We start from the raw sequence: 144,179 nt of genomic DNA on the forward strand, positions 1-144,179 counted from the left end.
ATATGTGGAATCTCGATTAACATATTATGGTAAATACGTGGGACATTAGTTAACACATTTACCTTAGTCAACACTGTTCAACAAGTTCAACCTTATTTAATATATTGACCATAATTACCACAGTCTAACTGCAACTTTAGTTAACACATAAACCTTTGCTAACACAGTGAACACATGGAATATCAGTTAACACAGTAACTTCAGTTCATGCAGTTAACGCGTGGAACTTTGCCTCTGATTCTGATTTGAAGAGTTTGCTGTGAAAAGCAGTGCAAAACAAAGTTGTTCTCTGTATCTCGGTACACGTGACAATGGTATTAACGGACCGGTGGCAATGCAAGTTCTCACTGGATGGCGCTGTAAGCACGCGTTTTGCACTCGCAGGCTCAGGACGGAGAGATGGCGAGAGTCCTGCAAGCGGGCAGGAGGAGGAGGAAGGGGGAAGGAGGAGAGAGGGGAGGGGGAGGAGGAGAGGGGCATCGTTACAACAGGTCGTCAAAACTAGTGAAGCAGCCCCTCTCAGAGGCAGGAAGCCTCGCAGCAACACTGCACATGGGCAAGTTGGAGAAAGCTGGCGTGCACGGAGGAACGCCGACTCTAGCTCAAGGTCCACCCATCGGAGAGAGAGGACCTCTATATAAAGGCGGTGCAATGGTGACAGGAGCGAGAGTGAAGACACCCAACATAAGTCTTCAATCCAGTTTGAGACGGGTGCTTGCGTGGAGCTAACTTTGAGAAGTAACGCTAGTTGGGCGATGGACGGATAGAGTGTGATGGGGGAGGACTCTCAGACGGCTTGTCCAAGACCCACATAGGGACTGAATGTGTCCTCCTGGAGGTCGGGTCTCGAATGCAAAGCAGAGCGGAGATGTCGGGAGAGGGGAACTGCTCGGAATCTGTCTCCTGGGCGTCGGAGCGGACTCCCTCGGCCGGCGTTGGGGTTACCACGGCACTGGCCTCGGTTCTGATCTTCACCACGGTGGTGGACATCGTGGGCAACGTGTTGGTCATCATCTCGGTCTTCAGGAACAGGAAGCTGAGGAACCCCGGTAAGGCAGAGCTGGCCGCCTGGCAATCTCCCTGGTGAAAGTTGAAGGTCCCATCAAAGTCTGGTCCACAGGCATTCGCTGGAGATGCGAATACCAGCACACGCGTGCGGAGCTCTAAGGGGTGGGACGGGTGAACTGAGACTGACTCTGTAAATACTTCGGTGACATTAAACACTTTGCCACAAAGAGCGGCGCTGAGTGTCACATCAACTCGGTGATAGAATTCAGGAACATTAGATTACATTATAGAAACCCTCCTTTTTGACCATAATACATTGTAGCTCGAAGGACCTGTGCAGCACAGGTACATGATGCCAAGACCAAATCTGCCTGTATATCATCCATATCCCTCCATTCTCTGCATATCCATCTGTCCATGTTAAAATATGTTAAATACCACTGTCCTACCTGCTTCTATCACCACCCCCTGTCAGCGAGTTCCAGGCACCCGCCACTCTGAGTAAAAAAACATGCCCGCACACATCCATTAAACTTTTCCCCTCTCATCGTAAAACTTTAGTACCAGACCTCTAGTTTTTGATTGTTCCATCCGTTGTTTCTTTAAACCATACAAACGTCTTAATCAAATAAGGGAAAGTACTGGCTTGTGTATTTGGAAATTCGCATTGGAAGATTGGCCGTATTATAGTTGGAACAGAACTAGAAATAAGTTCTAGCAGGTGCTAGTTTCCAAAGGAAAAACACAGAAAGTGCTGGAGTAACTCAGCGGGTCAGGCAGCATTTCTGAAGGTGTCTCTGGAGCGAGTCAGTAGGATCCCGACCCGAAGCGTCACATATCCATGTTCTCCAGAGATGCTGCCTGACCTGCTGAGTTACTCCAGCACTTTGTGTCTTTTTTTTGGGAATTAGATCACTTGTGTCTAATGTCCGGGGTGGACCCTGGACGATATGGACACGGTAACGATTATTTTGTTCTTTACTTGGTAACGTGGAGAGAAAAGCCCCTGGATCGTAAAATCAAACTTTTTTTCCCCACGGTGTCGTGAAATATCTACAGAAAATGCAAACTGATTCAGTAAAAAGTAAACTAGGAATTAAAAAATGCAATCGGGTTTACAACATAAACTTGAGAAGCTCCGGTTCCTACACAGTTCTTCAAGATAACTTGTACTCGATTACACTTGACCTTTTATCGAATACCTTGTGCAACTCCATGTTACCTTGTGTTATCGAGCAGGGGGTATCATAAAATAACGGCGCAGGACATGTTAACGCCAAGTAACGCGAAACTATTTCTAAGTACAAAGCAAGGAAAGCGACCAAAAAACTCGTTATGTGCAGCTTTCAAAACCAACGCATTCAATGCCAAAGCGTTGAAATGATTACTGAGCGAAACACCATGTGCTGGAGGAACTCGGCGGGTCTGACAGTGTCTGTGGTTGGAAATGGACAGACCACACTTCAGGTCGGGACCCTTCTTCACATCCCAATTCTGAAGGAGAGTTCGGACTCCAAACGTCCCCTGTCCATTCCCTCCCCAGATGCTGCCCGGTCAGCCGAGATCCTCCAGCACTTTGTGTTTTGCTCAAGCAAAATTCCAGCATCTGCAGTTCCTCTTTCCTCTGAAATAATTTCCTTCTGTTAGAACTGATTTAGCTTATATTTTGTTGATAATGATTGGACACAGCAGTTAGGAAGAGTTTTTTTCTCTTGACTTAACTGAAATAGTGTGCATACACCTTATCATAACTAACACATTTCAAACAGCTGAACTGTGTAGATTAACATTCAGATCACTAAAGCAATGTTATTCTGCACTACAACACCAAATTACTATCATAATGATCCAACTGTTAGAGGCAATTACTGTATCAGGAGAAAGCTACTCATTCCTTGCACTCTTACTTATATGGCATTGTGCTTATGTATAGTATGATTTTACTGGATTGTATGAAAATCAAAGCATTTCACTGTTTCTAGGTACATTTCTTGACCAGAATGCTGTCTTTCGTAGCGGGGTGTCAGCTACAAGTAGTTGGATAGACATTTTTCTCTGGAACACTGGAGGTTGTGGGGAGACTTGATAGAGGTTGTGAGAAACATAGATAGAGTAGACAGTCAGAATGTTTCTCGCAGGGTGGAAATTTCCAATGTTAGAGGGCACAGCTATGATCGGGGAGGGGGAACGTTTAATGGAGATGTGCGGGACAATTTTTTTACACAGTAATTAGTGGTGATCTGGAGGGGTGGTGGTGGAGGCAGAAACGATAGTGGCGTTTAGAAGGCGTTTAGAAGGCGTTTAGACAGGCACATGGAAGCAGGCAGCATGGAATAGAGGGATATGGATCATGTACAGGCAGATGAGCAGTTTGACGGCATCATGTTTGGCACTAACATTGTGGGATGAAATGCCTGTTCCTGTGCTGCACTGTTCTATGGTCTATGTTCTATGCCCTATGTTCTATGTGACAATAAGTTAACAACTACTAATTACTATGAGTGTATAGTTGACAGGAACGAAAGGAGTCAATTGTTGAACAATTACTAAAGGACGGGTGTAAGACTGGAATATGAAACTTTGGAAGTTTCACCCACAATGGCAGACTCATTTGAACTGTAAGACTAAGTTCAAGAAATGAATTTGACGGCATTGTTATGCTGCCAGACTTTTGTCAAAGTAGAGTACTTTCAATGGTACACGGTGTTAAAAAGGTGGCAGTTTAATTTGGGACTTAAATCCTGAATTATCTGTCGTGTGGAAATAATGTGCATGACTCTAAAGAGAAGGCAGTTGCACCATCCACCAGATAGTTCCAGCCTGTGAGAAGCCTCATGAGGTCCCACAGGAGGTCTATTGACATTGAGTGGAATCTTTCTTTACGGCAAGCAGCTGTGTGTCACCCGGTGCGAGTGCATCGGTGCAGAGAGATGTAGCTGCTAAATCAAACCAAGTCCGCTGAAGAATTCCAGCAATGCTGTGCACACTGGGCATTCTGGACTGCATACAGAGGAGCGGGTGAGGTCCACTGCCTGATGTGACAACATTTCCTGGAATGGCAACATTAGATTCCCTTACTCCAGGTTCAATCACAGAATCCTCTGACCCTTGAGTGATTAATTAGCATCAATGTCACATCAAAAAAAAATCAAAGTAAGCTGTATTCCAGATGAAAATATGTACAAAACAGGACAGACAAAACAAGGTTTGAAGAAGGGTCTCGACCCAAAACGTCACCCATTCCTTCTATCCAGTTCCGTTGAGTTACTCCAGCATGTTGTGTCTTTCTTCGGTGTAAACCAGCATCTGCAGTTCCTTCCTGCACAAAACAAAAACTGTGCAAAATTCCTCTGATATTCGCCACGGTTATACATACGTTTGTTACCTTTATATTTGGTAGTGTTCCCAAAAAACATAAATATACATAGAAACATAGGTGCAGGAGTAGGCCATTTGACCCTTCGAGCCAGCACCACCATTCAATATAATCATGGCTGATCATTTAAAATCAGTACCCTGTTCCTGCTTTTTCCCCATATCCCTTGATTCCTTTAGCACTAAGAGCTAAATCTAACTCTCTTGAAAACATCCCGTGAGTTGGCCTCCACTGCCTTCTGTGGCAGAGAATTCCACAGATTCACAACTCTCTGGGTGAAAAAGTTTTTCCTCATCTCAGTCCTAAATGGCCTACCGCTTATTCTTAAACTGTGACTCCTGGTTCTGGATAGCCGGCACCCTTGCCACTCATGTGGCCCCCTGGGGTGATATCCCTTCCCTTGTTTGAGGGGAGTCCCCACCACACCCTGCCCCAATGTGCAGCAGCACAGAGTCTTGGCGTTGGCTGCACCATGCTTATAATGGATAATCAGCTTGCAAGAACACAGTGGTAGGTCAATTTTTAAACATAGCCTTCAAAGCCTGTTGATTTTGAGAAAGTGATGGATGGTAACTTGGCATGGCCAGTTTAATTGAGTTTTGTTTATTGTCATGTGCAACAAGGCAATTAACATTTGTTTCATGCGAACTAATCAGCAGAAAGCCTACACATGATTACAATTGAGCCATCCACAGTGTACATGATAAAGGGAATAACGTTGACAAAGGGGGCATGATAAAGGTAACCTGATCTGTAACTCTGGTGAACAACGGGATAGATGAGTTTGTGTTTAGTTTATTGTCACGTACACTGAGGTACAGTGAAAAGCTTTTGTTACGAGCTAACCAGTCAGCGGAAAGACAACACATGATCACAATCGAGTCATTGACAGTGGGAATGTGTAAGGGAATAACGTGAATGACGTTTAGTGCAAGATAAAGCCAGTAAAGTGCAATCACAGATTGTCCAAGGGTCTCCAATGAGGTAGATAGTAGCCTGGACTGCTCTTTAGTTGTTGGTAGGATGGTTCAGTTGCCTGTTAACAGCTGGGAAGACACTGACTCTAAAATGATCCATACCATGGTGTGTGTGTGTTTCAGTATTACAAGTCGGACAGGGATTGCCGGGAAGATTTAATGTTTTTAGGCTTCAATAGTCTGCTGTTTGCTTTTTTGCTTAGCCAACCAAATATAGTGGCAGAGTAACATTCAGCCACTAGAGTTCGAGACTCATTGCTGGTCACAGGACTTCGATATCTACAACAGCAGTAGGTGAAGCATCCTGTCCCAGATTCAACTGGCAGTTTTAAAGCAGTCACGGTTGAGTAATTATGGATGATTCTTGTGGATCTGATTTTTATGCTCCTTAGATTCTCGGCACAATGCTGAAGACATCGGAATGAGCACAGCTGGTAGAGAATGATTTTACTGGCAAGGGATGCCAGATTTAAGGATAAAGAGTTTTTTTAGGAGTTGGCTTTTGTACCAGTGAAAAAGATAGCTGATCCCTTTGCTGTGCGTGTAACACACTTAAGTTTGAAATTCCACACCCTTCAACACTTTTTCCTTTAATTTTGCACATTTTCTGTTAGCGCCTTTAGTTTGGTTTCGGGATACAGCTGGAAACAGGCCCTTCAGCCCATCAAATCAAGATGCGAAGGGTACAGACAAGCTGGAAAGGATACAGAGAAGATTTACGAGAATGTTGCCAGGACTTGAGGGTCTGAGCTATAGGGAGAGATTGAGTAGGCTGGGACTCTATTCCTTGGAGCGCAGGAGGATGAGCGGTGATCTTACAGAGGTATATGAAATAATGAGAAAAATAGATCAGGTAGATGCACAGACTCTTGCCCAGAGTAGGTGAATCGAGGACAAAGGACATAGGTTTAAGGTGAAGGGGAAAAGATTTAATAGGAATCTGAAGGGTAGCTTTCTCACACAAACGGTGGTGGGTGTATGGAACGAGCTGTCAGAGGAGGCAGTTGAAGTAGGGACTATCTCAACTTTTAAGAAACAGTTAGACAGGCCCATGGATAGGACAGGCTTGGAGGGATATGGGCCAAACGCAGGCAGATGGAAATAGTGTAGATGGGACATGTTGGCCGGTGTGGGCAAGTTGGGCTGAAGGGCCTGTTTCCACACTATATGACTCTCTGACTATGACCAGCGATCGCCCGTACACTAGTTCTGTCCTACACACTAGGGATAATTCACAGAAGCCAATTACCCTACTAACCTGCATGTCTTTGGAATGTGGTAGGAACTGGAGCACCCGGGGAAACCCCACACGGTTACAGGGAGAACATGCAAACTCCGTATAGACAGTATCCGTAGTCAGGATCAAACCCAGGTCACTAGCGCTGTAAGGCAGCAACTCTAACACTGCGTCACTACACACGTCCCTCGGGTCAATGTTTATATTTCTTCTTACAATAATAAAATGACTCGGCATGAAGACAGATTTTTCTAACTTCTCTTGAACATCAGAAGTACATTTTTGATTGTCCCATAGGTAACTGAAATAGCAAATGCAATTCCTTGACCTGCAATAGAATAAAATTGTTCCATTTTATTTGATTCCAACACTCCTTTTAGTTCCAGAGAAATTAATTTCATAAGCGCCTCACACAACCTGCGTCAAAGCTGCAAATAATAAGAAACATTTTGTATTTCAATCATATTCAACAAAATTCCAGTTCTGATATTACAATAAACCTTACGTGATAAATTATGACAAAAACATAATCAATATGAATTTACATTACCAACCTGAAGATTCTCTGAAAATACTTAGTTCATAAAACTTAATTACTTGCCAAAGTTTATGATTTGATTTACAATATTGTAGTTTTATATATGGAAAATAATCGATTAACCTTTTAATTATTCACATGGAGTAATTTGTGGATTCTATGAATTAACAAACATATTCTGCATGATTATGTCAATTTTATCCAAAATAACATATTTTTTGTTTGTATTGTGGTATAGATTAAATACATCTTCCAACCTTTCTCCTAACCAGTGTAGACACAAAATGCTGGAGTAACTCAGCGAGACAGGCAGCATCTCGGGAGAGAAGGAATGGGTGACGTTTCGGGTTGAGACCCTTCTTCCGACAAAGAGCCAGACTGAAGAAGGATCTCAGCCCGAAACGTCACCCATTCCTTCTCTCCCGAGGTGCTGCCTGTCTCGCTGAGTTACGCCAGCATCTTCGGTTTAAACCAGCTTCTGCTTATCCTTCCTAACCAGAGTATCCATACTATCCACAAAAAAGTCTTAAATGGTGATATTCTGCTGATTTTAACTGGACCATGTTGTAATTTATCTCATCGGAACTGTGCAGTGAGTTTTAAGAATGTAAAAGTCCTATTAATATTTTTTTACCGCTTGAATGACCAAAAGGTCACCCCATTATTGTCTTACTGCTTGAAGTATTGATGATGAAAACCGGGGGGAACAGACAGATGTTCCAAGATAGGACTCAATTTTATGAAACTACTGCGGCATAAAGGTAAAATACACGAGGCATTTATTTTATTAAAGTGATGAAGAAAGATTATCGTGCCGATCCCAATATTAGTAGATTTACCTCATATCACTGCAGTGAACCTCGTTTGAACAGACCACTTTATAATGGATTTGGTTATAGCGTGTGGATCTGCTGTCCACCCCTGCCACCGCCGACAAGTAGCGCCACTTTCAGGTTGGACCTTCACCACTGCCAGCCCACACAGCTTCCTCTGCCTCTGCCAAGCCGCGCCTGCCACAGCCACCACCACCGCCGACCCGTACCTGCACTCTGGCCGCCCACGGGCCGCGACCATCGACTCTGCCGATTCTCGCCTCTCCCCCGGCCACCAGCAGGTCACTCACCTGGATTTCAGGCCCAACTCCAGACCGAGAGGCTGAAGAAGGTTCTCGACATGAAACGTCAACTATCAATGTTCTCCAGAGATGCTGCCTGACCGCTGAGTTACTCCAGTGTATTGTAACCAGCAACTACAGTTGTTTGTTTCTACTAGTTACACAATGATAATCCCTTACTCCATTATAGTGGACAATCGGCAATAATGGACACCATTCCCCCCCCTCCCCTCCTCCCCTTGTGGCCCATTATAACGAGGGTTCATTGTATAATGATCTATATTATGCCCCTGCGATCTACAGCTCATTGTAACATTGAAAGGAGGAGAATCGCTGTCTTTCTATGATGCATAAAGGGCAAGGCTTTTGGTTTACTATGGACACATGTACCGAGATACAATGAGAAACAATATACTATTTTGTGAAATATACAGGCAGATCATACCATTCCTTCTCTCCAGAGATACTGCCTGTCCCGCTGTGTTACTCTAGCATTTTGTGTCTACCAGACCATACATACATGTGGCACAGTGGCGCAGCTGGTAGATCTGCTGCCTCACAGCGCCACGACCTGGATTTGAACCTAACCTCTGGTGTGGAGTTAGTGGAGTTAGTTGTTAGTGTGGAGTTAGCATGTTCTCCTTGTGACTGTGTGGGTTTCCTCTGGGTGCTGCGGTTTCCTCCCACATCCCAGAGACGTGCAGCTTTGTAGGTTCATTGGCCTTTGTACATTGCCCCTCGTGTGTAGGGAGTGCATGCGAAAGTGGGATAGCATGGACGTAGTGTGTGAATGGGCAATTGATGGCTGGAGTGGACAGGGTGGGCCAAAGGGCCTGTTTCCATGCTGTATCTCCAGTAAATGGAAACGAATACTTCAGATAGTCCAAATGAAAAAGAGAAACAGTGTAGAATATAATGCTACAGCTAAAGAGCAAGTGCAGACAAAAAAATGCAAGGGACACAGTGAGGTAGATTGGAAGATTTAGAGTTTATTCTTAACCTATGAGAGGTCCATTCAAAAGTTTGATAACAGCGCGGAAGAAGCTTTTCTTGAATCTGATGGTGCGTACTTTCAGGCTTTTATACAGTATCTTGTGCCTAACAGGCGCGGGGAGAACAGGAGTGTCTGGGGTGTGTGAGCCAACCATGATTACGTTATAATACTTGAAAGCGCATGGCCATATTTCAAATCTATTTCACACACCACAAAGAAAAATATTTTGCCGCCTATTGTGAGGTGATAGCTCACTAACTTCCCCTCTGAAATGGTCAGCAAGGCATTCAATTGTTTGGTAGTCTATTCTGGCTTTTGTAGACTGAATTAGTTCCCCTCCATGTCGAACAGCACTTGGATAAAGTGTTGAAGATATCAATGACATTGAACTTATTCCAGGTGGAGGAAGTTAAACATCTCTCACCAAGACTGGATTGCCAGCACCACCAGTGATATAGTGGCTCATTCCCAACGGATGTTGCTGCCAAATTCGACAAGTAGACGGTAGTGAGCGGATCAACACAAAAATTGTGCCATACATACAATTTGGGGCGGCACGGTGGCGCCAGAGACCCAGGTTCGATCCTCTGTAAGGAATCTGTATGTTCTCTCCGTGTCCACGTGGGTTTTCTCCAGGTGCTCTGGTTTCCTCCCACACTCCAAAGATGAACAAGCTTGTAGGTTAATTGACCTTGATAAAAATAGTAAATTGTCCCCAGTGTGAGGGATAGTGCTCGTGTACGGGGATTGCTGGTCGGCGCGGACTCGGTGGGCCGAAGGTCCTATTTCCGTGCTGTACCGATGCACCAAACTAAATTAACCTAATCTTAATAGGCTATTTAACCATCATTTCTTGATGCTCAATAGGATTAAAGGGATGTGTAGTAAATATTTGGGATGGCACAGTGACGCAGCTGGTAGTGTTGCAGCCCCACTGTTTGAGAGACTGGGTTTGATGCTGACCTTGGGTGCTGTCTGTGTGGAGATTGCATGTTCGTTCTATGATCTGTGGGTTTCCCCCATGTCACAAACGCATGCAGGTTTTTAGGTTAATTGGCCATTGTAAAATTGCTCCTCGTATGTAGGGAGTTGTTGTAAAAGTGGGATAACATAGAACTAGTGTGAATGGGTGATCGATGGTCAGTGTGGGCTGAAGGGCCTGTTTTCATGCTGTATTTTTCAATCAATTCAATCCATCAATTTCAGTTTGATGACCTTTCATTAGAACTAGGAAATAATAGAAATTAAACGTTTGCAGGGCAAAGGTGTACAAAGAATAGATTCTCCGCAACATAAAACGTATTTGATTTCTACCTTTTCCTAGTTTTGACGAGAACTCTTTGACAAGGATCATTAACTATCTTTCTCTCTTCACAGATGCTGCCTGACCTGCGGAGTGTTTCCAAACTTTTCTTTATTTTCTCTCGTTAATTTCAGCATCTGCAGTATTTTAGTTTTTGCAGTATTCATTGAATCTGATGTTGAAACAGAGTTGCAGATGAGAAATGTTACTCCAATGAGCCAAATATTCCAGTATGCCATTGAGTTTAGTGGTCCAAAGAAGCTGTACAGTAGCACTTGGGAGAAGCTGAATGTGGCGGCTTGTCTAGGTTGTGTGGAATCCTTCCAAACTCTTGAGGATTTTGAGCTGAATGTTCACTAATTACTGTGGTTAATACGATCAATAGTTATGTTTGGACACTGCTTTCAAAAGTAGAGCATCGGAGATGAGATGATAAACTCTGAGGTTGGCAGGATGGAAAATAAACGGTGCTGTGGTTAAAATGAACTGCAGCAATAATTACAGGTTGGATCTTTGTTTATCTACAGAGAAATAATCGGAATTTAAAATGTCAATACTGTGTATTGAATGTAGATTCTACTCACAGTCTGAACTCTGCGGAATTGTAAAGCAATTACCTTCTTTATGATGTATGTTGTAAACTTGTTTTTTAATGCAATATATTTTAAAAAGCTGGTAGAGCTGCTGCCTCACAGCGCCAGAGACCCGGGTTTGATCCTGACCTCAGGTGCTGTCCCTGTGGAGTTTGCATGTTCTCCCTGTGACTGGGGGAGTTTCCTCCCAAATCCAAAAGATGTGCAGGTTTGTAGGTTAATTGGCCTCTGTAAATTGCCCAATGTGTGTAGAGAGGGTATGAGAAAGTGGGATAACATAGAACCAGTGTGAATGGGTGCTCGATGGTTGGCATGGACTCGGTGGGCCGAAGGGTCCATTTCCATGTGCTATCTTTCAGTCAATTCAATCAAAATGCTAGCAACCTCTTTCAAGCTTGTTGAAAAGCACAATCATTGCACCCACCTGTTGCATCAAAGGAATACAATACATTGCTGGAATAAATTAATTTAGAGAAATGAAATGTATCAAAGTCAGATTCTAATTTCAGATTTAAAACAAAGCCTAACCGGAGAGTTTAGATAAAAAACGATCTATGAGGATGACATTTTCTTCATTTAAAACCACTGCTTGTGGCTTCATCTTAAATTATTACCTTGCAATTAGTCCAATGTTGAGCATTCTTCCCAGCAAGGACTGTTTCCAGTAAGATGTTAGCCTGATAGTGAAGCCAGGGGGATTATACAGGCATAACCTATTTCTACTGAGATGAGTTCAGTTTAGTTTATTGTCACATGTGGCGAGGCACAGTGAAAATCTTTTTTGCTGCATGCTAACTAGTCTGTGGAAAGACTATACAGTTTTAAAAATCAAAATAAACTTTATTCAGGATTAAAAATACATACAGAACAAGAAATGTGCAGAAATTCTTCCAACATTCTCAGTGGCCATTTATACATTCATTAGCATCATATTTGGTAATGTTGACAGAAATATTTTGGGACGACACAATGGCGCAGCGGTAGAGTTGCTGCCTTACAGCGCCAGAAACCCGGGTTCAATCCTAACTACGGGTGCTGTCTGTGTGGAGTTTGAACGTTCACCCCGTGTTGTGCTGCAGCAAGCAAGAATTTCATTGTCCTATCTGGGACACATGACAATAAAAACTCGCGTGAGACGCTTGACCTGCGTGGGTTTTCCCTGCAATCTCCGGTTTCCTCCCACACTCCAAAGACAAACAGGTTTGCAAGTTAATTGGCTTGGTATAACTGTAAATTGTCCCTGGTGTGTGGGTGTTGTTAATGTATGGGGGTCGCTGGTCGGTGCAGACTTGGTGGGCCGAAGGGCCTGTTTCCGTGCTGTATCTCTAAACTAAAAACAAAACTAAAATATCCTTACACCCGGCAGCCTTGCCACTCACATGGCCCCCCTGGGGTGATATCCCTTCCCTTGTTTGAGGGGCATCTTCACCTCACCCTGCCCCTCAATGTGCATCAGCACAAGTACCCTAGTCTGTGGTCCTCCCCCACAGAGCCTTGGCGTTGGCTGCACCGAGCTTCATTGTTTCCCTCAGCACGTACTCCTGCAGCCTGGAGCGGGCCAGTCAGCATCATTCCCCGCACGGACATCTCGCTCTGCTGGGAAGTCAAAAAAGTTGTGGGCAGACCAGAGAGCATCTTTCACCGAGTTGATGACCATCCAACAGCACTTGACATCCGTCTCTACATGTTTACAATCGAGCCATACACACTGTACAGATACAAGATAAAGGGAATAATGTTTAGTGCAAGGTAAAGTCCAGTAATGTCCAATTAAAGATAGTCAGAGAGTCTCCAATGAGGTGAATGAATGAATGAATGAGTACTTTATTGTCACATGTGACAAGTCACAGTGATATTCTTTGTTTTGCATATGAACTTTGTCCACACCCCCCACGGTGGCCCCCCCACACTGGGTGCTCCTTTGCTCCCCCACCCCCCTCACAGTGGTCCCACCACGCCAGGTCCTCCTTTGTTCTTTCAGGACTGTCCTCTAGTTGTTGGTGGGATGGTTCAGTTGCCTGGGTGGTGAATTCAGGGGCAAGGACACAATCTATAAACGAGTACTGTGAAATTTAGAAGGTTTGTAAAGACACAATGCAGTCTCGGTCTAATTAAATAAGGAACCGCCCGCGGGACTGACTGCACTAATCTTGCTCAATGGATGAGACGTTGTGAACGACTCTGACTTCCCATCAAAGGAGAGGTGAAGAGTTTGTAAGTTTACGGCAGTCAGGAAAGTGGGGTTAGTCATGTCAATAGCTTTTAAATGTGCATCCTGATGGAAAGACGGACATTCCTCAGCAGGTGAGAGAAATAGAGTTGATGCATCAAGGCAAGGACATTTCATCACACCTCCACTTCTTCCTTCCTCTTCAACAAACTTTCTGCTTATTCCCCCTGTCACGCTGCTTGTTGACTTCAGTAGAATTGAATATGCAGCGGTGAATGAAACCAGGTCTTGTGGTGCTGGTGATCAAATCAATCTGGTTCTCCCTCGGTCTGTCTAATACACTTTTGAGACAATGGACACAGACTTGTGTGTCATGGGTGTGAGTGACTTCCTGAAGTCTTCTCTTTTGCTCCTTTGTGTTTGGCGAGCCCGTGACCTTTCCCGATTAAAATTGAAACACGCTGGAAGGGGTTTTGCGCTGTGTGCCGTCTCCTGGTCGGGAAACGTTGCAGCGAGTTGTTGACATAGACTGATCGGATCGAGGAACCAGTCAAAGGTATAGTCATGTGTAATGGCATCCTAACTAACTTCATTATCCCAGCTACAATCTTCATTCAGATCGCCCTGAAGTGTGAGGTGAAACGTTCATGCATGCTGGATCTAAATTAATCCAGTTTAAAAATACTTACTGATCTCATAGTGGTTTCACCACTGTATATAATGGTAGGCAGTGGCTGATAAACTATCAATTAACATGATCAGCAGAAATACGATGTGACGATTGTGGCATCACCACCCTTTAAATCCGTTGAGGGGTGGGGAGGGGAAGATTTAATTTTGAGTTGATAAATTCCTAAATGATAGGAGCAAATTTAGGCCGTTCAAATCTACTCTGCAATTCAATCATGGCTGATCTATCTTTCCCTCTCAACTCCACTCTCCTGCCTTCTCCACATAACTCCTGATACTCATACCAATCAAGAATCTATCGATCTCTGCCTTAAAAATATCTATTGACTTGGCCTCCACAGCGTCTGCATCTTTCGCCCAACTGGAGCGGGGGGGGGGGGGGGGGGGGGGGGGGGGAGGGGTGGGGGAAAGAAGGAACGGCTGGGGTGTGACGTCTTTGATTATGTTGCTGTTTTCAATGGTGGGGAGTCTGGTCTTTGTAGTGGACTTCGCTACATTCACCGATAGACACAAAATGCTGGAGTAACTCAACGGGACAGGCAGCATCTCTGGAGAGAAGGGATGGGTGGCGTTTCATGTCGAGACCCTTCTTCAGACTGAAAGTCACGGGAAAGGGAAATGAAAGATATAAACGCTGAACATCTGGTTGCTAAACACTTTAATTCCCCTTCCCATTCCCACACTGACCTTTCAGTCCCAGGCCTCCTCCATTGTCAGACTGAGACTAAATGCAAATTGGAGGAACAGCACCTCATATTTCGCTTGGGCAGCTTACAACCCAGTGGTAACTTCAAATTCCCTCCGTCTCTCACCCTCCCCCACCCAAGTCACACCAGTTTCTCGTTTTCACCCAGCAACCAGCTGACAATGTCCTGTTTCCTTTATCATTGTTTTTTTGCATATCTTTCATTCATTGTTCTATATCTCGTCTATATTTCCCTTTCTCGTGACTTTCAGTCTGAAGAAGGGTCTCAACCTGAAACGTCACCCTATTCCTTCCCTCCAGAGCTGCTGCCTATCCCGCTGAGTTACTCCCGCCTTTTGTGTCCAGCTGTGGATGTAGCCAAGTCCATCACAATGACCAGACTCCCCAACATTGGAAGCAGCCAACGTTAATCTTCGGTTTAAACCAGCATCTGCAGTCCCTTCCTACACATTTCTCCTGGCTACATCCACGCCTCTGTGCAATTTCCCGTGGTCTTGGGCAAAGCCTTTCTCCAACCGAGCTGTGATTCAACCCAAGAGTATGTTGTCCGTTTGCCGGCTTTGCCATACCCTCTCCTTGATATATTGGCTCCCTCCACTCAATTCTTTCAGTTCCAGATGAAAGATCCCAACATAAAATGTTGACTGTCCATTTCCCTCCACGTATGCTGCCTGACCCACTGAGTTCCTCCGGCAGCTCGTGTTTTATCCCAGGAATCTCGTTGTGTTCGGAGTGCCGTGCTTCATTGCTGTGCCAGAATCACACGTGAACAGAAACACACGATTAGAATGAAGTTGATGCAAAGGGTCCTATCCCTCCACGTAACCCCAGTCATCCTTTGCCCAGCAGGTTATGGTCACAGGCTCCATACACTTGGTCATTTCCAGACGGAATCACAGTGGGAAACAATCATGCGCAGGCTGCAGGCGGAATGAGGCTTTGGACTGCTTATAGAAATATATATTTTCTATCTATTCTCCTGGAAACTTACACTCTGCGAATCAAGGTCACAGCTTCCTGAACTTTAGAGTTTCAATTTTGAAATGCAAATATTCCTTCTTTTGAATATTGGCACACAGTGACTGCAGTACAAGCCGTCTACGACTGCACTGAGCCAACTCAGCAATGTTAAATGAGCAGCATCTCCCTCACACACCTTTAACCTCTATCACCTAAATGGTCGAGAGCCAGCAGGGTATGGGAATCCAACCAGTCGGGAATTCAAGTGGCAGATCACCTTGTAGCAATGTTACAAAATTTTGAGATTTAAAAAAAGGTAAGTTTTGTAACATACCTACACCTTGTCTTGAACACATATTGCTGTCTATTCACGTTCACTGGAACAAGCCGAGGGGAGTACCTTCACCATACTCCGAAGAGAAGGTGGCTTCTCGCTACTATGTTTAGGGGCAGCTGAGGCTGGGCACTAAATGTTGGAGTTGCAAATTGGTGCAGCTAGTACAGTGGTTACCTCATGTCTCCAATGACCAAGCTTAATTTGGCCTTCGGTATTCTGTGTGTGTTTGTGTGTGTGTATGTGTGAGCGTGAGTGCGTGCGGGTGTCCGAAATCTTCAGTTTCCTCCCACACTCCAAAGACGTACAGGGCCTAGATTAATTGGCTTGGTGTATAATGTATGTATGTGTGTGTGTGTGTGTGTATGTGTGCATGTGTAGGCGTGTGTATGTGGAGCGTGCTTGCTCTCCCTGCTGCCCCTGTGTGTTTCCTCCGGGTGCTCCAGTTTTCTCCCACTTCCAGAAGATGGGCAGGTTGGTCGGTTAATTGGACATTGTAAATGCTCTATGGTGTGGAGATGAATGGTAGTATGTCAGGGGAGTTTACGGAACTGCATGGAGACTAAGAAATGGGATTGGCATTGGCATGGTATCAACGGGTACTTGATGGATGGCGCGGACTTGGTGAGCCAAAGGTGCTGATTCTATAAGCAGACTTCAATGTTGACATCTTGAGATATGAATAAAAAGACGCAGAAGTTGAAACTGTCTAATGGATGAACTCTGCGGGTCAGGCAGCATCTGACAAGAGAACGCACAAGCAACGTTGTGGCTTGGTACCATCCTTCCCCAGATGCTGCCTGACCCGCTGAGCTCCTCCAGCATTTTATATTTCGATCAAGATTCTAGCATCTGCAGACTCTCTCTCCAACCAATCGATGTGTTTAGTTTGCAAAATCTTTAGGAAATTCCTTGAAATAAATATGAATACTTTGAACTCTTTTGCCAGGATAAGGTTAAAGTTATATGCATATGATAATTGAACCCATTAAAAAATAGAGTGTCACAAAATGCTGGACAAACTCAGCGGGCCAGGCAGCATCTCCAGGGACAAGGAATGGTTGAAACCCTTCTTTAGACTGTCTGGTTTCCTCGCCTACCCTATCTTCAGTATATATCAGCATCTACAGTTCCTGAGTCTGAAGAAGGGTCTCGATCCAAACCATCCCCCATTCCTTCTTTCCAGAGATGCTGCCGGTCCCGCTGTTACTCCTGCATTTTGAGTCTATTTTCAGAGTAAAAGCACCATCTGCAGTTCCTAAGCATGTGGAATAGAGTGTTACATATTGAGGTGCAGAAGATAGATTAGAAGATCGGGAGTAAATCTTTAACATGTGAGAGGTCTATTCAAGAGTATGATAACAGAGGGTGGCACGGTGGCGCAGCGGTAGAGTTGCTGCCTTACAGCGCCAGGGATCCGGGTTCCATCCTGACTACGGGTGCTTGTCTATACGGAATTTGTATGTCCCCCATGACGTGCGTGGGTTTTCTCCGAAATCTTCAGTTTCCTCCCACACTCCAAAGACGTACAGGGCCTAGATTAATTGGCTTGGTGTATAATGTAAAATTGTCCCTAGTAAGTAGGGTAGTGTTAATGTGTGTAGATCGCTGGTGGGTGCGGACTCGGTGGGCCGAAGGGCCTGTTTCCACGCTGTATCTCTAAACTAAACTAAACTAAACTAAAAGTAAACAGCGGGGAAAAAGTTGTTCTTGAATTTGTTGGTGCATGTTTTCAATCTTTGGTATCTTCTGCCCGACAGGAGAGGGGAGATGAGTGAATGAACACACCTCTTCCATTAATACCATTTAGTTTAGTCTAGAGATAGAGTGTGGAAACAGGCCCTTTGCAAGTTCTCCCCGTGACCGCGTGGGTTTTCACCGAGATCTTCGATTTCCTCCCACTCTCCAAAGACGTACAGGTTTATAGGTTAATTGGCTTTGTATGAATATAAAATTGTCCCTAGTGTGTAGGATAGTGTTAGTGTACAGGGATTACCTTTTGGCATGGACTCGGTGGGCTGAAGGGCCTGTTTCCGTGCTGTTTCTCTAAACTAAACTAAAACTCAGACCTCTTACCTGACACATACTTGACGCCTCGACAAGAGTGAGAACCTGGGACCAGGAGCTCATCTCCTGTGGATTAAATGGAGTCCAGTGTCTATGGAGCCTCGGACCCCAAAGCTCAGACTTGTTTATTGTTCCCTTGTTCACCTAGCTAATGGACGCAGTGAATGGACACAAGACCATAAGAAATAGGAGCAGAATTAGGCCATTTGGCCCATCGAGTTTTCTTTGCCATTCGATCATGGCTGATCTATTTTTCTCTTTCAATCCCATTCTCCTGCCTTCTCCCTGTAATCTTTGACACCTTTTACTAACCAAAAAACCTATCAATCTCACCTTTAAAAATACCCAATGACTTGGCCTTCAAAGCTGTCTGTGGCAATGAATTCCACAGATTCACCACAATCTGGTTAAATAAATTCCTCACCGTCTCCATTCTAAAGGCACGTCCTTTTATTCTGAGGCTATGCCCTCTGGTTCTAGACTTTCCCATCACTGAAATATATCTTCTCCTCGTCCATTCTATCTAGGCCTTTTGTTATTCAGTAGGTTTCAATGAGATACCCTCTCATCCTCCTAAACTCAAACAAGAGGCATCAAACGCTTTTCACACATTAACCCAATCACCCCCCCCCCCCCTCCCTCCGAGATCATTCTCGTAAACCTCCTCTTCGAAAGAGACTCAAGGAACTGCAGATGCTGGTTTACAAATATAAAAGGTGCCAATTGCTGGAGTACCCCAGCGGGTCAGGCAGCATCTCTGGAAAACATAGATGGTCAGGACCATTCTTCAGACCGATTGTGGTGAATGTGGTTGGGGGTGGGGAAGAAAGCTGGACAAGAGGTGGGGGTGGGAGAAAGCCTGACAAGTTATAGGTGGATTCAGGTGTAGGGGGGTTTTGACCGGTGGATGGTAGAGATGAAGAGACAAGAAGTGTGAGATAAGGATAGAAGATGTGGAAATAGTGAAGCAAGAGGAATATAAGTGTAAGGGGACGGACGGGGAGGGAGACGGGGAAGAGGAGAAATGTGTGCAAATCCTATTGGGGCACAGAGAAGGAAAGGGGAGAAAAGTGTGTGTGGGGGGGGGGGGGGGGGGGATTGTTAGTAGAAACAAAGAACTGCAGATGCTGGTTGATACCAAAGATAGACACAAAGTGCTGGAGTAACTCGGCAGGTCAACCCGTTGAGTTGCTCCAGCAATTTGTTTCTATCTTTGAGGGTTGTTAGTAGTTTGGTTACCTGAAATTGGAGAATTCAATGGTCATACCATCATATTGTAAGCTACCCATGTTTCTAACTCGGGGGAATATACTCTGATCTAATATTAGGAGTGTCACTGAGGCACATAGTATATAATTAGCCATGGAGGTCAACTTCAGAACATATCTGTAACATGAGTTTTTAAGCATTGCAATAACACCCCATGCATAAGGACTGACTGAAATGAAAATGTGTTTTTCTTAATGCCTCAATGTTCTGGCCCATATACATGTCAAAGGTTGGACAGGTTGTCATGCATCACTGTTACATTCTGCCAACTCCTTACAATACAATACAATACAATACAATGTATTTGTTGTCATTTGAACCCAGAGGTTCAAACAAAATTTGGTTTCTGCAGTCATACAAACAAGAAGAAGAACCAAGACACAACACAATTTACACAAACATCCATCACAGGATGGGAGGCATGAATTCAACTGGGACTTTATTCCTTTGAGCACAGGAGGATGAGGGGTGATCTTATAGAGGTGTATAAGACCACAAGAGGGATAGATAGGGTAAGTGCACAGAGTCTTTTACCCAGAGCAGGGAAATCGAGAACCAGAGGTGATGGGTGTGGAAGATTTAATAAGAACCTTAGGGGCAACTTTTTTACACAAAGGGTGGTAGATATGTGGAATAAGTTGGCAGGGGTGGCAGTTATGGCAGGTACTATCACAACATTTAGACTGGTATAGGTACAGGATAGAATTACAGGGATATGGGCCAAACACAGGGACTGGTGTAGATGGGGCATGTTGGTTGGTATGGGCAAGTTGTCTGACTGCACTCAGCTGGATTGACATAAACCAACAGCATTCTACTTACATAGTTTTCCAACACCAACTTCTACTTACATAAAATCTTTAACATGGTCAAAGGGGACTGTCAACCGAGAAAGTTGGAAAAACAAATCAATGATTTTTAAAGCTTTTTCTTACAGTAAAGTCACAAAAGGTGGTTCCATCTAAAGCCAATTTTGTTTCTTCAATTTAAAATCGAGGGAAGCAGAGCATTGTGCTGGCAAGGGCCATCTCTGAGTAGATGTTACAAGGATTGCTCTCTCTGCAAAGCCTGAGATGTGCAGAACACCCTAATTAAAGGTAGAAGCCAGATGTACATTCAGAGAACAAATGTGACACTTGTGTAACTCTCCGAGAGTAATGAAGGCAAGCTGTCAGGGAAGAGATGAGTGTTGCTGCAAAGATACAAGGAAACCCAAAAAGATAGCAGAGGCAAAGTACATCTTCTGACATCCAACCTCCTCAAACCTGTCTATACAAACCTGTGGATTGAATCATCTACAATCGCAGCCTCTCTGGTGCCTTGACCTCGTATTCCCCAACCTACCATAAAGTTCTGCATGCAACATCTTTCAGCTGAGTCTTACCTTACTTTATCTAACATGATTTTTATTTATATTAATAATCTAAAATCAGAAGATTTTACAAGGTAAAAAATAGTTCCATGTGAAATCACTTGTTTAGTTTTATTTTAGTTTAGAGATACAGCGTGGAAACAGGCCCTTCAGACACAAGTTCTATCCTACACACTGGGGACAATTTACAGAAGCCAATTAATCTACAAAACTGCACGTATTTGGAATATGGGAGGAAACTGGAGCACTCGGAGGAAACTCACGTGGTCACAGGGAGAACCTGCAAACTCCATATGGACAGCATTTTGGCATTTTTTTTTCAACTAGCATTTGATATTCATGTCTACATAAAGAGTCGCAGCAACATTTTATTATTGATGTCACCAAGCATGTTCTTTTCTGCATTCTTCTGCGTTAATACCAATGCCAATTATATTCTCCATTGCTATTCATTCCCTCAAAACTTCAAACCCTTTGGTGCTACCAACCTTTTACCCAAATATTACCGTCTGATTTTTTTGGGATAAGCCCCTGTCCCACTTAGGAAACCTAAACGGAAACCTCTGGAGACTTTGCGCCCCACCCAAGGTTTCCCGGAGGTTGCAGGTGGTTGCCGGAGGTTGCAGGTAGTGGAAGCAGGTGGGGAGACTGACAAAAACCGCACGGAAACCTCTGGGTGGGGCGCAAAGTCTCCTGAGGTTTCTGTTCAGGTTTCCTAAGTGGGAAAGAGGCATTAGTTTAGTTTAATTTAGTTTTGTTTAGAGATACAGCATGGAAACAGGCCCTTTGACACAGCAAGTCCCCTCCGATCAGCGAGTACCCATACGCGTGTTCTATCGTACACACTAGGGACATTTTACAGAAGTCAATTAACCTACAAACGTGCACGTCTTTGGAGTGTGGGAGGAAACCGGAGCACAAATGTACAAACTCCGTAGTCAGGATCGAACCTGGGTTTCTGGCGCTGTAAGACAGCAACTACCGCTGTGCCACCGTGCTTCACTTAACTTCTTTACATGTAGTCGTGGTGTTGTTCTGGAGCAAATAACAAACGGCCCATCAAATACATTTTATATTTAACAACAATGCCCTCGTCAACCTATGGTTTGTTCAACAGGACTTCTTAACAATATTAACAAAATAATTAAACGAGTGTGGCAGAATTATCACTCAATTGCAGGATTCCTGTCTCTGAATCTGAAATAAAAATCAAAAAAGCTGGAAATCTGAAGTAGCAACAGTTCATGTTGGGGACATTCAGCAGGCCAGCTGGTGTCTATGGAAAGACAAGTGATCAAGCTTCAGTTCAAAGACACTTCATCAGAGAGAGGAAAAACAAGCTTGTTTTAAATTGGCTGATAGCTGTTTTCTCACTATCCCAGTTCTTATGAAGGCTCTTTGACCTGGAACATTAATTCTGTTTCTTTTCCCACAGGTACTGCCAGACTTGCTGAATGTTTCCAGCTTTTTCTGAATCCAAAGTGTTGGGTTTGTGCTCTATCTTGGTCAGTTCTGCGATCAATCTGGGATGATGGATGAAAAGTGTGGACATGTTTCATCTTTAGCGGTCACCCCATGTGCGAGTTCTATCCTACACACCAGGGACAATTTACACAGGCCAATTAACCTACAAACCCGCACATCTTTTGAGTGTGGGAGGAAACCGGAGCATCTACAAGCTGTAACTGATCCTGAATGTCCAACAGTTCATAATAGTCTCATGTCGCCTGCCAGTGGGTTCCAGCCTTGTCCAGTGCAGGTGCTCCAATAAAGGCAGATGTCGTTGATTTTGAAAGGGTGCGGAGAAGATAAGGCACGGGGCACAGCGGTAGTGTTGCTGCCTCACTGCTCCAGAGACCCGGGTTCGATCCTGACTACGCATGCTGTCTGTATGGAATTTGCACGCTCTCCGTGACCGCGTGGGTTTTCTCCAGGTGCTCCGGTTTCCACCCACACTCCAAAGATGTACAGGTTTGCAGGTTAATTGGCTATGGTAAAAGTTGGAAATTGTCCCTAGTGTGTAGGATTGCGCCAGTGTTATGGGGATCGATGATCGGCGCGGACACGGTGGGCCAAAGAACCTGTTTCCGCACTGTATCTGTAAACGACATTAAAATACAAGATTTACGAGGATGTTGCCAGAACTCAAGGGCCTAAGCTATAAGGAGAGGTTGAACAGGCTAAGATTTTATTCCTTGGAGCTCAGGAAGATAAGGGCTGATCTTATGGGTGTGCATAATATCAGGAGAGGAGGAATAGCTGGGGTGAATCAAGAACCAGAGGATGTGGATTTAAGTTGAGAGGGGAAAGATTTAATGGGATCCTGTGGGGCAGCTTCTTTACACAGAGGGTGGGGGGAACAAACTTTCAGTTGAGGCAGGATAATTTCATAACATTTAAGAAACATTTAGATAGGTACATGGATAGGATAGGTTTAGAGAGATATGGGCCAAACACAGGTAGATGGGACTAGTATAGATGGGAATTTTGGTTAGTGTGGGCTGAAGGGTCTGTTTCCACGCTGTGTGACTGACTCTCTGACACCAGGACAATGGATCATAGTTATCTACATAATATCACATCCAATCACCTTTTGGTACTGCATATTTTCTCACAGAATCATACAAGGATCACATGGGTGGCACGGTGGAATAGCGGTAGAGCAACTGCCTTACAGCGCTGAGACCCAGGTTCGATCTTGACAACGGGTGCTGTCTGTACGGAGTTTGTACGTTCTCCTCGAGGCCTACGTGGGTTTTCTCAGATCTTCGGTTTCTTCCCACACTCCAAAGACGTACGGGTTTGTAGATGACTTTGCTTGGTATAGAAATGTAAAAATTGTCCCAAGTGTGCGTAGGATAGCGTTCGTGTGCGGGGATCGTTGGTCAATGCAGACGTGGTGGGCTGACGGGCCTGTGTCCGTTTTGTATCTCTAAACTAAACTAAATTAAACTGAGGCCCTTTAGCCCATAATCTCCAAATTGGCACTTTGAAAGAAACACTTGGTGTGAAATTCATTGCTAGTCCATAACCCTAAACATGACATTTGCCATTACCCACTTGTTGCATTCTTCTACTGAAGTTCATTCCTGAAATCTGAGGGATGAATATCAAAGGCAGAATACAAGACTCTTTCGCTACATTATAGCATGACCGAACAAAGATACATTTCACGGAACAAGAAATTGCAGATGTTGGTTTATACCAAAGATAGACACAAAGTGCTGGAGTAACTAAACGGGTCAGGCAGCACCTCTGGAGAAAAAGGATAGGTGAGGTTTTGGATCGGGACCCTCCAATGAGATCCACTCCTGATCACATATCCTATGGCCCAGCATAACCTTCGTGTACAGTGCATAGCTGATTCCTTCTTGATCATCACCATCAGATCGGTTTCTCTAACTCTTTTTTGGTAATACATTTCATAAATATTTAGTACATAAATAAAAAAAGTCTTACCCTTCCTTTGACATTTGTTTTGCATCAGTTTCCACTGGTTACCTGTGTAAATAGCTTATTTTATCTCTAAAAGTAAACTTAATTTAATCATGCATTGAACCGTCACGACCTCACTGACACCAGGCTGCCCTCCACACCCACTCCAAAGCCTTGTCACACGTCAACAGTTTCCATGCCACCACTGATCTTTATATAAACTGACTGAACGGCACAATGACAACAGAACCAGGACACAGACAGGAGTCATCTCAGCTAGATATAAATCAGTAGAAAATAAATGTTGATGCAAATGGAAGCATTTGGCATGTACACTGCCGTGCCTATGAGTTTAACAACAACAGCCATTGTTAAGTTAATAGTTCATTGAGTTAATAGTTCATTGAGACCTCAGTTTATTGGGAAGCATCACAGCGTGGTTTGGGAACAGCTCCATTCAAGACAGCAAGAAATTGTAGAGAGTTGTGGATGCAGCCCAGACCATCACGCAAACCAACCTTCCTTCCATTGACTCCATCTACATTTCAATCTGCCTCGGCAAGGTCACCAGCATAATCAAGGACAAGTATCACCCAGATCACTCCCTCTTCTCCCCTCTCCCATCAGACAAGAAGTGTGAAAACACATACCTTCAGATTCAGGAACAGTTTCTTCCCAGCTGTTATCAGGCAACGGAACCATCCTACCACCAACTAGAGAGCGGTCCTGACCTCCCATCCACCTCTTAGGAGACACACAGACCATCTTTAATCAGTCTTTATCTTGCACAGACCCTTTGTACTTTACTGGACATTATCTTGTACTAAACATTATTCCCTTTATCCTGTATCTAAATACTGTGGACAGCTTAATTGTAATCTTGTATCGTTTTTTCACTGACGGATAGCATGCAATAAAACAGCTTTTCGCTGTGACAATAATAAACTAAACTAAACACTGCCTCAGTTTGATCGGTGATCCATCCACTCATCATTGATTGTAAATATTACCAATGATCGAGGAGAAAATATCGGCAATTTGTGGCATTACCCAATTATCACTGAAGTAATACCCAAAGGAATGCAGTACCAAACCTAAATAATCAAAACCAAGTTTCTTTATTAATGTTAACTAATAATTACCACTGCAATATCTTGTTTCTCGTCACAGTGTGACATTTTGGTATTAATTACTTTCCAATTTTCCTTCTCTTTTAATACCTCTCTCCCACAGAGGGAAGTGTGTATTTTTATTGATATTTTTGGCTGCACAATTGCTTCATTTCACGCAGTTCAGTAATTATTGTACTTTAATTTCCAGTCTATAAAAGGTATCAAATAAAATGCTGTATTCATTTTGTTTTGTATTTGTTGCACGACAGATGAGTTTTATAAGTAAAATGAATCAAATGATGCAAAACAGTTCATGTGGTTGACACAATTGTGTGAAGTCCATTTGTGTGAAGCAGTTGATGGCAATAGTTGCAAGTTTAGGTTTAGGTTTATTATTGCCATGTGTACTGAGGTGCAGTGAAAAGATTTGTTTCCATGCTATCACATAATATGATACATAAATACAAACTCGTACAATAGGCAGAGCAAAGGGAAAGATGCAGAGTGCAGAATACAGTTCTCAGTATTGTAAAGGGCCTGTCCCACTTTCACGACCTAATTCACGACCTCTGCCGAGTTTTCCCTTGACATACTCGTAGCATGGTCGTCACGAGGTCGTAGGAGGTGAAGGTAGGTCGTAGCAGGTCGTGATGCTAGTCGTAGGTACTCGTGGCATCAAGTAGGTTGGGGCGTTTTTTCGAGCCTGATGAAAAATGTCCACGAGTAAAAATGGTCGTGAATTAGGTCGTGAAAGTGGGACAGGCCCTTAACACACCAGTTCCATGGACAAAGTACAATGTCCACAATGGGGTAGAGGTGAATCGGGCAGTCCACACAGACAGCAGCCGATGTCAGCATCAAACCCAGGCCCATTGATTGGCAACACTAACCACTGCAACATAATGAGCAAAAAGCAAAGTGCCGGAGGAACGCAGTGGATCAGGCAGCCTATGTGGAAGGCATGGACAGACGATGTTTCAGCTCAGTACCTTTCTTCTAAAACTCATCTATCCAAACTCTCCAACTCATTATCTCTAAAATGCGCAGAAGCCGAGGGTTTAGGTCTAAGTTCAGAATCTCAAATCTCTAATGCTCGTTCCACTTTCTCCTTCCTACACTTGGGAGAAAGAGTTCAAATAGACTTAACTTTAGACTTTTGAGATACAGCGCGCAAACAGGCCCATTGGCCCACCAAGTCTGTGCTGATCAATGATCCCCGTACACTAGCACTATCCTACACCAGGCACTATTTTCTACCTAAGCCAATTAACCTACAAAGCTCTAGAAACTAAGAACTGTAGATGCTGGTTCCTATCAAGGATTGGCACAAAGTGCTGGAGTAACTCAGCAGGTCAGGCAGCATCTCTGGAGAAAAAGGATGGGTGATGTTTTGGGTTGGGACCCTTCTTTAGACCTGGAGTGCTGGAATAACTCAACGGGTCAGCCACCATCTCTGAAGCAAGAGTATAGGTGACGTTTTGGATCGAGACCATTCTTTAGACCTGAAGAAGCATCTGTACCCAAAACGTCACCCAGAGATGCTGCCTGACCCCCCTGAGTTACTCCAGCACTCCAGGTCTAAAGAAAGGTCCTAACCGGAAACGTCGCCGATTCTTTTTCTCCAGAGATGCTGCCTGACCTGCCGAGTTGCACCAGCACTGTGTCTGTCGAAACTACAAATCTGCACGTCTTTGAAAATGTGGGAGGAACTCGTGGTCAGTCTCTGACGCTGTAAGGCAACAACTCTACTGCTGCACCACTGTACCACCCCATGCACCACTGTGCCGCACTTGAAACACTATTTTCTAGTTCTGGTGACATGCCTTTGACCTGAAACGTCAATTGGTTTCTCTTTCCACAGATGCTGCTTAACTGGCTGAACATCTACTACCATTTCTGTTTTTATTTCAGGTTCCAGCATCTGCTTTATTTGTTTTTACTATCGTTAGATGGGTTTGCTTTTAACAGCCAAGGAAAACATGTGCAAGTAAAAATTCAAAGTTAAGTTAGATTCAGCCATTCCACTGGAATCTGCTCACATTGATACTGATCTCAAAGCTAAAGCATTAAAGATTCACAAAATGAGCATGAGCAAATAAGTACACATTTTTCAGTAGATGTCAGACAGATACTTATTTATCATCCTTATGCAAATGAGAACTTGACTTGCTCTATCAATAACAAATATTTTTTCACTTTGTTTTTTTGTTTGGAAATGTGGCCATATGTTCTGCAGCGGTAAATGCAATTAATTGCATCAACTACATCCCAGTGCCTGCCAGCCATTTGTAATGTTAGCTATTTCATTAGAACTGATAAATTCTCACTCTCATATTCACCTACCTTCTATTCAAAATTTGTGGTTGTTGTGAGCGTGGAAGGAAAATTGGTGTGTGAGTGCTGTGTACCCAGCTTTTCCATTGTAATCGGCCTGGAAGTTAAATGAAGTGAAATGAACTGATTAAAATGGAAGAGATGAGTGGGTGCAGTGAGTTAGCATTGTAACCTCTAATGCCTCCCATTTTCAAATGGATGATGCGGTGACAGGCACGAATTGAGATTGGTTTCCAAAGCCAAACAGGTGTGAGATTGTCAGCCTCCTGTTGCGCTCCAAGCACTGGCATGTGTCTCCATTTGACTTAATGAAGCTTTATGCCAAAAGTACAACACAAGCTGCAGTAGCAAAGCGTGTACAACCAAGGAAAACATTTCTCTCTCGTCAGCTAGGCGGCACAGTGGCGCAGCGGTAGAGGTGCTGCCTGACAGCGCCAGAGATCTGGGTTCGATCCCGACTACTGCTGCTGTCCGTACGGAATTTGTACGGTCCCCCACACTCCAAAGACGTGCAGGTTTGTAGGTTCATTGGCTTCTGTAAATTGTAAATTGTAAATTGTCCCTAGTGTGTAGATTAGTGCCGGTGTGAATGGGTGACCGCTGGTCGGCATAGACTCGGGCCAATGAGCATGTTTCCACGTTGTATCTCTAAAGTCTAAAGCTGTATTAGTGTCATGACCTTTTGGAGGACATATTAGAGGAAGGATGTGGAAGTTTTGTAGAGGTTCAGAAGAGGTTTACCAAGCCAATGACTGGATTGGAGGGGTTTAGCTCCATGGATAAACATGAATTGTTTTATTTGTGGTGTCAGAGGTTGTGGTATCACCTGATAGAAGTTAATAGGATTATGTGCCACAGACAGGGTAGACAGTTGGAACCTTTTTCCCAGGGTAGAAATGTCAAAGAATACAGCCATTAGCTTTAAGGTGAGAGGGGGAAAGTTTAAAAAAGATAAGCAAGGCATGTTTTTTGTACATTGAGTGGTGGATGCCTAGAATGTGCCGCCAGAAATGATGGTGAAAGCGGAGATGATAAAAAGATACAAATTGCTGAAGTTTCTCAGCAGGTCAGGCAGCATCTCAGGAGAACACATATGGGACATATTCTGTCTGAAGGAAGGTCTCGACCTGAAACGACAACTATCCATGTTCTCCAGAGGTACTGCCTGACCTGCTGAGTTACTCCAGTATCCTTTTTGTCCATTAACCAGCATCTGCAGTTCCTTGTTTCTACAAAGCAGATATGTCAGTTGTGTTCAAGAGGCTTTTAGATAGACATGTGGAGATTGGAGAGAGGTAGAGCAAGAGCAGGTGCAGAGGAGAAGTTTAGGTGGGCATCACGTTTGGCATGGATATTGTGGGCGATTCCTATGCAGTATTGTTCCATGGTACACAAAAATGCTGGAGAAACTCAGCGGGTGCAGCAGCATCTATGGAGCGAAGGAAATAGGCAATGTTTCGGGCCGAAACCCTTCATCAGTCTGAAGAAGGGTTTCGTCCCGAAACGGTGCCTATTTCCTTCGCTCCATAGATGCTGCTGCACCCGCTGAGTTTCTCCAGCATTTTTGTGTACCTTCAATTTTCCAGCATCTGCAGTTCCTTCTTGAACAGTATTGTTCCATGTTTTATGTTCTCTGTTGATCCATCACAGAAAGTCGATCAACTGCACAACTTTGGGAGCAATTGTCAAAACATGCAAGCTAAATTATTGGTCACCTTTGCAAAGTGTTGCAAGGTGATTGCATCTTCATAATAACATTACACGTTCAGTTCAGTTTTATTTGTCATATGTAGGTTAACACAGGGTCAACGGGACAATTAAATGTGCTTGACAAGCTGACAGGTCACCTCAGCAATGATATTACAATAAAATTAAGGTAAAAAAAAAGATAAGATGCAAGTGACATTGGTAGATAAAAGACAATAATAAATAAAATAATCAACTAATATGATGTGTTTATGAGTTCAGAAGCCTGATGGCCTGATGGTAAAAACTGTTCTTAAGTCTGGTGGTACGTGCAGCCATGCTCCTGTATCGCTGCCTGACGGTAACAAGGAGAACAGTCTGCGTGCTGGGCGGCTGTGGTCCTTGATGATGCTGTGTGCCTTCAGTAGGCACTGCCTGTGGAAAATGTCCTGAATGGCCGGGAGACAGTTGCCAGTGATGTGCTGTGTGCCGCCTTCACCACTCTCTGTAGTGATTTGCGGCTGTGGGCAGAACAGTTCCCGTACCAGACTGTGATGCAGCCCGTCAGCAGACTCTCGATGGTGCAACTGCAGAAGTTTGTGAGGATGCTGGTGTTCATGCTAAACTCCCTCAGCCTTCTCAGGAAAAAGAGCCGCTGGCGGGCTTTCTTAGTTATTGTGTCCGTGTGCAGTGTCCAAGAGAGGTCCTCAGTGATGTGCACACCGAGGAACTTGAAGCTGCTGACCCTTTCAACCTCAGCATCACCGATGTGGATGGGGAGGTGTCCACTCCCCTGCTGCCTCCTGTAGTCCACGATCATCTCTTTAGTTTTGCTGACATTGAGAGAGAGGTTATTTTCCTTGCACCAGCTGTTTAGTTCCTTTACCTCCTCTCTATAGGCCGTCTCATTGTTGTCTGTGATGAGGCCCAGGATGGTCGTGTCGTCAGCAAACTTTAAGATGATGTTGGAGCTGTGCTTAGCAGTACAGTCGTGCGTGAACAGGGAGTACAGGAGAGGACTGAACACACAGCCCTGTGGTGCGCCTGTGTTGAGGATCAGTGAGGAAGAGGTGTGGCTGCCAATTCTCACCACCTGGGGCCTGCCCGTCAGGAAGTCGAATATCCAGCCGCAGATGGAGGTCTCCAGTCCAAGATCAAGCAGCTTGAGGGATGAGTTTTGAGGGAATGATAGTGTTGAATGCCGAGCTGTAGTCAATGAAGAGCATTATCACATATGTATTCCCTTTGTCCAGGTGGGTGAGCGCAGTGTGAGTTGCCATGGCGATAGCATCGTCCGTGCCCCTGTTTGGTCTATACGCAAATTGAAGAGGGTCCAAGGTGTCAGGGAGAGAGGCTCAGATGTGAGTTTTGACTAGCCGCTCGAAGCACTTCATGATGTGCCAGTGTGACAGGATGGTATTCATTTAAACAGGAGATAACTGGTTTCTTTGGATAAAACTATGTATTGTCAACGTGGTTGAAGAAGCAAGCGACATGTGGTTTGAAGGATTTTGCAGAGTGACACATTTGAATCACGACCGAGATACGAGAATGTTTAATGCTCTTGTATAGACTCTTGCCTTTGTACAATGAAGACTGGCCATGTTCCATATTGGACTAAATGATTTTGACATCATGTCTACTGACACCAGTTATTTAGGGATTTTATTGAGGGAAAGATTTTCCAAAGACAAGACATGTTAAGCGTCTCATATAGAGTTTGAGGAATATTTCAAAGATGATTACGAGGATGCTGCCAGGAGTCGAGGGTCTGAGCTAGAGGGAGAGGTTAGACAGGCTAGGACGTTATACCTTGGAGCGCAAGGAATCCTCGGAGGATGAGGGGATGATCTTATAGAGGTGTATAGATAGGGTAAATCCATAATGTCTTTTACCCAGAGTAGGAGAATCAACAACCAGAGGACTTAGGTTTAAGGTGAGGTGGTAAAGATTAAATAGAACCCGAGGGGAAAGTTTTGTATACAAAAGGTGGTAGGTATATGGAACGAGTTGCCAGAGGAGGAAGTTGTGGCAGGTACTATCATATTTAAAAATCATTTGGACGGATACATGGATCAGATAGATTTAGAAGGACATGGGCCAGGCAGCTGGGACTAGTGTGGATGGGACATGTTGGTCGGCATGGACGAGTTGGGCCGAAGGGCCTGTTGCCATACTGCATGACTCTGTGACTCAGAGCTCTAATACAACACAGAAGCAGGACATGCATTCCTGCTTTTTCTCCATATCCCCAGATTCCTTTAGCCCAAAGTACTAAATCTAACTCTCTCTTGAAAACATCCAGTGCATTGGCCTCCACTGCGTTCTTTTTTGGGAATTCCACAGATTTACAACACTCTGGGTGAAAAAGTCTTTCCTCATCTCAGTCCTAAATGGCCTACCCTTTATTCTTAATCTGGAGTCCCCCAACATCTGGAACGTTTTTCCTGCATCTTGCCTGTCCAATCCTTTAATGATTTTATATATTTTTATAATATCTCCTCTCATCCTTCTAAATTCCAGTGAATACAAGCCCAGTCGGCCCATTCTTTCATCATATGTCAGTCCCGCCATCCCGGGAATTAACCTTGGTAAACCTATGCTGCACTCCCTCAATAACAATAATGTCCTTCCTCAAATTAGGAGACCAAAATTGCACACAATACTCCAGGTGCGGTCTCACCAGGGCCCTGTACAACTGTAGTAGGACCTCCTTGTTCCAAAATTCAAATCCTCTCGCAATTAAGGCCAACATGCCATTAGCTTTCCTCACTGCCTCCTGGGTTCGATCCTGACCTCGGGTGCTGTCTGTGCGGAGTTTGCATGTTTCCCCTGTGACCTTGTGGGTTTCTTCCGGGTGCTCTGGTTTCCCCCCACATCCCAAAGATGTGTGGGTTTGTATACTAATTTACCTCTAAAGGACCCCGAGTGTATGGGAAAAGATTTTATAGGAATCTGAGGGGTAGCTTTTTCACACAAAGGGTGGTGGGTGCATGGAATGAGCTGTCGGAGGAGGTACTTGAGGCAGGGACTATTGCAACGTTTAAGAAGCAATTAGATTGTAGATGGATAGGACAGGTTCAGAGGAGTATGGGCCAAATGCAGGCAAGTGGGACTAGTTTAGATGGGACATGTTGGTCGGTGTGGAAAAGTTGGGACAAAGGGGTTGTTTCGATGCTGTATGACTCTATAAGCAATAGACAATAGACAATAGACAGTAGACAATAGACATTAGACAATAGGTGCAGGAGTAGGCCATTCGGCCCTTCAAGCCAGCACCGCCATTCAATGTGATCATGGCTAACCCCTTAATATCGGTTGCAAGTAAAAGTCAAATTATCAATACAGAATAGGTACATTTCTTACGGATTCAACTTGTTTTATGACCACCTTTAGTGATTTGGATGTCATGTTGTAACGCAAAACAGTTTCAATATAATGACAAGAGCTGCTTAAAAAAACATATTTATGTTATAGTGTTACTTCTTCTCCATTTCAGTGGATTCTAAATATAAAACAATCTCTTGTGTAACTACACTGCAATGTGTGCGTGATGAAGGAATTATTCCACTGGCCTGGTTCTTCAAAGGGAAACTTAGTTGTGGAGAAAGTTGGCAGCAGTCATGGGTGCAAGATGCTATAGTTTAGTTTAGTTTAGAGATACAATGTGTAAACAAGCCCTTCGGCCCACCAAATCTGCGCCGATCACTATCTCGGGACAATTTACATTTCTACCAATCCAATTAACCTAGAAACCTGTACGTCTTTGGAGTGTGTAAGGAAACCGAAGATCTCGGAGAAAATCCACGCGGCCATGGGGAGAACAGACAAACTCCGTACAGATAGCACCCGTAGTCGGTCTAATCGGGGTCTCTAGCGCTGTAAGCACCATGGCAGCAACGCTACCGCTGTGTCGCCCTGTAATGCTTTGAAACAGAGAGGTTTTGCATTCATTAGACCTGGGATAGACATTGTAGAAACACCCCATTCCACAGCAAGAAGGTCAAGAGTCAAGAGTCAAGAGTCAATGTTCAATGTTCAATGGCCAATGGTCAATGGTCAATGGTGCTTTATAATCACTTGTGCAAACATACTGCGACATATTTTCGCATACAGTTGAGTAAAGTATTGCCATACCTTCCAAGCACAATCCCCGATTAGCAAAGCGTACAGAAATAATCCTCATCTTCAATAATCCTAATTTTTCCTCATCTCTGTTCTAAATGGCTTACAACTTATTCTTAAACTATGGCCCCTGGTTCTGGACTCCCCCAATATTGGGAACATTTTTCCTGCCTCTAGCGTGTCCAACCCCTTAATAATCTTATATGTTTCAATAAGAATCCCTCTCATCCTTCTAAATTCCACAGGATACAAGTCCAGCCGCTCCAATCTATCAACATATGACAGTTCTGCCATCCCAGGAATTAACCTTGTGAACCTACGCTGCACTCCCTCAATAGCAAGAATGTCCTTCCTCAAGTTTGGAGACCAAAATTGCACACAATACTCCAGGTGTGGTCTCACTAGGGCCCTGTACAACTGCAGGAGGACCTCTTTGCTCCTATACTCAACTCCTCGTGTTATGAAGAGAACAATGTCATGCCATTCGCTCTCTTCACTGCCTGCTGTACCTGCATGCTTACTTTCTGTGACGGATGAACAAGGACCCACAGATCACATTGTACTTCCCCTTTTCCCAACCTGACATCATTTAGATAATAATCTGCCTTCCTGTTTTTGCCACCAAAGTGGATAACCTCACATTTATCCACATTAAACTGCATCTGCCATGCATCTGCCCACTCGCTCAACCTGTCCAAGTCACCCAGCATCCTCATATCATTCTCCTCACAGTTCACACTGCCACCCAGTGTCCTATACAAACCTGTCCTATACATACATACATACATAGATAAGTGCCTTTTAAATACTATTATAGTACCTGCCTCAGCTACCTTCTCTGAAAACTCACACCAAAAAGTTGCTCCTGATGAGCTGGGTTGGCTTGCGACACAAGTGAGCCATCGGAGTAAAAGATCAAGATTAATAAAAAGCAAATAAAACCCGATAGACAGAAGCAATGGGTAATTTCCAGCTAGTCTGACACCATGTAGAGATCTGTACAGACACAGTCTGGTGTTCAAAGTCAGCTTTAATCATCAGTCATGGTGGTGCAGTACAATACGTTGTTAGTTCATCTCTACCACCGGTGTAACTACGTAATATGGGAAGTGAGTGTTAATATAAAGTGTACAGTAAGGTGGAGCTCGTGTTAGTATATTACTCTGATTGGTGCACATGCACTAACCAATCTACAGTTCCTATTAAATCTTTCCCTTCTCACCTTAAACCAATGTTCTCTGGTTTTTCATTCCAGACTCCAGGTAAAAGACTGTGCATTCACCCTATCTATTCCCCTCATGGTTTTGCACACCTCTATAAGATCACACTTCATGAGGATGAGATGAGAAAGTGGCATAACGTAGAACTAGTGTGAACGGGTGATCGATGGTTGACGTGGACTCTGTGGGCTGAAGGGTCTGTTTCCATGATATATCTTTAAACCATTAACCAAAAATAATACACATGCAAGTCACATTGCTGGAAATCGAAAATGACATTTGACTTTTTAGAGCTGCCAGTACATCGTCCCAGAACCTACCATTGCAGAAAAGCCATGTCTGTACCCAACATCCTTGACCCATACAGCAGTGGGACCAATTTCCTTCTATCAACCTTCTCTCCACCAATAATGATTTGGTACATCACTAACAAAATCACCCCTTCGCGTTGTTCCTGCATTTTTCATGTATTCATTAACAGTTTATACTTAGAAAAGAGGACACAAAGTGTTGGAGGAACTCAGCAGCATCTCTGGAGAACATGGATGGGACATATTTTGTCTGAAGAAGGGTCTTGGCCCAAAGCGTCAACTATCCATGTTTCTCCAGAGATGCTGCCTGTCCTGTTATGTTACTGCAACACTTTGTGTCTTTTTATTAGATAAGCATAGCTGGAGATCTTGATCAGATTACAGATAATGGCTGTCACTTCCCATTTTAAATAACAACCCTATTCCATTGTGGATTATAAACCACAACCTTAATGCAAAAATAACCGGCTGATCGTGCTTTATTGTGGAGTGCATTTTTTGTTGGAATCTGCCGCTTATTCATTGAATGCCATCAGTATATCTTTGATCGTGTCTTTGCACTTCAGTGTGGAGGTCAGAGAGGTGCTGGAGATTATAAATCGGTGTGAATAACCTCCTTCACTATCACCAGGCTCATTGATATGGCAGGGGCTGTAGAACAAGCAATGTCAGCGATTCTTTTGAAGGTCGTGGAGTTTTGTTAGAAAGGTAATTGATGAGCATAATTTGTGAAGGTGAACTGACACATTTGGACTAACAGTAACCATATGGCCCTTTGAACCTGCGCTGCCACTCAATCAGGATTGCAGCTGAGTTGATTGTTGCACCCAACTTCTCACTGGTAACTTTTCACCCACTTTCTCACGAGGACTTGCTCAACCATTAATATCAAGACGCAAAGTGCGAGAGTAACTTAGCAGGGACGAGACCCTTCTTCAGTCGGAAAAAGGGTCACGCCCTGAAACATCACCTATCCATGTTCTTCAGAGAGACTCCCTGACCTGCTGAGTTACTCCAGCACTTTGTGTCCTTTTGTGTATTAACCAGCATCTGCAGTTCTTGGTTTCGATGTTATTCAAAAAGTTTAGCTGTTTTGTTTTGTTTATTTTCTTTCTTTTACTTCACGAGGAAGGTTTTTTTGTATATTTAATATTGCTACCCAATTTATCCTAAAATTCACCAGGACTTTTGCACTGCTTTATAATTTCTGAATGTGCCTTGGTTCATTGTCATTCCCTGCTCTAGAGCAATAGACCAGACGACCATAAGACCTAGGAGCAAAATTAGGTCATTTGGCCCGAATCATCAACCATTCGATCTATTTTACCCTCTCAACCGATTCTCCTGCCTTCTTCGCGTAACCTTTGACGCCCTTACTAGCGTTTCAATGGTTCAATAGTGCTCTTATTGTCACCTACAGTGCCCTACAGTGGCACAGACCCATCATTTATTTATTTGCCTCTGTACTCCACAATTTGGGATTTGTAGTAGAAAAAACACATGTGGTTAAAGTGCACTGTCAGATTTTAATAAAGGCCATTTTTATACATTTTGGTTTCACCATGTAGTAATTACAGCAGTGTTTATACATAGTCCCTACCATTTCAAGACCCTTCTTCTGGAGAAAAGTTCCAACCCGAAACGTCACCTATCCATGTGCTCCAGAGATGCTGCCTGACCCGCTGAGTTACTCCAGCACTTGTTCGCAATGTGGTTCCACGGCTGAATACGGAGGGAGGTGAAAGCAGACTCACTAGTTACATTCGGTGGAGGACTGAATGGAATAAAACTGATGGGGTGATGGAAAAGGAGCAGTGGTTTGGGATAGGGTGTGACCAAAGATCTGGTACATGCGCAGTGGATTGTTTATCCCTGTTCAGTACATTCCAGATCATTAGAATACAAAGGACATACCTTTAGAATGGAGATGAGGAGGAAGTTCTTCAGAGGGAGTTGAATCTGTGGAATTCATTGCCAAAGACGACAGTGGAGGCCAAGTGACTGGGTATTTTTAAAGTGGAGATTGACAGGTTCTTGATTCACAAGGGTGTTAAAGGTTATGGGGAGTAGGCAGGACAATGGGGTTGAGAGGGAACAATAGATCAGCCACAACCGAATGGCTGAGCAGAGTCAGTGGGCCGAATGGCCTAATTCTGCTCCTACGTCTTATGAATTTATGGTCTTTATAAAACACCAGTGAGCTCTCATCTGCAATATTATGTTCAATTATGGGAGCCAAACTTTGGGAACATTGTCTAGGACGGAGGGGGTGTGGAAGAGTTAAACTAGGAGGATGTCGGGGATTAGAGACATGTATTTATTTATTTATTTATTCATAAACTGAACGTTGACACCACTGGCAATGCTGGTGTTATTGTCCACCCCTAATTGTGCTTGAGCTCAAGTCAAGATTAAGAATCGATGTAATTAATGAGTCTGAAGTCACATCGAGGCCACACTATGTAAGAATGTTTGATTTATTTCGCTGAAGGGTTGAAGTCACCCTCTTCAGTTTTTAAACAAATCCAATATTTCTCAGAAATCATTATTGATCGTTTCAGATCATGCCTCATTAATTTAGATTTTTTCATTTAATTAATTGATTGTAAAATCCCAGGTATCGTGCTTGCATTCAAATTCATTAACTCTGGATCAATAATCCAGGCCTTGGACATGAAGAGTCGTACAGCAGAGAAACAGTCTTGTGTAAGAAGGAAATGCAGATGCTGGTTTACACTGAAGATAGACACAAAATGCTGGAGTAACTCAACGGGTCAGGCAGCATCTCTGGAGAAAAGGAATAGGTGACGTTTCTGGTTAAGACCCATCCTCGGAGTCAGGGAAGAGGGAAGCTCGAGGTATGAAAAGGTACGGAAAAAATCAAAGCCAGCACTGATGGTCAAGGAGCCCATCATGGTTCATTGTTGGCTGTGGAGGAGATATGAATAGTGAATCTAGCAGGGCAACAAGAGTAGGGGAGGAACAGAGATAGAGGGAATGCAAGGGTTACTTGAAATTAGAGAAATCAATATTCATACCACTGGGTTGTAAGAAGACAATTTACATTTATACCAAGTCAATTAACGTACATACATCTATGTCTTTGGAGTGTGGGAGGAAACCGAAGATCTCGGAGAAAACCCATGCGGTCACGGGGAGAACGTACAAATTTCGTACAGACGGCAGCCGTAGTCGGGATCTAACCCGGTTCTCCGGCACTGCAAGCGCTGTAAGGCAGCAACTCTTCCGCAGCGCCACCGTGTCGCTCTGTCACCTGTCTATTCCCTCCACAGATGCTGCCTGACCTGCTGAGTTCCTCCAGCACTTTGTGTTTTGCTCGAGATTCCAGCATCAGCAGTTTTTTGTGGCATCACTTTTTTTTGGATGTTTTGAGAATTAATTTCATTTTAATCTCCTCAGTAATAGCTACGCTTACCTCTCTGTTGTTTTTCACAGAATTATGTTACGGATCAATGTAAGTCACTTTATAAGTTGGAATGATTCCACAACTGCAATTTCTTAAATATGCCTTAATGTTCATGAATATTGGTCACGTGGCTTCAAATATTTTCCACTTCCACAGAACAATATCTACAAAGTAGATGTCCTTCAGCCCAGAATGCAGAGCACATTATGCATTCAGGTGCATAATATTCATACTGGAAATCAGAAGTAAATTGTTATCCACTGCATGGAAGCATTAGTGGTTGCAATATCCCTTTACGCACTTGCACGAAATTCCACCCCACAGATGTTATGCTTCTAATAGAGATTTTTAGCGCTCAAAGAATCGTTTTACCACTGTACTGACTCGCTGATTCATGCTTAGTGGCTGTAGTTTCTGATCAGATTCAGAAACCACTTCCACTGGACAGAATGTCAGAAGTGGATTCATCATCATCTGCGGGCACTCGAAATTGAGTATGACTGTCCTCTTTTGGGAGGACGCCTGTGCGTGAGTTTGTTTAACGTGGGGAGACTGTTGCACAGACAGCCACCACACGGTCCTTGACAAATCTGGGTCAGGATCCAGTGGCATGGAGTCCAAGACAACCGGGCACCTTTTCCTGCTCCACTGCCCAGTCCATCATCGGCTCTGACCTTCCCTCCATCGAGGGGATTTATCGTAGTCGCTGCCTCAAAAAGGCTGGCAGTATCATCAAAGACCCACACCATCCTGGCCACACACTCATCTCCCTGCTACCTTCAGGTAGAAGGTACAGGAGCCTGAAGATTGCAACGTCCAGGTTCAGGAATAGCTACTTCCCCACAGCCATCAGGCTATTAAACCTGGCTCGGACAAAACTCTGATTATTAATAACCACTTTCTGTTATTTGCACTTTACCAGTTTATTTATTCATGTGTGTATATATTTATATCATGGTATATGGACACATTTATCTGTTTTGTAGTAAATGCCTACTATTTTCTGTGTGCTTAAGCAAAGCAAGAATTTCATTGTCCTATACAGGGACACATGACAATAAACTCACTTGAACTTGAACTTGAAGGTCAGCCATCGTCCTCCGCCTGTTCCACCATCGAGGTCTTGGTTGGATTGCTCTTTGCCAGGGACTTCACCCTCGACCTTTCCGCCATTGGTGCTCCAGACGGCATCGCTATCAGGATCTCAGGACCACACAAGCTTCTCCACCACGACAAGGTGACAATCCATGGAGAAGTATTATTGTGGAGTACCTTGTGGACAGAAGTGGATTAACTCGCACTGTTTAGCATATTTAGTGCAAGTGGACAGACTTCAATCCCAGTGTTTGCAGACTACAGAGGTAGAACGTTTATATGAATACTGCAGCTTACAAATATATGATCGCAAACATGATATTCTTCAAGATTCTTTCCCGTTTTTATATGGTCAGCCATTTTCTGGATTCTTATTGTCAGTGAAGGGCGCAACATAAATGAAAGGGTTAGGGTTGAAGGGTTGATGAAGGGTTTCGGCCCGAAACGTCACCTATTTCCTTCGCTCCATAGATGCTGCTCCCGCTGAGTTTCTCCAGCAATTTTGTGTACCTATAAATGAAAGTTTGTTTTGTTTCTTTCCTTCTCCCCTCCCTTCCTTTTTTTCTTCCATTCTTCTTTCCTTCTTTGTTTCCTTCATTTTTCATCCCTTCTTTCCTTTTTTCCTTCTTTCTCTCTCTCTCTCTCTCTCTCTCTCTCTCTCTCTTTCTCCCTTCCACTCTCCCTCTTTCTGTTGTGTGATTTATTTTGGTGGGCAGACCCGTCCACGTTGGCCTCGATCAGCCATTGGGAAAGGGGGCTCTTGGATTGAGACCCCCCCTTGGAAGCTGGAAAAGAATCCTGACACAAGCTGTGATTCTCTGTCACCACCTAGTGTCTCTGCTTGGAGTATCATTCCCTGAGAAACGCAAATGCATGTGTTCACAAATGCAGCTGATGAACTGTTTGTTGTGGGCAGTGTGGTGAACTGGGTGGTGAGAGAAGAAACAGGGCAGAAGAACAGAGACTTTAATTTGAAATTGCTTCATATATCATCAGCCATTAATATCTTCAATAGCTTAAGTGTTCTCCAATGTATTACAGTCTTGAAATTATATTGGCTTGTAATGGTATGAGTTGTTTAGAGTAACATAACATTCCTCTGCTATTCTGACTTGACACATTTAACATGAACGGACAGAAATATCATCTGCACTGACTTAAGGAGTTAGGTTGCAAGCGCAAAGAATATTATGCAGCTTAATTTCAGGATCTATGAGTTCAGCAACATAACAAATATATCTTGCATTTATATAGCCCCCAAAATGCAATACAACCTGATAGAAGGGTGGCGCGGTGGTGCAGCGGTAGAGTTGCTGCCTAACAGCGCCAGAGACCCAGGTTCGATCCTGACTACGCGTGCTGTCTGTACGGTAGTTTGTATTTGACCGCGTGTGTTTTTTCCAGTTTTTCCAGAATCCGTTCCTCCCACGCTCCTATGATGTACAGGTTTGTGAGTTTGTGAGTTAATTGGTTTCTGAACATTTCCGAATTGTGTAGGATAGTGCTAGTGTACGATTGTTTGCTGGCCTGGACTCCGTGGGCCGAAGGGCCTGTTTCCACGCTGTATCTCTAAAGTCTAAAGTTTATAAAATTACAAGAGGCATAAATAGGCGACAGTCAGAACCATTTTTCCCAGGGTGGAAATATCAAAGAGGAGACGGCATTGGTCTAAGGTGAGAGGTTCAAAGTTTAAAGGAGATGTGCAGGGCAGTTTCTTACACAGAAGATAGTGGGTGCCTGGCATGTGCTGCCAGGAGTGGTGGTGGAGGCAGACATGATAGTGGTATCAAAGAGGCTTTTGGAAAGGCATGTGGATGTGTTGTGAATGGAGGGATAGAGATCAAAGTCAATTTTATTCGTCACATGCACCCGAAGGTGCAGTGAAATGAATTTGCCAGCAGCGATACACTTAAAAATAATGCACAATACACAATAAAATTTAACACAAACATCCACCACAGCAATCTTCACTGTGGTGGAAGGCAATAAAGTTCAGCCAGTCTTCCTCCTTGTTCACATGTAGTCGGGGCCATAAACCCTCCGTAGTCACCACTACAGGTGGCCCGATGTACAGGTCCTCTGGTCGGGATGATTGAAACTCTGATGTCAGGACAGTCGAACACACTCCACGGCTTGGAGGTCCCGAATCGGCACTTTCCTACCGGAGACCGCGGCTTCAGGATGTGAAAGGCCGCAGGCCAGCGGTCGGAGCTCTTCTCCGGCGAGGGAACCCAGGTAAGTTGGTAAGTCCACGCCCCGCCCGCGGCTAGAAGCTCCGCAGACCGCGGCGTCAGGATGTTATAGGCCGCAGGCTGGCGGTCGGAGCTCTTCTCCGGCAATCCCCGGCGAGATCACGTGCAGGCAGAGGAGTTTATTTAACTTGGCATCATCTTCAGCATGGGCATTGTGGGCTGAAGGGCCTGTTCCTGTGCTGTAATGTTCTATGTTCTATAGTGGTCAACAGTAAAGGAGTTCATTACATCAGTGCCTGGACACATGCACCAAGCTCCCCTCCACAGCCAACTAATTTTTAACTATAGAAAAAACAACAACATCCATTCACTGACAGGTCAGCCTGCATGCAGGGAATGCAGGGACAAGGATCATATGCAGGCAGAGGAGTTTAGTTTAACATGCATCATGTTCGGCATAGATAATGTTGGCTGAATCGGCCTGTTCCTGTGCAATATTGTTCCATGTTCGATGTTCTAAAGTATTTAACAACAGCGAACTCCTGTGTTCTATGTAGAAGTAATATCAAACACGAAAATAAGCAAATGATAGATGCAAAAAGCTGGAGTAACTCAGCGGGGCAGTCAGCATCTCTGGAGAGAAGGAATGGGTGACTTTTCAGGGTCGAGACCCATCTTCAGACTGACCTGTTGTGTCTATCTTTGGTTTAAACCAGCATCTGCAGTTCCTTCATACACAAGAAAATAAGCAAGACAAGGCAGGTGAGCAAAAGCCAAAGTGTATGACGTTAACAATTACATTAAAGAAGACAATTTAAGATCAAGAAAGGGTTAAGGGAAGAGATAGAGTATCCTGGGCTTTTACAATAAAGTTAACTTATTGTTTCTTCTTTTTCAAATCAGCGAGGATTTCAAACAATCTTGATGTACTCTGAGAATTTCAGATGTCGTCAGCCCTCGCTCTTTGATCTCAAAGTTGAAAGTCCGTCTGTTAGACCTTTAATTTCAGTGCTGCCTTGGTCTGATTGAAAAAAAACATTGAGGCAGTCATGGGTCTGTTACCTCTCCTGACTGATGCATTGATCTGCCACTTGATGTATTCAATTGCTACCAGCCTTCTGTGGATTTCCATCGGGATAGGTGCCTGTTGTTGGCAGGAAGAAATGTAAACGTACCTACTAATCACTCATCTCTTCATCATTGGGATCTGCCTTCTAGCCTCCGTGATTTGGAAGCCATCAATGATTAGTCAGTACTGTTGCAATAATTTTATCACCACTGCGTGTCACAATGATCACTCTACCTTTACCAAGCTGAATGATCCTGTGAGTAAGCACTCATGAAGGGCACAAGCTGAGATGGATTTTAGTTTTGTTTAGTTTAGTTCAGAGATACAGCGAGGAAGCAGGCCCTTCGGCCCACCGAGTCCGCACCGACCAACGATCACCTGTATGCTCGTTCTATCCTACACACTAGGGACAATTTACAGAAGCTGATTAACCTACAAACCTGCACGTTTCTGGATTGTGGGAGCAAATCGGAGCACCTGGAAAAAACCCACGCGGTCACAGGGAGAATGTACAAACTCCACACAGACAGCACCGTTAGTCAAGATTGAACCCGGGTCTCTGGCGCTGTAAGGCTGCAACTTTATTACTGTGCCACTGTGCTGCCCCACCCTGATCATTGAAAGTGATTTAGATGCACCCAAATGAATTTGGATGAAAGATTCCTGGCAGTGGTACAGCAAAGCTAGATGGCAACTTGCTTATGATTCATTAACAAATACTTACAATTTAATGATTAAATAATGATGTAAATGAGAAATGTCACAAAAATCAACAATGAAGTAAAATGCATCCAGGAAAATCTAAGATCATTTCATTGTAAAACTGGAAGACTGACATAAGAAAAGACACAAAGTGCTGGAACAACTCAGCAGGTCAGGCAGTATCCCTGGAAAACATGGATTGATGACGTTTCAGGTCGGGACGCTTCTTCAGACTGAAGAAGGGCCCTGACCTTAGACCTTACCAGGGCAACATCCAGGGATACAGACTGACCCACTGAGTTACTCCAACATTTTGTGTCTTTCTTTGGTAAACAAGCATCTGCAGTTCCTCATTTCTACAGACTAAGTCAAGATGGAGGACAAGTCCACATCTTTTTCAGAACATGCGATGCAGGAAGTGGATACAACGATCTGCAGATACTGGTTTACAACTAAGGTCAGGGCAGAAAAGATGTGTCAGGTAGTATGACCAGAGGAAATGGACAGGGAATGTTTCAGGTCAGGGTCCTTCTTCAAACAATGGGTTGTTCCAAGGTAGACATAAAATGCTGGAGTAACTCAGCAGGACAGGCAGCATCTCTGGAGAGAAGGAAGGGTGACATTTCGGGTAGAGACCCTTCTTCAGACCTGAAACGTCACCCATTCCTTCTCTCCAGAGGTGCTGCCTGCCCCGCTGAGTTACACCAGCATTTTGTGTCTTCCTTCGATTTAAACCAGCATCGGCAGTTCTTTCCTACACAATGGGGTGCTCCATGCGGAGAATGACTGATGTTAGTCTAAGTATCTATTGAAACTAGGGGCGCCGCATTGAAGGCGCCTCTCCTACAGTCTGTCCATTTTATTCCATCTTTTTTAAATTTTAGTTTGTCTAAACAGTTTGTTTTGGGGATACTTTAGTTTTTCTATGTGGGGGAGGGTAAGGGGGAAATTGTTTCCCAGTCGCTTCCTGGTGAGGATGCGACTATTTCTCCGTGTCGCGTCCTCGCCCCCCCCCACCACCTTGCGGCCTACCAATTGGATTGGAGCGGCCTTTCCTACCTGAGACCAGGGACCGGTTCGGCAGCAGCGGCACGGCGCTGGATTCACCGCAGAGCGGGCGATACCTACCTGGATCGCCGTTTGAAGCTCCGGAGCATTGGGCCCGCAGCATCGACATCGCGGGGCTGTGGTTCGCGAAGCTCCCAGCGCGGGTGGCGCTGACCGACATCGCGGTGTCCCTGGGGCCCTTTGCCGAGGGCCGCCAGTGTGAATCTCTGCCCAGCGCGGCCTGGGGACTTTGGGAGCCGCGGACTCCAGTGGGAAGCGGCCGATTTGGAGGTCCAAGCCACTGAGGTTGGCTTCCCGTTCCGACGTCGAAGTTCCAACATCCTGGCAAGTGGGCCTGAGCGGTGGGCTGCCCATAGCAGCGACTGCGGAGGGCTCTGGAGGCCCCATCGGGTGAACATCAGAGGAAGAGACTGACTTTGGTGCCTTCCCTCACAGTGGGAAACGTTTGATTCTGCTATGGGGATGTTTTATGTTGAACTCTATCGTGTGTTGTGTTCGTTATTTTATTGTATGGCTGTATGGTGACCACACATTTCACTGTGCCAACTGGCACATGTGACAAATACATGTATCTTGTATCTTGTATTGTGTTGCGTATAACTTTGTATAAATGTCCTGATGCCCACTTGGCATCATGAGAACTTTAATTCCTCTCACTGCCCACTGCAGCTCAATTGTTGGGTGTGTTGCCTCAACCATAATGTGTTATGTTACCGACCCTTCCCAGAGATTGAGCAGTATCTTATTTAATCATTCAGAGAATAAAGTTTCCCACGCTTGATGGATCTGACCATGATGTAATTTCAGGCTTACCAATATGGAGCTGATGTGAACTGCCACATTAGGCCACTTGGTCTCACCTATTATAGATATTCCCATAGTTCTACCCATCCCAACTCCACCGTTCACTGCTACCTAAAATTAACGCGTTCTCACAACAGACAAGCTGGAGGACCAGCACCTCACCTGCAGCTTGAGTAGCGCACAACCCAACATTATGAAGGTTAGCGATCCTCCGGTACCTCTTAACTCTAATCTAGACTGTGGTGGGTACAATTTCAATGTTTAGAAGTCATTTGGGCAGATTCATAGAGCGGAAAGAGTAAGGGGAATCTGGGCAAATGCAGGCAAATGGGATTAGCTCAGGAAGGCAACTTGGTCAGCATGGATGATCAAAGGGCCTGTTCTCCATGAGATGAGCCTTTATGACTATAAACACAAGCCAATAGCAGCAGCAGTCCTGTAGTGTTGTTCAGTCAACATCTGAAGTCCTCCCTCTTGTGTGGAACATTACAAAAACGTACAGCCCACCCACCTCCCTTTCATTACGGAGGTTGCATCTTAGTATGGGCTGCACAGCGCTATGTCCCACCGTGCAAGGCAGATGTACCGAGATATTGAGATGAAAATTTAATCCACATGAAGCTTCCAAGTTTCAATTATTTCTCCTTTGTCAACACGGCTCCTGTGTCTGTCACAGTGTGATCCAATTTCCAGGCACTGATACTGATTACACCAGAGAAGATTGCAAAAGGGCAACTGAAGAGAAATCAGTGACAGAGGCTCCGTGATCTCCCTGTTTGACTGCGTACGTCTGTACTGAAGGAGTTTTATCAGGTTCCTTCCTGTGAATGCCTTGCTGTACCACGCCAAGGTTGTCAGTATGAATCCTTTCTCCCTTTTAATTGTTCATTTTGTTTTAAAAGATTCCCCATTAAGAAGTGTTATGAACTGTCTGGATTCGAGAAAAAAACATAGTGAAGATTGAATAATTTTTTCATTGGGTGGTACGTGTGTGAACGATATTTACACTTGTTCAGACTGCGAGTAATTGTGATAAGGAATGTACTGCTTGACATTTTAGAGAAGACAGATGTAGTCGGGGCAATCATCAAGGCATTATACAGCTACTTATGAGAATCATGTCGAGCTCCAGGTAATGGGATTGACTAAAATGCTCCCCAGAAATCAGAAGCTGGCTTGATGGGCCAAATGGCCCTCTTTACAATGCAGTAAGAATTTCAAAAGGCGAATAAGATAAATCTTAAATTAATAAATGCAAAGATCTTCCGCGGTGAACTGTATTTCCCCAGGACCCTGACGTTTATCCGATTTAAGGGAAGTTTAAGACCAATTATTTAGTTAACTTGTTCAATTTAGTTTAGCTTAGAGATACAGCATGGAAACAGGTCCTATGGCTCACGGAGTCCGCGCTGAACAAAGATCACCTATACATTAGTTCTATCCTACACACCACAGGCAATTTTCAGAAACAAATTAACCTACAAGCCTGCATGTCTTTAGAATGTGGGAGGAAGCCAGAGCACCCGGAGATCACCCAAAGGGAGAACGTACAAACTCCATACAGATAGCACCCGTAGTCAGGATCGAACCCAAGTCTCCGGCACTGTAAAGCAGTAACTCCACCTCAGTGCCATTGTGTTGCCATACTTATATTTGATGCCATTAATCATAAGGTCATAAGGAATAGGAGTAGCATTAGGCCATTTGGCCCATCAAGTTTACTCTACCTTTCAATCATGGCTGATGTATCTCTCTCTCCTAATCCCATTCTCCTGCTTTCTCCCCATAACCTCTGACACTTGCCCTAATCAAGATTCCTTAAAAATATCCACTGACCTGGCCTCCACAGCCTTCTGTGGCAAATAATTCCACAGATTCACCACCCTCTGACTAAATAAATTTCTCCTCATCTCCTTCCTAAAAAAACGTCCTTTAATTCTGAGGCTTTGACCTCTAGTCCTAGACTCTCCCACTAGTGGAAACATCCTCTCCACATCCACTCTATCCAAGCCTTTCATTATTCTGTATATTTCAATGAGGTTCCCCTCATTCTTCTAAACTCCAGCGAGTACAGGCCCAGTGCTGAAAACGCTCATCATAGGTTAACCTGCTAATTCCTGGAATCATTCTTGTAATTCTGGACCCTCTCCAGAGCCAGCACATCCTTCCACAGATATGGTGCCCATAATTGCTCACAATATTCCAAATGCAGCCTTACCAGCACCTTATAGTAGCAATGTTACAAAATTTTGAGATTTAAAAAATCAAGTCTGTAATTTATCCCATCAGATAAAGCATAAAAAGAAGTTTAATTTGACACCTAATTCACTTTCATATCTCAAGTATTAAAAACGTTATGGCCATTTTCATACTCGGAAATTAGCATCTTGTTCCCTATTGATTTTTTATGGACATAACAAAAAAGCTGTGATCGTGTGCAGTCAAAAGCCCATAACCTTCTTAAAAATTAAGAGAACTGAATGAAATTTTCAGTTATCGTAGATTGAACCATTCTGAAACAAATATAAAATAATCTTACTTGGATGACCTGAAATTAAAGCATATAATTAGTTAGTTACCCAAGTGTAGCTAATTTCAAACTTCAATTACTAGATCTAAACATCTATCCATTTCTTAATAAATGATTAACATTTTTAAATAGCCTAAGTGTCCAAATAATATTCATAAATAATTCACAATAAAACATGATTTTTAAATCTCATTTACATTAATTTATAGGCCAAATGGAAGGAATTTAGTGTTCAATTGCTGTAAATTAAAGTCCATTTTAAATCAGCTTTCTAGTGGGATCCTGTGAACGCGCTGGTTTAGAACGTTCACATTGCGGTAGATTTGTGCCCTCAAATGCCCAGAAAAATACTGCGGGATATAATGGGCCCAAAATGAGCTACTCGCAATATTAAACTTTGTATAAAGGGATCTTAAGAAGCCCTTTTTAATGTAAAAATAAGCAGCATACCTTCAGTTATTTGCTCTATGAGACCCTGACAGCTGCCGGTGGTCGCGGGTTTAGAGATTGATTTTTAAACTACTATAACTATTATACGAGGCCTTTAAAACTAATAATAGCTTTTGCGACGGGGTCTTCCAGCGATTTTTCGTTAATAATTAACTAGGCTGAACATCTTCGATTTGAACAGCCTAGAGAAAATCGCGTTTTAAACCCGCCCCCCTCTAAACGGCGCCAAAATCGCGCACACCCGCAGCGACAGATTTTCAGCGACGCTTCAGGTAGGCTTTGCAACATACCTACTTATAGCGCCTCAAGTATAGTCTTTCCGCTAACTTGATAGTTATACTATCATGCAACAAAAAATACTTTCACTGTACCTTGGTACATGTAACAATAAATAAAAGTTAACTAAAAACAAAATTAATTTAAAACGAACTTATATTTATACATATCCCAAGCTGGTAGATCCTCAGATGCTAAATTCCTGTCGCATTTATTGCAATGGCCTTTCAGATTTTGTCCAGGCTGGAAATTTCAAGCCTAAAGGACAAATAATATGGATTAACACAAAGACGCAGCAGAATTTTGGAAACGTCATCCCGTCACCCATTCCTTCTCTCCAGAGATGCTGCCTGTCCCGCTGAGTTAAAGAGTGCCCACGGTAGATTCACGATCACTACGGTAAACTCACGGGCTACTACGTTCTTACAACGTTTAAAAGTTAAAATTTTTTACTTCAAGAGTAAATTTGACATGGAAATCTTTCATCATGTTGAAAGATTTTCACGATTTAACAAGTTTCCCGAATACCTGGCGTTAGCGTTAAGAGTCGCTAAGTTACGTCCACGAGTTCCGACGTTCCCGCTATGCTAATTTTGCGTGATTACCACGAGTTTGATTTGTTTTAAACTTGGGATCACTCCTCGTGGGTGGACTTGCACCGTGAGACAGGGGTTTAGGACTAATGCTCCTGTCCCGCATAGGCGATTTTTTAGGCGACTACAGGCGACTAGGCTGTCACCACATGTTCGCCAGGGGTGCCGCCTGTATGGTCGTGAGTAGTCTCCTCAGTCAACCAAAGAATCGTAGCGTTTTTCTGATCACTGCTGGATTTTGGAATGTTCAAAACTTTTCGGCGACACTCGGCGACAGTTGGTTTGACGCCAACGAGCGTAGCTTGACTTCTCCTGGCATAGGTGCTGTCGTAGGTTGTCGCCAGGATGACGTAGGTTGTCGCTGGTGCTGACTTGGGTGAATTCCATTGGCGACTACCTACGTCAACCTACGACAACCGGCGACAGGTACCGGCGACTGAATTGCCTTACCTTGTCGTAGCTTGTCGCGGGTGGACGTAGGTTGTCGTAGGTGTGGTCATAGGTGGACGTCCTAATGGGTCGCCGGTTGTCGGTAGCTTGCCGTAGCTTGACGTCGACTAGGTGGTAGGTTGTTGCAGACATTGTCGTAGGGCGGTCCAGTCGCCGTTTTTTCGGCGATCTGCTACGACTATGACAGTCGCCGCCAGTCGCTGAAAAAAATCACCAAAGTGGGACAGGCCAATAACTTGTGTTCTCACAACACGCAAACTGGAGGATCAGCACCTGATCTTCCGTCTGGGCAGCATACAATCCAATGGTATGAATATTGAATTCTCCAATTTTAGATAACCTGTACAACTCTCCCCCCCAACCCTCCCCTGTGCCCCACCTGGACTTAAAACCTATTTCTTTCTCTCCCCACCCCACCCATCCCACCCGCCCCCACATTCCTTCCTCTGGCTTTACAATTCACAACTCTTGAATCTTTTTGCCTCACACCTTTTTAACATCTGCCTATCAACTCCATCTCCTTGCCTATGTTCACATCTTACCTGCCACACTTTGTTCTGACCCTCCTCTCCTCCGGCTTTCTTCCACTCCCCCACCCCCCCACCCACCCTGCAATCAGTCAGAAGAAATGTCCAACCTCATCCACATTCACCAGAGATGCTGCCTGACCAGCTAAATTACTCCAGCACTTTGTATTTCCTTTTATGTTCTTGCTTTCCTAGTTCTGACGAAGTGCCCTGAATATGAATTTTAAACTTTATACTTTTGGAGATACATTGAAAATCAGATGAGGTGTCACAACCTCACCTTTAATGGTTCAATGGTTTAATGCTATTTTATAGTCACATGCATGCTGGTACAGTGAATTTCTTTTGATGCATACAATTTAGTAAAATCTTATTCACAATGTGATTACAAAACTACTCGATGGGAAAAGAAGATTCTCTTAACTGGATTTACCAGTGATTGTCTTATATTTTTTGGCCCATTATTTGGCCCTCGTGGCACATTGGCGCAACGGTACAGATTCTGCCTTACAGCGCCAGAGACCCAGGTTCGATCCTGACTGTGGGTGCTGTCTGTATGGAGTTTGAACGTTTTCCCAGTAACTGCATGGGTTTTCTCCGGGTGCTCCGGTTTCCTCCCACACTCCAAAGATGTGCAGGTTTGTGTAATTACTTTCTGTAAATTGTCCCTAAGGAAATAACTAATCTATGGGTGATCGCTGGTCGGTGCGTACTCAGTGGGCCAAAGGGCCTGCTTCCACGTTGCATCTCTAAACTAAACGCAAATTAAATCTGTGGGTGGAAATGTGCTCTCCTCAGCTACAATGTTAACATTTAAAAAAACCTCTGTCATCAGAAAGCAGCAAGACAAGCCCCATTCTGAATGACTTTTGCTCATGGCTATAATCTCCTAGTACTGGTATCGTTCTGTTGAAAACTCACCAATGGAACTTAGAGTCATAGAGTCCTAATGCCCCTGTCCCACTTAGGAAACCTGAACGGAAACCTCTGGAGACTTTGCGTCCCACCCAAGGTTTCCGGACGGTTCCCGGAGGTTTCTGTCAGTCTCCCTACCTGCTTCCACTACCTGCAACCTCCGGCAACCCCCTGCAACCTCCGGGAACCGCACGGAAACCTTGGGCGGGGCGCAAAGTCTCCAGAGGTTTCCGTTCAGATTTCCTAAGTGGAACAGGGGCATTAAGCCATTCAGCATGAAAACAGGACCAACTTGCCCATATCCCTCAAAGCCTTTCCTATCCGTGTACCTGTCCAAATAGCTTTTAAATGTTGTCATAGCACCTGCTGCAACCACCTCCTCTGGCAGTCCATTGCTTATAGCCATAACTCTCTGTGTGAAAAAATTGTCCCTCAAGTTCCCATTAAATCTTCCCCTCTCACCTTAAACCTGTGTCCTCTGGTTCTTGATTTCCCACCTCTGGGTAAAAGACTATGAAACTACCCAATCTATTGCCCTCATGATCCGATACACCTCTATAAGATCACCACTCATCCTCCTGCAGTACAAGGAGTAAAATGAGTAAAGTCCTGGCCTGCCCATCCTCTCCCTGGTAAGAACTTCTCAGCTATTACTGAGACGTCACGGCTCCTGATTATCTGTTTAAGAATGTACTGCTGCAGTTCTTAAATCCTGCCACAGGGTGGTCTCTGATACTGTTCTGTGTGCTTGTGGTGTAGTTTCTAGTTTGTGTAGCTTTTTGCTTCTACAGGGTGGCACAGTGGCGCATCGTTAGAGTTGCTGCCTTACAGCCCCATAAAACAGGGTTCGTTCCTGACTATGGGTGCTGTCTGTACGGAGTTTGTATGTTCCCCCTGTGACTGCGTGGGTTTTCTCCGGGTTTTCAGGTTTCATCCCACACACAAAAGTTGTACAGGTTTGTAGGTTAATTGGCTTCTGTAGAGTGTAAATGTCCCCTAATGTGGTAGGATATTGCTGAAGTAGGGGGTGATCACTGGTCGCGCGGCATCGTTGGGTCGAAGGGCCTGTTTCCACGCTCTATCTCTAAAGTCTAAAGTAAAGTTTAAATCAAACAACATCTGATAGAGCTGCTGTTCTTGGGTATTTTCACCACAATGATAATTTTATTTTAGAGGTACAGCATAATTAGAAACGGCCTCTTTTACCCACTGAGTCCACGCAGACCATCGATCACCCGTTCACACTAATATCTAATATCACACTTTCTCATCTACCCTCTGCACATGAGCAGTGATTTACAGAAACTAATTAACCTACAGACCCGCACGTCTTTGGAATGTGGGAGGAAACCGGCCACTAGAGTTCATTAGAATTAGTTAAAGTAAAGATAGAGTGAACATTGAAAGTCTAAGGAACTGTGTGCTGTGGGGAACTGGCACAGCGGAAGAGTTAAGGGCTGGGGTAGGTTAGACATAATCATATTGGCAGGTCAGGATTGAGGAGCCTAGTGGTCTGCTCCTGTTTTTATTTTGGGTTTTCTTTGCTCATTTTTAAAGGAAGTAGGATTGAGGGTCACTGCAGTTCTGCGCTGTAGTCCCCAAGAGTCACAGGTTATTTTTAATTACCTAGAATAATTGATATTACATTGTATTACTGATTATTGTATATTTACTTGTGCTGTTGTGTGAATGTGCCTGTAAAGCGGCAGCGTGTTACACATTTCATTCCTCCAGTCTCGGTGCCAATTAAACACTCTTGACTTGCAAAACAACTAAACTTCACATTTCACCATTTAAAACAGAACTCTTTTGTGAAAGGATCTTGCTAAATTTCGTAGTGAAAAAGCCCCAGGCTATATTACCACTGAAAACAATTTTTATTTCAGAGAAAATCACAAGTTAATGCATAACAAGAAGTGGCAATCAAAATACGTTGGAATAACTGAACATTTGAAAAATTCAAAAGTTGAGAAATTGAAATTGAAAAATTGGGAAAATTGAAAAATTGAAAATTTGGCTCTAGATAAAGAAAACGCGAGTCTTTATGTTGGATCCCTCTCTGATGAAGGCTCCTGTCTGTAATAACAAACGCTTTCTTTTCCTATCCGTTTGTTCTAAAACTGAAACATCTGGTGTGGCTTTGGAGCTTGCGTTTGTAAAGGAATAAAATATGTACAACAGTATTTTTGAATTCAACAAAGCAGAGTATAACGTTTCAATAAAGCTGTGGGTGAAAGTTTATGCATCAAGGCATATCTATCTGTTGAGAAAATTGCTATCCTATACTGAAAAAACATCATGAATCTGGAAAAATTTAAGTGAGAGCTGTCTGATGTAGTAGATCTAAAATTAAAATTAAACATACTGTAATGCAGGGAGAGGATATTGATCTGATAACTATATTCCAGAAATGCTTTAAAAACGTTTCAAATTATTTTATAAAGATAATAACAAACTTTTTATAATTGAAATCTTCTTTGGAATCACTTTGACTCGGGAAGCAGATAATTAAGGTTTATTTGAAATATTCTGTGTCATCATTTCATTATTTATAATGAGTGAATTATTTAAAAATCCAACTCTTGATAATTTACTCTGAACCAAATTACTGGGCAGACAAAAATGCTGAAGTTACTCAGCGGGTGAGGCAGCTTCTATGGAGAGAAGGAATAGGTGACGTTTCGGGTCGAGATCCTTCTTCAGACCCTAAACATCACCCATTCCTTCTCTCCATAGATGATGCCTCACCCACTGAGTTATTCCAGCATTTGTGTCTACCTTCGATTTTATCCAGCATCTGCAGTTCTTTCCTACACAAAATGCTGGGCATGTTGTTTAATTAAAGCTTTGACTAGAAACATCTTGCTTGCTTAAGAACAGAGGTATCCCAATCACCTCACACGAAGGTGTGTAACATCAACTGCGAATGTGCATGGTTGATTGAGCGATATACCATGGAAACGGGTCCTTCAGCCCACCGAGTCCAAGCCGACCTCGATTACACGTCTCGCAATTTTTACAGAGGCCAATTGACTTACAAACCTGCCCGTCTTTGGGATGTGGGAGGAAACCAGAGCACCTGGAGAAAACCCATGCAATCACAGGGAGAATGTACAAACTCCACACAGACAGCACCCGAGGTCAGGATCAAACCCGGGTCTCTCGCACTGTAAGGCAGCAACTCTACCACTGCTCCGCCGTGCCACCCTGCTCTTTGGTATCTTGGCTAAGTAGCAGATGAACCAAGCTAATTTCTTTCTAAATACTCAGTTGCAGTTTAATGTGCGTCGCTGGCATTTATTGCACCTCCTGGTTTACCTGGAGAGATGCCGTCTTGAATCACCGTAGTCTGTTTGATGAAGTAGTGATGGCTGGGGATTTACAGGAGGCTGACCCAATGATGATGATGGAGCAGGTAATCCATCATACGGAGCCTTGTACTGAACAGCCCTCCCCTGGTGCACTGAGGCAGCAGCTCTACCCCTGCGCCACTGTGCCACCGACATATTTCATGCGGTACAAGTGGATGTCATTTAATTTAGTTGGTTAGCACAGACTTGGTGGGCCGAAGGGCCTTTTCCTACACTGTATCTCTAAACTAAACTAAAACTAATCTCCCCCTCCCCACATTGTAACCTCACCACCAGCAGACTGACTCGACAAGCCATCTCACTACATCAAATTAAATATAATGTGATATGTTACCTCACCCCAAATCACTCAAATTGAGATACATCAGAGTTAGCCAGGCTGCTGAATGAAATACAGCTCATGTGAAGGAGACAGAATGAGAGAGCAGCTGGAACAGGGATGGATGGAGAACCTTGGAGACTTGCACTTCACTTCTAATTATTGAACACATCAGTGAAGGATAACTGTGACAACTGCTTGCAAACTCATTCTGACTTATCTCAATTTGCGTGATTTGGGGTGACTTGTAACATATCACATTCTATTCTCTTAGATGTAGTTAGATTGCTTGTCGTCAATCTGTTGGTGATGAGGTTACAATGAGGGAGGGAGATAAGTTTTAGTACAGCGTGGAAAGAAGCCCTTTGGCCCACCGAGTCCACGCCAACTAATGAGCACCCATACAGTGGTTCAATCCTACACAATAGGGACAATTTGCAGAAGCCAATTAACTTGCAAACCTGCACGTCTTTGGAATGTGGGAGGAAACCGGAGCACCCGGAGAAAACCCACGTGGTCACAGGGAGAACGTACAAACTCCACACAGGCAGCACTCATAGTCTCTGGCGCTGTAAGGCAGCAACTCTACAGCTGCGCCACTGTGCCACACTGTTGGTCTGCTTCAGGAGATCTCCCTGTCAGTTTGCTCCTGGGCCTGGCCAAGACAGCCGTCCAAAGGTCCAGGCAGCAGGCAGTCGAGGGTTTTGACCGAGTCGACTGACCGCCCCTCTTCTGGGTCTACGTCCGTGCACGTGTGTCCCTGGAGAGGAAACATGCAGGGTCCATAGGGACTCTGGAGGCCTCCGTGAAGACTGGTCAGGGGAGGTGGGGGATGGAGGGGATCAATTGATAGGGATCAATTGTCCCTATTGATCTTTGCAGCACTTTGTAACTATGCTTGCGCAATAAAAGCTTCTTGTTAAGGAAATAAAAAGGTTATAATTGCCAATTGCTCATTTCTAAGCTTCCCCCCAGTCTAGTTTCAGTAAAAACACTGAATCAAGCACTTGAAACAACTACATTTTATTTTACCAAATGCGCGTCACAGATCACACACTGTACCTATCCCACCGCGGGTTCGATCCCCGCGTCTGCCTGTTCAAGCCCTCTAGGCCTCGCTCAGACAGAGGCACCCCAGAAGGTTACGCAGTCCCGGGCGCTCTTCCAGAAGATCGGCGCTGAGCCTCGTGGTCGCAGACTTTTATATGTCCCGGGACCTCGAGGGGCTGAACCACATGGGGGTGGTCTCTCAATAACCCAATAACAGATATCGATTAACCCCATACATAACAGGAATTCCCCTCACCCAATGATACAACAGTTCAACACATTGTATTCACAACGGACTTCGAGAGGAAGTCAACTTGGAAACATTTACCCTGATTAACAGAAAACCCAGACAAGGCTCAACACCTCATCCAATCACCACTTGGAAAATTCAGATTCTGCAAAATTATTTACAACTATTTACAAGGTGTACGTCTGTCTGGTTTGCAGCCATCCAATCCATTCTATGCATTTTGCACCAGATTAACAGGGTTTGCAGATCTTCCCATTCTTTGCTTGCAAATTGTATCTAAGCTCCACACTCTGGCACCTCTTCGCAGCTTGTCCCAGCTCTGCGGAGAGTAATTCCAATTTGACCAAATCTCCCAGCAACCCTGAAACTTAACCCCATTTTGAAGTCCTAGCTGCTCCAATTTAGCCAGGATTAACATAATGAGGGAATAATGTGTTTCATTACATTTAAGCACCCTAGTAATCTTGGTCCTAACCAGATATACATAAGTGTGCTTTACATTTCCCATCCATCAGTAACATAAGATGATGTTTCTTCTCAGAATCCTGTCACGCATCCCGAGTTTTCATGGGCATGAATTCACAAGTTCGGTCTGAGGAGTCTTCACCTCCCGCATTTTTGTGGGCGCGAATTCCCTCCATTCGTGTTCCTGGCCAGTCTTCCATCACCTTTCACAGTCGAACCTAAACCCTAGAAAATCCTAAGAAGCTTGGAACAAAGCAAATTACCATCATGCACACTTGCTTTCCCACACATTTGCTATTTCTATTTCACTTGAACCTATTCCTATTCTATTAACTATCGAACCTATTATATTGTTCTCTATTACTGTTCCCTTTTCCTATTCTGTTCCCAAATATATTCTTTATTATTCTAGGATCAACACATTAGCCTTCTTCATACTCACACGGTGTTGAACTATGTATATCTGGTGACAGGTAATCATATAAATTTCAGCTGGGTTCAGTTCAGATTCCCCGTACAGGCGTGACTTTAATTTAAAGCAAACCATGATAAATGTTCCAATTTAACCAAATTCAGTCTCAGCCTTCAATTTACTATTTCAAATTTCAATGCCCATTTCCTCTCTCATTCCATAGCACTGTAGCCGATAATACAATTTCCTTCCAATTCCTGTGGAATTCCCAGCTGTTCAAATTTAAACAATCAATTTCCTTTGCTATTAATTTTATCCTAAGTACAATCAAAAATGCCAAATCCATGGATGGTTTCTTCCCATCTTGATAATATAAGCCGCCTTACCATCAAGGGTTAAACAATTCAAATCCAACGGGCGAATACACATCGGCTCTGCTATTCCCAATGCAATTCAAGTTTCCCCCTACAGTTAACCAAGTCTCTCCCCCACTGCCTCTTATTTATGTAAGCACTCCTCACTATGGTAACTCGGTACTATGCTGATTCTCCACTATGTTGGTTCTTTACTCAATCAGCTCTTATTATATTAGCTTTTTACCATGATGGCTTCGTTCTCTGTCTAGGGGTTATCGCTTTTATTCTATTGGCTTCATTCTTTGTCTAGGGGTTCTCGCTTTTACAGTTCTTAACAACTGAATAATTTCTTGTTCCGGTCTCTCAAAGGGAAGTCCTGCTGCTCACAGTTCCTCTTTTGACCATTCCCAAATATATTCCAATTCCAATTTTAATTCCCATTTAAATTTTCTGGTTTAATTCCAATTTTAATCCTACTTTTAATCCCAACTCATATTCCCTAAGTAATTCCATGTTACCAGATCTTCCCAAGTTCCATCCTTCTTGATGCCCTTTGAACAATCCTTCCCATCTTTGTCTGCTTTTCTGAGGACGAGATAATAACAATGTCAGTTAATAATCGAACTCCAATTAGTCCTAAATCAGATTCCACAAGTCTATTCCAAATCTTGAAAATTTTAAATTCCCTCCAATTTGTCACCGTACAATTTCAAGACCGAATCCACAATTTATAAATTTATTTCTAAAACCCATAATTTAGATGCAATTCAGGTATTCTACTCCAAACCACAGATAAATATTTTATTTGAAATCAGTCCTTTAGAGTGAGGTTTGTCCCAGAAGTCATTATGTCGTTGGTGTTGTTTCTTTCAAAGATGATTAAAGTGTCCTTCATTCTCCTTCCTTTTATTCCTCCAGTAGATAGATAAATACTTTATTAATCCCCTTATTCAGGGGAAATTCTGATGTCCATGCAGCACACTAGTAAAAATACAACACAGTATTCATAAAGAAATTCAACATCAAAACATCCCCCCACAGTGATTCCCACTGTGGGGGAAGGCACAAAGTCCAGTCCCCATCCTCTTGTCCACCCATAGTCGGGCCTATTGAGGCCTCCACAGTCGCCACCACGGCGCCCGATGTTCTCGCCGGGTGATGGTACTCCGGCGTCGGGAGAACCCCCAGCAGCTTGGGGTGCCAGGAACGGCCGCCTTCCCACCGGAGCCTGCGGCTTCCAAGCCAACAAACCACGCCAGACGGAGCTCCGCACACTGGTGATCTCGGCGAGATGTAAATTCAAACGTCGCAGCTGGCCACTCCGCAGAACCGCGGCTCCACGATGTTTTCCTCGGCGGTACCAAGCATACTGGAGTCCCAGCGCGGCGACCCAGGAAAGGCATCGCCCGCTCCGCAATAGCGCTCCAGCGCTGCACTGCCGCCAAAGCCGATGTTCTGCGCCGCCGCCGCCAACGCCGCCGCCAAAGCCGATGTTCTGGCCAGGTCCCCTCAGGGAAACGTCGCTCCAGGACCCGCTGGTAGGCCGCTAGGACAGGTCGAAGACGCTGCTCGGAGGAAGGCAACCCCTCCGACCAGGTAGGGACTTAGAAAAGCAGTTTCCCCCTTCCCCCCCACCACCCCCCACACATAAAAGATTTAGACCCCCTGACTGTACACTAAACGAACTAAAAATAATAAAAAAAGAGCTAGGTGATATTAAAGATGGGCATTAGGGTAGGTCCTTTACTTCCTCCTTTCTGCTGATGGTGTCGGTTACTAGGGTGTGGAGATACTGAGGAGCATGCCGCGCTGCCTGCTGGCCTTCCCAAAGGTCTTAAAGGGGCAGGACAGTATCATTTCTTCCTGCTGGTCACCTTTTTCTGGGGAGCTACATTACCTTTTGCTGTCTTCTTCCCGTTCTTAGGGGTCTGTGCATTCTTTTACCTCACTCCCCAGATAGTCTCTTGTTGACATACTGTCCTGCAGGCACAAAACTCAGCAATACATTAATTCAATATCTTCTTTCCCCATTCCGATTCCTCCTGCACAGTAAGTTTGTTTCTTCTCTCCCTAGTGCCATTTCCATTCCTCAGTTGTTATCTCTTTTTACGCTAGGTACTATGTTTCCCTGTCGTACTTCTTCCTTCAATGAGGGTTTTCTGAGAGTCAGATTTGATGTATCTTTTCCTATTTGGAAGGGGTGATGTTCCTGTTTAATGTACAGTACTGTTTCTTTGGCCAGGTGAGGACGCCTTTTAACCTTATCAGATGGTATTGCTGCTAACTGGCAGGTCAGGGCTACCGAAATGGGTTGGACTGTTGGAATCTCCCTTCCCCTGATCCCCCTCCCAGTGTCCCCGTCCTCTACCTTCAGGGTCACAGGAGCCTCGGTGCCCCCTTGGAATCCATCGGTTTCCATGACCCCGTGGCCTCCTTCTCTACCCCCTTCCTTCCTGATGATATTCTCCCATGGGACACGACCAACTCCTGTACCCTAGTCTCCCACAACTAGAAACACTGATCAGGCCTGATTGCCCTACAACCTCTCCAGCCAAACCTAGGAAAGGTTGGTTCTGTAAATGGGAGGTCTATCCAGGTCTTGAGGTCTTCTTCCTCTTTATCCTCATTTGTTCTTATATCTTTTATTGGGACCTCTAATCTCCGGGCTGCCGTTGAACCAGGCTGCCTTGCTGTCTGATTGTCTGTGGTCTTGGGAACATTTATACCTGATGCGGGCATCTCTCTACAAACACATTGTCTACAGGGAGTTCTTACATAAATTCTCTTCCATGGTGAATTATTCTGACACCATAATATTATATATGTCCGGACCAATCCATCCATATTCTCCCATTAACTCATCCCCTGAAAGGCTATTTGTTTGATCCCAGTACTTCAAGAAGGATTCTTTCATCCTTTCGCTACTGGAATCCCTAATTAATTTCGACACCCATGTCGATGAAGTCTTCTTTCTAGCTCCTTGGTGTCCCCAATTGTCCTCCACCTGTGGGGCAATCCTAGGAGATAGAAGATCTCTTCCCGATGTTTCTATGTTAGATTTAAATTTAGGGGAGGAGCCGAAGTTAACGTTGACTCCTCCCGTGCGCCCGCTCGCAGGCTGCGCACGGTTCTTCTGAATTGGGGACCTGAGAGTTCTGTGAGGGACACTGTGGTTCTCTATCTACTCTGAAGAATTCTGCCCACCCTAGCATATAATTCCCTTCAAGGTGTGCAGACCCTTTCTCTTTCGTACCCAATTTACCCGATTTAATTTCCGTCGGCACCTTCCCTTTAAGAGCCGTTTCAGCAGTCTCCCTTCCGAAATATGACACTATCTCCTGCTCCTGCCCTTGGCTTATTAATTCTCCTTGTCCCCGCTCTGAAATGTCCTGAGAAGGATCAGTTCTATCGTCTTCTCCTATTCCCAATTTACAAGCCACCATTCTTAGGGTGGACAGTAAAATAATTTCTTTATTTCTTTTTCTTTTAGTGAAGAATACCTCCCACACCTGAATTAACTAGTTTGTTTCGGCACTATTCCCATAATTTTTAACGATCGTCTCTATATAGTTTATCCCGATTAAAGACTTTATTCCCCCCAATGGTCAAAGTTGTTCTTTCAAAAGTGCGTTTAATTTCCTTGAAAATCCCCTCTGTCTATCCCCTTCATTTGGAAGCTCCCTGTAAATTATCCTTATTGGGCTTTCCAATCTGTTTGATCGATCTTTCCCAGAGACATTCCCCATCTTGGAACAATGGACAAAACACAATTGCAAAATAAAGGTTTCAGACACTAACACCTTTTTCTCACTACTCCCAGACTCCAAGGTCAATGGAATCTCTCCCACACAATGGTCATCGATCTTTCCGATTCACACCCACTCCAGCAATTGCCTCCTTTCAACTATCTCCCAATCACTCCTGTTTAATTGTTCAAACCACTCGCTCCTATTCAGTCTCTCCCAACTCTCTTATAAGTTAAATCACAATCACTGCATTCAATTCCAAACTTTCAAACAAAGGGTCTAACTCCCACTCGCAGTCTCTCACGCAGCAGTCTCTCTCTCACTTAATTAACTTTAAGTTGGCACAAACAAACGAACCTAAGCCATGCTAACAAAACTATAATTAAGAATGAAAATATTCCCCCGATTATCAATAACCCAAAACACACAGCAATATAAACTATAAGCATCCAGTAAACCCCACACTAATTAATCTTCCTCGTGGTGCAATCAATCAGCAGGATGACTATGCAGTGATCCCCCGATGCAGCGATCGAAGGAGTACAACCCCTGATCAAACCAGCCCGATTCAGATTCTTACACAATGATATTAAATAAATACGGATATCTAACTTAAACACACTCTCTCTTCAAGTTTTAAATCGGTAAACACTCACACAAGCAGCAACACAAATAATGGTCCGCGGACTTAACACGATCTAAATATTAACTTTTAATTACTCTAAATTTATTTACATACAGAGAATATTTACAAAATCCGGATCCTATGACAATACGGAAAGCTATTTTTACAATTTACAATATTATTTAAAACACTAGCGCACAATTCACGAACACTCAATCTCGACTCCGCGTGACGCTGTTATCACGCAGTGAACCTCTCCCTCTGATACCGAAGATTTCCCCTTCCTAGTTTACTCTTTGCTGAGGGATACTATTCCCTAAATGATTACTTTTCCTCCCAAATGTTACTATCCCTCTGCTAAGACTGGACATCTATAGGGGGACCTCTATCCCTCCTCTCTAAGTTCAACAGAATTAGGGGTACCCTTCGCTATTCGGATTACCTTTCGTCAAGTAGGGAGGCTCCCATCTCTCAGGTACTCTTCACTATCAGGTACTAATCAACAATCGACCAGAGGGTTACTATTCACTGGTAGACAAAAGTGCTGGAGAAACTCAGCGGGTGCAGCAGCATCTATGGAGCGAAGGAAATAAGCAATGTTTAGGGCCGAAACCTTTCTTCAGTCTGATATCGATTAACCCCATACATAACAGGAATTTCCCTAACCCAATGATACAACAGTTCAATACATTGTATTCACAATGGACTTCGAGAGGAAGTCAACTTGGAAACATTTACCCTGATTTACAGAAAACCCAGACAAGGCTCAACACCTCATCCAATCAACACTTGGCAAAGTCACACTCTGCAACATTATTTACAATTATTTACAAGGTGTACGTCCGCCTGGTTTGCAGCTATCCAATCCATTCTAGGCATTTTGCACCAGATTGAAAGGGTTTGCAGATCTTCCCATTCTTTGCTTGCAAATTGTATCTAAGCTCCAGACATTCTGGCAGCTCTTCGCAGCTTGTCCTATCTCTGCAGAGAGTAATTCCAATTTGACCAAATCTCTCAGAAACCCTGAAACTTTATCCCATTTTGAAGTCCTAGCTGCTCCAATTTAGCCAGGATTAACATAATGAGGGAATAATGTGTTTCATTATATTTAAGCACCCTAGTAATCTCGGTCAATGTCTTTATAGGGAAACAGTGCAGGGGAATCTAATTATATAATGGTTAATTATCATGGTTAATTATAATTAGTTATTTCAATAAAAACAAAAAATGCTGGAAACATTCAGTGTGGCAGTCTGCCTCTGTGTGAAGAGGAACGGAGCTCTCGTTTCAAGTTGAGTGTTAACTATACCTGTTTTATGCTATTTTGTTGTCATTTTATGGGACGGCACTGTGGTGCAGAGACATGGGTTCGATCCTGACTATGGATGCTGTTGGCATGGAGTTTGTACGTTCTCCCCGTAACGGCGTGGGTTTTTTCCTAGGTGCTCTGGTTCATGCTCCCACACTCCAAAGACTTACATGTTTGTAGGTTAGTTGTCTTTTGTAATTTGTCCCTAGTGTGTGATGTGTGCCCATGCAGGCAAGTGAAAAGTATACCTTCCCAATCCTTGCAAAGTGGATGACATGGTGGCACAGCGGTAGAGTTGCTGCCTTACATCATCAGAGACCAATGTATGCGTCAGAGACCTGTGATCGATCCTGCCTATGGGTGCTGCCTGTCTGGAGCTTGCACGTTCTCCCTGTTTTCTCCGGGTGCTCCGGCCTCCTCTCACACTCCACAGATGTGCAGTTTTGTAGGTTAATTGGCTTGGGTAAAATTGTAAATTGTCCCGAATGGTGTAGGATAGTGCTGGTGTACGGGGTGATCACAGGTCTGCACAGACTCCGTGAGCTGAAGGGCCTGTTTCTACACTGTATCTCTAAAGTCTGAAGTCTAAAAAGAACTCAAGGTGATACGGAAAAAGCCTAAAGATATTTGGGAAGCTGATGCTGTCTTCTTTACATGAACGTTTGTCTTTTCTTGTTATTTAATATCTGTGGGCATTCTGCAGAAGCAGAACTGAATCCAGACGAGTCTCCTGTGGGAACAGAAATTAGAATACTGTGTGAAATCTAAAATTAAAATGAAAACTACATGGCGTGCTCAGTAGGTCAAGCAGCTTCTGAAGAAAAGTAATTGTGTGCAGGCAATAACTCTTTTCTTTTAGCAAATATTACTGGCCGATCAAAACACAAAGTGCTGGAGGAATTCAGCGGGTCAGGCATCATCTCCCCTCTCCCATCAGGCAAGAGGTACAGAAGTTTGAAAACGTATACCTCCAGAGTCAGGGACAGTTTCTTCCCAGCTGTTATCAGACAACTGAACCATCCTATCACCAACTAGAGAGCAGTCCTGACCTCCCATCTACCTCTTCGGATATCTTCAGACTATCTTTCATCGGACTTTGCTGAACTTTATCGTGGACTAAACGTTATTCACTTTATCCTAATCTGTACAATAGACCACTTGATTGTAATCACCCACGCACTACAGTATAGTCTATTCCCTGAATGAATAGCACTCAACAAAAAGCTGTTCACTGTTCCTCGGTACCTGTGACAATAATAAACTAAACTAAACTAAACCTAGATATTGTCCAGTTCTAGTCTCAACATCATGTTGGTACATGTTAACAGGAGCAAGCACAAGGAATTGCAGACACTGATTTACAAAAAAAAGACATAAAGTACTGGAGTAACCCATTGGGTCTGGAGAACATGGATAGGTGACTTTTCGGGTCAGAATGATAGGAATGGGGTGGGTGGGATGAAAGCTGGAAAAGAGAGATGGGAATGAGACAAAGCCTGGCAAGTGTAGCCCAGAGGAAGGGTCTCGAATCGAAAGCCCACCTATCCATTTCCCCAAAGATGCTGCCTGACCAGCTGAGTTACTCCAGCACTTTGCGTCCTTTTGTGTATTAACCAGCATCTGCAGTTCCTTGTTTCCATACGTACGTATTATTGGTATTTTTTAAAGTTAAATCTCTTATTTATTTTAAACTATTTGGGCAGCTGACTTCTATGAATCCAAGTTTAGGGGCAGCTTTAGCAGATTCACAAGGAAATTCTCTTGTCTTAGAGGTGCTCGATTACATGAAATCTATTTCTTCCTTATTGTTTATCAAATAAAGCTCCTAATTAAACAAATGGGGCATGAATTAACTCGGAGCTGTGCCACCTGAGATTTTGAGGATGCCATGCCTGCTGTAGAGTTTGGCAAGGTCTGACAGCAAGCAAATTCCGTAATGAAAAAAAGAATTTGTGAGATGCAATTGAACAACAGACTCGCAGTGAAAAGTCTGACTGAGCACAAGGCTTGTTGTTTGGGATAACAATCTCAGGCTATGTATGAACTTTTCTCAATGGTTTTAATCTACCGCAGTTACACAATGGACTGCAGACCTATTATGAACACTGCTTTGCGGCTTTCAGGTTAGTTAATCTGGCCTTGAACCACTCTTCAGACAAATCCATGGCAATAATTAAAGAAATGACAGGCAGATTACATGAAACTTTTTGTATGGTTAGACACCAATCCCCAAGGTCATTTTGTATAAAGCAACATTTAAAAAGATTTTCGTTTGTGAGCAAATTTAAAGTCATAGAGATATAGTCATATAGCACGGAAACAGGCCCTTCAGTTCAGCCCAACTTGCCCGTGCAGACTTGTTCCATCTACACTAGTCCCTGTGATTGATATCCTTCTAAACCTATCCTATCCATGTACCTGCCTAAATATTTGTTAAACGTCATAGAGTCATACTGTGTTCTTCAGATTCTGAAGATGGATCTCGCCCCGAAACGCCACCCATTCCTCCTCTCCAGAGATGCTGCCTGTCCTGCTGAGTTACTCCAGCTTTTACTGTCTATCTTCGGTGTAAGCCAGCAATTGCAGTTCCTTCCTACACATATAGCGTGCAAACAGGTCGTTCAGCCCAGCTCTTCACTGTACCTCGGTACACGTGACAATAAATTTATGTTTAGGCCTTGAGATAGACACAAAATGCTGGAGAAACACAACGGGACAGGCAGCATCTCTGGAGAAAAGGAATGGGTGACGTTTCAGGTCGAGACCCTTCATCTTCTCAACCCGAAACGTCACCCATTCCTCCTCTCCACAGATGCTGCCTGTCCCGCTGAGTTACTCCAGCTTTATGTGCCTATCTTCATGTTTAAACCAGCATCTGCAGATCCTTCCTACACATTAAGTTTAGGCCAACACAAGTTTTTAAGGAGATAGCACAAGAACACGTCATCATTCTTTGGTTTAAGTTTATAATACTCAGGAATTTACAGAAGGTCAATAGGTAAAGAAGTAATATTTAGCTACATTCTGTGCCATAATAAAAATTGGAGGTACAATTTCCTTTCAAGTTAACATTTGGGCAATCCTTGTCTTCCTGCCTTTGCAAACAGTGGAAAGAATTCCAACACAAATAACTTAATTAGAGTCATACATTAGTCATACAGTGTGGAAACAGGCCCTTTGGCACAACTTGCCCACACATTAATTAGAAATTATGTACTTTCCATTGAATTTGTGGACCCTAATTGAATTAAAAATTGGAAATACAAGTAGATTTGCATTTACCTCATCTCTTTCTGTTGCCAACTTGATTTTCATTCAACTGGCAGGTTTTCAAGTAGAACTTCTGCTTTTAAAATAAAATTAAAAGAATGCTGCACTTTTCCTATTGTAGGCTCCCTTTTCATTCCTAATATATGTCTGGCTAAAACACATATGATCTGAAACGTTGCCACTGCATGAATTTACCTTGGAGAAGTAAGCTTTCCTGGATGAAAAACAATTTTTTTCCTTAAAGCAGAGGTCTCAAAAAATGTTGCTACTGAGGCAAAGAGATGTCCATAAAATAAATTGTATTTATTCACTTCATCATCAAGACCATCAACAAGCTAAACGAGGCATGGAATCATAGAGTCATACAGCAGAAAATAAGTCCTTCAGCAAAAGTTGCCCATGCCGACCCATCTACACTAGTCCCACCTGCCTGTGTTTGGCCCATATCCCTCTAAACCTATTCTTTACATGTACCTGTATGTGTCTTTTCAATGCTGTTAAAGTACCTGCCTCAATCACCTCCTCTGGCAGCTTGTTCTATATACCCACCACTGTCTGAGTGAATAAGTTGCCCCTCAGATTCCTATTAAATCTTGTCCCTGTCACCTTAAACCAATGTCCTCTGTTTCTTGATTCCCCTACTCTGTGTAAAATACTCTGTGCATGCACCCAATCAATTCCTCTCATGGTATTACACATTTCTATAAATCACCCAACATCCTATGTTCCACTGAATGAAGTCCTAGCTTGTCAAACCTCGCAATATAGCCCAGCCCCGCGAGTGTTAGCCACATCCACGTCAATCCTCTCTGCCCTCATTCCAGTTTAATGATGTGAGCTTTTTATTTGTTACACGATCAGTAATTTTAACTGTGAATGGTTTTTTTTGTTAAATAATCTTCACTGGCAAGCCCAACATTTATTGTCCATAATTCATTGCTATTAGCGTGACACAATGGTGCTGCTGGTAGAACTGCAGCCTCACACAATTCCAGAGACCCAGGTTCATCCTGGCATCGGGTGCAGTCTATGTGGCGTTTGTATCTTCTTCCTCTGGGGTTTCCTCCGGGTGCTCCAGTTTCCTCCCACATTCCAAAGACATGTGGGTTTGTAGATTAAAAGGTCTCTGTAAATTGCTCCTTTGTGTGTTGGGGGTGGATGATAACATGGCACTAGTATGAACGATGGGATTGGTGGTCGGTATGGACTCGCTGGGCCAAAGGGTCAGTTTTTATGCCATATCACTAAAACTAAATAAATGATGGTGGTGAGCCACTTACATTAAAAAAAAAAAATGAATGAACTTTGTTTTGTTTGTTATCGTCTATTGAATACTGTGTTTGCAAACCCATTGTGTTATGCAAGAATTTCATTGTTCTGTTTTGGAACATATGACAAGTAAACACACTTGATTCTTGACTCATGAATTGCTGTAATCCTCTTTGTTTCTTTTTTTGTAAGCCACCACCTACAGTTCTTTGTTTCTACTCTTTAGTAGGAGATGGCTATTTTCTGGCACTTTAATAGCGGGAATATTACCAGCCCAAGGCAAGACATAAAATACTGAAATTACTCAACAGGGGTAGGTGATGTTCCTGGTCGGGACTTTTCTTCAGGCGGTCTGAAGAAGGGTCCGACTCAAAATGTCATCTACCCATGTTCTCCAGAGATGCTGCCTGACCCGCTGAGTTACTACAGCATTTTGTATCTTTCCAAGAGAAACCGGCATCTGCGGTTCCCTGCTGCTACTTACCAGCCCATGTTTGTGGGTAACCTGTGTGGGCCACTAGTTAATATCCTGAGCAGTTGTGAATGGGATTGAATATCGTGAAATCATCAGCAAACATCTCGACTTCTAGCCTTATGATGGAAGGAAGGTTATTGAGATTAGTGGAAGATTCAATTCAATTCAACTTTAATGTCATTGCACAAATACTGAGTATCGGTACAACGAAATGCAGTTTTGCGTCAGTCCGTAGTAGTGCAATATAGAAATTTAAAAAAAAGAGGATACAGAACAATAAAAATGCAGAATAATTAAACAATGGGGACGGAGGGACCGGAGGAATCTATCGGCGGGACTCCGAGTTCAGCAATGCGACGGTATGATTGTAGAAGCTGTTCCTCATCCTACTGGTACGAGACCTGAGGCTCCTGTACCGCCTCCCTGATGGGAGGAGGGCAAACAGTCCATGATTGGGGTGGGAGGGGTCTTTAATGATCTTCCCAGCTCGTTTCAGACACCGTTTTCGGTGGAGGGCATCCATGGCAGGGAGCGGGGCGCCGATGATGTGCTGCGCGGTTTTCACCACCCGTTGTAGTGCCTTCCTGTCCGCAACAGTGCAGCTGCTGTACCATACCGTGAAGCAGGCGGTCAGGATGCTCTCGATGGTACACCTGTAGAAGTTGGTCAGGATCTGGGGGGACAGGTGGGCTTTCTTGAGCCTCCTCAGGAAGTAAAGGCGCTGCTGTGCCTTTTTGATCAGCTTGGAGGTGTTGAGGGACCAGGACAAATCCTCTGAGATGTGTACCCCGAGGAATTTGTAGCTGGAGACGCGCTCCACCTCAGTCCCGTTTATATGGATGGGGGTATGTCTGCCCCCTCTGACCTTCCTGAAGTCGACAATAAGTTCCTTCGTCTTCTTGGAGTTGAGGACGAGGTTATTATTGGCACACCAGGTTGTCAGGTGCTGGACCTCCTCTCGGTAGGCTGACTCATCGTTGTCACTGATCAGTCCTACCACCGTGGTGTTGTCAGCAAACTTAATGATGGCGTTGGATCCGTACTTAGGGATGCAGTCGTGGGTGAAGAGGGAGTAGAGGAGAGGGCTGAGCACACAGCCCTGTGGCACGCCGGTGTTCAGTGTTATAGTGGTGGAGTTGAGGTTGTTGACCCTAACAGACTGTGGTCTGTTGGTGAGGAAATCCAGTGTCCAGTTGCAGAGGGAGGTGGAGATGCCAAGCCCGCTGAGTTTGGTGATCAAGCTGGCGGGGATGACAGTGTTGAAAGCGGAGCTGAAATCAATGAACAGCAACCTGATGTAGGAGTTGTTGTTGTCCAGGTGGGTCAGGGCAGAGTGTAGGGCCGCCGATATGGCGTCCTCTGTAGACCTGTTGGCCCGGTAGGCAAACCGATGGGGGTCCAGTGTGGGGGGGAGGCTGGCTTTGAGGTGAGCCAAGATCAGCCGCTCAAAGCACTTAGCAATGACAGGGGTGAGTGCCACTGGGCGGAAATCGTTGAGGCTCCCTGTGGCTGACTGTTTGGGCACTGGCACGATGGTCGATGTCTTGAGGCAAGTGGGGACAACACCCTGGGCCAGTGAGTGATTGAAAATGTCGGTAAAGACTTGGGATAGTTGTCCAGCACATGCCCTAAGCACCCGGCCAGGGATGCCATCGGGGCCGGCAGCTTTGCGCTCATTCACCTTGCTCAGTGCATCTTGTACAGCAGAGGTGGAGAGACTGAGTGGTTGTTCATTTGGGGGTGGAGCAACTTTGATGGCTGGGGTTTTGTTATCACGGTCAAAGCGAGCATAGAAATGGTTTAGCTCGTCAGGAAGGGTGGCGTTGTCTGGGGGAGGGGTGTTAACTTTCTGGTAATCGGCAAGGGATTTGATTCCTTGCCACATGCGCCTGGGGTCAGAGTTGTTATGGAAGTGCTCCTCAATCCGCCGTTTGTGATTGAGTTTGGCATTCCTAATTCCCATTTTCAGATTGGCCCTGGATGAGCTGTATCCCTCAGCGTCGCCAGATCTGAAAGCGGCATCGCGAGCCTTCAGTAGGAGTCTGACCTCCCTGCTCATCCACGGCTTCTGGTTAGGGAAGGTCTTTATTTCTTTGTGTGTAGTGACATTATCGGTGCAGAATTTTATATAGTCCATAACTGTTGAGGTGTATGAGTTGATGTCCACTTGTGAATTGAAGGTGGACTGGGTAGCAAACAGACTCCAGTCTGTCTGCTGAAACTGCTCCTGTAAAACAGAGACAGCCCCCTCAGGCCAAACCTTCACTGTCCTCGTGGTAGGTTTCACACGTCTGATCAGAGGTGTGTATTTGGGGAGCAGGAACAGAGAGAGGTGGTCAGACTGACCAAGGTGGGGGAGGAGGAGGGCTTTGTAGGCTTCAGTAATATTAGTGTAAACTAAGTCCAGAATGTTGTTTCCTCTGGTTGGGCAGGAAATATGCTGATGGAACCTGGGGAGTACAGTTTTGAGGTCGGAGTGGTTGAAATCACCCGCAACAATAAATGCCCCCTCTGGGTGAGCAGATAGATTTTTGCTGATAGCAGCTTGCAGCTCTTCCATTGCTAGCCTGGCATTAGCGTCCGGGGGTACATAGACTGCGGTGATAACAGTCGATGAGAATTCAAAGATAGTAGCACATTGCCCTGAGCAACTCTTGAGGTTGCAATGGCCCATCTTTAGCAGCCACAGCTATGTACACTTGTGTGATTTATGACTCCAACCACTGGCAAGTTTTCCAATCAATGCCCATTGAGTGCTGCCTAACCAGAGCTGCTTGATGTTAAGGATAAATGCTGCCTTCATGCCAAGGAACAGCTTCTCTCATTTCACCTCTTGAATTCAACTCTGGAGATGCAGTGGGGATCAGGCCCTTCGGCCCACCAAGTCCTTGCTGACCCTTAAGTTTAAGTGTAGGAAGGAACTGCAGATGATGGTTTAAACTAAAGATAGACACAAAATGTTGGTGTAACTCAACAGGACAGGCAGCATTGCTGGATGGAAGGAATGGGTGACGTTTTGGGTCGAGACCCTTCTTCAGACAGATGTTTTGAACTCCTCAGTCTGAAGAAGGGTCTTGACCCAAAACGTCACCCATTCCTTCTATCCAGAGATGCTGTCTGTCCCCCTTAAGTTTATGTTTAAGTTTGAGTTTGAAGTTAGTTTATTGTCACGTGTACCGTGGTATAGTGAAAAACTTTTGTTGCATGCTAATCAGTCAGTGGAAGGACAATACATGATTACAATCAAGCCATCCACAGTGACAAAGGAAATAACCTGAATAACGTTTAGCTCAAGATAAAGTCCAATTATGTCTGAACAAAGATAGTCTGAGGATCTCCAACAAGGAACACTAGTTATATAATTATCGCAGTTTCGCATCTTATACACTAGGGACAATGGTACAGAACCTGCAAAGCTGCAGTCAGTATCCCTGGAGAACATGGATAGGTGATGTTTCAAGTCAGGACCCTTCTTTAGACTCATTACAATGGGGGAAATAAAGCTGGAAAATAGGTGCTTTGGTGGGGGAGAGGGGGGTGGGGCAGTGGGGGGATCCAGAACAAGCCTGGCAAGTGATAGAAGGATACAGCTGAGAGTTGTGTGTATGGATTCATCTAACACTTGCCAGGCTTTGTCCCGCCCTTCCCCACTCCCCTCCTCTCTCACCCCCCCCCCCATCTCCTTTTCCAGCATTCTCTCCCCCAGTGCAATCAGTCTGAAGAAAGATCCCAACTCGAAACACTGCCTGACCTGCTGAGTTGCTCCAGCACTTTGTGTTCTAAGGAGAGCCTGCTTACAAGCTAGGATCTGGTAATGCCCACTCATTCCACCACCATTTTATACGATCATCAGCTGGGAAATTGGTGCAGCAAGTGAGAGCATTTGGGAGATTGTCTGAGAGGCATAGCTGGTAGAGCAACTGCCTCACAGCTCCAGATACCCTGGGTTCAATCCTGACCTCGAAAGCTGTCTGCGTGTGGAGTTTGCACGTTCTCCCTGTGACCGTGTGGGTTTCCCCCCGCGTGCTCCAGTTTTCTTCATCATACAAACATAGAAACATAGAAAATAGGTGCAGGAGGAGGCATTCGGCCCTTCAAACCAGCACTGCCATTCATTGTGATCATGGATGATCGTCCCAAATCAATAACCTGTGCCTGCTTTCTCCCCATATCCCTTGATTCCACTAGCCCCTAGAGCTCTACCTAACTCTCTCTTAAATCCATCCAGTGATTTGGCCTCCACTGCCCTCCGTGGCAGGGAATTTCACAAATTCACAACTCTCTGGGTGAAAAAGTTTTTTCTCACCTCAGTCTTAAATGGCCTCCCTGTGGCGGCTCCCAAGGGTTGTGCCATCATAGTGTCGAACCCCTCGGCACAGGAGTGGTTCAGTCCGGAGGCGGCCCTTAGCCGGAGGCTTTAAAGGCAGGGGCTTGCGGAGGCATAGGTGGAGGGACAGGACGAGGGACCGGCGGGGGGACAGGTGGAGTGACAGGCGGAGGGAGCCGTGAAGGGGGGCGCCCTCGAGGCCGAGGTTGGGCAACCAGCACCGGCTGGTCAATGTCCAGGTGCGCAAGCTAACGGTCTGGTGGAGAGGTTCCACCGGCAGCTAAAGGCAGCACTGAAGGCACGACTCTCCGGCCCGGACTGGATGGACGGGTTGCCGTGGGTCATGCTGGGCATCCGGACCGCTCCCAAAGAGGACTTGGCCTCATCATCGGCAGAGCTCGTTTACGGGTCGCCACTCACGGTGCCCGGGGAGTTCGTGCCGTCGGCGCCGGGGCAGCAGGGAATGCCCTCATCCACCCTAAAGCGCCTTCGCGAGCAAGTTGGTAGGCTCGCACCCGTCCCGACGTCCCGCCATGGGACATTTCGCCCACACGTGCCATCAGCCCTCAGGGACTGCCCGTACGTCTTCCTGCGCCGTGATGCCCACCGGACGCCACTTCAGAGGCCGTACGAGGGCCCGTTCCGAGTGCTGGAACACGGGCAGTCGACTTTTGTCCTGGACATGGGGGGCCGGCCGGAGGCGGTGTAGATCGACCGTTTGAAGCCGGCACACCTGGACATTGACCAGTCGGTGCTGGTTGCCCAACCTCGGCCTCGAGGGCGCCCCCCTTCACGGCTCCCTCCGCCTGTCACTCCACCTGTCCTCCCGCCGGTCCCTCGTCCTGTCCCTCCACCTATGCCTCCGCAAGCCCCACGAGCGGCTAACTTCCGCACGCGGGCCGGCCGGGTCGTTCGCCCTCTGCGTTTCGTGCCTCTGGTTCTGGGGGGGGTCCTGTGGCGGCTCCCAAGGGTCGTGCCAACATAGAGTGGTTCAGTCCGGAGGCGGCCCTTAGCCGGAGGCTTTAAAGGCAGGGGTTTGGATGCCATCTTCCTCTCGTTTGGTCTTCCCTACAACTGGGAGGAACGTAATAAAAAGTGCCTCTCAAAACACGACTTCGTGCTTCATTCTGAGACCCACGCACTACATCCCCTTTATTCTAAGACTGTTGTCCCTGGTTCTGGATTCGCCCAACATTGGCAACATTTTTCCTGCATCTAGCTTGTCCAGCCCTTTTATTGTGATCAATCTCGTGAACCTACGCTGCACTGCTTCAATCATCCCAAAGACGTACAAGTTTATCGGTTAATTGGACTCTGATTACAGAATGCAAGGACATTATGGAACAGAATAGGAAGAATTGGACAGGTACATGGAGGAAAAGTGTTGAGGGATATGGGCCAAATGCAGCAAATGGGACCAGTGTAGACATGGCATCTTGGTTGGCATGGACGAGTTGGGCTGAAGGGCCTGTTTCTGTGCTGTATGACTCTTTGAATTGTAATCACGTATCTAGTTGATCCAGAGCACTTCAGCTGTGCAACCTATACACTATGATGACATTATTTATTGCTTCACTAACACCTGTAGGTTCCCTATGTTCTTTTTCCCCCATCATGTTTCCCCAGTATGTAAGATTTTGAGTTAAACAGATGATAAATTACTCATCCTCCTTATAATTTTTAAAATTTCCTACTTCAATATCATGTACATAAATCATCAGTACTGCACCAGTTAAAATGCTCGAAAAAGGGCAAATAGCGGAATTTAACATGGTATAATGAATTAAGATAATCACACAGTTAAACTCAATAAAGTGTATGGACTTAAACAAAAGAAGTGCAAAGTTGTGACAGTTGCTTTATGCCAAAGAAGTGGCAGTTGTTATGACAGTACCACAAAACACCAGTGACCCAGGATCAAACCTGACCTCGGGTGCTGTCTGTGTGGAGTTTGCACGTGTTTGTACGTGTCGTGTGCGTGGACTCGGTGGGCCGAAAGACCTATTTCCATGCGAAACTAAACGAAACTAACCTAAACTAAACAGTCACATTTTAAATGAAAGAAATGAGATTAATTACTTTAATTTAAAACAGAAACTCCATACTAGTATTGGTAAAAAAACATTCCAAATGTCGTGGCGAGGCAAATTATTACGGTATAATGTTTATTGACTGCGGGATCTGTGAAAATAGGACCACACAAATTTCTTATTTTCCAGGTGTCCTCTTTAATTAAAGGTTATTTTTGTGTAAGAAGACCAATATGCATGAAATGCAGTGATAATCGGTCTAATTTGTAAGGCTCTATGCATTATGTCATATAATTTGAACAACATTGTCACCTAATCCCTTAATAGCTGTCTGCCGGTTTTTGAATTATCATTTTCTATGGGTAACCTGGAAATTTGTTTGCATGAAGCTGCTTTATGCAACAAAGGCTTTTGGTGTGAAACATGATGAGGGCCATTTTCACTGAAATGCAAACCTCAAACCTGGTGGAAGATTTGAGGGGGAACGTTTAAAGGAGTTATGCGGGGCAAGTTTGTTGCACTGTGGGTCGTGCATGCTTAGAACACACTACCAGGAGGAGTGGGTGAGACAGATACGATAGTGACATTAAAGAGACTTTTGGATAGGCAGGGAATGGAGGGTTATGTGCAGGCAAATACAATTTGGTCTTGGCATCATGTTTGGCATGGACATATCCATGGCTTGTACACTGGAGTTTAGAAGGATGAGTGGGGATCTTATTGAAACATATAAGATTGTTAAGGATTTGGACACGCTAGAGGCAGGAAACATGTTCCCGATGTTGGGGGAGTCCAGAACCAGGGGCCACAGTTTAAGGATAAGGGGTAAGCCATTTAGAATGGAGAGAAGGAAACACTTTTTCTCACAGAGAGTTGTGAGTCTGTGGAATTCTCTGCCTCAGAAGGCGGTGGAAGCCGGTTCTCTGGATACTTTCAAGAGAGAGCTAGATAGGGCTCTTAAAGATAACGGAGTCAGGGGATATGGGGAGAAGGCAGGAACGGGGTACTGATTGGGGATGATCAGTCATGATCACATTGAATGGTGGTGCTGGCTCGAAGGGCCAAATGGCCTACACCTGCACCTATTGTCTATTGTCTATTGTCCATTGACATTGGGAGCCATAGGAACTGTTCATGTGTTGTACTGTTCTATGTTCGAAAATTCTGGTTGTCCTGTATGTATCAGTGGCATAGTTAATCTAAATTGCCATCCTAAAAGCACAGTAAATGTGCCATCAATCCCAACTCCACACAATCCTCCAAATACATTGTCAGGATGGTGTTGACATCATTTGAGGTGAGTGTATAAATCTAATCATTTATTTAACCATTAATCCAACTATTTATTCAAGCAAGCAGAAGTAAAACACAGAAACACTATCAACTATCAATAAAGAAACAATACAAAATAACTCCTATTATCTGCGTATTCGAGTCTCCTGTCTGCACTGGCTGGCACCAGCACACACCATGGTGCAAGCTCTCTCTCTCTCTCTCTCTCTCTCTTTTCTTGTTTGGTGTGTGATGTGTCAAGGTCAATGCAATTTCGTCCAAATGTTGACATTGTTTGATATGAGTATATAAATCTAACTCTGGGCCGTAAAATCTTTCAGTTCAGTTGAAAGGAAAAAGTTTAGTAGAGTGCCATTGGAACCAGATCTTCTAGGCAACAAACACAGGGATCTTCAGCGAGTGATATCACTTTCAGGCAGCTACATGTGTGTGACTAGAACTAATGTGAAGAAATATCACATGATAATTTTGCACAAAGCTGTATTATGAACTAGCACACTCTGTAATAAATGAACCACAATTTGACATCTGCAAAACAAATCTTTTTTTCATTTTGAAAGATACAAAAAAACAACTGTAAAACCCAGATGCAACACAAGAAAAACAGTAATGTCCCAATTACAGATAGAAAAACTGTGCTGAAAGGATGTCATTATATTAAGGGCATTAAGGGCAAATACAAAACAAGAAAATCAATCAAACCTCCAAACTTGACATTTATAAAGCATTATGAGGAATATTATTATTACAATGCAGCATTATGGGACTTCGGTTGGATGGCATTTGGAATATTGCGTGCAGTTCTGGTCGCCCAATTACAGGAAGGATGTGGAGGCTTTGGAAAGGATGCAGAGGTTTACCAGGATGATGCCAGGATTAGAGGATATTAGCTATAAGGAGAGGTTGGACAGACTGTAGAAGGGTCTCGACCTAAAACGTCAGCTATCCATGTTCTCCAGAGATTCTGCCTGACCTGCTGAGTTTTTCAGCACTCTTGGACAGACCTGGATGGTTTTCCCTGGAATGCTGGAGGTTGTGGGGCGACTTGGTAGAAGTAAATTAAATTATGAGAAGCGTAGAAGGGGTAGACAGACAGATTTATTTCCCAGGATGTAAGTAACAAATCCTGGAGGCCATAGCTTTAAGGTGAGAGGGGCAAAGATTAAAGGAGATGTGCGGGGCAGATTGTTTTGTACACAGAGGGTGATGAGTACCTGGAACATGCTGCGAAAGGTGGTGCTGGAGGCAGATACATTTAAGACACTATTGCTTAGACACGTGGAGATGCAGGAAATGGAGGGATGTGGATTATTGGTTTTCACATCATGTTCGGCAAACACATTGTAGTCCGAAGGGCCTGTTCCTGTGCTGTATTGTTCTATGTTTTATGTTTGGTGATTTCACCCTTTTATCTTGCCTCATGATCATGGGTTTCCTTATGGGCCTGTCCCACTTTAGTGATTTTTCAGGCGACTGCCGTCGACCTGAGTCTCCTGTAGTTTCCTAAAAGTCACGTAAGTGGGACAGGCCCATTAGTACCAACAACCATCATAGTCTCTTACTGGATCGTGGTTGACAAAAAATCATTTTGAAAGTCTATCGGTAGTTTGTAGCCAGAAACATCTGCAAATGTGGGACTTGATAACTTGTAAATGTTTATCATTATTGGCATGTGTACCAAGGTGCAGTGAACAGCTTTGTTTTATGCTCTTCAATCAAAATTAGATAATACCATACATAATTACAATCCTAAACTCAAACAGTTTCATGAGTTGGCTGCATTTTTGAGATCATGTTTCTGCGGTTTAGTTTCCGTTCCATAGTAACCACGTGGGTTTCCTGCAACATCCCAATGAAGCGCGGATTGATAGATCATCTGGACTGTGAAATTGCCCCTCATGTGTAGGCAGTAGATGAGAAAGAGGGATAATATAGAACTTGTGTGGAGTTTGTATGTTCTCCCCGTGACCGCATGGGTTTTCCCCAGGTGCTGTGGTATCCTCCCATACACCATAGGTTTGTCGGTTAATTTGGTTCGGTAAAAGTTTTAAATTGTCTCTAGTTAGTTTAGTTAAGGTTGGCTTAGAGATACAGCCCGGAAACAGTCTACACCAACCAATGTTACCCGCACATCAACATTACCCTACACACACTAGGGACAATTTACACGTATACCAAGTCAGTTAACCTACAAACCTGTACGAGTGTGGGAGGAAAGTGGAGACCTCTGAGGAAGCCCACGTGGTCACGGGGAGAACGTACAAACTCCGTACGGACAGCACTCGTAGTCGGGATTGGGATAGTGTTCATGTGCGGGGATCACTGGCATGTGCGGACTCGTGGGCTGGCCTGCTTCCACACTGTTTCTCTAAACTAAACTAAATTAACTATCAAGTTTTTTACGAATGAAAGAGAACAACTCAATTACTCCGCCTCTCTACTAGTTAATAATTCTTTCAAAAAGATGCAAGAGGCCACAGATGCTGGAATATCGAGAAATAGACAAAGAACATAATCATTCAGCGGGTCAAGCAGCTTCTGTGGAGGGAAATGGATGGACAATGTTTTGGCTTGGGACCCTTCTTCACAATGAGTAATATGGGGGAGAATCCAGGTAAAGAGAGATATGGGTGGGGGAATTCCTGGAAAGTGATAGGTGGATACAGGTGAGCAAGGGTGATCACCAGATGGGTTCAATGGTTATTTATTAACATTGTACATAGATACAGTGAAATTCTTTGTGTTGCACATAATTCAGTAGATTCATACTATACATAAGCACGATCATAAATAAGTACAAAAATCCAGTGGTTGTAGTGTAAGAACAGTAGACTCCACCGTCAGTACACAAAGAAACACCAGGTTTCTGACGCTATCTTGAGTCCTTCAAGTTTCAGTTCTGAAAAACATAGAGTGTTATTTTGGTCTTAAAGGGCCGTGGTCTTGGTGACAGCGTTGCAGGGGTAGACTTGGCACGATGATACTGTCCGTTTCCTCCCCTCCACTCTGCCGCTTTGTGCCACGTCTGCTCCGTGCGCGCGTCGCACCTCTGTGGGGTCTCCAGCCACTGCCGATCCCACGGCACTCCAGAAACACACTGGAATTCCTCACTGAATGGAGAAATCTTTTAAAAAAGGGACGTTTTTGCAGTCCAACGTTGTCAAACTTCGAACTGTCACTGCCTCTGTCCCTCTTACATTGACAAATGACAAGTTGCTTCAAAACTTCTCTCTCTCTCCCTCTCCCTCTCCCTCTCCCTCTCCCTCTCCCTCTCCCTCTCCCTCTCCCTCTCCCTCTCCCTCTCCCTCTCCCTCTCGCTCTCTCTAGTTTGGTGTGTGATGTGTCAAGGTAAATTCAATTTCTTCCAAATGTTGACATTGTTTGATATGTATATAATTAAAAGTGTCATCTTGACCACTTCCTGTCTGCGCTGTATATTGATTTTAGATAAAATGCTACAATATATCGCTATGATTTTTGGCCATCCTATTCACAGTCCTCCTCCACTAAACAGGCCCTGAGGATTTGTCCCATCGATGAAATGTAAAAAAGTTATGAGTGTTTAAAAAACCTTGAGATCCTCTCGCCTGTCAATCACCGCGATGAAGGTAACGCCCCTTCCTGGGGGGGGGGGGGGGTGGGTGCAGGACTATAAAACCCCGCATGCCTGGACATGACTCAGTCACTCTGCAAGATCGCGAGGGAGAGGCCACGACTCTCATTCTAAGCTGTGAATCAACTGAACTGTGAGTCTGCAATGTACATGCAATAAATGATTTGTTAGCCCTTAATGAAAATGAAATGAGTTGTTTGGCCTACCCTGTGTTTGAAACTGCAATGGCAATGGAAAGGAAATGAAAATGAAAATGCAATGAGCTGTTCAGCCTGCCCTGTGATTGAAACTGCAATGGAAATGGAAATGAAATGAAAATGCAATGAGCTGTTTGGCCTGCCCCGTGCTTGAAACTGCAATGGCAATGGAAAGGAAATGAAAATGCAATGAGCTGTTTGGCCTGCCCTGTGATTGAAACTGCAATGGAAATGGAAATGAAATGAAAATGCAATGAGCTGTTTGGCCTGCCCCGTGCTTGAAACTGCAATGGCAATGGAAATGAAATGAAAATGCAATGAGCTGTTTGGCCTGCCCTGTGCTTGAGACTGCAATGGAAATGGAAATTAAATGAAAATGCAATGAGCAGTTTGGCATGCCCTGTGCTTGAAATTGAAATGGAAATAAAATAAAATGAGTTGTTTGGTCTGCCCGAAACCACTAATTTCAGCCCACAAGGCCCCTATTAGATGAGAAACCAGTTCCTTTTGGCCCAAATGCCTGTATTAGCCCAGGAGGAACATTTTGGCCCAAAAGGCCCCTGCCAGGCCAGGAAAAGTCCCGAAAAAGTGCCTTTCACTGAGATTTCACTGAGATTTTTTTTTATTGAGCCCCTCCGGCCCATCAGACCTGTACTAGCCCAGGAGGAGTCCCTTTGGCCCATCAGTAAGTATTCCCCCTGCAAGTATTAAACCTCACTCCAGTATTTTTCTCCCTCCCTTCATTGGCTCCCTGTGAGATCCAGGCCAGGATAGACTTTCCTCCTTCATTGCTGTGATCTGCAGAAAAAGATGAAAAATGTCTAAAATTGATCCTCCACCCTCTCCCCCTTCTCTCTCACAGAATCTCTCACCTGTTTTGGGCAGAATTTCTGGCAGTTTCTGGGCTGCCACCCCACCAGGCCTGAGTGACTGAGCTGCCAGCCCACCAGGCCTGAGTGACTGACCTGCCAGCCCACCAGGCCTGAGTGACTGAGCTGCCAGCCCGCCAGGCTTGAGTGACTGAGCTGCCAGCCCACCAGGCCTGAGTGACTGAGCTGCCAGCCCACCAAGCCTGAGTGACTGAGCTGTCAGCCCACCAGGCTTGAGCTGTCAGCCCACCAGGCTTGAGCTGTCAGCCCAAGAATCCATTCGGCCCACAATGTCCATGCTAGCCCTCTGGAAACCAGTCCAGCCCACAACACCCATACTAGCGCTCCAGTAAGCCCCCCCCCCCCCCCCACTGGCCACCAATATTGGAATTGGTGGAGAGGTGGAAATTGCATTGGGGGACCAGCCCTCCCACGTGAACATGGGACCCAACGGGTCCCACTTAGTCTAGTGAGAAAATACATCTAACCCTGCGCTCTAAAATCCTTCAGTTCAGTTGAAACAAAAAAGTTCAGTAGAGTGCCATTGGAACCAGATCTTCTAGGCAACAAACACATGGATCTTCAGCGAGTGATATCACTTTCAGGCAGCTGCATGTGTGTGACTAGAACTAATGTGAAGAAATATCACATGATAATTTTGCACAAAGTTGTATTATGAACTAGCACATTCTGTAACAAATGAACCACAATTTGACATCTGCAAAACAAATCTTTTTTTCATTTGAACGATACAAAAAAGCAACTGTAAAACCCAGATGCAACACATGAGTTTCCCAATTACAGATAGAAAAACTGTGCTGAAAGGATATAATGACCAAAGGGCAAATACAAAACAAGAAAATCAATCAAACCTCCAAACTTGACATTTAAAAATCATTATGAGGAATATTATTATTACTATGCAGCATTATGGGACTTCGGTTGGATGGCATTTGGAATATTGCGTGCAGTTCTGGTCGCCCCATTACAGGAAGGATGTGGAGGCTTTGGAAAGGATGCAGTGGTTTACCAGGATGATGCCAGGATTAGAGGATATTAGCTATAAGGAGAGGTTGGACAGACTGTAGAAGGGTCTCAACCTAAAACGTCAGCTATCCATGTTCTCCAGAGATGTTGCCTGACCTGCTGAATTATTTCAGCACTCTTGGACAGACCTGGATGGTCTTCCCTGGAATGCTGGAGGTTGTGGGGAGACTTGGTAGAAGTAAATTAAATATGCGAAGCGTAGAAGGGGTAGACAGTCAGAACTTATTTCCCAGGATGTAAGTAACAAATACTGGAGGCCGTAGCTTTAAGGTGAGAGGGGCAAAGTTTAAAGGAGATGTGCGGGCAGATTGTTTTGTACACAGAGGGTGATGAGTGCCTGGAACACGCTGCGAAAGGTGGTGCTGGAGGCAGATACATTTAAGACACTATTGCATAGACACGTGTACATGCAGGAAATGAAGGAATGTGGATTATTGGTTTTTACATCATGTTCGGCAAACACATTGTAAGCCGAAGGGCCTGTTCCTGTGCTGTATTGTTCAATGTTTTATGTTTGGTGATTTCACCCTTTTATCTTGCCTCTTGATCATGGGCTTGCTTTTGGGCCTGTCCCACTTTGGTGATTTTTCAGGCGACTGCAGTCGACCTCAGAGCCTCCTGTAGTTGCCTAAAAAGTCGCGTAAGTGGGATAGGCTGAACTACAGCTGCATCCCCTGCTGTAAGGCAGCAACTCTACCGCTGCACCACCGTGCCGCCCGCCCGATCTAGTAAACACTGCCCAGTCCATCATCGGCTCTGACCTCCCTACCATCGAGGGGATCTATTGCAGTCGCTGCCTCAAAAAGGCTGGCAGCATCATCAAGGACCCATACCATCCAGGCCACACACTCATCTCCCCGCTACCTTCAGGTAGAAGGTACATGAGCCTGAGGCCTGCAATGTCCAGGTTCAGGGATAGCTACTTCCCCACAGCCATCAGGCTATTAAACACAACTGTAACAAAACTCTGAACATTAATAGACCATTATCTGTTTATTTGCACTTTATCTGCTTATTTATTCATGTGTGTATATATATATAATGGTGCATGGACACACTGATCTGTTCTGTATTCATGCCTTCTATATTCTGTTGTGCTGAAGCAAAGTAAGAATTTCATTGTCCTATCTGGGACACATGACAATAAACTCTCTTGAATGTTAAATCTTGAGGTGAAATTGAGTCAAAAGGGGTGTGAAGGATTCATCAGCAAAGGAAGGAAGAGGGGGATTGAAATATAAAGGAGGGAGAGATATAGGTGGGCAGGGACTAGGACAAGCTGAGAGAAGGGGGGGTTTAAGGATGACAGAGGACTCAGAGTTGGAAGGTGGGTGATGAGGGGGAAGGAGGAGGGGTAAGGAACAGGGTGACAGACGGGGCTAGTGTGAGGGAGGTGCGCCTGATGGGGGAGAGGAGGGACGACCTCTTCTGTCTCTGCCGAGGTTCAGACCATGTGCGATTGCACATACGCATGTCAGACGCATCCCTGTGCGTGTGTGTGCGGGTTTTGCACGGAGCTGCACATTGCACTGTGCTCCATGTACACCACTAAGTCCACAGCTGCATGTAGCAATTGATTTCACACTGCGTCACGCCCAGAACATGCCCTACGGGATTAGATTTCCATTCCGTCATGCTTTAATTGAGACATCAAACTGACGTCCACTGTCTCAAATGCAGGGCCGGATTTATGTATAAGCTTGACAAGCTTAAGTTTAGGGCCTCGAGATCTAGGGGGCCCTCCTAGAGCTGGATTTACCACTAGGCTTCATAGGCTGAAGCCTGCGGCCTCGAAATCTAGGCGGCCTCCGTCCACGGCAGGACACCTACCGTTCTCAGGTTGGTTATTGCGAACTGAGTGGAGGTGTTGAGCAAAGCGATCGCCAAGCCTGCGCTTGGTCTCACCAAGGTTGATCATACGCTGAATAATCCAACCACATTTTTGTTTGGAAGTGGAAAGAAATAATAGAAATTGCATTCATTGCAAAGTGTAAAAAGAGTTGAAATACTGTATAGTAATTTTGCTGCATGTCATTGTGATATATATCATGTCTTGATTGGTGAATATGTTTAGTTTGTGACTTTATTTGAAGCAGAAATAATATGTGAATGCTTCATTGAGCATAATTCCGACTGGTAATTATGCACTTTGTCTGAGCACATTATCGCACGCGTCATGCAAGCCGTCTTAAATGACCTCCTAAACTATCATTTGGCAACTTAAAAAACTGCCAAGGTTGCCCGGCTGACAACAGAGAAAAAAAATTAAGTGAGCCCTGCAAGGTGTACAATATCTTTCACACTGTCATAGGCCTTTCCTACATATGCTGTCACAACGCACTGTTGTCTCTAAACAACCCTTCAGTAATTTTCCTTGCCCTCCATTTCAGAATAATATTGTTTTAGGCCAATAACTCGACACTAGCACTGGCAATAAATAAATATATAAAAAGCGCAGCTTTCCAGCCCCTTACCTCATTGGCCACGCTCGGCTGCAAATCGGTGTCAATCTGGTGGACCATCTTCCTCTAGTCGTGGGGGTGGGGGATTGGGAGGGGCCTCACAAGTGGAACAGCCTAGGGCCTCTCTTCATCTAAATTTGGCCCTTCTCAAATGGATGTAAAGTACAGAACCTTTCCATTTTGGAGATGAATAGATCTGGTGATTATCACCGTCCTGTTTGTGAAAGAAGCCAGTCTGCATATTGTCTGTGCTGTTGCGTGCATGAAATATTAGCCAACAAGATTATAATTAGATTACTGCACTTTGCCCACTTCCCAAAGAGGTGTAAGCAACTAATGAAGGCCTCACACCACGTGAATGAAAACAATAACTTCTTACTGTTGAATGATGTACTGTATCTGAGCTTACAGTAGCAATGTTACAAAATTTTGAGATTTAAAAAATCAAGTCTGTAATTTATCCCATCAGATAAAGCATAAAAATAAGTTTAATTTGACACCTAATTCACTTTCATATCTCAAGTATTTAAAAAGTTATGGCCATTTTCATACTGGGAAATGAGCATCTTGTTCCCTATTGATTTTCTATGGACATAACAAAAAAGCTGTGATCGTGAACAGTCAAAAGCCCATAACTTTCTTAAAAATTAAGAGAACTGAATGAAATTTTCAGTTATCATAGATTGAAGCATTCTGAAACAAATATAAAATAATCTTACTTGGATGACCTGAAATTAAAGCATATAATTAGTTAGTTACCTAATTGTAGCTAATTTCAGACTTCAATTACTAGATCTAAACATCTATCCATTTCTTAATAAATGATTAACATTTTTAAATAGCCTAAATGTCCAAATAATATTCACAAATAATTCACAATAAAACATGATTTTTAAATCTCATTTACATTAATTTATAGGCCAAATGGAAGGAATTTAGTGTTTAATTGCTGTAAATAAATGCCCATTTAAATCAGCTTTCCAGTGGGTCCCTGTGGAACGCGCTGGTTTAGAACGTTCACATTGCGGTAGATTTGTGCCCCAAATGCCCAGAAAAATACTGCGGGATATAATGGGCCCAAAATGAGCTACTCGCAATATTAAACTTTGTATAAAGGGATCTTTAGAAGCCCTTTTTAATGTAAAAATATACAACCTAACTTCAGTTGTTTGCTTTATGAGACCCTGCGGTTGCTGGTGTTCGCGGGTTTAGAGATTGATTTTTAAACTACTATAACTATTATACGAGGCCTTTAAACCTAATAATAGCTTTTGCGACGGGGTCTTCCAGCGATTTTTCGTTAATAATTAACTAGGCTGAACATTTTCGATTGGAACAGCTTAGAGAAAATCGCGTTTTAAACCCGCCCCCTCTAAACGGCGCCAAAATCGCGCACACGCACAGCGACAGATTTTCAACGACGCTTCAGGTAGGCTTTGCAACATACCTACTTACAGAGTTAGCCCATATAACAATCATCACACTTTAAAAAAACAGTCATTAAGTGAGAAGGAAGGAAAGCAGATGCTGGTTTACATCAAAGATAGACGCAAAGCTCTGGAGTAACTCAGCGTGTCAGGCATCAACTCTGGAGAAAAGGAATAGGTGACATTTCGGGTCAGGCAGCTTACAACCCAGCGGTATGGATATTGATTTCTCTAATTTTGATTATCCCTTGTGTTCCCTCTCTCTCCGTCCCACCTCCACCTTAGTTGTCCTGCTAGCTTCACTCTTCATATTCCCTCGTTACCACCTCTCCCACAGCTAACAATGGACCATCAGTGCTGGCTCTGATTTGTTCTGTACTGTTTTCATAGCTCTAGATTCCCCCTCACCTGACTCTCAGTCTGAGGAAGGTCTCGACCCGAAACGTCACCTATTCTCCAGAGATGCTGCCTGACCCGCTGCGTTACTTCAGCATTTTGTGTCTATCTTCTGCTATTAAGTGAAGTGCTTTGGGAAGTTTTGCCTCAAGAGACAATAATGGCAATATGTCCCGAATGTACCTTATCGTACATTAATAAAAAGGACACCTTTCGAAATATGTACAGCCTGTAACATGACCTTCCACTCTTATGTTGCTATGGAGGTTGATGTGGTAGAAGTCATAAGATACCACCAATCCCAATGGTTCTACGGCTTTGGGGAGTGTTGTAGAACAGAGAGACCTAGGGGTGCAGGTACATAGTTCCATGATCAGGTGAAAAGTATGGTGAAGAAGGCATTTGGTATCTGCTTGCCTCATTCTCCTGGGTGGGCACTCATCAAGAAACACTTTGTAACATTTCAGAGACCTGACAGAAATTATTCTTGCCTTCCAATTATTTATTTGCGTGAAGTTCCGGTTACCCCATTACAGAAAGGATGAAGGGTTAACATTGAAACTTACCGAATAGTGCAAGACCTGGATAGAGTGGACGTAGAGAGGATGTTTCCACTAGTGGGAGAGTCGAGGACCAGAGGGCACAGCCTCAAAATAAAAGGGCATGCCTTTGGAATGGAGATGTGAAGGAATTTATTTAACCAGAGAGGTGGTGAATCTGTGGAATTCATTGCCATGGACGGCCATGGAGGTTAAGTCTTTGGGTATTTTTAAAGCGGAGATTGACAGGTTCTTGATTAGTGAGGGTGTCAAAGGTTACGGGAGGAAGGCAGGTGAATGGGGTTGAGTGGAAAAGATAGATCAGCCATGACTGAAGTAGACTCGATAGACTTCTACTAGGCGAAGTAGACTCGATAGGCTGAATGGTCTATTGCTGCTCCAATGACATAAACTTATGAAGGATGTGGAGATTTTGAAGAGGACGAAGTTAACCAGAACACTCTGGATTTGATGGTATTAGCTACAAGGAGGGATTGGAAAAACTTGAAGTGATTTCTCTGGAGTGTTGGAGGCTGAGGCGAGACCTGACAGAAGTATATAAAACGATGAGAAACATAGATAAGGTAGACAGTCAGAATGTTTTTTGCCGGATGCGTATGTCAAAGACAAAAGGCCTAGTTTTAAGGTGAGGGGGGCAAAGATTAAAGGAGATATGCGGGACAGTTTTTTACGCAGTGAGTGCTAAGTGCCTGGAGCACACTGTCAGGGGGTGGCTGTGGAAACAGATATGACAGCAGCATTGACAAGGCTTTTATATAGGCAAGTGGATTGCGGGGGAATTGAGGGCTATGGATCACCTGCAGTCAGAAGGGATTATTTTAATTTAGCTTCATGTTCGGCACAGACATTGTGGGTCGAAGGGGCTGTTCCTCTGCTGCACTGGCCTATATTCTACATGCTTCCAAATTGCACTAATTCATCAGGCCGTTCACTAACTGCTGAAGTCAGTTTTTATTTTGCCACCAAGCCAGTCGGTGTCAAAAGGAGGGGAGAAAGTTGAATTTCCTATCACCTGCTGGGTTGGAGATAAATCTGCAGCATGACAGCCGAGTTGAGAAGATGATTATAGGACAGGATTTCTGTGCCGTCAGGTTACAGGGGTTGGGGCTTTCTGTTGCGGCATCCGACATCTGGGATAGCAAAGCCTGCAGACTATGACAGAATCTCGGTCCTCTCCACACAGTCCTGCAGGGTGAGCATGATTGTTAATGATAAAAGCAGGTGGAAGCTCATCTGGTTGAAATGACACTCATTATTTATATTATACATTAGTTATTTCTTCGATTCAGCAATTCATAACACTGCCATAATGGTCGGCGTTATCAGCTTGTTCACTCCTTCTGAACCTTCTGTATTTTGTAGTCGGCAGGGCAGCACTCTGCATTTCGCCAACTTGGACAATTTAACATTTTTATCAAGCCAATTAAACAAGCCAATTAACCTACAAATCTGTATGTCTTTGGAGTGTGGGAGGAAACCGAAGATCTCGGAGAAAACCCACGCAGATCACGGGGAGAACGTACAAACTCCATACAGACAGCACCCGAAGTTGGGATCGAACCCGGGTCTCTGGCGCTGCATTTTGCTGTAAGGCAGCAACTTTACCGCCATGCCCCCGTGACTCTAAAGCTGGCGAAGCAGTTAATGCAGACACAAGGAGCTGCACATGCCGCTACCTTGAGCAAAACAAAGTATTGGAGGAACTTTTGGGTGGCACAGTGGCGCTGTGGTAGAGTTGCTGCCTCACAGTGGCAGAGACCCAGGTTCAATTCTGACTATGGGTGCTGTCTGTACGGAGTTTGCACGTCTTCCCTGTTACCGCGCAGGTTTTCCCTGGGTGCTCCTGTTTCCTCCCTCGTTCCGAAGACATCTAGTTTGTAGATTAATTGGCTTCTGTAAATTGTCCCTAGTGTGCAGGATAGACCACTTTGGGGGTTGTTGGTCGGTGTGGACTCGGTGGGCTGAAGGGCCTGTTTCCACTCTGTGTCATTAAAAACTAAAACCTAAACTAAAACTCAAATGGGTCAGGCAGCATCTGTGGGGGGAATAGACAAACGGTGTTTCGGGTTGGGGGTATTCTTCAGAATTAGAAACAGTGAATGTTTCGGGTCAAAAAAAGACACAAAATGCTGGAGTAACTCAACGGGTCAGGCAGCATCACTGGAGAACATAGATTGGTGATGTTTCGAGTCGGGACCTTTCGTTAGACCTAAAATGTTACCTATCCGTGTTCTCCAGGGATGTTCCCTGACCTAGAATTACTCCAGCACTTTGCGTCTTGTTTTGTAAACCAGAATCTGCAGATGCCAAGATCATCTATTATCTAATCCAGTATTTTTCCACCCTGAGGGCAAGGTTCTGACTGTCTACCCGATCTATGCCTCTCATAATTTTATACACTTCTATCAGGTCTCCCCTCAACCAGTTTTCCAGCGGAAACAATCCAATTCCGACCATTGTCTCTTGATGAAGGATCTTTGAACTGAAATGTTAGCTGTTCCTCTTTCCACAAATGCTGCTTGACTTGCTGAGTGTTTCGAGGATTTTCTGTTTTTATATCAGATTTCCAGCAACTGCATTTAAAATAAAAATTTTAGCACTGTAGATTACCTTTCATAAATAATATGTATTTTGTTCCATGGCCAACATATACTGTATGTTTATCAGACTACTTGTATAGAATGAGCAGCGCAGCAGTACAAAGGATTCCTGTGATAGGAACTTGACATTTAGTTTAGTTTAGTATAATGTCACGTGTACCGAGGAACAGTGAAAAGCTTTTTTGTTGCACGCTATTCAGTCAGCGGAAAGACTATACATGATTACAATCATGCCACCCACACAGATATACAATAAAGGGAATAATGTTTAGTGCAAGATAAAGTCCAGTAAAGTCCAATTGAAGATATTCTGACGGTCTTCAATGAGGTAGATTGTAGTTGAGGACCACTCTCTAGTTGGTGATAAGATGGTTCAGTTGCCTTACAACTGCAATGTGCACCTTAGGGTGAAATGCATCAATCACATTAAATACATTAAATGATACAAGTCAATGCCGTGGTAAAAGCTAGCTTCTTCCAGCTTCGGACGATAGCTAAAATAAAACAATTCCTTCACTTTGATGACCTTCGAAAAGATCATCCACACATTTATCTCCTCCCGCCTAGATTACTGCAACTCTCTTTACACTGGCATAAGCCAATCTTCCCTGTCCCGCCTGCAACTGGTCCAAAACGCCGCAGCGAGACTCCTGACGGGCACCCGAAAAAGGGACCACATCACCCCGATCCTGGCCTCTCTCCACTGGCTCCCTGCGTGGTTCCGTATACATTTCAAGACCCTCCTCTATGTCTACAAAGCCCTCAATGGGCTTGCCCTCTCCTACATTAAAAGTCTTCTCACCCACCACTCCACCTCCAGGTCCCTCAGATCGGCCGACTTGGGGCTGCTGAATATCCCGCGGTCTAGGCATAAGATTAGGGGCGACCGCGCCTTTGCGATTGCAGCTACTAGACTGTGGAACAGCATCCCCCTTCCCATCAGAACTGCCCCCTCCCTTCGACTCCTTTAAGTCAAGACTAAAAACTTATTTATACTCCCAAGCCTTTCCTGACGTCCACTGAGCGAGGGCTATATGTATATATGTATGTAGTTTGTTTGGTTATACTATTCTTATAACAAATGTAAAGCACTTTGGCCAACGAGAGTTGTTTTTTAAATGTGCTATATAAATAAATGTGACTTGACTTGACTTGAATCAGTGAATATGTGGTAATCTGGAATGATTATCTGCAACACTTATCTGAAATGGTGTGATGAGGGATTGCTGAATCAACAGGAAATTCATCGGCTCCTCCCTTCAATTTGACGTTTTAACAAATTTGCATCGCGTTTATTTTGCCTGTGGACCACAAGCTTGGGAAGAGATCAGAGATTATGTGTTGTGCTCAATGAGTGAAAATCAACAAACTTGAGAGCTTGAGAGTTTCTAACCCAGGGGTGGGGAACCTTTTCATGTTGGAATGCTAAATTAGCTGTAATCTAATAAGGCCGCATCCAAGCAACTTCAATTAGATATACTTCAAAACGTACATTATTTTGTAAAAATCTAACTACTATGTACTAACTTCAAGAAAACGAAAACAATTTGTTGATTCTAAAGTTAACTAATCTTTTAATGACTTTGTGTGATTGCTTTGTGTGGGAAAGCATTTGAATATTTGGTTGCAACATGGAGGTATGCAGTTTCAGATGATCTTCTAGATGGGTGTCCGTCATTTGTGACCTTAAGGGCGTCTTGATTTGGGTTAGGTAGGAGAATGTAGATTCGCAGCAATAAGCGGTTGAAAAGCAAGAAAGCATTCTTCGTGCATGTTGATGAAGACGTGGGTATTCTACTGCATTTTTCCATAGTTCAATCGGATCTTTTTTAGCATCAAATAAGGACTTTAAAATGTCATCTTCTGAGAGCTCAATCAATTCCATCTGTAGTTCTTCAGGAGCTTTGGAGACATCATCTAGGTGAGGGTGAAATGCTAATTTGAGTGTGATGTCATGATTCTCAAAGTCAGTGATCCTTTCATTGTATTCTTTAATTAATGTCTATAACAGCTGCGTATTCTTCAAATGATTCGCAAAAATCCTCCTGCTCATCAATGACCTTCGCTAACTGGGGAAAATGTTCATCCGAAATTTCATTTTGAAGTAGAAGAGTTTTTAAAAAAGCTTTTATCGAAATGCTTTGATTTTTTGCCACATCATATATAGACTTAGTTTTACCTTGCAAATAAACATTCAAGTCATTTTGCTTTGACATTATATAACATAGAAATGCAGTATTTATTTGGAAATCTTCTTTCAATAATTCACATTGCTGATTCTGTTCTTCATGAAATGTAACTATCTGTTCTTGCAAAGATGAAACTTTTGCTAACACCTGTCCCTGCGATAGCCAACGCACTTTACAATGATACGGCAAATCCACACTGAATGCCTCTTCGTCCAACTTTAGCATATTACGAAACTGACGATACCGTGTTGCATTTGCACGAATTTAGTTAACAATACTTATAACTTGTTATAAAGTGGCACTTAAAATAGTAGATTTAGCCCAGAGATTTTGCTGATGTAAGATACAATGAAAAGAAATGAGAGCATCTGGATCTGATAATGTCTTTTTTATCTGTGCAATAAACGTTTTATTTCAAGGAAGGTGCACCGTCTGTACATACATTCACTAGTCAGGGAGGATTATTTCATTGAATCTTCTTTAACTCTTTGGTATTTTAAATACGTTAATTTTAAGATTAAAATAAAAATAATAAAAGACGAATAAAAACATATTAATAAAAATAATAGGATTTGTTCTACAAAATTTGGATTCATTCAAAAGGCCGCACTTAATGGCCTAGAGACCACATTTGGCTTTTAGGCCGCAGGTTCCCCACCTCTGTTCTAACCCATTCATATTTAACTCATACTTAACTTAACCCAGCATACTTAGGTCTGAAGAAGGGTCTTGACCCGAAACATCACCCATACCATTTCTCCAGAAATGCTACCCGACCTGCTGAGGTACTACAGCATTTTGTGTCTATCTTTAGTGTAAACCGGCATTTGCAGTTCCTACACATTTTATCAATAGACAATAGACAATAGGTGCAGGAGTAGGCCATTCGGCCCTTCGAACCAGCACCACCATTAAATGTGATCATGGCTGATCATCCCCAATCAGTACCCCGTTCCTGCCTTCTCCCCATATCCCCTAACTTTGCTATTTTTAAGAGCCCTATCTAGCTCTCTCTTGAAAGCATCCAGAGAACCTGCCTCCACCACTCTCTGAGGCAGAGAATTCCACAGACTCACCACTCTCTGTGAGAAAAAGTGTTTCCTTGTCTCCGTTCTAAATGGCTTACTCCTTATTCTTAAACAGTGGCCCCTGGTTCTGGACTCCCCCAACATCGGGAACATGTTTCCTGCCTCTAGCGTGTCCAAACCCTTAACAATCTGATATGTTTCAATGAGATTCCCTCTCATCCTTATAAACTCCAGAATGTACAAGCCCAGCTGCTCCATTCTCTCAGCATATGACAATCCCGCCATCCCGGGAATTAACCTTGTAAACCTATGCTGCACTCCCTCAATAGCAAGAATGTCCTTCTTCAAATTAGGGGACCAAAACTGTACACAATACTCCAGGTGTGGTCTCACTAGAGCTCTGTACAACTGCAGAAGGACCTCTTTGCTCCTATATTCGATTCCTCTTGTTATAAAGGCGAACATGCCATTTGCTTTCTTCACTGCCTGCCGTACCTGCATGCTTACTTTCATAGACTGATGTACAAGGACCCCCCAGATCCCGTTGTACTTCCCCTTTTCCCAACTTGACGCTATCAAGTCTGAAGAAGGGTCTTGACTCGAAATGTCACCTGTTCCTTTTCTCCAAGAATGTTGCCTGACCCGTGTCTATCTTGGGTGTAAACCAGCTTCTGCATTTCCTTCCAACACACACTTAACTTTTGCTGGTTTAAATCCTGTCAACATAAATATATGGATTATATTCAGAACGGACATTGTGTGCCGAAGGGCCTATTCTTTGTTCCATATACTTTGTTCTATGTAAATCTTCCCAGAAGAAAGTAATTAGTCATTGTTTATCAAACCAAACCTAATCACTAAAGAATGTTTTAATCTAGTTATCCGCATTTGCAGTAAATATTTCAATAATCGTTGGTTGATTTCATTTCCAAATCAAGACAGTGTAGAATAGTAAGATTAAACGAGAACTTACCAGTTTGAAGTTTGATCTGTATTTTATGAGGAGTTACGATGAGGGATTACGTGAAGAAGGCCGCCACGACGCATGCGTGTTATTCTTCAAAGCAGCGGTGTGAAATCACAGATAATTGTAATGACTAAACATAGTAAGATTAGAGAAGAGATACCAGTTAAGTATATGATCAAGGGTGGGAGCGGAGGGCACGTAATCCCTCATCGTAACTCCTCATAAAATATAGATCAAACTTCAAACTGGTAAGCTCTCGTTTAATCTTACTATTTTACTTCGGAGTCACGTGAGTGACTACGTGAAGATTTTAAAGCTCTGTGATTTCATGCCGTGGAAACGTGTCCATGCATCACGTCTGCCTTGATGACTGTAGGAGGAATTGTGTTAACATAATTTGGACATTGAAATCATAAAATTTATTAACACAAAATTATAACCCCTTTTTATGGGTTTAAATTAATTTACAGAACTTAAAATTGTTTCTGCAAACGTTCCAGGTTTCATTACTGGTTTATTGTAAAATAATTGGAATGTTTTTTCCCCCAGACCATCCTGCTGCCTTGAGGATTTGGTCCATTGGTACATCCAACTGTATCGCTGCCGATGTAGCTGCAGCCCTGGTGGAATGAGATTTAAAAATATTAGTATCCACCCCAGCCTGTGTTAGCACCTGTTTCAGCCATCTTGAGATGGTCTGGACCGTCACTCTTTTGTGTGGTTGCTTGTGGCTGACCAAAAGTGCCTTCTCATTGCCTCTTAGGATTTTCGTTTTCTTCATGTATAACGACAGATGTCTTACTATACACAGACGGTCATCTGTTGGGTATGACCTAAATTGTATATTGAGGCCTGCTGACCCCTGTCTGTTCTGCTTTACTAACTCATAGATATGAAACGTAATATTTTCTGTTGAGGAAGTCATGTTGTCCAGTCTTAGTTTATGCAGTGACTGTACCCTCTGTGCCGTGACCAATGCCATTAGCATGACTGTTTTTAATGTCAGTCTGTGTAGGGACAGAGCTGTTGCTGGAGACCAATTCCTGAGCATCATCAGGACAATACTTACATCCCATATTTGGGAGTACCTGGTTCTTGGGGGATTAGTATTAAAAATTCCCCTCATAAGTTTTGTTACCAGTGGGTGAGTACCAACAGAATAACGCTCTGTCCCCTGCCATAGGTAAGCCGATAGGGCACTTCTGGCGCAGTTGATGGCACTGTAACTGAGCCCCTCATCATAGTGGAGGCCTGCCAGATATTCCAGAACAGACAGGATGTTCATGTCTCTGTAGGTGATGTTGTTTTTATGGCAGTACATCTCCCACTTCCTGATATAGACCAGATACTGTTTTTTGGTTGACTGTCTTTGGGCCGCCAAGATCATGTTCACTGTTCGGTCCGTCAGTCCCAGTTGTAGTAGAGGTGTTTTTAAACTCTACAAATTAATAAGTTCAAATGTTTATGGCATGGGTGGCTATCCCTTGTTACGGGATTTAGCAATAAATCTGGTCTATGTGGGATGGTGATACATGGTTCTAATACCATGTTTAATACCACTGGGAACCATGGTTGAGTAGGCCAATCGGGTACTACCAAAATACCAGACGCAGAGTCTTGTTGTATTTTCCTTAATACCCGACTGATGAGGCAGAAAGGAGGGAATGCGTAAATAAACAATTTCCCCCCAATGCAGCGAAAATGCATCTGTCGCCGCTGCCCCAGGGTTTGGTTCCCATGAAACTTAATTTGATAACTGGTGGTTAAGTCTGGATGCGAATAGATCGATATCTGGTGTTCCATATTTTGCTGTAATATCAGCAAATACTTTTTATTCAACATCCATTCGGTGTTTGCATTAAATTTGCGTGACCTGGTGTCTGCCACTAAATTTAGTCTTCCTGGTAGGTAAGTGGCTGATATCCAAATATCTCTCTGGATACACCATTGCCAAATTGTATTAGCCAGATTGTCACATGATGTCGATTTGTTTCCACCCATGTGGTTAATGTATGCTACCACGGTGGTATTGTCTATCTGTAGTCTAACATGCTGGTGATATGACCCAGTACAATATGACTTTAGGCCATGGAATGCACTCAACATTTCCAGGTAGTTTATGCCCAGTGTGAGTAATAATGATGCCTCCTGAGCAGTCCATCTACCTCCACAGCTGGTGATGGTATTGGTGGCTCCCCACCCAAGTGCACTGGCATCAGTTTGTAGTACCATGGAAGGGTTACTGACAATGATTGGATTGGAACAAAGCCAGATGTTATCTATCCACCATTTTAGTTCCATTTTAGCTTGATTGGTAGTTTCATAGGTCTGTCAAAGTGACCTGCATTAATTTAGAGTGCTTGTATTTTTGCTCTCTGTAAGTTTTGGTAATGTAGAGGTCCAAATTGTGTGGCTGGAAAGGCAGCCACCATTTTGCCAATTACTTTTGCTACCAATCTGATGGATGGTTTGCTGATGTCAATGAGGTTATTGCAAGCCTCTAATAAATCTCTAGCCTTTCCCTTAGGCAGAGTCACCGACATGTGAACTGAGTCAATGGTGAACCCCAAATAGTCCATAGTAGTGGAAGGCGTTAGTTTAGATTTAACTGGATGGATAATAATTCCCAGTTTTTCAAATAACTGTTTTGTGGCGGTTACAGTTTGTTTGGCCAATTCCAAAGTTTTGCCCACAATGAGTATGTCATCTAAATATGCCATGACCATGTGTTTACGTTTCCGTAGAAACGCTAGGGCTGGTTTTTAAATGCTGTGAACAGCCTGGGGCTGATGATAACCCATTTGGCAGTGCTTTATACTGGCAGGGTTGGCCCATCCAGTTGAATTTTAAGTAACATCTGTGGTCACCTCGTATAGGCACTGAATAGTGAGCATCTTTTAAATCGATGCTGGCCATGAAGTAACCTTTGGAAATTAATTGTTTAGCAGTAACAAAGGTTTCCATTTTGTCAGATCTGTGATGATGCGACAACCACCATCTTTTTTGTTTTCGGTAAATATATTGGACACGAATTCTAATGGTTTGTGTTGAGTTTTCTCAATTACACCTTTTACGTAAAGCCGCTCCAGTTCAGCTTGCGCTTTTGATTTTTCTTTATCAGAAAGCACGAACATTCGGTTCGGTATATGTTGAACTGGAGGGCTGTACTTGTGTATAAACTCTATTGTATATCCCTGGATACTGCTTAAGATGTAAGTATCGGTTGTTAACATGCTCCATGCATTCAGAAAAGAGTGTAATCTCCCCCCAACCTCCATGCTCTCTATTTTGTAGAGAACCAGACCCACCTACCTCCATAGTTACCAGTGGCAGGTTTACTTCTTTTTGTAGGTTCTTCGCTGCTGTTGTTGCGCTGGTGTCTGGATTTTCGGTTTGGTTGGCGTTGGAGGTCCCCGCATCTTCCAAGAAGGCTGGCCTGGGCCATGGCCTAAAAAACTCATGTTTTGAGTACCGGGCCTTCAAGCTTTCATCAGTTCTGCTGGTGGGTGCGTAGGGGTGCTGTCTTTGGCTGTAGTGGGTTTTTGTTGGAGTCCCTTTTATTAGTCCAGTAGGTTCTCTCGTTCCTGCACCCCTTGCACACTTGTCTTTCCTTCTGCGGACCCCTCTTCCAGGTCAGCCCAGAACTGACCCGCAGTGCTCCCCTCTGATGAGGTAGAAGCACTGTGCAGCCCTTCAAGAGGTACTGCTGTGGATTTATCATAGGGCCCACAGTGACCCGACTCCATCTCCCGGAGTCTGTCACGTTGGAGCAAATGCTCCACACACCGCTCCATCCGGCTCCAGAGGCGACATCGGGCACAGCTGATCCCATTATTGGTGATTCAAGTGCCATTGGCCGCTGCTAGCCCACCAGCTTTGTCGCAGCCCGTTGGTTTCTCCACCTGTAATCAGCATGGGAAAACACAAAAAGACCGCAGCTCTTACCTGCAGGTCCAGGTTTAAATTGTCGCTACGGGGGAACGTCGTTCCACCCCGCCTCCTGCCGTTTTCGACTTGTCAAAAGTCGACGGCCCCATTCTGAATAGTCTCCCGCCCGGCCGTGGTGTTCTGGCCGGCACGGGACCAAAAGTCGGCACAGCTGATCCCTGACAGGGCTTGTGCCTTCAGCTGCTGCTGGCTCCCGTAACTTCGCGGTCCTCCCCAGCCAGCTTCACTCGCAGCACTTGAGGACATTATATTTTATCCAGCTTCCCCCCCCCGTGTAAAAACAGAGTAAATCACTTACCTGCAGGTCGCGGTTTCAAACTTACCGCTGCGGGGGAACGTTCCACCCCGCCTGTCGTTTCGCAAGCGTGAAAGCGATATGACACGCATGCGTCGTGGCGGGCTTCTTCACGTAGTCACTCACGTGACTCCGAAGTAAAATACATTACCGTGTTTAAGAAGGAACTGCAGATGCTGGAAAATCGAAGATTCACAAAAATGCTGGAGATGCTGAGTTTCTCCAGCATTTTTATGTACCTTAGAATACATTACCTGTTTGTTAAAATGGAGATACAAGGAACTGCAGATGCTGGAATCTTCAGCAAAATGCAAAGTGCATTTGGGCATCGGACAGCATTTGTGGAGGAAATGGATAAGCGATTGGACCCTTATTTTATCAGTGTCTAAGAACAGTTTAGTTTAGTTTAGTTTACCGATACAGCATGGAAACATACCCTTCAGCCCACCATGTCCATACCAACAAGCACCCATTTACTAGTTCTATCCTACACAATAAAGACAATTTACAGAAGCTAATAACCTACAAACCTGCACGTCTTTGGAATATGGGAAGAAACTGGAGTTCTTGAGGAAAACTCATGCAGGTCACAGGGGGAACATATAAGGTCCGTGTAGATGGCACCTGTAGTCAGGGTCAAACCCAGGTCTCTGCCGCTGTAAGGCAGCAGCTCTAGTGTCTTCTAGTAAAAGAAGACACAAAGTACTAGAGTAATGGCCCTGTCCCACTTTGGAAACCTGAATGGAAACCTCTGGAGACTTTGCGCCCCACCCAAGGTTTCCGTGCGGTTCCCGGAGGTTTTTGTCAGTCTCCCTACCTGCTTCCACTACCTGCAACCTCCGGCAACCACCTGCAACCTCCGGGAACCGCACGGAAACCTTGGGTGGGGCGCAAAGTCTCCAGAGGTTTCCGTTCAGGTTTCCTAAGTGGGACAGGGGCTTTACTCAGCTGGTCAGGCAGCATCTCTGGAGAACAAGCATAGGTGAGGTTTTGGGTCGGGACCCTTCTTTTGACTGGACGTGAGATGTTACGTGTCCATGTTCTCCAGAGATGCTGCCTGACCCGCTGAGTTACTCCTGCACTTTGTGTCTCTTTTGTAAACCAGATTTCTGCAGTTTCTTTATTTTATATATTTATAGTAAATTTATTATTGGAAATTAAGTGCAGATTGTCACCAAAAGATGTAATAAATGTATATGAATGTAGACACTAACTGATGAATTATTCAGCATTTGAAAGTAGCGCATATGTTTAGAATATGTAAACATAGTATTCTGTAAACAATATAATAAACAAAAATAAATCAGTATATATATTTATTTATATCACCTACAGACCCGCACATCTTTGGGATGTGGGAGGAAACCGGAGCACCTGGAGGAAACCCACGTGGTCATAGGGAGAACGTACAAACTCCACACAGACAGCACCCGAGATCAGGATCGAACCCGGGTCTCGGGCACTGTGAGGCAACAGCTCTACCAGCTGTGCTACTGGGCTGCCCAGGTCCCATGTAAACCTTTGCTCTGAGCTTGGTTGTGGTTTGCTCCTGTATAGTTAGGACTCTTTTGCAGGCTAGCAAAATGAACAGATTAGCAGTAAAATACAAGTTTGGCAGCTACGTTTGAAATGTTACTGAGATGAGAATATGAGTCATTCACTGTACTCGGAGAGGAGTATTATTTGCAATCGCCCATAAAGTGGATTTTAAGACATGAAATCGATTTTGGAAGAAATATAATAGTTAGGTTTGGCACCGAGCTTCATATTAATAATAGTGGAATGCTTTGCTGCTATTTAGCTGTCCTTGATACCAGGGCATCATGAAGTACTGAAGACCCAATGACAATATTTGGACATGGGAGTCATAAATGTTACATAGTGAATACAAGCTACCATAAACCTCATGGTGATATTGAGACTCGAACCTCCAGCCATCGAACTCCGAGACGACAGTAACATTCATTGATTGATTGAGAAAAAGTGTTAACGATTAAGGTCAATGACATGCGGACAGGTACATGGATAGGAAAGGTTTAGAGGGATATGGGCCAGACATGGGCAGGTGGGACTAGCATAGATTAGCAAATGGGCCCATGCTGTATGACTCTATGACTCTACAACTCAATCATTGAGAGATACAGCATGAAATCAGGCCCTTCGGTCCATCGCCCAGGCTGACCATTCACACTAGTTCTATGCCTTCCCACTATCGCATCCACACCCTACACACTATGGGCAGTTTATAGAGCCCAATTAATCTACAAACCCGCACGTCTTTCGGATGAGATAAGATAAGATAAGAATAGAGCCAGAGCTGACATCAAATGGAAACTTGGTGCACAGATCCAGTGCCAAGTGAAGTACAGTAAAACTCTATACAATGTTCCCATTCATACCTGTCAATCAAAATACATGAATTGAGGAAATGTAAATTATATTTTGCGTTGAAATCAATGAATGGTCTACGTTCAACCATTATTTTCTCCCCTATGTATCTCCAGGGTATGTATATCCTACAAATATTTACAGAAGCATATCCATACAATGATTTCTATTTGCGATTATTTCTCTAGTAATTTCTGCGGTTATGAAACTTCTTGCTTCTTACCATGATAATAATTTGTTGATTTGCTTCCAGACACTGATTCATGAGTTACTACCACCATTTTGAAGTAGATGAAACATACGTGTATACTTAGCTGTCTCTAAGCCTCCTGCTCGTGTTACAAATGCTTTCAGCTCCCATGATTTTACTTCGGAGTCACGAGAATGACTACGTGAAGAACCCGCTCAGCACGCATGCGCGGCACCAAAATGACACACAGGTCATTATGATCGTGTCATAAAGTTACCCACTGAAGCAATATGAGAACTACAGTGGTGGGCAAAAAACGTTTGGCATAGTTTCAGCCCTATTATCATCACTAACCCTACGTTAGTTATCCAAACAGATGCCAGTGCTCAAGGCTGGGGAGCAAATAACTCTATATCCAGCACAAGTAGTAGATGGACTAACCCAGAGTCATCGTTACCACTTACACTGGGCATTAATTATCTAGAGATGTTGGGTGACTTTTATGGTTTAAAAGCATATGCACAAATATGAATCACTTGCATGTACGGTTACAAATAGATAATACTATGGTGGTGGCCTACATTAACCATATAGGCGGCATAAAATCGGTAACATGCGACAAGTTGGTCAACACAATTTGGCAATGGTGTGTCGAAAGACATATTTGGCTATCAGCAACTTACCTGCCAGGTAAGCTAAATACAGTTGCAGACACCAGGTCACGTAAATTTAATGACAACATCGAATGGATGTTAAAACCCCAAAAATTTGCAAAAGTTATCAAGCAATATGGCACGCCAGATATCGATTTATTTGCATCAAGGCTAAATCACCAGGTACCTATGTATGTCGCTTGGGAACCAGACCCTGAGTCAGCAGCGGTAGATGCGTTCGTACTGGATTGGGGAAATTCTTCTTCTATGCATTTCCTCCCTTCTGCCTCATCAGTTGGGGACTACGTACAATACAAATGGACTCTGCTTCAGGTATTTTGATAGTACCCGACTGGCCTACGCAGCCATGGTTCCCAATACTCCATGACATGGTTGTTGAAACTCCGATGGTATTCCCCAGTGACCCAGAGTTATTAACACCCAGTGTCGGGCACAAGCCACCCGTGCCATGAACAAATCAAACTCCTGGGTTGCAGATTCTGCACAAACCACTTCTGGGGCTGGGATTATCAGAACAAACCGTCGACACCATGTCAGCATCCCTCCGAACATCCACTAAAAACAGCACTTGTCCAGCATCAAAAAATGGGAGAAGTACTGCTTGGATACAGGGACCACCTACTCAACCGCTACAGTTACCAACGTACTGGAATTCCTGGCGAACGTTCACCATGATGAAGGACTCAGCTACAGAGCCATCAACACGGCTAGAAGTGCCCTGCCTGTCTATTTAAAACCAGCTCCAGGACAACAGGCCATGGGGTCCCACCCGCTGGTGGTCAAACTAATGAAGGGTATTTACAACTCTAACCCCCTAGACCAAGGTACATCCATATATGGGATGTCAGTGTGGTCCTGACATACCTCAGGGGATAGCCACCAGCCAGATCCCTCAACCTGGAACAATCTATGCTCAAAACACTCATGTTGATGGCACTTGTATCTGCACAGAGGGTCCAGTCACTACACCTATTGCGACTGGACAGCATGCTCACAGCTCCAGACCAGATCTCTGTCATTATCCAGGGACTGATCAAACAGAGCAGACCAGGAACACCTAATCCAGTCGTGGAATTCCGGGCTTACCCGCCAGAACCACGGTTATGTGCCATGACCCACCTACTATCCTACATAGACACAACCAAAATATTCGAGGGAGATGAAAAGCCTTGTGGGTCAGTCATAAAAAACCTTATGGTCGGGTGACGAGCCAAACCATTTCGAAATGGCTCAAGCAGGTGCTAAAAGCTGCTGGGATAAACACCAACATGTACAAATTTTATTCCACCAGGGCAGCATCCACGTCGACGGCTAAAAGAATGGACGTGCCTATAGACCACATCCTGGCTACAGCAGGATGGTCGGGGGAAAGACCGTTCAGAAATTTTATAATAAGCCGTTGGCAAAACCTGTTTTATTTGCAGAAAAGACTTTACAGACTGCAAATATTTAATTTAAGCCCAGGGGAGCAATTTAATTTCTTTGTTGTTATTGTTAAAAAATGCCATTGTGTTTTTCTACAAACAGATTCATTGGTTGATTACGATAACACACTTCCTCCCTCAAGGACTTCGGCAGTGCGTGAAATAATATCTTTTACACGGTTTGAAATCACAGAGCTTTGAAGTCTTCACGTAGTCACTCACGTGACTCCGAAGTAAAATAGTAAGATTAAACGAGAACTTACCAGTTTGAAGTTTGATCTGTATTTTATGAAGAGTTACGATGAGGGATTACGTGCCCTCCGCTCCCACCCTCATTAATATGGGTCAAAATGTTAAACTGATGTCTCATTTTCTTTACTATGTTTACTTCAATAACTGTGTCTATCTGTGATTCCACACCGCTGCTTTGAAGTATGCCGCGCATGCGTGCTGAGCGGGTTCTTCACGTAATCCCTCATCGTAACTCCTCATAAAATACAGATAAAACTTCAAACTGGTAAGTTCTCGTTTAATCTTACTATTATGTTGCACAATGTCAGTGCATTTCCATGCTGTACCAGGTACGTAACTAGCATCAGCAGGAACAAATTAGTATTGGGCCCACTTAGCTGCAATATCTTCCCTGAACCACTGCCCCCTTCCACCGACCCGAAATGTCACCTATTCCTTTTCTCCAGAGATGCTATCTGTCCTACTCAGTAAAGGCCCTGTCCCACTTTCACGAACTTATTTACTTGTGGACATTTTTCATCAGGCTAGAAAAAACGCCCCGGCCTACTTGATGCCACGAGTACCTACGACTAGCATCACGGCATGCTACAACCTACCTATGACCTCCTACGACCTCATGACGACCATGCTGCGAGTATGAGTCAAGGGCAAACTTGGCAGAGGTCGTGAATTAGGTCGTGAAAGTGGAACAGGCCCTTTACTCCAGATTTTTGCGTCAATCTTCGGTTTAAATCAGCACCTGCAGTTCCTTCCTACACACCTATTCACACTAGTTCTATGTCACCCCACTTCCTCATCCACTCCCTACACATTAGGGGCAGTTTACAGAGGGCAGTTAACGTACAAACCCGCACGACTGAGATGTGGGAGGAAACCAGAGCACTGGAGAAATCCCATGGTTTCACAGGGAAAATATGCCATCTCCACACTGACAGCAGCCGAGGTCCGTTATTTATAGGAACTAAATAAATCCAAGTTGGTCTTTGTGTTGTTTTTTATTTAATTAAAAATGAATGATGATTTTGTGAATTTATCACAGCAATTAATCTTGGATTTGGGGTGCTTGGAATTACTGCTGTATTTTAATGAAATAAAATGCAGTCACAGGTTTGCTTTGACCAAGCTCACACAAGTCAGGTTTAATTTACAGATCCATCTTCAAATTACCAATAATTTACAGGTAAGTTATGTTGCACCTTAAAGTTATTTATGGATGAATGACTATCATTAAGAAGCAAATTTGCCCCTTATATAAAGATAAATTATTGAATACTCATAATTTATACATGCATGGTTACAGATTATCCCAGTGTTCACTGCCTTATTCTGCAAACATTCCAATTATTTGCTTTAAGGTTGTATTGGATTGCTTAATTAAACTATCTACAGCTGACAAATAAACATCTCCAATATTTCCCCTTCTCATATTCTCAAATCCCTCTGACATTTTGCAGAACTAGCTTGCCTTGACCCGTAAATATTTCCTTTGTCAGATCAGCCGAGGAGAATATATCCGCTGGAGCCAATGCATTGTTCCCATCTGCAGTGTTTTTTGTTCCAACAGAACACTTTTAGGGAATCTTCTCATGTAATCTAATGTTTATTGAAGACCACTGATTCATAAAGTAAAACGATCTATAATGATGTTTTTAAAAGAGCACCATAAGCGGAGGATTGGGTATAAAACAAGGTTGACTTGGTGGTGAATGAGATTTTGTAACAAAGCTCCATCTGCCTTCTCTGAGTGATGTGAAAATATTTAAACAAGGAACTGAAGAGTTTTTCTGTGATCAAGATTCTTTTTTTCCATTGTAACAGAAAACATTATCATAGTCCAGCCATTTGGTAAAATTGGTTGCATTTTTTTTACAAAAGCTTTCATTATTTTGGGACATTCTGTGATCAATGAAATTGCTGTAAAGATGCAACTTGTTGACCGAGAAAAGAGAATTTGTCTGTTCCCATTCTTTTAAAAATCCAGAGTTGAAACCTGCCATACCTAGGTGTATGCAATTGAGATTATTTATGGAGCTAATCACTTTTGTTGTGATCTATGTTCTCGATTTAGTATAGTTTGTGAATATGAATGAAAGAATGAATAGTTTATCTCTCTCTTTACTAAAGCAAGTAATTATTGCATGTTACGTCAGGACTTAGTGGCCCCGGGACAATATGACATTCCATTTCCTTACCTGTTAGACTGGAGTCCCAGTTTCAATAAAACTAACAGTTCCTTGTGTCAAACCATCTGTCTAAGGATAAACGCAAAATACTGGAGTAACTCAGCGGATCAGGCAGCATCTATTTTAGGTCATACCACTTCTTCAAATTAAGAGTAAGGGGGGGAGGGAAATTAGATGTTGGTCATCGGCGTTGGCTCTGATTTGTTCTGTGCCTTTTCATACCTCTAGTTTCCCTCCCCACTGACTCTCACTCTGAAGAAGGGTTTAGATCCGAAACATCACCTATTCCTTCTCTGCAGAAATGCTGCCTCACCTGCAGAGTTACTCCAGCATTTTGTGTCTATCTTCATTGTGAACCAGCATCTGCAGTTCCTTCCTATACATCTGTCCAAGGAAATTGGAGACACAAGGAACTGCAGATGCTGGTTTACCAAAAGAAAAACACAAAATGCAAAAACACATAATGTAAAACAAACCACAAAGTGGATAGACACGAAATGCAGGATTACCTCAGTGGGTCTGGCAGCATCTCTGGTGACGTTTTGGGTCAGAACGCTTCTTCAGTCTGAAAATTTGACTTCTTTTCCCCAGAGATGCTGCCTGACCCACTGAGTTACTCCAGCAGTTTGTGTCTATCTTTGGTGCACACCAACGTCTGCAATTCCTTCCTATACACAAAGGGGTTCAGCTATCTGAAGAAGAGTCTTAACCCTGAAATTGCCCACCCGTGTTCTCCAGTGATACTGCATAGCCCATTGGGTTATTGCAGTTCTTTGAGTTTTATTTGGTCTCGGAAAGAAACATTATCAGGGGTGGCCTGGTGGCGCAGCAATAGAGTTGCTGCCTTATAGCCCCAGAGATCCGGATTCGATCCTGACTATGGGTGCTGTCTGGATGGAGTTTGTATCTTCTTCCCGTGACCGCGTGGGTTTTCTCCAGGTGCTCTGGTTTTCTCCCACTCCAAAGACGTACAGCTTTATAGGTTAATTGTTTTCAGTAAAAAATTGTAAAATTGCTAGCGTGCAGGATAGTGCTGGTGTGTGGGGATTGCGTGCAGTGCGGGCTCGATGGGCTGAAAGGACTGTTTCTCCACTGTTTCTCTAAAGACTCTTAACGAAATTCCAGCCCCATCTCAGCTTGAGTTATACAGCAATATAGATGAGCTCTCAATTCAAACTTTGCTATAGATGCGAACTCGTGTGCTGGTATTCTGGTTGTAAATCAGATGACAATGTGCACATGAAAGAGAAATATTGATCGTTTTCAATAGAATTGCCTCATTTACTTAAAATGTGTTCAAAGAAATCCACAAAGGTCACCTTAAATGAATCAGTTCATATAAGCCAGCTGCATCATTGGAATTTTAGTGTAAACGTTTTAAATTTCCTTTCCATGCAGCATGTCACAAGCTCCTTGTTAAATGATGTTTTCAGTAAACTTGAGTCAGAATAGTAAAATTGAAATTGGAAAATGATTATTTAAATCTTGTAAATCATCAGTGGGAAAATGGAATTTATTCCTGCTATCAGTCCCAATAGGGAGATAAACAGTCGAGTTTAATCAATTCCCACTGCAGTGAATAGTTACTTTGATAGCCAATCTTCTAACTAACTTTAACACTTGAAAATCAATCACATTTGAAATTCTGGACTTGAAATGGAAGAAATTGAAAAGCAGATAGATACCAATGGATTTTGAAGTGAAAACTAAATACTTTGCTGATGTAGAGGTTCTGCCCAAAATCGGGCAAGCTGGACAATTGACAATTTTACCGAAGCCAATTAACCTTAAGCTCTGTACGTCTTTGGAGTGTGGGAGGAAACTGGAGTACCAGGAGAAAACCTACGCAAATCAGGGGGAGAACTTACAAAATCCTATTACAGACAGCACCCACAGTCAGGGTTGAACCCGGGTTTCTGGCGCTGTAAGGCAGCAACTCTACCGTTGCAGTTCTGTACTGTCCTCAGTCCCAGTCTTAATAGTTATCCTGACATTGTGACTCTTGGTTCTAGAACTCTCTCCCTCCACCCAAGCAGCCAGGCAAAACCTTCCCCCCTGCATCTAGCTCGTTAGGCCCTGTTAAAAATGTGTATGCTTCAATGAGATTTCCTCTCAGTCTTCTAACCCTGAGTAAATACAACCCGTCATTCCGATCTCACTTTATCTGATAATCGCATTATCTTATGCAGTCATAGAGTCTTACAGCATGAAAACAGGCCTTTCATCCCAACTTACTCACGCTGACCAACATTATTCCTACATGCTTGCGTTTGGCCCATATCTCTCTCAACATATCCTATCCATGTACCTGTCTAAATGTTTCTTAAACATTGTGATAGTACCTGCCTCAACTACCTCCTCCGACAGCTCGTTCCTGACACATATCATCCTTTGCGAAAAAAAGTTGCACCTCAGGTTATCATTATTGGTTTCCCCCTCTTGGAATTTTCTCTTTCGATGCAGAAAGAGACACAATTTGAATGCAATACACCAACACTGGTCTACATCAAGACTGCATAATAGTAATAAGCCCATGCACCCTAAGTATCCTGTGTTGCAGGTCAATATACCCATTATCTTCTTAACTTCTTCCCACACCTGCATGTTTGCTTTCAGTGACCTTTGTACACAGTCACGCACATTCCTTTGTACATCAGCATTTTCCATTCTATCACTGTTTTAATAATATTCTGGCTTTCCGTTTTACCTACCAAAATGGATAACTTCACATTTATTCTAGTTACAGGGCATCTGCCCATCCACTTGCTTCAATTGTCTCGAAGCCTCTTTGCATCTTTTCACAACTCAGGATGCCACTCTTTGTGCCATTGTCAAAATTAGAAATATTATATTCAGATTCCTTTTCCAAGTCATTTCTATTGTGAGAAGCTGGGAACTAATCACTAATCACTGATTCTTGTGGTGATCAAATAATCACTCCCTGCCAGCCCCCAAAAGATCCCTGTATTCCTATTATTTGTTTCCGATCTCTGTTTCCCAATCAATTCAGAGAGTTTCTTCTCAGCTGTTGTTAGGCAACTGAACTGTCCTCCCACCAACTCGTGAGCAGTCCTGACCTACCATCGACCTAATTGAAGACCCTCGGACTATCTTTAATCGGACATTACTGCACTTTATTTTGCACTAAACGTGCTTCCTTTTATCCTGTATCTGTACACTGTGGACGGCTAGATTTTAATCATGTATAGTCATTCTGCTGATTTGATGGCACCTAACAAAATAACTTTTTACGGTACCTCGGTACACGTGACAATAAACTAAACTGAAATTAAATCTATATTTCCCCCCCCCGCCCCCCCGATCCCATTAGCTTTATTTAACTTTGCTCTCGAATCTCCAATGTGGGACTCTATCAATGGCCTTCAGAAAATCCAATACACCCTCAAACGCCGTTCCTAACTCATGTATTCCACCAGTTACATCCTTAAAAAACTGGATTTGTCAAGCATGACAGCAGATTTGTCAAACATGATTTCACTTTCATAAATCCCTGTTGACTTTGTCTAATCCTATAGATACTTCTGGAGGAATTCTGCTAGAGAGTCAGTCATGGTTGTATCGGTTGATGTAACAGACACAAAGGCCTGAAAGCCTATGCCTACTCCTATTTTTCATGTTTCTGGTTATCACATCCTCAGTAATAGACTCGTACCATTTCCTACGACTGACACGAAGCCTACTAGTTTCCCTGTTTTAACGGAGGTCTGAAGAAGGGTCCTGACCTGAAACATCATCTATCCATGTTCTCCAGAGGTTACCTGATCCACTGAGTTACTCTAGCACTTGGTGTCATTTTTTTGTTAACTAGCTTCTGTAGATCCTTGTTTTCTACACTCTGGTTTCCCTATTTTCTCCTTCCTCATTTTCTAAATTGTGGGATTTAATTTATTACTCTCCAGTCAGCAGGAAGCATTCCACAAATGAGAGAATTTTAGTAGATGACAACCATCACCTCCACCAATCCCCTGAGTACTTCTTTTAGTATTCCGGATGCAGATCATCAAATCTTGGTGATTTATCAGCTTTCAGTCCCATTAAATTATTCACTATGTCTATTTTACAAACACTAATTACCTTTCGATCAAAAACTTGGTCCTATGGCTTCTGGTTGCTATTTGTGTCTTTTTTCGAGGAAAGCAGAATTTGATTAATTGTTCTGTTGTCATTCCGTTCCCCAATTCAAATTATCCTATTACTGACTATAAGAAACCTACACTTATCTTTGCTTTCTATTTACATATCTGCAGAAGCTTTTGCAGTATGTAGAAACAAAGAACTGCAGATGCTGGTTTAACAATAAAAGACACAAAGTGCTGGAGTAACACAATGGGTCAGGTGGCATCTCTGGAGAATAAGGTTGGGTGATGTTTTGAAACGTCACTTATCCATTTTCTCCACAGTTGCTGCCCGACTCACTGAGTTATGCCAGGAATTCAATTCAATTCAATTTAATTCAATTCAATTCAATTCAATTCAATTCAATTCAATTCAAATCAAATCAAATCAATTCAATAATACTTTATTATCACATGTGCCTCGGTACAGTGAAATGCTTTGTTTTGCCGTCAACCCAGTAAAATCATTCAGCAGACCTCACCTAGGCAGTATGTGTAGGAAGGAACTGCAGATGCTGGTTTAAATCGAAGTTAGACACAAAATGCTGGAGTAACTCTGTGGGACGGGCAGCATCTCTGGAGAGAAGGAATGGGTGACGTTTTCGGTCGAGACCCTTCTTCAGACTGAAGGTCCTATATAGGGACAAAAGAAGGATCTCGACCCGAAACGTCACCCTCACCTTCTCTCCAGAGATGCTGCGTGCCCTGCTGAGTTACTCCAGCATTTTGTGTCTATCTTCACCTAGGCAGTACACAAGAGTCGCCCCATTTCTGGTGCCGACAAAGTTACAAAAGGTCCATCGAACTGTGTTATCTTCTGCTCGCAGCGGCGAACCAGGCCTGCTATCGCTTGTTCTTGGCGGCTCCTTGCTGGGACCCCCCTTCCTTCTCGCCAGCTTTGTGTCTATCTAAAGAATCTTTTAAGGTCCAGTTTTATGTTCTGGGCAAGTTTACTGTTGTTCTTTTAATTAATCACGAAATCATTTTTTTGCTGAATTTTAAACCAGGCCCAATCATCAGCTCTGCTGTTTTTTTGCCTGAATCAGATGATAATCAATATGATTCCGATAATCATAAAGTATTACTGTTGCAGGTCCTACATTCATTCCTTAAATATCCACTGCCTCTCCGCACTGGTACATTTCACTGAAGCTCCCTGGTTGATCAATCCTGGTGAATTCACTCCCCATACCTTTGCTGTTCATTCGGTGTAGATTAATATGTAGACTGATCTACTTAAGTTTAGTTTGGTAGATCAAACTGCAGAAGGGTCCCGATCCAAAACGTCACCTATCCATTTTCTCCAGAGATGCCTGATCCGTTGAGTTATTCCAGCAAGTTGTGACTACTTTAGTTTAGTGGAAACAGACCCTTTGGCCCACCAGGTCCGTGCCACCCATCGATCATCCAGTCACACTAGCTATATATTATCCCTCTTTTGCATTCTACACATTAGGGGCAATCTTACAGAGGACAATTTGCGCATAAACCTGCACGTCTTTGGAATGTGGGAGGAAACTGGAGCACCTGGAAAAACTTCAGTTTCAGGTTACAGTGAGAACGTACAAACTCTGCACTGACAGCACCCGAGGTCAGGATCAAACCCATGTTTCTGGCATTGAAAGGCGGCAGCTCTGCCACTGTGCCACCCATTGATACTTCACTTTGCATCTTAATGAAGAACTCAGTGATGTCATGGTCACTCTTTAATAAAAGGCCAGACGGAAACCGGAGCACCTGGAGAAAACCCACGTGGTCACAAGTAGCACATGGTCAGGATCACACCTTAATCACTGGCACTGTAAGGCAGCAACTCTACCTCTACGCCACTGTGCCTTTCCATAATAAGCTCTATTTCCCATTGTATATCAGTTGATTACTAGTCCGCTCCCTTGTTGAGTCCCAAACATTGTGATCTACATGATCATCTCAAGTACATTCTGTAAATATGTCCTCTTATTACCACTAATTTGAATGTCCAGTCTATTTGTAGGTTAATGTCCCCTATAAGTCCAATATTACCTGTTATTACCTATGATTTCCCCATTTATGATTTGTCCATTGTCACAGCTTTGGCTGGCCAATGAATAATTTTTCCAATGTTTTCTAGCCTTTGTTACTTTATATGTGGGCATAAGTTGATTGTAATTCTACGTCCCGATGTGCTGAGCCAAGATAACTTCTCACCATTGCTGTTCTTACCAACAGCATTAATTATCTCCTTTTTCTGTTATCGTCTTTCCTAATTGTCAGTTTGATCATTCAGCTCACAGCCACATTTGCTTAATGATAATTAGATCATATCTGCCAACTTCTATCTGTGCCACTAATTGATCGGCTTTGTTACCAGTCTTGCAAGCACTTAGATATACCTCCCCAACTCAAAATGTCCGACTTATCCATGTTCTCTAGAGATGCTTCCTGACCTGCTGAGTGTAGACTTTAGACTGCAGAGATACTGGGTGGAAATAAGCCCTTCAGCCGACAGAATCAGTGCCGACCAGCAATGATCCCGTACACCAGCACTATCCTGTACACTAGGAACAATTTTACAATTTACAGAAGCCAAATAACCTGCAAACCTGCTCATCTTTGGAATGTGGGAGGAAACCGGAGCACCCGGAGAAATCCCACGCGGTTACAGGTAGCGCAGATTGCACCTGTAGTCAGGATCGAACTTGATTTAGACATGTGAAAAATAATGCATGGAGGGGACTACGAAGAAGAGGAATGGTCCTGGATAGGATTATCTGATCACTTTGAATGGCCATGATGTGTGTTGCAGTAACTAGATAAGACACTGTATCTCCTGGCTAATGGTATTGACGTGGAAGTGATAACAGCAGAAGCAGTGTTTAGCATCATGCTGAGAGTGGAATGCAATGAGGTAAGGATGAAGCTGTGATCACTAGTGGAGAGAAAAACAGAGATACAAGGAACTGCAGTTGTTCGAATTTTGAAGTGCTGGAGTAACTCAATCGGTCAGACAGCATCTGTGGAGTGAATGGATAGACGGCATTTTGAACCAGGATCTCCGTACTGATTTGTTTGAACTTTAGTGGATTTACCTTGCACTAAACGTTATTACCTTATCATCTTTCCATACACGGTAAATGGCTCGATTACAATCACGTATTGTCTTTCCGCTGACTGGCTAGTATGCAACATAAAGATTTTCACTGTACCTCGGTACACGTGACAATAAACTAAACTGAACTGAAGTGATAGGTGGATACATGTGAGAAGGGGGTTTTGATTGCGTAAATGGACAAAGGCTAGTTATTAAAGTAACTCAAAGGGTGTCAGATAAGGAAAAGAGGAGTGAAATGTAAAGCCAGAGGGAGTGATATCCATAGACGGGGACAGGGAAGAAGAGGGTAGTGGTGAGAAAGTGGGTGGGGTAATGGGAAAAATGGGTGTGCACTGGTTTGGGATGGGCACAGAATAGAGAGAGCGGTGAGGGTGGTATTACTTAAAATTAGAGAATTCAAAGTTCATACCATTGGGCTGGAAGCTACCCAAGCGCAATATGAGGTGCTGTTCCTCTAGTTTGCATGTGGATGAACCGGTGATTGCTGGTCGGCGTGGACTCTGTGGGCCGAAGGGCCTGTTTCTGTGCTGTATCTCTAAACTAAACTAAACTAATCTTTAGGATAGAGATGTAAAAGGTGAAAAAAGATTGGGGATTGAATAAAATCAAATTACAATTAATTGACAAATTTCCATTGTGAGGTATAAATACTAATGTAGATTGGTCAACTGATGGGCCATTTCTCAATTCTTATAATGATACACTAATCACTTTCCTTGCAAAGATAGTGAAAGTTATTGCCAGGTTAAAATTAAATTAAATTTCTAATTTTCTATCAACTATGCTTTATTTATTGTCACTTTGTTTCTGCTGGGGATGAAATATTACACTCGAGTTTAATTTTCTCACCAGAATTTATCTTTAGCTGCAGTAAGTTATCATGCGATGAAGATCAGTGTATTTAGGAGGAAAGCATTATTGAATATTATTCTTCTGTTTTCATTTCAATAGTTCTTCATTCTGAAATTTGACTGAATTTTATTCAAATTGCGGCAAAACGTAAAGACAAGAGGGATTATCACACTCATCACTGAGTAATTTATTCTGCTAATAGAAACACTGTATTGGGAATAGATTGACTGAAAGTATTAATCACAGGTTGGTATCCGGTACTGCCAATTTTCCATCAATATCCACACTTTGGTATTAATGGAAGGTGCAAACTCTCATTATAGCTAATAACCTCTAATACAGGTAGCATTCTGACAAGCCTCTTCTGCTCCCTCTCCAAAGCCTCCACATCCTCCTTGTAATGGGGCGACCAGAACTGTAGACAAGACTCCTAATGCAGCCTAGCCAAAGTCCTATAAAATTGCACCATGACTTCCTGACTCTTACATTCAATGAATGAATGAATGAATAAGTTTATTGGCCAAGTATGTACACATACAAGGAATTTGCCTTGGTGCTCAGCTCGCAAGTAACAGTCACAGTCGCACAGCGGTAGAGTTGCTGCCTTACAGCAAAATGCAGCACCAGAGCCCCGGGTTCTATCCCGACTACAGGTGCTGTCTGTATGGAGTTTGTACGTTCTCCCCCGTGATCTGCGTGGGTTTTCTCCGAGAACTTCGGTTTCCTCCCACACTCCAAAGACGTACAGGTTTGTTAATTGGCTTGATAAAAAAAAGTAAAATTGTCCAAGTTGGCGATATGCAGAGTACTGCCCTGCCGACTCCAAAATTCAGAAGGTTCAGAACAGCACGACATGCAATAACAATTAAAAATGACACATAAAACATTAAAGCATTAATAATAAAACATTACAATTTAAACATGTGAATGAAATAAAATACAAGAGCAAAATGATGCTACAGACTTTTGGTTATTGAGTAGAGCAACTACTCGTGGAAAAAAAGCTGTTTTTATGTCTGGCTGTGGCGGCTTTGACAGTCCGGAGTCGCCTTCCAGAGGGAAGTGATTCAAAGAGTTTGTGGCCAGGGTGAGAGGGGTCAGAGATGATCTTCCCCGCTCGCTTCCTGGACCTTGCAGTGTACAGTTCATCAATGGGGGGAATGTTGCAACCAACAACCTTCTCAGCTGATTGGACGATTTGCTGCAGCCTCCGGGTGTCATGCTTGGTGGCTGAGCTAAACCAGACCATGATGGAGAAGGTGAGGACAGATGGAGAAGGTGAGTACAGATGGAGAAGGTGAGGGCAGCCCCAACTGATGAAGGCAAGTATACCAGATGCCTTCTTTAATACTCTACTTGTGTTGCTAATTTAAAGGATTTGGATCCCTTTTGCATCCCATATGCTTTCTTTGCAGAGTATTGAGCTTCACACTGCGGTACATTATTGACTATTGATATTCGAAGGTGTTCTCAGCAGGTTACATACTTGATAATGAAAGTTGAGTAACATTTGCTCGAAATGTGACAATGAAGTACCATTTAACCATTCATCCATTGGAGGATAACGGAGGAGTTATCATGGTACCTGTACTTCATTCTCACATGTGCCTAGGTGCAGTGAAATTACTTCTTTGCATGCAGTTCAGTAAAAATCATACTAAATATATAGAAACATAGAAACATAGAAAATAGGTGCAGGAGTAGGCCATTCGGCCCTTTGAGCCTGCACCGCCATTCAATATGATCATGGCTGATCATCCAACTCAGTATCCCGTACCTGCCTTCTCTCCATACTCCCTGATCCCTTTAGTCACAAGGCCACATCTAACTGCCTCGTAAATATAGCCAATAAACTGGCCTCAACTACCTTCTGTGGCTGAGAGTTCCAGAGATTCACCACTCTCTGTGTGAAAAATGTTTTTCTCATCTCGGTCCTAAAGGATTTCCCCTCTATCCTTAAGCTGTGACCCCTTGTCCTGGACTTCCCCAACATCAGGAACAATCTTCCTGCATCTAGCCTGTCCAACCCCTTAAGAATTTTGTAAGTTTCTATAAGATCCCCCCTCAATCTCCTAAATTCTAGCAAGTACAAGCCGAGTCTATCCAGTCTTTCTTCATATGAAAGTCCTGACATCCCAGGAATCAGTCTGGTGAACCTTCTCTGCACTCCCTCTATGGCAATAATGTCCTTCCTCAGATTTGGAGACCAAAACTGTACGCAATATTCCTGGTGTGGTCTCATATTCCATTTCCAACACATTCCATATTCCACCACAATCATATTCATATTAATAATCCATATTAATATAATTAGTATAATAATAATAATAGTCATATTCCAACACACATATCCCCTTTAGAAACAAAACCAGCTCCCACTCAAATGCTTCAGTTGATTTTGCCTCAACTTCAGACCTGGCAGTGCATTCCAGACTCTCAATACTCTTTGGAGAGAATCATTTTCTTGTGTCACGTATGTTTTGGGTGGCACAGTGGTGCTGCATGCTACAGCTCCTCATGCCAGGAATCATTTGACCAATATCTTCTGCATCCTAAATCCTTTGCTAAACAATGCATGTAGAATATCCCCAAAGATAGTCATAAATTTGCAGATGACTCTAAAGTGGGTGGTATTGTAAATAGCACAGATGGTTATCAAAAATTGCAGCAGGATCTTGATCGGTTGGGCAGGTGGGCTGAGGAATGGTTAATGGAGTTTAATACAGACAAGTGTGAGGTGATGCATTTTGGGAAGTCAAACCAGGGGAGGACATACCGGGTGAATGGCAAGGCTCTGGCAAGTATTGTAGAGCAGATGAATCTAGGAGTGCAAGTACATATCTCCTTGAATGTGGTGTCACAGGTAGATAGGGTGGCCAAATAGGTTTTCGGCATATTGTTTTTTGTCAGTCAGAGTATTGAGTATAGAAGTTGGGAAGTCATGTTATATTGGTGAGATATTGTGTTCAGTTTTGGTCACCCTGTTTTAGGAAAGATGTCATTCAGATGGAAAGGGTGCAGAGAAGATTTTCAAGGATGTTGCCAGGAGCCCGAGAGGTTGAGCAGACTAGGACCTTATTCTTTGGAGCGCAGGAGGATGACGGGTGACCATGAGGTGTACATGATCATGAGAGGAATAGATAGGGTCAATTTACCCATAGTAGGGGAATTGAGAACAGGAGGATATACCTTTAAGGTGAGGGGAGAAAGATTTAACCCGAGGGGTAATTGTTTCATACAAAGGCTAGTGGGTGTATAGAACAAGCTGCCGGAGGGGGTAGATAAGGCAGGTACCGTCAAATGCAGACAGGTGGGACTACTGTAGATGGGGCATGTTGGTTTGCATGGGCAAGTTGGGCCAAAGGGCCTGTTTCCACACTGTATTACAGTCACACAATCACCATAATACTTTATCAAATAAAAAGCAACGAAACACACAAAACACATTTTAACATAAACATCCATCACAGTGACTCCTCCACATTCCTCACTGTGATGGGAGGCAAAGAAAAGTTCAATCTCTTCCCTTTGTTCTCCCACGGTCGGGGGCCTCGAGCCCTCTGTTGACGGGATGATCGTGACTCCCGTAGCCGGCTGCAGGCCCTCCGCGTCGAGGCGATCAGCTCCTGCATCGGGGGTTTGTCAGCTCCCCCACGCCAAACGATCAAACCCCTTCGTCAGGGCTGACTCTAAAACTCGATAATCTCCTTTTTAATTACAATTTTACCTGCCAAACTATGATTTCAGTTTACTCAAACTAGACCTCCTCTCATCCCACTGGAACTGGTCCTTCTACAATTGGCTTTTTAATTTATACCTTCGGATGATCTATCTTGTTTTCCAAGGTTATTTTAGATTTTACAGTATCACGGTCACTGTTTTCAGAAGTCGTGGGGTCCCAGAGTTGTGCATCACCGGAAAGGGCACTTCTGCCCATCACATCCATACTGACCTTATTAGCCATCGTAATCCCCCCCCACTAATATTAGTTCCCTCTGTATGATCATGTTGTAGAAATATATCCAGCAGTGCAAGCTTCCTTGTTGAGCCAAAATTGAACTTGTTAAGAAAGTTCTTGTGAATATGCTTCGGAAACACATTCCTCATTTGTGCCCTTATGTTATTGCCATAAGGGTCCATATTTAGATACTTGAAATCATTCTTTGTCATATCATGGGTTTTGTTTATCATCATAATTTTTGTAGAAATATCGTTATTTTCCTCCTTCTAACAGTTAGCCTGACTTGCAGATATCATCTGGTGTCTGTGACAATAAATGCATTTAATCAACAGATTCTCATATCATTCAACAGAAGTAAATGAATGCAAAGTGAATGTGAATATGATTTACCAAAATGATGCCAGGATTAGGGCTACTCGCAACAAGGAGAGGTTAGACAAACTTGGAGTGTTTTATCTGGGAGGTGAGACCTGATAAAAGTATGTAAAATTAAGAGAGGTATATTTAGACAGTCATAACCTTTTCCCCAGAGTGGAAATGTCAAAGACTAGAGGGCTTAGCTTTAAAGTGAGTGGGGTATAATTTAAAGGAGATGTGCCAAGGAAGTTTTTTTTGTACAGAGGGAGGTGGGTACCTGAAAGTGCTGCCAGGATTGATGGTGGATGCAGATATGATAGTGGCATTTAAGATGCTTTTAGCTAGGAACATGTATATACAGGGAATGGAGGGATATGGGTCATGAGCAGGCAGGTAAGATTAGTTTATCTTGGCATCATGTTTGCCACAGACATAATGGGCTGAGGGGCCTGTCTCTGTGCTGTACTATTCAATGGTCTATGAAGTGCCAGTGCTCACAAGATTGAAGGGATCTACATCTCCAGTGTAGAATGTTTTCTGTAAATTACCACTTGTAGATTGGTTACTTCACTTACTAACCAATGTGGTGCTTTATCATTAGATAAATAATAACATAGCAGGGGAATTGAGAACCGGAGGACATACCTTTAAGGTGAGGGGAGAAAGATTTAACCCCACGGGTAATAGTTTCACATTAAGGCTAGTCGGTGTATAGAACAAGCTGCCAGAGGAGGTAGTTAAGGCAGGTACTACACTGTTCCTATTATCGTATCCAGAAGCCACGTGTTTAAGGTGAGGGGACCGTCTCTTCCCTCGCGCTCTGCTGCTGCGCCCTCACCACAATGCCCTCTACGCCCTCACCACAATGTTCGGTGCCCCGCTCATCGGCGGGTTCACCCCCCTGGTCTCCAGTTCTCTCCCCACATGGGTCCCCTGTTGCTTCCTCCGTGAGGGGAGGAGACGCGTATCTATACCGCACGCATATGGGACGAGTTTGTAGGCCGCCTCTTAGATACGGGAATTTTGTTTAAACCATCTGTACATCCCTGTATGCGCTATTAGCATTTCGGGTACTGTATTATTCAGTCATCACATCGTAGTGTGTTTATTCTTATAGGTCACCTATATTTAGATGTGCTTCACTTTTATTTCTACAAGGAAAGATGTAGATTGGTTACTTCACTTACGAACCAATGTAGTGCTTTATTATTAGAAGCTTTGCCTACTACACTGTTCATATTATCATAACCCAACTCATGCTGGCTACACTAGTCTACACTACTGCACAGCTGAAGCATCGTGCTGGAGTGTATTATATGTGCCTTTTAATAAATACTGTTGTACCATGTTCGTGAGTATGACTGGGTCATTTGACACCACTAACTCTGATTTGCTATTTATTAATTTGTTCTTATCAGATATTCAGAGTGTTAACCACGTACCAAAGAGTAACATTTTCTTCTGCACAAATGTTCTATTAAACATTTCACCTGTAGAGAAAAATATTGGTGCAGCAGTGTGTCTATCAATATTGCTTCCATCAATGTCCTCATGACTCTTTGAGTGTGACATCTGGCAGCCATTTTTATTGTTCCATTTGTGGACCAGCATCACTGACAATGTCAGCATTTATGTCCACGTCTAGTTATTCTTCAGGAAATGGTGGTCTATTGCAGCAGGTGAGGAGCAAACCAATTTAGTGCCAGGAGACAGCAGAGAGTTTGGAAACTTCTGCTGGCCATGGAGCTGCAAGGATCGAAATGATGATTATTGTGGAAGGAGTGTTGCTGCATTTGTGCAATTCAAGCAATTCCATGAATTCATTGAAACAAAGAACTGCAGATGCTAGTTTACACCAAACATAGACACAAGTGCTGGAGTAACTCAGCAGGTCAGGCAGCATCACTGGAGAAAAAGGATGGGTGATATTTCGGGTCAGGACCATTCTTCAGACCCATCTCCAGAGATGCTGCCTGCCCGCTGAGTTACTCCAGCACTTTGTGTCTATCCATGAATTCGCACCTTTGTACTTTGAGAACATAGACTGATTTAAGAAAGTGACCCATTACGATAGTTCTAAAAACACACAAAAGCAAAATTAACTAGAATGTCAGAATCCTTTTGGCTCTGGACTGACCCAGCTGATGGAAGCATCCTGTCCCTCAGTATTTAAATGAAGTAAAGCCTATTAACGTTTACTATCTTTACACGTTCTTGGATGGAGAATGATATACAGTTACAGTAGTTGCAGTGGTAGAGTTGCTGACTTACAGAGACCCAGGTTCGATCCTGACTGCGGGTGCTGTCTGCATGGAGTTTGCACGTTCTCCATGTGACCGTGTGGGTTTTCTCCGGGTGCTCCGGCTTCCTCCCACACTCCAAATATGTGCAGGATTGTAGGTTAATTGGCTTCTGTAAATTTTTCCTAGAGTATAGGATAGTGCTAGTGTACGGGGCGATCGTTGGTCGGAGTGGACTAGTTGGGCCGAAGGACCTGTTTCCATACTGTATCTCTAAACTAATCGAAACTAAACTAAACTGATGAATGAATAGGATGACTTATTTTGTTTCTATAAATTGCCCGTTTTTTTCTTTGCAGGCAACATCTTTGTCGTTAGCCTTTCAGTAGCTGACTTGGTTGTGGCAATTTATCCTTACCCACTGATTTTATTTGCCATCTTCCAACATGGATGGACTCTGGGTGATATTCACTGCCAGGTTAGTGGATTTGTGATGGGTTTAAGTGTAATCGGATCCGTTTTCAACATTACAGCAATCGCGATCAACAGGTATTGTTACATCTGCCACAGCTTCAAGTATGATAAACTCTACAGCTACAAGAACACTATCTGCTACCTGTGTCTGACCTGGATCTTAACAGTTGTTGCCATCATACCAAATTTTTTTGTGGGCTCCTTGCAATATGATCCTCGTGTATTCTCGTGCACATTTACCCAAACAGTAAGCTCTTATTATACAATCATAGTGGTGGTTGTTCACTTCCTTGTCCCTATCGGCGTGGTATCCTACTGCTATCTGAGAATCTGGGTCTTGGTCATCCAGGTAAAGCGGCGAGTTAGACCCGATGAACCAAAGTTGAAGCCCAGCGACTTCAGAAACTTCCTCACCATGTTTGTGGTCTTCGTGTTGTTCGCAGTTTGCTGGGGGCCTCTCAACTTTATCGGCTTGGCGGTAGCCATCAACCCCCCGGCCGTTGCGCCCAAGATCCCCGAATGGTTGTTCATCATGAGCTACTTCATGGCATACTTCAACAGTTGCCTCAACGCTGTCATCTATGGACTTCTCAATCAGAACTTCAGGAACGAATACAAGAGGATACTGCTGTCACTGTGGTCTCCAAGACTGTTCTTCTCTGACCTCTCAAAGGTTGGGACGGAGGCTATGAAGAGCAAGCCTTCCGCGGCACCAACCAACAACAATGTGGCAGAAGTAAATGTGTAAGATAACATTCGCAATATTGTCTGCTCACTTTGATCTATATTGTCATTGTGCCTTGCATATTTTGCTTCATCTATTACAGCAATATCATTTACTTTACTTACCATATTACTGTAAATTCAAATGTTCCAAATGTTAATTGCACATGAGCAATAATTGGAAATGCTTCTGTAAAAATGTTTGGCTAAATGTACATTATTCACAGCATATTTGCACGATGGGTTATGGATTGTTCTTCATGGATGATACCACCAATTTTTCTTGTGTGTCCTCAAGAGTGCTTTTATGGGAAAGGAATAACTGTCACAATTCTATCTGGTTTTATTTTTTTCTCAAATGCACAAAAATGCCAAACCTGGAACATGTTTTCTGTTCAAAACCCAAAACTAGTCTAAACCCAACATGTTTGCCTCTCCAAATCCAGTTAAACACATCAGCTATAGTATAGCCATTTTTTAAATGTCAAATTAAAGGAGATTTTTAACAATCTGGATAAATGAGACATATATTTTTGGAATTAGTATATGGAATGCTAATGAGGAATACAGCTAACTATCCTGAAGTGGCCCATAGAAATTTCCTTCCATATAAATAAGGGTAAAATACGTGTCCTATATTGAGGGCTAAAGTGCTTCTGCATTGGGATATTTTGACTATAAGATAGATAGACGTAATAAGGGGAAGTTTTTAAGAAGAGGGTGTTGCTGAGTTGGAACTCGCCGTCTGTTAGTGTGATGGAAAAGTCAATTAGAGTCATAGGCATACAGAGTGGAAACAGGCCTTTTGGCCCAACTTGTCCACGCTGACCAACATGCCCCTTCTGCACTAGTCCCACCTGCCTGCATTTGCCCCACAGCCCTCTAAACCTGTCCTATCCATGTACCCATCTAAATGCTTCTTAAACTTTGCGATAGTACCTGCTCAAATAACTCCTCCGGCAGCTCGTTCCATACACCCACGACCCTCTGTGTAAAAAAGTCACTCCTTAGATTTCAATTAAATCTTCTTCCCCTCACCTTAAAAGTTTAGAAAGTGCATTGGATAAGATACAGGACTATGGGACATGGGGAGGGGGGTTGGTTTGTAAAGAGCTAACATAGACTCGATGGACTGAATGGCCTTCCTCTTTGTCAAAGCAATGTTAATCCGATGATTTTCAATGATTATCTATTGGGAGCAACATTCCTATTTTTAAATGGAACAGGATACTTCAGGCTATTCTTTGGAAATTACTGTCTTGTTTGTGGAAATAAGGATTGCTGCAAAGATTCTGACTGACAATGTTAGAGGCTATTTCACAATATGAATATGCAACATTGCTTAAACATACTCCTACCCCCATCCTCCATTCCCACCACCACATCTGAAATTCTGCTCCCAGAAACATTACAATCATTCTCTCAAATACTGTTCATCTTTCAGGTCTTCAGAAGTGGGAATCGTTAAAGATAAAACAAGCTTTAAGAGGCAGAGAAAGAGGGAAGGAGGGGAAAGAGCAAAAGGGAAAGTTGATTGAAAGATACAGCATGGAAACAGGCCCTCCGGCCCACTGAGTGAGTGCATGTTGACCATTGATCATCCGTACATACTAGTTTCATGTCATCCCACTTTCGCACCCACTCCCTGCACAGACAGGGCAATTTTAAAGAGGTTAGTTAACGTGCAAATCCGCATATCGTTGGGATGTGGGAGGAAACCGGAGCACCCAGAGGAAACAGGCGTTCACAGTGAAAATGTGCAAACTCCGTACAGACAGCATCTGGGGCCAGGATCAAACCCAGATCTCTCTCGCTGTGAGGCAGTGACTCTACCAGCTGTATCACTGTGTTGCCCTGTAGTCTGTGAAGTTAACATGCAGGTAGATCAAGTAATTAGGAAGGAAAACAGCCTTTATCTTTGACCTTTATCGCAAGAGGATTTGAATAGGAGACTTGAGATATCTTGCTACAATTATATAAGGTTCTGGTGAGATTGTGGCTGTAAATCTGAAATTATACAGTAAAGGTCTGGTCTCCCTATTTAAGATGGATGGAGGGAAAACAGTGATAGTTTTCTACTATGGCCGAGGTTTATTGTCTCAAAATTCAGGACCAAATTAAAAAAAATGCAACTACAGAAACTATAGTAAATCATCCCAATTTACAGAGGTGCATCGCAAGGCAGTACAGAGGTGCATGGTGTAATGGTGGCGCAGCGGTAGAGTTGCTGCCTTACATCGCCAGAGACCCAAGTTCGATCCTGACTATGGTGCTGTCTGTACAGAGTTTGTACATTCTCCCTGTGACCGTGTGGGTTTCTTTGAAGTGCTTCGATCTGCTCCCACATTCCAAAGATGCGCAGGTCTGTAGGTTAAGTGGCTCCTGTAAATTGTCCCTTGTGTGTAGGATGCAAAAGTGGGATAACATAGAATTAGTTTCCGGGTGATCGTAGTCGGCATGCATTCTGTGGGCCAAAGGGCCTGTTTCCATGCTGCTTCTCAAAACACTTCCCTCCACATTACTTATCATTGCACACAGAATATATCTGCTTATCAACAAACCCCCTCGCCTATGTCGACCTATTATCTGCCATGCTCTATCCAGCCTCTCGACTTCTCCAGCTTCCTTCTTCCCCCCACTCTCAGTCTGAAGAAGGGTCTCGACCCGTAGCATCACCTATCCATGTTCTCCAGAGATGCTGCCTGACCTGCTGAATTATTCCCACACTTTGTGTCCTTTTGTGTATTAACCAGCATCTGCAATTCTGTTTCTATATGGAACAGTACAGCATGGAAACAGGTCCCTTGGTGCATGATGTCTATGCCGAACACAATGTCATATTAAACTACTTCCTTTTGTCTGCATTGATCCATGTTCTTCCTTTCCCTACCTATCAAACCACCCCCCTCGCCCATGTTCATTTATTACTTGCCACATTTTGTCCTGCCCCTCCTCAATTTCAACTTTCTCCCCCCCCCCCCACTCCTCTCCCACAGCCAAAATCAGTGTGAAGAAGCCTCCCAACCTGGAACGTCACCTATGCATGTTCGCTGGGGATGCTGCCTGACCTGCTGAGTTACTCAAGCACTTTGTATCTTTATTTTGAAATAAATAAAAATTGGGCAGTATTTTTGTTTCTGTTTGGCTTTGATGTAAGGATATTGTGGCTCTTTTCAAAATAGAGCTCTGTTTTAAGTTATGAATTTACATTGAATTTATACGTGGATAAAGACTCTTCCAAATTAAATGCCATAAACCTGCATAGGTTGACAAATGCTTTTAAAATGAGAAATTGCATGACGGTAAAGGAAGGTGATATTGGTTGATGCCTTGGACTTCCTCAAAGCACCAGTCAGATTTCCTTCACCCTTCTCTGTTCTATGTTCACGAGAGGCCAATATACACATCCTAGATTCCTGAGTGCTTTGTATAGTAAGTAAGAGTGGAGATCCAAGTTATTGTGTCTTCCTACAGTAGGGTGGCACAGTGTTGCAACGGTACAGTTGCTGCCTTACAACGTCAGAGACTCAGGTTCGATCCATGGGTGCTGTCTGTACGGGGTTTGTACATTCTCCCTGTGTCCGCTTGGGTTTTCTTCAAATGCTCCGGCTTCCACCAACACTCCAAAAAGGTACAGGTTCGTCGGTTAGTTGGCTTTGATAAATTATAAAATCGTCCCTAGTGTGTGTATGTTAGTGTATAGGGTGATCACTGGTTAGTGGGTACACAGTTTTGCCTGCTGTATCCCTGAAGTCTAAAGCTCACTCTGTTTTCATCCGATGTTCTTTCCCTGGGCTGGATTAGATGTGAGTTGGGAGCCTCGGGTTGGAATAGATGGAAGCTATCAAAGCCGATACAAACAAAATAGGTATTATTGTATAAACATTCCTCTAATCCCTATCCCAAACCAGCTTGAAGAGTGCGCCTGAGTCTCTGGCGATGTAAGGTAGCAACACCGTTGTAGGAAGATACAGTAACCACCTAATGGAAGAAGTATCTACTGAAAGTGGAATTCAGCCATAGCTTGGGATTGAATGATCCTCTGAAGTAGGAGGGTGGTGAGGAGGAAGGAGGAGGATAAATCATGGGGCAAATCACTGGAGCATCAAGGTGGCACAGTTCACGTTGGAGGCAAGAGGTCAGCAGTTCTTGACTGAACGCCCTTGGGCGTTACCTTTAATCCGCTGACCACTTTAATCCACTTCATGGAGCCTCTGAAATGTAGGGAGCAGCCCATGGTATCATGGCCTGTGAAAAAGGGCCCACTTCCAACCTCTTGATTTTCATCCAAGCTTCATCATTCTCCAAGGTCTTTTGTAAAATGGGATGGGGGTTTCTGCCTGGAGCACCTTAATAGGGGGGGGGGGGGGGGGGGGGGGGGGGGAGACAATCTCAGCAGATCAGGCAGTGTCCATGGAGTGAAATGGAGTGATGACGTTCCAGACTGTAGCGCTCTTCAGCCTGATGCTGTCTGACCAACTGAGTTCCTCCAGCAATTTATTTTCTGCTCAAGGTTCGCTATCTGCAGTCTTTTCCACTGGATGTTTCCACTGGTGGGAGAGGCTAGGACCAGAGGCCATAGCCTCAGATTAAAAGGACATACCTTTACAAAGGAGATGTGGGGGAATTCTGTTAGTCCGAGGATGGTGAATCTGTGGAATTCATTTCTGCAGAAGGCTGTGAAGGCCACGTCAGTTGATATTTTCAGGCGGAGATTGATAGATCCTTGTGTAGGAAGGAACTGCAGATGCTAGTTTTAACCAAAGATTGACACAAAAAAGCTGGAGTAACTGTGTGTTAGACAGCATCTCTCGAGAAAAGGAATGGGTGACGTTTCGGGCCGAGACCCTTCTTGATTAGGGTTTTGGGAAGAAGGCAGGAGAATGCGGTTGAGAGGGAAAGATGGATCAGCCATGAATGAATGGCGGAGTAGACTTGATGGGCCAAACGGCCTAATTCTGCTCCTATGCTTTATGAACTAATGACCATGAACTTTTAAGTCTCAATTTCACTGGGAGAAGGTTCCAGTTTTGGCTGAGATCTCTCTGTCACTTTTCTGACTGCAATGGAGCGCCAAGCCCTGAGCATCAAACTACCATAATCTCAAGCTGGGGTAACAGCCAGGCTGTGAATGATCTCCTTCCTTGGCCAGGAGGGTGGTGAGGAGGAAGGAGGAGGATAAATCATGGGGCAAATCACTGGAGCATCAAGGTGGCACAGCTCACGTTGGAGGCAAGAGGTCAGCAGTTCTTGACTGAACGCCCTTGGGCGTTACCTTTAATCCGCTGACCACTTTAATCCACTTCATGGAGCCTCTGAAATGTAGGGAGCAGCCCATGGTATCATGGCCTGTGAAAAAGGCCATATCTGGCTTCATCATAGAGTATTCCTTAACGTTCACACCTACTCCCATTGATTTCTACACTCAGATTATAAAATACCAAAATCGTCCATAATTGCAGTATTTATTCCCTCAATATTTAATCTAAGCTTGTGTTTACAGAAATGATTTCAGTCTGAAGCAGGAACTGCATTAATGCCATGATGAATGATTATGACCACAGAAGCATGTAGAATTTTTTAAAAAACATCAATAAACGTCAAAGAGACCAATGCCCGTTAATTTTTCTCGCCTTACAGTAAGTGTTTGCTCGATTTATTGGCTTTGAATTTTCATTTTCAAAATAAGTATCTCAAAACATTGTCAGGAGAACAAACCATGTTTTTATTTGATGCGATGCAATCGAGTTAAATATGGACCGTCAAAAACAAGTACATCTTTAACTCTGCCAAGTGTATCAAGGAGTCTAATGAAATGAACTTTGATGCTAAACGACATGAATAAATTAAAAGCTCGATCAGAGATATGTTTCAAGCACATTCTTAAAGGTGGGAGAGAGAAGAAGGGGAAACGGAGGGAAAATTAAGGCCTCCCAGCGGAAGAGAACATCGCCAGTTGTCAGATGATTCAGGCAGCGGTAGAGTTGTTGCTTTACAGCGCCAGGGACTCGGGTTCAATCCTGACCACGGGTGCTATCTGTACGGTGTTTGTACGTTCTCCCTGTGACCTGCATGGGATATCTCCGGATATTCTGGTTTCCACCCACACTGCAAAGATGCATAAGGTTTGTAGGTTAATTGGCTTTGGTAAAATTGTAAATTGTCGCTTGTGTGTAGGACAGGGCTAGTGTATGGGGATCACTGGTCGGCGCAGACTTGGTGGGCCGAAGGGTTTGTTTCCTTGCTGTATCTCTAAACTAAACTAAACCCACGCGGTCACAGGGAGAACATACAAACTCAGTACAGACAGCACCCGTAGTCAGGAACTGGGGTCTCTAGAGCTGTAAGGCATCAACTCTACTGTTGCACCACTGTACCACCCCTAGTGCTTAACTGCTTTCCAGTAAAGTTATAGTTGCCGGAGGTTGCAGGTGGTTGCTGGAGGTTGCAGATAGTGGAAGGTAAGACCTCCCACTACCTGCAACCTCCGGCAACCACCTTCAACTAGCATCGCAACCGGCTTCGACAAAAAAATTACAGATTTTTAAAACGGAAACCTGTTTTTAGTCGCGGCCGGTTTCGAATTTTTTGAAATAATAGCCGGAACATAGAAGAAGTGGAAACCACTTTCGACCATTAGGGAGACTGACAAAAACCTCCGGGAACCACCGGGAACCTCCGGGAACCGCAGGGAAACCTTGGATGGGGCGCAAAGTCTGCAGAATTTCCGTTCAGGTTTCCTAAGTGGGACAGGGGCATTACAGCCCCACATTCCACACCCCTGTTCCCTTTCTGTCATGATAGTAAACATTCCAACTCATTGCCATCCTTTAAGAAAGTAACTTTGTCTTTCAAGTGACTTTGGACAACAATATGGTGCTAAACAACCAGATCATCCTGAGTTATAGCTTCCCATTGCTGGCACTTTACTTCTCATTGTGCTTGGAGTCATAGATCGAGTCATAGGACCATACATCGTGGAAACAGACACGTCAGCCCAACTTGTCCACGCTGACCAACTTATCCCATCTACACTAGTGTCCTTAAGACTCTTGAAAGGCGCCCATAAATAAAATTTATTATTATTATTATTACACTAGTCCCACCTGCTTGCATTTGGCTCATATCCCTCTGAACATGTCCTATCCATGAACCTGCCCAGTGCTTCATAGGTGATGGAAGTGCTTGGAATTCTGGCTGGCACAAGGAACTGCAGATGCTGAAATCTTGAGCAAAACACAAAGTGCTGGAGTAACTCAGCAGACCAGGCATCATATGTGGAGGGAATGGACAGATGACATCTCGGGTTGGGATCCTTCTTCGGACTGATAGGAGGAGTAGGGAAGAGAAATTTGGAAAAGAAATGTGGGGGTGGGACAAATCATGGCAAGTGATAAGTGGATACAGGTGAGGTGGGTTTGACTGGCAGATGGGTGGATAAGTGTTAAAGGCTAGAGATGAAAAAAAGACAATGGGTATCAGATAAGGAGAGCAGAGGAGGAATAAAATGGAAAGCTGGTGGGAGGGATATAGGTGAAAAGGGATGGGAAAGTGGAAAGAAACAGGATAAAAAGGATGATGGGGAACTCGGAGATGGGAGATGAATGTACAAAGGAGGGCATGGGAGGTGTGGGAATGGGAAGGGCATGGGAGGTGGGAGATGGTGGAAGATATGGGTGCAAGTGGGACATCACTTGAAATGAGTAAATTCAATGTTCATACCCAAATGGCATATGAGTTGCCCTTCCTCTGGTAAGTTGTGACCATACTGTGGCAACGGAGGGAGCCACAGAGAGAGAAGTCGGTGTGGGAATGGGAAGCTTGGTCCAAGAAGAGCTTGAAGTCAGATGCTGGGGCCTTGAACCATCTGCTCCACCACTGATTCACCATCAGGTTCAGCAACACAGTGGTGCACAGTGCCATAGTTTACACCCCAGTGGTATAAACATTGACTTCTCTAACTTCAGATAGCCCTTGCTCTCTCTCTTCACTTTCCCACTTCCCCCTCCCTTCCCAGTCCTCCCACTAGTCCCACTGTCTCCGCCTACATTCTTTCTTTGTCCTCCCCCCTCCCCTGACATCAGTCTGAAGAAAGGTCTCGACCCGAAACGTCGCCAATCCCTTCTCTCCATAAATGCTGCCTCACCCGCTGAGTTACTCCAGCATTTTGTGTCTACCTCCAATTTCATCCTATTTCTGCTCCATTAGTCTATCAATAAGATCAGAGAAGATTGTATTGACGGTATTATTATTATACAACTTTTCCTCATCATTAACCTGCTCACTGATGCTTATTTTGGGTACAAGAACCATTTGGCTCCAGACTTCATCACAACCTTAGCGGTGTGGAAATGTAGACAAATGAGCAGATTCCCAAACCCGGAATTGAAGAATTCAAGTAAAACTGGGAATCAAGAGGAACACGAATCAAGTTGGATGAAGCCATACCCGACACAGACTAAAAGGGATGTATCTGCTGGGGGTTTCAACCTCAAGGCCCTGCACATTGCTGCAGCAGTTTCCCAGGGCAGTGAGCCAGAACCATTTTCAGCTGCTTCAACGATTCAATGATTCAAAGATACTTTATTGTCACATGTACCTAGGTACAGTAAAATGCTTTGTTTTGCATACACCTGGTAAAATCATATAGCTTGCCTCACTTAGACCATTATCGCAACATTTTATGTCATCAGGTTATGATAGGAGTAGAATTAGGCCATTTGGCCCATCAAGTCTATTCCGCCATTCAATCATGGCTGATCTATCTCTCCCTCCTAACTCCATGCTCCTACCTTCTCCCCACAACCTCTGACGCATGTACTAATCAAGAATCTATCTATATCTCCCTTAAAAATATCCACTGATGGCCACAGCCCTCTGTGGCAAAGAATTCTACAGATTCACCATCCTCTGACTAAAGACATTTCTCTTCATCTCCTACCTAAAATAATGTCCTTTAATTCTGAGGCTATGACCTCTAGTACTTGACTCTTCCACTAGTGGAAACATCCTCTCCACTGCCACTCTATCCAAGCCTTTCATTATTGTGAATGTTTCAATGAGGTCCCCCCTCATTCCTCTAAATTCCAGCGAGTGCAGGCCCAGTGCCGACAAACGCTCATCATAGGTTAATCATAGGTTAATCATAGGTTAACTAATTCCTGGGATTATTCTTGTAAACCTCCTCTGGACCCTCTCCAGAGCCAGCACATCCTTCCTCAGATATGGATCCGACAAAGTTCACCGAACAGGCCAATCTACTGCCTGCCACCGCACGTGGGAGTAGGACCCACCACCCCCACCCCTCCCCCTCCCACTGGGTCCCCCTTCATCCTCAGCAGTCCCTCCCCACCGGGTCCCCTTCGTTCTTGGTAGCCCTCATTGCTCTCTGACGGGCCTCTGCTTCATCACTCTCCCAGAGGGGGGGCATTTGTTGATGTAACACCTCTGTCAACAAGATAGACCGAGGGTCTCCAATGAGATAGATAGCAGCTCAGGAACATTCTCTAGTTGTTGATAGGATGGTTTATTTGCCTGATAACAACTGGGAAGAAACTGTCCCTGAATCTGAAGTGTGAATTCTCATATTTCTGTACCTCTTACCTGATAGGACAGGGGAGTAGAGGGAGTGATTGGGGTTCAGAATGATAAGTGTGAAACGACATTCATAACACACTTATGACAAGCAATGATGTTCTCCAGTAAAACTACTTCTACTGCAGTACTATCACCATATCTCTAGCATCAGTTGTGAGCTGACACCATTCACTGGAAACCCAAACACACTCGTAATGTAGCTACAAGAGCAGATCAGAGGCTAACGGACCTGTCCCACTTTCACGACCTAATTCACGACCTCTGCTGAGTTTGCCCTTGACTCATACTCGCAGCATGGTCGTCACGAGGTCGTAGGAGGTCGTAGGAGGTCGTAGGTAGGTCGTAGCAGGCTGTGATGCTAGTCGTAGGTACTCGTGGCATCAAGTAGGTCAGGGCGTTTTTTCTACCCTGATGAAAAATGGCCACGAGTAAAAATGGTCGTGAATTAGGTCGTGAAAGTGGGACAGGCCCTTCAGTATTCTGTTGCAGGTGAATCATCGCTGTAAGTCAGGGGAGAATTTGTTAGGTTGATCCATGAAGGCTTCAAGAAACAATATGTAGATATCCAACTCGAGGAGGGACCACACTGGGATTGCTATGTTAGGAGCTAAATCAGATCAGGTTACTGTTGCTTCAGCGGAAGAGCATTTTGGGGAACAGCAATCACAACTCCATATGTTTTAAGATAGTTGTGAATGAGGATAAGTCTGGACCTTGGGTGAAGTTTTTTAATTGGGGTAAGGCAGATTACAGCATTATTCGATAGGCACTATGGAGAGTATATTGGGAGCAGTTGTCATTGGGTACGTCCACATCTGACACGTGCAAGTTGTTTCAAAACCAGCTGATCAGAGTTCAGGACCGGCATGTTCCAGTTAGGAGGAGGGATAAGGATGGCAAGGTAAGGGAACCTTGGATGACCAAGGTGGTAAATTTGGTCAAAAAGAAAGAGGAAGCGTATGTAAGGATTAGAAAGATTAAATCAGACAGGACCTTTGAGGAATATAAAATAAGCAGGAACAAACTCAAGCTGGCTATTAGAAGGGATAAGTTCAGTAGTGATATACATAAACAGTTTGGATATACATGTTAATGGAATAGGAATAGGAATAGGAGTAGAAATACTTAATTGTCACATGTGACTAGGCACAGTGAAATTCTTTGCTTGCATACCCAATGTATACAAATAGAGGTCACCTACGCCGCTGGGTTGGTGAGTAAGTTTGCAGATGACACCAAAATTGTTGAATGTAAAGGGAAAACATATACAGTAGTTAATGGCAAGAACGTAACTGCGTTGATGTACAGAGGGATCTTGGGGTCCAAGTCCATAGCTTCCTGAAAGTGGCAACGCAAATAGAAAGAGTGTCAAAGAAGGCATACTTGCCTTCATCAGTTGGGGCATTGAGTACAAGAGTCAGGAAGTCATGTTGTAGTCCTTAGGACATTGGTTGGGCTGCATGTGGCACATTGTGTGCAGTTCTAGTCGTCCAATTATAGGAAGGATGTGGAGGCTTTGGAGAGGGTGCAGAAGAGACTTACCAGAATGTTGCTGGATTGGAGGGTGTGAGCCAGAATGAGAGGTTGGACAAACCTGGATTATTTTCTCTGGAAAGTGGGAGGTTGAGGGGGAACCTTAGCATATTAGAAATATTTAAAATTCTGAGAAGCATAGACAGGGTAAGCAATCAAAACCTTTTTGCCAGAGTGGAAATGGCAAAGAATAAAAGGCATAGCTTTAAGGTGAGATGGGCAATGTTTAAAGGAGATGTGCGGGCAAGGTTTTTACACAGAGAGGGGTGAGTTTCTGGAACCTGCATTCAGAGGTGGTGGAGGAGGCAGACATGATAGTGACATTTCAGAGGCTTTTATATAGGCTCATGGACATGCAGGGAATGCATGGATAAGGATCACATTCAGGCAGACAGATTAGTTTAAATAGGCAGCGTGTAAGAAAGGTTGCCTATTAATGATTTATATGTCAATTATTGTATAGTAATGATTTGGACGAGGGGATTGAAGGAATTGTGGCCAAGTTTACGGATGATACAAAAATAGGTGGAAGGGCGGGTAGTGTAGAGAAAGCAGGGACTCTGCAGAAGGACTTGGACAGGTTGCGAGAGTGGGCAGAGAAGTGGCAGATGGAATATAGTGTAGTAAAGTGTGGAGTCGTGCATTTTGGTAGTAGGAATAAAGGCGTAGACTATTTTCTAAATGGGGAGAATTTCCAGAAATTGGAGGTGCAAAGGGGTCCCAAAAAGTTAATCTGCAAGTCGGACCGGTAGTAAAGAAAGCAAACTCAATGCTAGCATATATTTCATGAGGGCTTGTATACAAAAACAGGGATGTAATGGCTCTATAAGGCGCTGGTACGCCACATTTTGAATATTGTGAGCAACTTTGGGCACCTTACATGAGGAAGGATACGCTGGCTCTGGGGTGAGTCCAGAGGAGGTTTATAAGAATGATCCCAGGAATGAGCAAGTTAAACTATGATGAGCGTTTAGTGGCACTGGGCCTGTACTTGCTGGAGTTTAGAAGAATGAGGGGGCACCTCATTGAAACATACAGAATAGTGAAAGGCTTGTGGAGAGGATGTTTCTGCGAGTGGGAGAGTCTAGGACAAGAGGTCATAGTCTCAGAATTAAAGGACGTTCTTTAATGTTCTTTAATGCAGTGGGACAGGCACCCTGCTTCTGCTTCAGCCTGCTTCTCTGGAGAGAAGGAATGGTGTGCGGAGAAATTTCTTTCATCAGAGGGTGATGAATCTGTGGAATTCTTTGCCACAGAAGGTTGTGGAGGCCAACAGTGGATATTTTTAAGGCAGAGAAAGATAGATTTTTGCTTAGTGCAGGTGTCAGTGGTTAGGGGGGGGGGGGGGGGGGGGCAAGGTGAATGGGGTTAGGAGGGAGAGATAGATCAGCAATGATTATATGGTGGAGTACTCTTGATGGGCCAAATGGCCTAATTCTGCTCCTATAACTTATGAATGTATGAACACACCTTAGCTTAGTTTAGTTTAGTTTATTACTGTCATGTGTACCAAGGTACAGTGAAAAGCTTTTCTCTTGCGTGCTATCCATTCAGCAAAAGGACCATACATGACTATAATCAAGCTGTCCACACAATGGTGATTAATGATGTTGGGATTGAATGTGGTCTACAGTCACATCTACTGATTACAAAAAAAAACTCCAAATGAGGAGACTTCCCAATGGGTGATAAATTTGATAAAAGATTGAGACTCATCTCCAGCTGGTCTGTCTGAGTGTTGCAACTAATACAGATTGTTTCCTCATTTAAAAAAAAGGGGCACGTGCAAACCTAATCATTTAAATCCACGTTGGAAAACTACACACATTGAACAACTTGCAGAGCCTCAAATTATTTGCTGGTGAACTCAAAGAGTTGAACAGAAGCCATGGAGGGAAATTAATTAAACTTTAGATTTAGACTTTAGAGATACAGCACGGAAACAGACCCTTCAGCCCACCGAGTCCATGCCGTCCAGCGATCACCCTGTACACTAACACTATACTACACACACTTGTCAATTACCCCACACAACTGTACGTCTTTGGAATGTGGGAGAAAACTGGAGCACCTAGAGAAAGCCCACGCGGCCACGGAAAGAACTTACAAGCACCGTACAGACAACACTCATAGTCAGGATTGAACCTGAGTCTCTGGTGGGGTATGGCAGCAGCTTTACCGCTGCGCCACTGTGCTGCCCTTGTCGGTATTACAGGTCCAGATGCTAAATCAGTATTCATCCAGCAAATTGTTTGTTGCTCCTGTTTCCAGCCTCGTACGTCTCTTGGGTCTCTATTTTACTTGATGCAGATTTTTCTTGACAAACACCAACACTCACATATATTTTTGTCTTAGTATGTTTTCTTCTGCTCTGTTCTCACCAAGGTACAGAAATAAATGCACAGTGGGACTGAGTTCCAATTTAGCAACCAGCTATATTTTGGATGAGAGGTTATCGTGAGTCTGTTTAGTTTTTTTGTTTAGAACTACAGCACGGAAACAGGCCCTTCAGCCCACCGAGTCCGCACCGATCGCACATTAACGCTGCCCTACACACGACAGATGGCGCAATGGGCTATCTGGGACGACAGATGGCACAATGGGCTAAGTGTTCGGCTGGCGACCGGAAGGTAGCCGGTTCGAATCCCGCTTGGAGTGCATACTGTCGTTGTGTCCTTGGGCAAGGCACTTCACCCACCTTTGCCTGTGTGTGAATGTGTGTGAGTGATTGGTGGTGGTCGGAGGGGCCGTAGGCGCAGAATGGCAGCCACGCTTCCGTCAGTCTGCCCCAGGGCAGCTGTGGCTACAGAAGTAGCTTACCACCACCGAGTGTGACTGAGGAGTGAATGAATAATGCGATGTAAAGCGCCTTGAGTATTAGAAAGGCGCTATATAAATCCCATCCATTATTATTATTATTATTACACACGCTAGGGACAATTACACTTATACCAGGTATACAAACCCAGGCCAATTAACCTACAGACCTGTACCTCTTTGGAGTGTGGGAAGAAACCAGAGATCTCAGAGAAATCCCACGCGGTCATGTACAAACTCCGTACAGACGAGCCCCCCATAGACCGGATCGAACCCGGAGTCTCCGGAGCTGCAAGCGCTGTAAGACAGCAACTCTACCGCTGCACCACCGTGCCGCACAGTTGTAAGTCCCTGTTTCACTAAAACAAAAAATCCACATTGTACAGAGGTGCAGCTAGCAACCCATCACGAATGGCACAGACCAACAAACAAAACATGGAATCATGACTTAATATCACAATATCACATGCTGTTTTTCTAGCATGGTAGGAATTCAACCATTAACCTATTAAATGGAACAGAACATAGAATGAAGGCAAAAACAAAATAAAACTAGGGGCGACACACTAGTGTAGCGGTAGAGTTGCTGTCTTACAGCATCAAAGAGCTGGGGTTGATCCTGAGTACGAGTGCTGTCTGTACAGACTTTATCCACTCTCCCTGTGACCACGTGGGTTTTCTCTGGGTGCTCTGGTTTCCTCCCACACTCCAAAGACGTATGGGTTTGTAAGTTAATTGGCTTTGATACAATTGTAAATTGTCCTTACTACGTAGGATAATGCTAACATAAGAGGTAATTGCTGGTTGGCACGGACCCGGTGGGCTGAAGGGCCTGTTTCCTTGCTGTCTCTATAAAGTCTAAAGAAACGATCTTTGTGCAAAATGTGATTATTGTTAAAAATGTACTGCCAGGAGTAAAGGCAGAAGCAAGCATAGCATTCAAAGGAGAGCTGGATAAAGATCTGAAAGAATTATTTGCACCAGGGAGAGAGGGCAGGTGAGTGGGATGAGCTAGATTGCTCTTACATAGGCCCATTGTGGACCCAATGGGTCTCTTCTTTCATGCTGCAACTAGAACGCGACTCTGATTTTCATATTCTGCGTTAACAGCATATTCACTGTAAAATTCCTTTGCTTTAGCTCTGGCAAAGAATCCAAAGGTTCAAAGGTTCAAAGGTTGTATTTATTGTCACATACACCTAGGTGTAGAGAAATTCTTTTTGCCAATGCAGCACATAAAAAAGAATACAAACATAGCAATAATAAATAGCTTCAACATAAAAACATAAAAAACATCCCCCCACAATGGTTCCCATTATGGGGGAAGGCACAAAGTCCAGTCCCATCCCCAATGTTCACCCATAGTCGGGCCTATTGAGGCCTCCACAGTTGTCTTCACGGAGGCCCGATGTTCCAGGCCGTCCTTGCCGGGTGATGGTGTTCCGGCGTCGGGAGAGTCCTCTCAGCGGCTTGGGAACCCTGGAACGGCCGCCTCCCTACTCGAGACCGTGGCTTCCGGAGCCGACAAGGCCGCGCCGAATGGAGCTCAACTGGCGATCTCGTCGCGAGATCCCAGGCTCCCGATGGAAAGTTTCAGCGCCGCCGCCCGCAGCTCTGCGATGTTTTTAACGCCGGTCCCAGCTCACCGGAGTTCCAGTGCGGCGACCCAGGCAAGGCACCACCCGCCCCGCAATGGCGCTCCAGCGCTGCACCGCCGTCCTCACACCCGCAGCTCTGCCGCCGCCGATGCCGGTGCCGCCGCCGCCGATGCCGAGGCTCATGGCGGTCCCCTCACTCCTCGGACTCGCAGCTCCGCAGCCGCTGCCGATGCCGCCGATGCCCCGGGCGATCCCCTCAGGAAACGCCGCTCCAGGCCCGCTGGTAGGTCGCGAGGACGGGTCGAAAGTGCAGCCTGGAGAAAAGCTGCATCTCCGACCAGGTAGGGACCCTGAAAATTAGTTTCCCCCTTCCCCCCCCCTCCCCCACACATAAAAAAGCTAGAACTCCTCAAAAACAAAACACTAAACTAACTAAAAATAAGAAAAAAGATGAAAAAACAGACAGCTGCAGGCTAGGCAGCCATACCCCCTACAGGTCGGCGCCTCTACCACCAGTGCCACTTCTGGGAGAACACATGGTTTCCATTTCCATTTATACCACCTTTACATTGCGGCAAAGAAGAAGTGTGTGCGGTGATAATTAATGCCGATTACAGTTCACTGGATCTGTGAAAGATGCACAGGGAAGGAAAATGGAATGCACCCCTTCAGATTCCTAACGTCATGGGCTGTTCAGACGTATGGCCAGTCATGGGGAAACTGCCTGGTGGTTTCTTAATTGGCATAATTTCTCCAATTTCATGCTGAATTTACGTTGGGTAATTTAATAAATTCCTGAAGCATCTCCATGTAAAAGCATAGAGTCAACCATTCAGAAGGTATTCAGACCCCTTCACTTTTTCCACATTTAGTTACGTTACAGTCTATGTCTAAAATGGATTAAATTCATTTTTGTAATCATCAGTCCATTCACAATTCCCCATCAGAAAAAAGTGAAAACAGGTGTTTAAAAATGTTTGCAAAGTAATTAAAAAGAAATAACTGATATATCACATTTACATAAGTATTCAGCCCCTTTACTCAGTATTTTGTTGAGGCACCTTTGGCAGTGATTACAGCCTCAAGTCTTCTTGGGTATGACACTACAAGCTTGGCACACCTGTATTTGGGTAATTTCTCCCATTCATCTCTGCAGATCCTCTCAAGCTCTGTCAGGTTGGATGGGGAGCGTTGATTCACAGCTATTTTCAGGTTCCTCCAGGGATATTCATTCGGGGTCAAGTCCGGGTTCTGACTGGGCCATCCAAGGACATTCACAGACTTGTCACAAAGCCACTCCTGCGTTGTCTTGGCTGGGTGCTTAGGGTCATTGCCCTGTTGGAAGGTGAACCTCTGTCCCAGTCTGAGGTCCTGAATGCTCTGGAGCTGGTTTTCATCAAGTATCTCTCTGTACTTAGGTCCGTTCATCTTTCCTTCGATCCTGACTAGTCTCCCAGTTCCTGCCGCTGAAAAACATCCCCATAGCATGATGTTGGCACCACCATGCTTCACCGTAGGTATGGTATTGGCCAGGTGATGAGCGGTGCCTGGTTTCCTCCAGACGTGACGCTTGGCATTCAGGTCACAGAGTTCAATCTTGGTTTCATCAGACCAGAGAATCCTGTTCAGGTGCCTTTTGGCAAACTCCAAGCGGGCTGTCGTGTGCCTTTTACTGAGGAGTGGCTTCCGTCTGGCCACTCTACCATAAAGGCCTGATTGGTGGAGTGCTGCAGATATAGTTGTCTTTCTGGAAGTTTCTCCCATCTCCACAGAGGAACTCTGGAGCTCTGTCAGAGTGACCATCGGGTTCTTGGTCACCTCCCTGACCAAGGTCCTTCTCCCCTGATTGTTCAGTTTGTCTGGGTGGCCAGCTCTATGAAGAGTCCTGGTGGTTTCAAAGTTCTTCCATTTAAGAATGATGGAGGCCACTGTGCTCTTCGGGACCTGCAATGCTGCAGAAATTGTTTTATACCCTTCCCCAGATCTGTGTCTCAACACAATCCTGCCTCGGAGGTCTACGGACAATTCCTTCGTCTTCATGGCTTGGTTTTTGCTCTGACATGCACCATGGGACCTTATAGACACAGGTGTGTGCCTTTCAAAATCATGTACAATCAATTTAATTTACCACATAGACTCCAATCAAGTTGTAGAAACATCTCAAGGATAATCAATGGAAACAGGATGTACCGAAGCTCAATTTTGAGTGTCATAGCAAAGGGTTTGAATATTATGTAAATGTGATATTTCATTTATTTCTTATTAATTTATTTGCAAAAATTTCTAAACACCTGTTTTTGCTTTTATATTATGAGGTAGTATGTGTAGATCAATGATTAAAAAAAAGAATTCAATCCATTTTAGAATAAGGCTGTAACGTAACAAAATGTGGAAAAAGTGAAGGGGTCTGAATACTTTCTGAATGCACTGTGCAGCGTGGAAACAGGCATTTCGGCCCAACTTGCCCACATAGACCAACATGCCCCATCTACACGTCCCACCTGCTGGCATTTGACCCATATCCTTCTAAACCTATCCTATCAATGTACCTGCCCAAATGTTTTTTAAACACTGTGATAGTACCTGCTTCAACTTCCTCCTCGGGCAGCTCATTCCATATACCCACCACTCTTTCTGTGAGAAAGTTGCCCCTTAGGTTCCTATTAAATCTTCTCCCCCCCCCCCCCCTCACCTTGCACCTACGCTCTCTGGTTCTTGATTCCCTTGCTCTGGGTAAAAGACTGTGTGCATCTACCTTATCTATCCCTCTCATGATTTTGTAAGATCACCTCACATTTCTATAAGATCACCCCATCCTGCTGCACAAGTCAATACGGCAGACCCTGCTGTATGCAGGGAGCAGAACTAATTGCAAATGAAGGAGACTTTGAAGAGATTAACTTACCTTTGGAGTCACAAGGAACTGCAGATGCTAGAAAAAACTAAACAAACCGCAGCACAGTTGCACAGTAGTAGAGATATTGCCTCACAATGCCAGAGATACGGGTTCGATCCTGACTACGGGTGCTGTCTGTACAGAGTTTATACATTCTCCCTGTGACCATGTGGGTTTTCTCAGGGTGCATCAGTTTCCTCCCACATCGCAAAGACATGCAGGTTTGCAGGTTAATTGGCTTTTGTAAATTGTCTCTAATGTGTAGGATAGAACTAGTGTATGGGGTAGGAAGGAACTGCAGATGCTGGTTTAAACCGAAGAGATATTCCAAAAGGCTGGAGTAACTCATTGAGTCAGGCAGCACCTCCGGAGAAAGGAAGAGGTGATGTTTTAGGTCAAAACGAGTCGGGTCTGAACAAGGGTCTCAACTCAAAATGTCACCTATTCCTTTTCTCCAGAGATGCTGCCTGACTAGCTGTGTAACTCCAGCTTTGTGTGTCTATCTTTAGCGTATGGGGTGACCCCTGGTCGACGTTGACTCAGTGAGCTGAATGGGCCTGTTTCCACACTGCATCTCTTAAACAAAAAATTAAAACTAAAACTAAACACAAAATGCTGGAGCAGGTCTGGCAACATTTGTGAAGGGAATGGGTAGGTGATGTTTCGGGTCAGGACTTTCTCCAGACTGATGAACGTATGGAGAAGTGTTCCAACCTAAAGCTTTGCACATCTATTCCCTCTGTAGATGCCGCCTGACCTGCTAACTTACCCTTGGAGTTGGGTGTAACTGGAGGCTAACATTTGTACACATGGTCGGTATTGACAACCAATGACAGAAATGTTGGCAAATACACCAGTCTGCAATACATCAGATCTTGATGTAATGTCCTTTATTTGAGCAGGAAAGCAAGCCGACGTTTTGGTACCTTATCCCAGCACAGCATTCGGCCAATAATGATCACATTTGCTGGGCTTGAAACTCGAACCTGGTGACTTAAAGATGAAAGTTCTAACAACTGAGTCAAGCAACATTGAATTAAAATGATTGAAAGTCGCTGTTTAGTGTTTTATTAAAGGCAATGGTGCTCTTTTCCCAAATGGTGAAATGGATAATAGACTGACTTCTCCTCTCAGTCAATTCCCAAGTCGTTGTTTATGAGAGTTGAAAATATTTGTCTTCCCATACCAAGGATTGAATATTACCTTTATATCCAATTGGTTGTCATCCAAAAACAATCAGTATCCAAAGTTCTCCAGGTCTTTACTGCAGAGATCGATTTGTTAAGAAGGTAAGAATAGGAATTATAAGAGGATGTGTGGGCTACAGAACCCTTCAAGCTCACACCTTTATTTAGAAGATCTTTATCTCGTCCATTTTCCTGCTCCATCACCAAATCCTTAAGACTGTGCTTCCGAAATTCAAGCAATATGTGGATTTTGAGACCAGGGGAGAGAACATCTTGGACTTGGTTTACACCAACACCCCAGAGAATTACAAGGCAGCCCCCCGCCCTCACCTGGGCCACTCTGACCACATTTCAGTGTTTTTAACACCAGCCTACAGACCACTGCAAAGACAAGTCAGAGCGGAGAGAAAACACACCAGGGTCTGGCCAGAGGGAGCAGCCTCAGCACTCCAGGATTGCTTCCTGCACACTGACTGGGATGTGTTCAGGACAGCAGCATCCTATGATGGCCTCATCAACATCGAGGAGTACGCAGAGACTGTAACCAGCTACATTGCCAAGTGCACCGAGGATGTCACTGTCATTAAAACCTTCACTGCACGTGGAAATGAAAAGCCATGGATGACAGCAGAGGTGCGCTCGCTGCTGAGGGCCCGTGATGCAGCCTACAGAGCCGATAACACAGCTGCTCTTCGATCTACCAGGAATGCACTGGAAAAAGGAATAAAGTCAGCAAAACGTGCCTACGCAGGGAAAATTCAGGGACACCTCTGTGACACAGGAGACACCAGGAGGATGTGGAGGGGAATCCAAACACTGACGGGGTACAAGGCAAGGCAGCAGGTAACTGATACCGTCACTTCTCTTCCAGATAAACTGAACAATTTCTTTGCTCGTTTTGATGCAGCAAACACCACACCCAAGGGGAGGGCCAGCCCCTGCGCACAAACTGACCAGCCAGTCCTGATCATAGACACAATGGACACACGGAGAATCCTGTCCAAGGTCAACCCGTGGAAAGCAGTTGGACCCGACAACATCCCAGGACGGGTGCTCAAGGAATGTGCGGATGAGTTAGCCAAAGTGCTAACAGACATCTTCAACATTTCACTTAGTCAAGCCATTGTCCCCACATGCCTCAAAACTTCCATAATAATCCCAATAGCAAAGAAATCAGTTGTTGCCTGCCTAAATGATTACCGCCCTGTCGCCCTAACCCCCATAGTAATGAAGTGCTTTGAACGCCTGGTTAAACCTCACATTACTGCCAGCCTCCCCTCATCGTTAGACCCCCTCCAGTTCGCCTATCACCCCAAACGTTCTACAGAAGATGCCATCTCCACTACGCTGCACACAGTACTCACTCATCTGGAAAACAAGAACACCTTCGCCAGAATCCTGTACATTGACTTCAGCTCAGCCTTTAACACCATCATCCCACAGAGACTTGTGGAGAAACTAACCCTGCTGGGTCTCAACACCACCCTGTGTCACTGGATCCTGGACTTTCTGACAGAGAGACCGCAGTCAGTCCGTGTTGGCAAGAACACTTCAGGCTCGATCACGCTGAGCACTGGCTCCCCTCAAGGCTGTGTGCTCAGCCCGCTGTTGTTCACATTGCTCACACATGACTGTGCTGCCAGATTCAGGGACAACAGGATTATAAAATTTGCAGATGTCACCACAGTGGTGGGACTCATCAGTGGAGGGGAAGAAACAATGTACAGGGAGGAAGTGAAACAACTAGTGGACTGGTGCAGCAACAACAATCTAGAATTAAACGTAGAAAAAACTAAGGAGATGATTGTCGACTTCAGGAGGTCGCAGCCCAAACACACACCCCTCAACATCAGTGGCACCACGGTGGAGAGAGTGGAGAGCATAAAGTTCCTCGGAGTGCAAATAACAGATAGTCTCACCTGGTCCAGGAACATCACTGGGATTGTCAAACGGGCCCATCAGCGACTGCACTACCTGAGGAAACTCAAACAGGTCTTACTTCCCACCAACATCCTCAGGACTTTCTACAGGGGCACGGTGGAGTCTGTACTCACGTACTGCATGAACACGTGGTACTCCACCTGCAACTGCTCAGACAGGAAGTCTCTGCAGAGGGTAGTGAGGTGGAGCAGAGAGGATCATTGGTGTCTCGCTACCCTCGGTACAAGAACTGTTCCAGAGCCGCTGCCTGAAAAAAGCACTGAGCATAGCAAAGGACAGATTGCACCTACTCCACACACATCTAGATCTCCTGCCATCAGGCAAGAGATACCGCAGCATCAAAGCCCGGACAACCAGACTGCTAAACAGCTTCCTGCCACAGGCTGTGAGGCTGCTAAACAGTCATTCCACCTGATACTGCTGCTTTTGCACTGACAGTTTAATAACTGGCACTGAGTAATAACTCTGGCACTGGCTCAGGTCACTTAAATCAGCTGCCCTGGACATTTTATGACTTTTTTTAATTGTATTTTAATGTTGCTTTTTTACCTGCACTTTTTTAAAAAACTTTTTTTAATTCGCACTGTTTTTATCAGGAACTGGATTGTTTTTATTTATGTGTGAAATGTTTAAGTTTTTATGTGCGATGCTCCGGTATTCCCTGAGAAACGTCTTCTCATTTTGCACTGTACAACTGTTGCTTTGCATGATGACAATAAAGAATGATGATGATGATGAAATCCTTGATAAACAGGACACAAATATTTGTTTATCTTTATTCTGAATACATTCAACCACTGAGCATCAAACGATAGAGTTATACAGCATGGAAACAGTCCCTTGGCCACTTGTTCATCCTGACCAGTATGCCTGGCTGAGCTAGACACAAAATGCTTGAGTAACTCATCAGGTCAGACAGCATCTCTGGAGAACAATAGGTGACGTTTCAGGTCGAGACCCTTCTTCAGACTGAGAGTGAGGGGATAGGGAAACTAGAGGTATGAAATGGTACTGAACAGATCAGAGCCGGCTCCAATGGCCAAGGAAAGGTGGAGTCCACAATGGTCCATTGTTGGCTGTAGAGGGGGTGATAACAAAGGGATATGAACAGTGAAACTAGCAGGATGACTAGTGTGGGGGAGGGACAGAGAGAGAGGGTATGGGGTTACTTGAAATGAGAGTACTCAATATTCATATTGCTGGGTTGTAAGTTGCCCAGGCGATATATGACTTGCCGTTCCTCCAATTTATGTGTAGTCTCACTCTGACAGTGGAGGAGGCCCAGGATAGAAAGGTCTGTGTGGGAATGGGAGGACTTGGTTTGGTCCAAGAATAAGCCTTTTCTAACTCAAGAAAGTCCTAAACATTCTCTAGGGTGGTTATCTCTGGATTGCTTCCAGTACCTCGTGCTAGTCAGGGCAGGAACAGGGAGATACGGGATGTGAATGTGTGGCTGGGGGCTAGTGCAGGGAGCAAGGATTTAGCTTTATAGACCACTAGGGTATCTTCTGGGGCAGGGGTGACCTATACAATAGGGACGGATTGCACCTTAACTGGAGGGGGACCAACGTTCTGGCAGGCAGGTTTGCTAGGGCTACACATGTGGGTTTAAACTAAATAGTGGGGGGGAGGGATTGACAAATTGGGAGTATAAAGAGTTAAAGGGAAAGCGACTACAGGAAAAGCTACAACAGACTCCCGAATTAATGGGAAGGAAAGTTCGAGAAGGGATAAGAGAGTAAGGTCAGGGCCAATAGTGAACCGGTGTGAGAGGGGAGGTGAATACCGAAGTTAAAGTGTTGTATATGAATGGGCAAAGTATGAGAAATAAAGTAGACGAGCTTGAAGCTCAGTTAGAAATTGGCAAGTATGATGTTGTGGGAATTACAGTGACATGGCTGCAAGGGGACCAGGGCTGGGAACTGAATATTCAAGGGTATTCCTCCTAACGAAAAGACAGGCAGGTGGGCAGAGGAGGTGGAGTAGCGCTGTTGGTGAGGAATGAAATTCAGTCCCTTGCGAGGGGTGACATAGAATCAGGAGATGTAGAGTCAATATGGATAGAACTGAGGAATTGTAAGGGTAAAAAGACCCTAATGGGAGTTATCTACAGGCCCCAAATACTAGCTTGGATATAGCGTGCACATTGAATCAAGATTTAAAATTGGCATGTAGTGAGAAAATGTTTTTCCTCGTCTCCGTTCTCACGGGCTGGGCGGCTCTCGGGCTGGGTGGTTAGGGGGCTGGGCTCACTCACTCACGGCTTCTGGACTCTCACTCACAGACTCTGGACTCTCTCACTCACCGACTCTGGACTCTCTCGCTTACGGACTCTAGACTCTCTCACTCATGGACTCTATACTCAGCCCCGCCTCCGAGGTTTATTCTCCTCGCCCCGGTGATTGACAGCGGGTGCTGGAAGGGGCATTACCTTCATGGTGACTGGCAGGCGAGAAGACCAATCTGCTGAT

At 44.0% G+C, this 144,179-nt stretch overlaps 1 protein-coding gene and 1 long non-coding RNA gene across 2 annotated transcripts; both read left to right on the forward strand.

The window, feature by feature from the left end:
* Positions 1 to 657: 657 nt before the first annotated feature.
* Positions 658 to 120,256, forward strand: LOC116978948 (melatonin receptor type 1B-like). Its single transcript, XM_033030257.1, has 2 exons — positions 658 to 1,049; positions 119,302 to 120,256. Exons 1-2 carry the CDS (start codon positions 851 to 853, stop codon positions 120,162 to 120,164), a joined length of 1,062 nt encoding a protein of 353 aa, XP_032886148.1. The 5' UTR covers positions 658 to 850; the 3' UTR covers positions 120,165 to 120,256.
* Positions 71,990 to 91,545, forward strand: LOC116978949. Its single transcript, XR_004413602.1, has 3 exons — positions 71,990 to 72,016; positions 83,182 to 83,186; positions 91,408 to 91,545. It is a non-coding gene; the product is annotated as an uncharacterized LOC116978949 (long non-coding RNA).
* Positions 120,257 to 144,179: the final 23,923 nt, after the last annotated feature.

This window comes from Amblyraja radiata, chromosome 12, assembly GCF_010909765.2.
Source record: "Amblyraja radiata isolate CabotCenter1 chromosome 12, sAmbRad1.1.pri, whole genome shotgun sequence".
NCBI lineage: Eukaryota > Metazoa > Chordata > Chondrichthyes > Rajiformes > Rajidae > Amblyraja > Amblyraja radiata.

Coding starts and splice junctions, on each gene's coding strand:
- LOC116978948 (XM_033030257.1), top strand. CDS start 851: ATGCAAAGCAGAGCGGAGATGTCGGGAGAGGGGAACTGCTCGGAATCT. Junction 1,050..119,301: donor CAGGAAGCTGAGGAACCCCG/GTAAGGCAGAGC, acceptor TTTTCTTTGCAG/GCAACATCTTTGTCGTTAGC.